Source organism: Culicoides brevitarsis, chromosome 3, assembly GCF_036172545.1.
Source record: "Culicoides brevitarsis isolate CSIRO-B50_1 chromosome 3, AGI_CSIRO_Cbre_v1, whole genome shotgun sequence".
NCBI classification, from domain to species: Eukaryota; Metazoa; Arthropoda; class Insecta; order Diptera; family Ceratopogonidae; genus Culicoides; species Culicoides brevitarsis.
Window position 1 is genome coordinate 23357247 of NC_087087.1, and position 144179 is coordinate 23501425.

The 144179-nt window shown below is 27.9% G+C and overlaps 9 protein-coding genes across 13 annotated transcripts; 4 read left to right on the forward strand and 5 right to left on the reverse strand.

Annotated features, from left to right (window-relative positions):
* Window positions 1-1608: 1608 nt before the first annotated feature.
* On the reverse strand, window positions 1609-2798 carry LOC134835373 (zinc transporter ZIP3-like). Its single transcript, XM_063850249.1, has 2 exons — window positions 1724-2798; window positions 1609-1660 (listed from the first exon to the last, which is right to left on the reverse strand). The coding sequence occupies exons 1-2, from the start codon at window positions 2796-2798 to the stop codon at window positions 1632-1634; spliced, it is 1104 nt and encodes a 367-aa protein (XP_063706319.1). The 3' UTR covers window positions 1609-1631.
* A 1377-nt stretch (window positions 2799-4175) lies between these two features.
* LOC134834441 (zinc transporter ZIP3-like) lies at window positions 4176-6511 on the forward strand. Its single transcript, XM_063849092.1, has 2 exons — window positions 4176-5626; window positions 6353-6511. Exons 1-2 carry the CDS (start codon window positions 4594-4596, stop codon window positions 6394-6396), a joined length of 1077 nt encoding a protein of 358 aa, XP_063705162.1. The 5' UTR covers window positions 4176-4593; the 3' UTR covers window positions 6397-6511.
* A 30-nt stretch (window positions 6512-6541) lies between these two features.
* LOC134834442 (PRA1 family protein 3) lies at window positions 6542-8218 on the reverse strand. The gene is made up of 4 exons (XM_063849093.1): window positions 7992-8218; window positions 7376-7568; window positions 7141-7320; window positions 6542-7081 (listed from the first exon to the last, which is right to left on the reverse strand). The coding sequence occupies exons 1-4, from the start codon at window positions 8019-8021 to the stop codon at window positions 6945-6947; spliced, it is 540 nt and encodes a 179-aa protein (XP_063705163.1). The 5' UTR covers window positions 8022-8218; the 3' UTR covers window positions 6542-6944.
* Window positions 8219-9438: 1220 nt separating this feature from the next.
* Window positions 9439-10178, forward strand: LOC134834702 (small ribosomal subunit protein uS12m). The gene is made up of 2 exons (XM_063849449.1): window positions 9439-9798; window positions 9858-10178. The coding sequence occupies exons 1-2, from the start codon at window positions 9598-9600 to the stop codon at window positions 10125-10127; spliced, it is 471 nt and encodes a 156-aa protein (XP_063705519.1). The 5' UTR covers window positions 9439-9597; the 3' UTR covers window positions 10128-10178.
* Window positions 10146-13483, reverse strand: LOC134834700 (GATOR1 complex protein NPRL2-like). The gene is made up of 4 exons (XM_063849448.1): window positions 12699-13483; window positions 12516-12631; window positions 12082-12252; window positions 10146-11052 (listed from the first exon to the last, which is right to left on the reverse strand). The coding sequence occupies exons 1-4, from the start codon at window positions 12920-12922 to the stop codon at window positions 10277-10279; spliced, it is 1287 nt and encodes a 428-aa protein (XP_063705518.1). The 5' UTR covers window positions 12923-13483; the 3' UTR covers window positions 10146-10276.
* An 8287-nt stretch (window positions 13484-21770) lies between these two features.
* On the forward strand, window positions 21771-35914 carry LOC134834156 (uncharacterized). Its single transcript, XM_063848723.1, has 8 exons — window positions 21771-21897; window positions 22327-22494; window positions 22553-22751; window positions 22816-25554; window positions 26873-28702; window positions 30111-31823; window positions 32951-34915; window positions 35639-35914. Exons 1-8 carry the CDS (start codon window positions 21832-21834, stop codon window positions 35704-35706), a joined length of 8748 nt encoding a protein of 2915 aa, XP_063704793.1. The 5' UTR covers window positions 21771-21831; the 3' UTR covers window positions 35707-35914.
* Window positions 35915-37817: 1903 nt separating this feature from the next.
* LOC134835374 (ankyrin repeat and sterile alpha motif domain-containing protein 1B) lies at window positions 37818-59788 on the forward strand. The gene is made up of 17 exons (XM_063850251.1): window positions 37818-38467; window positions 38544-38624; window positions 39995-40765; window positions 40831-40966; window positions 42067-42482; window positions 42989-43035; window positions 43100-43307; window positions 43366-43519; window positions 45103-45271; window positions 56507-56928; window positions 57293-57430; window positions 57492-57748; window positions 57846-58014; window positions 58100-58209; window positions 58271-58406; window positions 58972-59319; window positions 59384-59788. Exons 1-17 carry the CDS (start codon window positions 38364-38366, stop codon window positions 59513-59515), a joined length of 3798 nt encoding a protein of 1265 aa, XP_063706321.1. The 5' UTR covers window positions 37818-38363; the 3' UTR covers window positions 59516-59788.
* A 2119-nt stretch (window positions 59789-61907) lies between these two features.
* Window positions 61908-62459, reverse strand: LOC134835375 (uncharacterized). Its single transcript, XM_063850252.1, has one exon. The coding sequence runs from the start codon at window positions 62457-62459 to the stop codon at window positions 61908-61910; it is 552 nt and encodes a 183-aa protein (XP_063706322.1).
* Window positions 62460-66987: 4528 nt separating this feature from the next.
* LOC134836012 (broad-complex core protein isoforms 1/2/3/4/5) lies at window positions 66988-120220 on the reverse strand. 5 transcript variants are annotated; one of them, XM_063851118.1, is made up of 10 exons: window positions 120174-120220; window positions 101938-101999; window positions 84025-84258; window positions 83461-83649; window positions 83165-83309; window positions 82831-83097; window positions 81942-82221; window positions 81734-81876; window positions 81622-81669; window positions 66988-67480 (listed from the first exon to the last, which is right to left on the reverse strand). In XM_063851118.1, exons 3-10 carry the CDS (start codon window positions 84208-84210, stop codon window positions 67068-67070), a joined length of 1671 nt encoding a protein of 556 aa, XP_063707188.1. In that variant the 5' UTR covers window positions 84211-84258; window positions 101938-101999; window positions 120174-120220; the 3' UTR covers window positions 66988-67067. The 5 variants fall into 5 exon arrangements, with proteins under 5 accessions (XP_063707188.1, XP_063707187.1, XP_063707192.1 ...); XM_063851117.1 differs by lacking the exons at window positions 101938-101999; window positions 120174-120220 and adding an exon at window positions 92239-92351; XM_063851122.1 differs by lacking the exons at window positions 66988-67480; window positions 101938-101999; window positions 120174-120220 and adding exons at window positions 70198-70427; window positions 92239-92351.
* Between the last annotated feature and the right edge of the window lie 23959 nt (window positions 120221-144179).

Consider the following 144179-nt stretch of genomic DNA (forward strand, 5'->3'; position numbering starts at 1 on the left):
TGAACAACGTCTCTCATTAACAACCTATCAAAATGATCCTGAAATTAATTATTACTGTCCAAAGCATGGAGTGGTCAAAGAATGTCCTTCCGAGGAAAATTCCCTTCTTTATTCCCAACTTTTATGGATGCACTATTGGAATTTTGTCGTCCAAGAAAACATTTTTCTCATTCGGAACCCAGATCTTCGTAATTTGGCACTTCTTTGGTGTCAAACTATCTCCGTGATGTTTCTCTCTGGATGTTCCGCGATGCGAGATGAAGCTGTGACGTTAATGTTGGGACTTGCAGTTCGTTCAACGGATTTTGAGTTAAAACCACCTTTCACTAGTGGACCGGAATTTCCCTTAAAACCGCTGAAAAACATGAAAATCAAAGGTTACGAGCACTATTCGCACGATCCAACGAGTAAAATTGCTCAAAAATTCGTCCAAAGCATGCCGGACATCGAAAAAGGAGCTTTTGCGTTTATTTCCATTTCGAAAGATTTGTTCGAACGCAAGGAGAAAGACAAAAATAACAATGCAGATTAGAAAATCACAACAAATCAAAGGGTCTGGTAGTCGATGATAACGTATATTGCATTGATAAGAGATAAATTTCGGTATGAATCGCAAAAAATTAGATAACTGCGTGCAATCAATGCTTCATGAGAAGTCACGTAACTGATAAAAACAATTGCAAACAGATAAATGCATAAAATTTCGTGCATGCAGACGTGAATCACGTAAAATTATTGATTTTTGACCGATTTTGTGTTAATTTTAGCGCTATCAGTTTTAATTGTTTTTTGGATTTATTTATTCACGTGTGCCGGTTTTTTCCAAGTGTTTGAAAATTTTTACCTAAAATTACCGAAAATTATTATTTGTGACCAAAATAATTGCAAGAAACCCTAAATTAACGCAAAAACCTTCAAAAATCATTCAATTGACCGCACAAAGAGATTCAATTATGATTTTTTTGATTGATATGTAGACATAATTGATATCCGTTACTCTTTCAATGTCACTCTTGAGCACAAGAAAAAAACAGCTTTTCATTAAAATTGTTTACCGTTAATTGATTTTTACTGCATTTCGGGACAAAAGAAATTAAAATTTACGTTAAATTGATTTTTTTCATGAAAAAGTTGAATTTCTTAGCATTTTAATAGAAGCCAGGTAGGTCGAGGTTGTGATTTTTTAATAGATTTCTAACAAATGATTAACAAAAATGAACTTTTAAATGAATTTTTGCAACATTTTACAATGTTTCGTGCACTTACAATGGGTCAATGGCTGAATATTATTTGAATGAATTTGATTCATGTTGAAAAACAATTGGAATTGACACCTCAGAATCAAATGAAAAAGTTGTTATTTTTCATTGAATTTGATTCAATGGACGGTTTTCATTCAGATTTAATTTTTTTTTTGTACCTAATCATTTAACTACGCGTTATTTTTAGCTTTTTATAGTTTTATGACCTTTATCAAAAAATAAAAAAAATAAATTAAAAAAAATAAAATAAATAAATAAATAAAAATCTCTGAGGTCTTTAGATAAAAAATAATAAATAAAATTATTTATTTATTTAAAAAAATATTTTTTATTAAATTAAATTTTTGAGTATTTTTTAAATAAATAAATTTAAGTAACGGTTTTATTGGCAGGTTCAGCTGTAATAAAAAAAATATAATTTAATTTTTTATTTTACTTTTTTAGATTTTTTCAAGTCTTACTCAAAATTTGAATGCCGAAGATAGCAACAAATCCCACGAGCACTGCTAGAAATTGTGGCAATCCCGACTTGTCTTTGCACAAAATTTCAAAGAACACGACAAAAAGTAAAGTTCCTGCCGCCAATCCTTGCAAAATGGCCGAAGGAACTTCCATGTCATCGGCATTCGTGCCATTCACCAAAATAATTCCGATTCCGATGCCCAAAGCACTCACAAAGGAGTAAATCAAGATGTACGTGATCCCGAGCCACGTTTTTGTCTTATTCACCACCAATTCGACCCCAATGCAGAACGCAATGACATACTTGTGTGCCGATACAGCTCCAAACATGTACCACACAGTCGATGAACTACTCTCGAGTCCCACTGCCAAACCTTCGAACAGCTCGTGGATCGACAGTGCGAGCACAATTAACAATCCTCGCATATTTGACGAAAACGAATCTTCTTCATGCGGAATATGACTATGCGGCATATTTGGGTTATGATGATATTTGTCGTGATGTTCTTGCAAATCTTCGTATTTTTTGAAATTTTCATTCTCAACTTCCGGTTGCTCGAGTTCCGTTTTAACACCATTTCCATTTTCAGGATTTTCAGCATCCGACAGTTTTTTCTTGTTGTGTGACATCATGCTATTTCTACTCGATCTGCCCCGTTGAAAGGCATTTTCAGCCTTTTCTGCTTTCAAGGCCATGTCATGTTCACGCTTATGCATGTACCAATGGACAGCTTCTTCGATAAAGTACACCATGAAAAATCCCGCACAAAGTAGCAATGGCGCAGCATCAAAACGTAAAATCGGAAACATTTCCTTTTCCTGTAACTTTCGGATATTTTCCTGTACATCAGGTAACAAGTGACAAAAAGTAGTGGATAACAAGACGCCTCCACCGAAACTCAAAAGCAACGCAACAACTTTACTGGCGCCGGTATTTGTATTGTTATCGCCCCAATTGAACCACTTGGAGAGTTTGAAGGGCGCCAAGCCACAAATGGTCGATGCCGAAAAGAGAACCACCATCGCCGTAACTTTGGCGATGATGATTTCTTTGTTTTCGTCTTCGGAGTTCATTTTTCTTCGATATTTCGATGTACACTGCCACTTTATCAAAAAAATCCTCGCAATTTATTACGGAATCGTAATCGACTATCGGAAGATATTGCGCTCTCGTATCTTATCTCATTAAAAAGTATCAATTTTATCTCGTTATCATCGTCGGGCGCACAATATCTGACAGATTCTAATAATTATAAATAATTGGGCGTTATCGAAAGCTTTTTGGTTATCAGTCACAATGAAGTCGAAAGTTTTTGTTTTGTTTTGTTTTGATAACCTTAGAAAATCCCAATCGTAAGTGGGTAAGGAGGAGATACCCCGTTGATTCATTGTTTGTTTACATTTATTGGTCATGCTGGTTTTCAGTAAAATTTTAATTGAAGTAAGAAAAGTTTTAGTAGAAAAGTAATTTTTTGTGGTAAATTTTTAAATTTCTTTCTTTTCAGCGGCCTTGGATCTTAAAAATAAAAAAAAATCAAGGAAATACTTGGTAAGTTCTCAAATATTTTTCTTTACTTTTTTTTAGGAAATTCAACTGAAGTCCAAGTAAACAAAAAAAAATCTACAAAAAAGTAAAATAAAGCTGAACAAATCCAAAATAGATTCCGAATTGGAAGAATAAAAAAAGTTACACTGCGAGCGATTCTACTTAAAGACAGATATGAGAATGGGGAGAGTATGCTGAACGACGCGGATTTACTTAACGTGAAGCAAAGAGTTTACTTTAACGCTCTGAAACTTATCGACAAAGCCAAGAATGATCTGCTTCCGGAATACTTGACAGAAAAATTAACAATGGATCACAACCTTACGGACTTCGAAGAAGAAGCGATTTTAGATTGCCAAACTATCTGACAAGTAAACTCAGTTTTTACGAAGGATTGAGTGAATACAACAAAATGAAGCGAGTAGTAACACCATCGACTGACCTAGAACACCAAAACGTAATAAGCTCATTGGTTAACATCATATGATGTAAAAGATGTAGTCATCAGTTAAACTAAGGTTTAGTTTTAGAACCATCCATTTTTTATTTGAGATAAATTCTTGTGAAAAATTCTTCCTTTTAAACTTAAAATGAAGGAATTTCCATTGAAATCAGTCACTGATTCCCCTACTAAAGTCATCGAACTATCGTAAATTTTTTTTTCAATGAACATAGTTTACTCTCCAGTCTCCGCATGAAACGTAAATCCTACATGCATTTTACTATAAAACGCTCATTACACTCAAACTACAACAATACATATCTCACTACTACATTTTGAGACTCTCTACACACCATCATACAGTCCCACACTATTATGCAAAAAAATAAAAAATAAATTCGATAATCACCACAACAAATATATCAAAAAATTCATTCATTGTCGCATTTAGTGATCAACTAAACGTCCGTTGGAAATGATGTGAGGCACGTATGCTTTCGGAGCTTTATTTATTTGAAAAACATTTAAAAACAAATAAAAAGTCAAATATTTTGATTTTGATAAGAGATTCATGGGCATTGAGGATGATGTGATGAGACAACAAGAAAAAAAGATAAAATTTGACGACACACGATTTCTAAGTTAAAGAACGGCGAAAGATGTTTCATCACTTAGTTGTCAGTAGCACTTTGGAAATTATAGTAATCATTTAATCAAATGTTCCACGTAAACTCATAATTGAGCTTGCGACAAAAGTAAAGAGAAAAAAAAATTATCAAACAAGTGTTTTCTGTTTGAATGTAAAATTAATACATACAATACTTGATGTGAGACGTATTTTTGTCACAAAAAAAAATTAAAATTTTCAACACAAAGCAAGGATGAGCTCCATCGCTCTTTCATCACATCCACACAAAAGCGATGACGAGAATCATCACATCATCGTTGCAAAAGTCACGGCCATGGCAGTGCTCTTTTCCGTATCAACGCTGTGTGGCTTGGCACCGTTCAAACTCTCGCAATGGTTTCACTGGTCACAGAAGGACACAAAATCCAGTGGAATTGTGATGCCTATGTTACTGAGTTTCGGTGGAGGCGTCTTGTTGTCGACGACATTTTGTCACTTGCTGCCCGATGTACACGAAAATGTGAGAAATTTGACTGAACGAGGTCTCTTGCCACATTTGAAATTTGATCTCGCGCCACTTTTGATGGCTGGCGGATTTTTTATGGTTTATTTCATTGAAGAGACTGTGCATTGGTATATGCATCGGAGAGAGCATCGCATGGAAAAAGCTGATGCTGAAGAGGCTTTCAAACGGGGCCGATCTACACGTAACAGTATTTGTAATGGAGCAAATGGGAAAGAAAATCTCGAAAATGGAACGGAACCAATAACGATAAATGTGATGGAAGCTCTTCCTGTGATTCATGAAAAACATCAACACACACATTTGCCGCAAGATGAAGACTCGTTTCAAGCAAATATGCGAGGATTGTTGATTGTGCTCGCATTGTCGATTCACGAGCTGTTCGAAGGTTTGGCAGTGGGACTCGAGAGTAGTTCATCGACTGTGTGGTACATGTTTGGAGCTGTATCGGCACACAAGTATGTCATTGCGTTCTGCATTGGGGTCGAATTGGTGGTGAATAAGACAAAAACGTGGCTCGGGATCACGTACATCTTGATTTACTCCTTTGTGAGTGCTTTGGGCATCGGAATCGGAATTATTTTGGTGAATGGCACGAATGCCGATGACATGGAAGTTCCTTCGGCCATTTTGCAAGGATTGGCAGCAGGAACTTTACTCTTTGTCGTGTTCTTTGAAATTTTGTGCAAAGACAAGTCGGGATTGCCACAATTTTTAGCAGTTCTCGTGGGTTTTGGAACTATTTTTGCGATACAAGTTTTGAGTGAGTAAATCTTTATTTTTTTATTTCTGGGCATTTGTTTTGAAATTTATCAAAACATTTAAATATTTTTGAATTTAGACCACTCCAAATAAATTTCAAATTTAACATCGCAAAATTTTTGAGCAAAAATGAAGAAAAATGTAAAAAGTCTTTAACAAAATGTCTGAGTTTAATTTTTGATGAACATTTTATATTAATTTGCTAAAGCTTAAAATTTTAATTAGATTTTCAAAATGGGGCAAAATAAAAAAAAAGTTTAAAATTCTATCAAAAATGACCGTTTTTTGGCCTATTTTCATAATTTTTGAAGGAATATTTTTAAAAAAATTATTTTTTTAACTTTTGTATTGAAAATGATATTTTTACAAGAAATTTCTTCTCTAAAATTTTTTTTTTCGAAAATCATTGAACTTATGTTTTCAAAATTTTTTTGAGATTTTTTTTATGAAAATTTTTTTTTCAAATTTTTAGTTGAATTGCTCTGAAATCAATTTTACATAAATATTCAACTTTAAAAACAACTAAAATATTGATTATTGACAAAAAACTGTTTAAATGTTGTCATTTTGTATAAAAAAGTATTTCAAAACTTTTTTTTACCCCACCCCCCCCCTTTTTGAAAAAAACTTTTTGGGACAAAAAGTTCGAAAAAAAATCTGGAAATCTGGCCTTGTTAAAAATTTGAAAATTAAAAAAAAAATCCTAAAATATATTTTTTTTTCACAGCTGAACCTAAGATGGAAACTCCAATATTAAAAGTTGGCCAATGAACTTTTAAAGCCCCAGAAACTCCAAAAAGGTTGTTAATAGAAAATAAACTGATGAATTTTATGCACTTAATTAACATGATTGACTTTATTTTTTTTTAATTATCAAGAATTTGTATCATTTAAAGTTGTTTTGTTTTTACTTTTTTAAACATTAACAGGACAATACTTTGAACGGTTAGTTTTTTTGGTGTTTTTCTACGAATTCTACAAGCTTCATTAATCACAATATTTTATTTTTAGTTAATATCTTATAAGAGGAAGGATTTTCAAAAATTGTGATGTCTTAAAATTACGAAAAAAAAAATTCAAAGTAAAATTTGATAAAAAATTAAAATGGGACAAATCATTGAATCTTTTTCTCAAGAGTTTTGTCAATTTTTCGTTGTTTTAAGCTCTTTGTCTTGTGTTTCAATTTTTTCGTCCACCGCGAAATGTCCCAGCCGGTAAATAATCTCTTGAAAAATGCAGGCGGCCATAAGAAAGTGAAATTAATGCGCGATAAATGTTGATAAAATGTAAGAATTTGAATGGCAATGCGTTCCGACAACTCAAAACGTATCGGGCATAACGCCCATTGCTTCGAGGAATTTGCCCATTGGTGAGTGTTTGATGCCAACGACTTCCAATGTGTTTGTTATCTTGTTCTGGATGTTGCGTAAACGTAAGCTGGCATGAATGAAAGTAACTAAAAAAATATAAAAAACCTCATTAGAACGTGAAAAAAATTTTTTTTATGTGACTTACGGGAAATTGGCAGGAAAATCGCAAGTCCAACAATCAAAACGGCATCCATCATATAAAGAATGATGTAACTGGTGAAGGCAATTGCACCGAGAACGACGTATTTGTTCTGTTGCATGTCACCTGCACCAGCTCCGCAGAACTTTTGTAAGCCATATAACGCTCCAAATGCAATCACGATGCCTAAAAATTAATTTTTTAGAAATTTTTCTTTATAAAATTTTTCTTTTTAACTCACCTAGAATAATTTTGCCGGGATGCACGAGCCCAATGAGCGTAAAAACAACTGCCCACAAGACAAAATAATTCGTTTGGTAGTACAACAAGTTCTTCGTTACCCGATTTCCCCACTTTTCCAAGTCATTAAAGGCGGGCAACTGAAAACGGGCACTCTCCAAAGCAAAATCATTGAGCGACCGTAACGGTGTGAGCTGAAAATTAAATAAAAAAAGTTATAAATAACACCTGAAGCGCATCATAAGTTAATCGTAAAATGGTCAAGGACGCGAGTTTTATCAAAAAGTGAAAAAAAAATACATTCCGTTACTTATTTTACTTGGCAAATACGCATATGTTGCCTTTTTGGTCGCATCGCACATGTGTACGAATAAAAAATATCGAAATAATAAGAAATGACAACAATTGATGTATGCTAATACGTTCCGAGTGAGATCATCAAATACGTTGAACATAAAAAAAAATCTACGACGACAGACGACGTGGAATATCGATGACGTAGTTGTTCAATTTTAGAAGGGACTCCGAAAAAAATTCAACAAACTCGTGATTAAAATGACTAATTTGTCTGTTCAGAGGTCAATCGGGTGAATATAGATAAGAGGACAAATTTTTACCTGCATACTAGAACCTGAATTCGATGACATTTTGAGGTCTTTTATCCCAGTTTTCGATGGTATTATGTCACAATTTGCAGTGTCTTTAAATAGAACCGTAGCTCAGAGGCTTTTTAATTGAATTTTTAACAATTTTTCGATTGTATTTTCCTTTATTTGGATTTTTATTTCGATGCGTAAATTTTCCAGCAGTTTTTTCCGCAGTTTAATGTTTGTAAATATCAGATGACTGAGGGGCTTTTGCATTGGGTAACGTATGTTCTATGTGTTTGTACACTGTTATTCACACATTTTTAAATTATTTTTTGCACTGGGACCACGTTGCACAACGAAGATGGGCGCTGTTCATTTATTAAGTGTTGACTCACACTCGCTTTTATGCTCTTTTGATCCTCCTTTGATTTTTTTTAAATTTTAATTTTGCTTCATTGTTTTTTAACCAATTTGAATTCAGTTTTTTACTCATTTTGACTAATTCTGAAAATTTTAGTTTTTAGAACTGACTACTTATGACTTTTCAAAAAACTTTTGAACTCCTTTTTTATTCTATGAGGTTTTTATGCTCGAACAGTTTTTAATTCTTCCTTGCAAATTTTTGGTGAAGCCAAGGAGTTACGTAATGCGATGATTTCAAATTTTTGTTGGCAAAACAAAATTTTTTAAAAACACTTTTCAGATTAAAAATTAGTGAATGCAGATTTTCAATTTGTTGCAGCGATAGCAAGATCCATTGAGCTAGAAGTAAAATAAACCGTTGCTATAAAACTACTTTACGCACAGCAAGTCTTGAGAATCAGAAAATAATGAAACGATAAAATAGATTGCGTCTTTATTTAAAAAAAAACTAAGAAAAGTAAATATTAAATTAACGGTTCATTAGGATGGCAAAATTATGTCAAATTCAACAAACAATTAATTTACTATGATCGACCGCACGACTTGCTGGGTTGAAGCTATTCCGATGGTAAAGAAGACAGCTGAAGACTGTGCAAACGCGTTCATCGCACATTGGATGTGCGCAACCCTCGGAATCGAAAAGATACGAATGACTGGGTATCATCCCCAATCCAACGGATTAGTCGAACGGATTAGTTTAAAAAGCAACAAAAATATTGATCAACGGTTAAAATATTTGAAAATTTTGTCATTTTAAAACTTTTTTTGTTTTGCTCTTTCCTTTTTAGTTCGTCAAAAGGCTATGAGTCAATGGAATGGCATCTTAAAAAAATAAAAAAAAAAAAAAAACAAATAAACACATCGAATATTTAATCAGAAGATAAATGTTAGAAGGCAAGAAAAAGCCAAGAAAATATTGAAAGACATGCTCACGAGATCTCGAATTTCTTTAACCTTTTCCTCCTGTTTCGTAAACAATTCTAAATTTAAGACCCCCTCCTCCCTTGTTCTCATTAATGAACAACGCCTTAGTTCCAATTTACTCCGTCAAATTCCTGTGAGGGCGCTTATTAAGACAAAAAATAATAATCACACATTTTTTCACCGATTTTCAAATGGAAATTTAAGAGTTTTCCGAACGTAATTTCGGTGAAAACTCGATAAATTTCCTTCAACTCATCCTCGTGCAACAGAAACAGCTGTTGGCAACATGAACTTCCTTCGGCAAACTATGGGTTTCGTAACCCGAAATATTTCTCGTTTGGCAACAACTCCGACCAGCTCTGCTTTGGAAGTCTTCAAACCTTCTTCAGCTCAACTTTCCTTGACAAATTTGGTGATGCGATCAATGTCCACATTGAGTCAGATGCACCGTTCAGGGCCACATTTCAAGAAACGAATCAAGAAAAGGGTAAAAAATTTAAAATTTTTAATGTTTTTCATATTTTTTCATATTAATTTATTTTTTAGCCTCTCGATGGAAAACCCTTTGCCAAAGGAGTTGTGCTGAAAACGCTTGTAAAGAAGCCTAAAAAGCCCAATTCCGCTAATCGTAAATGCGTGTTGGTGCGCTTGACTACGGGAAAAGAGATGGTTGCCTACGTTCCCGGCGAGGGACACAATTTGCAAGAACACAACATCGTTCTCGTTCGTTGTGGACGTCTTCAGGATGTGCCCGGTGTCAAACTGAAATGCGTTCGAGGCAAATACGATTTAGGTCATGTCATTAAGACAAAATAGATTTATCAAAATTAGTAGTAAATTGGAATAAAATTCACTTTTTAACATTTATTTGGTCCTCTTTTGTGACAAAAAGTCGTCCTTATCGTAAAATTTAAACATAAAAAACAACAAAAAAATATTTTATAACAAATATTATAAAAAAACGTCTATCTTTGTAAAACTATGACATGCTTATCGCGTGCCAGATACTCTTCGAGTTGTTTGCAACTCAGTCCAGTTGTGACGCAAATCTCGTCTAGCGACTTTGTTCCATTGAAAGTCTTTGTCGTGATGCCCGGCGTTTGTTTGAGAAGCGATTTTTTGTTCTCCCGCGGCACAGGTTTGTTAATTTTGGTGTCATTTTCCTCCCGATGACTGAATAAATTCTTCTTGACAGACACCGGAAACTTTTGCACACATCTTATGAGTCCATGAATCAAGCCAAATAGCACAGTCTCGCGTTCGTTGATGTTCAAACCAGCTGGATTGAAACGCACACACAGCTCTCCCAACGTGGCACCATGCGTCATGTAGGCATACATGCGAAAAATATCCGAATATCGTGCCTGTTTGATGTCAGATCGGCTGCATTTTCGCACCGCTAGTTGTTGTAGCTCCTTGCATTTGGCTAACATCGAGATTTTTGGCGTTGGTCGATACACGTTCGAGTACTGAAAGACAGGTAAGCACAATGCCACTTCAAAAATCACCAAGTGACGAACGCATTCGAGCACAATTTCCAGTGCGACGTCTGACAATTGAGAGATGCGATGAATGTGATTGTACCCGTTCATGTAAGGATAAATGCGGAGCGTGGTGAGATCCCATTGCGAAAAGTCATAGGAATAGAATTTGTCGAGTAGAACGGGAGCTTGGTGTGATTGCACGTGCACTTTGTCGTTGTAGAGTGGGATGACGCATAACGGGATGACGGTACTTCCATCTGTAAAAATGGAGAAAAAAAAATTTAAAAAAGTTTGATTAAAAAATTGATTTAAATATAAGAAAACAATTTTTCAAAATTTTTTTTTTAAGTTTTTTGAAATTTCTTAATTTTTTTCAATTAATTTTTTTTAATTTCGAAATATTTTTTAACGCTTTTAAGGTAAAATTTAATTAAAAAACTTTAAAGCTTAAAGAATTTTTTTCCACGTTAAAATAAATTTAAAAAAAATAATTTTTTAAAATTCGTTGAAAATTAATTAAAGCGAATAAATTCAATATATATATATTTTTTTTTTGCTCCCCTACGATTTAATCGAATAAAAAAATAAAAATTAAATTAAAAATTTAAAAATTTTCACAATAAAAATCACAAGAAATTTGCGTTAACAAGATGTTTTCTATTAATATTTACATGAAAAAATTTTTTAATTTAAAAAATTAATTTAAAAAACTTTTTTTAATTAAAATTAATTAAAAATTAATTAAATTTGTTAAAAATATTTAAAAACCACTTTTCTGAAAATATATAAATTTTTTATAAAAAATATAGAATCTAAAAAAAATAACTCATAATTAAAAAAAAAAATTTAAGAGCTGTCAATTAGAAAAAAATACTGAAATTTTTAATTTTTTTTTATTTTTAATTTTGTTTTAATTTGCAGTCTTTTATTAAAATAAAAAAAAAATAAATTTTAAAAAAAGTTACAAAAAAATTTCAAAAAAAAAAAATTTAAAAAAAAAATAACCTACTTGCTTTGAAATATTTTATAAAAATAAAATCAAAATTTTTAATTAAAAAATTAAATAAAAAAAAAATAAAAAATTCAAAATTTTTTTCTAAAAAAAAATATCTTTAAAAAAAATTTAAATTAAAAAAAAAAAATCAAAAAAACATTTTTTATATAAATAATATTGAAAATCTTTATTTTTTAAAAAAAATTTATTTTTAATCAAACAGAAAATTTTTTTAAAGAAAATATTTTTTTGCCATAAAAGTCCTTACTGCAAAAGAAAATTAAAATCTCACCTTGTAACATGCACTTTTTCTTCGTGTTAATCTCGTCGCGTGCCGTTTCAAGCATTTTGGACAACCGCTCAAGCTGTACGGGATTTGTGCTTTGCTGCGATAACAATTTCGTCGTAAGCTCCAGCGATAACAAATGATCAGATAATTTCCGAATTATCGGCTCGTATGCAACTAAAACAGAGAAGAAGAATGATAAATATTTATTATAAATCACCCGCTCTCGCACACACACACTTCAAACGGCAAGCAAAAAAAAATGATAAACAAGCGCTCTACATTCATTCATTCCGAGTCTTAGGTACACACACTTGTCGTTTGTGTAAACACACTTTCAATGTCACACTCTCCCAGTGTATTTACTTGCGCTCGTCGGAATAAAAACTAAGTCACATCCAATCAAAATATAAATAATAATTAGAGGTCAATGGACTTACTCGTCCTTGTCGTCGGATGGAAAACGAAGCAAATATTGAAGTGAAAAACGTTCCTGGCGTACTTTTTGTTGTCAATTCGCACAGCGTATCCGAGAATTTTCTTATCAGTCATGGAGCTAAAAAAAACAAAGGAAAGTCAATAAAGCGCTCAAAGGTCACGCTTATCACTAAATCGGTACTTACACACTCAAAAAGGTCTTTTGCATCTCGATTTTTGGGATGACATAAGGATGAATGAGACCGAATTCCTCCTTGCTAATGTAGTCGTTTGGGATTTGACAGACAATTTTGGGTCCCGCCGTGTAATGGAATTCGCACAATAAGATACACTTGATTGTCTCTTCGGGACTCGTGAAATCCATGTCGCTCTGTGTCATGCAGTCCAGTACTTTTTCGCTGCGATCCATGTCTTAAAATAGAGTTTCTCGTTTTTTTTTTTGTAAAACTTGTTTGTAAATAAATTTTTTCCGATCTCTGCTGCGTGCTTTCTTAGTTTAAAATATTTACGTTGACACACATTTGTAACACAGCACAGAACTCGAACGAAACGCAACAAAACTTCGACTTGATTAAATAACGTTTTTGGCCTCTACTATCAATTTATTCTGTCACCAAAGTAATAAACATGCATGAGTTATGTATGGACGGACAGAAATCTGCTAATTGAAAACCAAAACATTCGGTAGTTGGCTCGTCGTCACGATGATCCGTTATTACTTTTTATCGCACAGAATATTAAAATATTTCAAAATTATTTTTTTTTTATTAATTGTCGTCGTAATAAAAAAAATTCACGGTCACCAAAGTTCTATTTTTCACAATTTTGCGTCACTCTTTGTCTTTTTTTATTATTAATTTTATAAATAAATGCGGATTTCAAGCAGTCTTATTTTTTTCTTAATATTTATTTATTTATTATCACTTTTGGCTTGATTCTTGCAGTTGCGTCGCGCGCGCCTCAAGTGTGTGTGAAACGGCTCGCATGAGATTCGAAAATGTGGAGAAGTGTTCGCGCTGCTCCAAAAAACACTGAAAAATTTTTATATAAAATCGAAGCAAGAGCGCCGCCGGTTTTTCTCAGCTGGTCTATCCATGCACGCGGACGTAGCTACGACGAAACGAAGACAACTCGTACTCGGCGATCGTGTGCGATTGTAGTAGACCAAAAAAGCAAAAGTGATATGATTTTGTGAGAGAGAGTCGAATATTTATGGTTCAAGTTTTGTTTTTATTTCTTCTTGGCACTTGTTGAGCGATTAAGGGCACTTTTTGACGGATTTCGTTGAAAACTAAAAAAAAATGCGGAGCACCCTAATAAATGTTTTTGTGCAAACAAGTTGTTGTTTTGCATATCCTCTCTCTCTGTCACAGCAGGCACAGTTTTAATTGAGTTATATAATAATAAGAACCACGCAGGTAACAACAGCAACGGCATGCAGCAACAATGAAGAATGTTTGTGCGGTACACGTGTCGATTGTAAAATTGAGCTAAAGGATAAAGTCGTAAAAGTGAAATGTGAGGAACGTGATAGTTGTCGTTTGGAAAATAAAATAATTAAAATGTTGATAAACTGTAAGTAATTAGTAAATAAAAGGAAGTTGACATGAAATAAACAAATTAATTACATTTTAATGATTTATTTTTTCTGTGTAGCTAAAAAATTATTTTTTTTTAAATAAATTTATTCATTATTTTTTTTATTTTAATTTTATTATTAATTATTTATTAAATTAATTTTAATTAATTAACTCAATAAATTTTAGTAAATATTTTATTTTAAATTATAAAAAAAATAGTTTTAAATAAAATTATAATAAAATTTAAAAGAAAATTTTTTTATTAAATAAATTAATTTTAATTAATATAAGATTTATAATAAAATTAAAACAAAAAGTTTTTTTTATAAAAAAATGATTTCTAGATACCTACCTAAATTTTTTTATTAAATTTAAAATTTATTTAAAAAATATTTTTAATTTTAAATATATTAATTACCTACTTATAATAGCCCGTTTTCTCAGTTTTCCTTAAGAGTTATTTAACAAATTATTTAATAACACCCCGGTACAGCGAAAATTATGAAGTTAAATTTTTTATTAAATTGAAAAATTAATTTTATTTTATTTGTATGAATTTCAGTGAAGATTTATAATCGGAAAATTAAAACAATCAAATGATACCTTTTTTATAAAAAAATATTAAAAATTTTTAATCTTTTCAGGCTTTTTCATTCCATAAAATTATGGAAAATCGATTTTTTTAATTTATTTATATTTATAATTTCCATTTTATTAACAAGTTTTAAAAACGTTTCCTGATAAAACAAAATTTAATCTTTTAAATTTAATAAAATTTAAATGTTGCAATATTTTACTTAAATAGAAGATACTTATATGATTTAATAATGTTTTTATTTGTTATAAATTTAACAAATTTTTTTAAATTAAAATAAAAAACTTAAAACAAATAAAAATGTATACTCAAAAATTTTTTAAGCCTAATAATAAAATTGCTATATTTTTTTCCAAAAATTAATTAATTTTTGTAGCTTTTTTGAAAAATTAAGTTTTCCGTCGTGTGTTTTCCGTAGCTCGAAGCTAATGAACACTAAAATTCATATAAATCCATAGAAACTTCAAACCTCAATATCTCAGGAACCACGCGCCAGACTTTAGCCATCTAAAAACCATTTTCAGCAGGCTTTTTCTATCTATCAGAAAAATTTAACTTCAGCAATGTCCCCCCGGTTTGAATTTTCGCTGTACCGGGGTGTAATTTATGTTAAAAAATTATTTTTAAAAAATATACTTGTAAAAAATGTTGGTCAAAAATTCTCAAAACATTTTTTTTTAATTAATTAATTTTTGTATTTTTTTTAAATTAATTAATCTTTGTACATTCTTAAAAAATTATATTAATTTTTTCAAAAGAAATGATTTAAAAAAAAATAAAAAGACAAAATTTTAAATTTAAATTTAACGGACAGCTCAACAAAATCTTATCACAACAATAAATATAGAACAAACTGAAGAAGAGAGACTTCTCTCCATTCTGTGTCTATTTTAAGCAAATACCAACACACATAAAATTCATTGTGCAACATTATCTCGTTTTATGAGTAATTTAACTTATCCCCATTCTCATTCTTTTATTACCATTTCTTTACTATTATAGCTTCGAAAACGTAATAAAACTTGAACTTTGTTGCATTTTGTGATTCACAGCAAAATTCTTTCTTTCTAGCCAGACCTTCGACTTCCTTATTCTCTTATCTCGTCTGATAACATTAAATATTCCCACAGATTAGAAGTGTCACATGAATTAATTACAATTGACAACAACGTAATCTTCAAACAACGGAGGATTACTGTGTGTACGAGATTGTTATCGGCAACACATGTCATATGGTGTTTTTCCCTAATTACTCCAGTTTAAAAATAGAAATTTAATTAAAAATAACGAGCATTGTTGCTGGTTTTTTATTTCAAGGACAAAAAATGGTTGAAGAGAATTCACTCAAAAATAATTGGATGAGCTCTATATCGTTTTTCAGGTGTTTTTGTTTGGTTGAAAATCAGAAAACAACAAAAAAAGAAATAAAAAAAGATATCAGATTACTGAGTTTTGATGACAGCAACAACAGAAAAACCTATAAAAAGACATCCTAATCGGATTAAAATAACATCATTCGGTGGACGAATGATGACATGAAATTTAAGCTTTTGTTTATTTTGAAGATTTTTTTTTTTGATAAATCAGAATGAGATAGGATTGACGTCTTTTTAAGTTTGAATTAGCGAAAAAGCGATTTTCAAATTTTTTTAACGGTCATTTTTTTGAATTGACATTTACGAAATTTGGATCTCAAAATGTAAATTTTCGATTATTTTAGATTTTTTAATCAGTAACAGTCTGTTCTAGACTTCTTGAAGCCCATCACAGTCAATATTGTTGTTCAAACATCAAATTGTCTCCATAAAAAGAAAACACTTAACCCGATTATCGACATCGCCATCCATCCATCACATGGCTTTATCATGCAAATATTGAACAAATATTTAGCGCCAACACTCTAAATTGTGCTCAGACAAAGTCAAAATGGATTAGAGAGTGATTTTTGGGGATTTTGTTTGTATAACAGCTTTTATTTATATCCATACAATCAATAAAAAGTGCGACAATTTTATTTTGTTTTTTTCGAAAAGAAACTACGAGACATCAAAAAATTGACGAGTCATGATTTTTTTTATGGCGAAATGATATCCTTGATGATGAATGGCTAAAAATTATATCTTTCCAATTCGTACCACGTTATTTATGTCAATCAGTATAATGATGTGGAGTTGATGAGATGTGGATGCAAGCAGTGATGACGTCCGAAACTGGTAAGTGAATTAAAACTGCGCAATAAAACAAGAATTTGTGAATTTGGATGCGGATTGGGAATGGTCACGTGACTTAATAAATAAATAATTTTTTGTAAAAAATGGCAATAATTTAAAGATGATGAAAAAATTTCTTTTTTATTTTTTTAGCTACTTAGAAAAAGGTTTCCTTTTAAGGAAACGATTTCCGTAAGAAGCTTTTGGAAAAAAAATCAATCAATAATTTTACACACGTGGTCCTTGTAGAAGAATCCTTATCAATTTTTTTCAAACATTTAGAGTAGTGGCTTTTGATTCGTTCTTTAAAAATATTTTTTTAAACCCTACGGTTTGAAAAAGAATAATTTTAACTCCTAAAAAGTTGCTTTAGTTATTAAAAAAAATAAAAAATAATTATTTCTAAAAATAGAAATTTTCGAAAAAAATAAATTTAACCACGTGATTTAATATTTTCATCTAAATTTTAAAATTAAATATCTAATTTGAGCCAGTTTAGTTGAGGTTTAGGTGTCTGTCATGCACATGGAAGGTCTGCCATGTTCAACAAGCCCCAGAGAGGATAAATCCATCGTTAAGTTCATAAAAAACAACCGTTTAAGTTAACATCAGCCATAAAAGATGACATGAACCTTCAAGTGTCAACTCGAACAATAAATATGCGACTTCAAGATGCCGAAATTTTTTAACGTCACCCAGTGAAAAGGAACGTCCTTTCTAACGATGAATCCAAAATTTAATTTGATCAGAAGCGATAGAAACGTTCGAGCTTAGTACCATGTAAAAAAACGACTAAATGTACAATATTTTCAACAGACTGTCAAGTTTGGTGGAGGGACATGTAATGGTCTGGGGATGTTATTCTGGTCAACAAATTGGCTCAATTCACAAAATAAACGGTATGTTCCAATGATCCAGAATCCATTGATCGATTTGTGTACAGACATATTTAAAAAACGTCATGTTGCCTTACGTTGAGTGGAATCTGCCCCTGCAATGGGTTTTCCAGCAGAATAATGATCCAAAACACACGTCTAATTGTGCTTGGTTTCAGGAAGAGAAAATCACGGTTTTGGAGTTGCCTACAAAAACTGAAGCTGAAATTTTCGAAAAGACACTGGAAGAACAATAATAACCTAAAATATAACACATCAAAATTTCTATTTCTTAAGTTAATTAGAATCTTTTAAATGACGTTTTAATTTTTATGTTTACTCGATAAAAAAAATATGAGCCCCTCACAGTTGATTACCAAAGTCGTGATCTTGCTCTTAATTTTAATGTCAACACGTAACAAGGACCTCTAAACAACAATTATCATAAATTTGATAATTGATCGATGTAAAAATTCACATTACAACACAAAGGTTTCTGTTTATTTCAGCAATGTAACATCATCATCGTCGTGTGGTATCGAAACTCGTATATGAAGCAGATTGCTGCCTTGTTGTCTAGATGAGTTGACGTACTTGAAAAGTGTCCGAATGTGTATCGCGATCAAAAACCCATAAAAATACAAAAATAAAAACAAAAATGAACAAAAATTTGAATGTATTTGAAACAACTTTTTTTTTTGCTTGGTGGTTTGAATCATCTTTTAATAACCTGCTTGAGTGCGTTATTTATTACCAATAAAAATAATAATCAATACAAAATCCATAAAGTGGTAGTCGTCGATGGATTTTAAATAAATTTTAATGGAAAATCACTTGGAACATGAGCGTCGTCAGTTGTCAGCTTAGTGCTGCTGCGATGCTATGTGGAAGTGATATTGAAGCAATAACTCATCATCATAAACATTAAAATTGATGATTAAATGCGAATGATAAAAAAAAATAAAATGTCCAAAGAAATTGTAAATCATTTTTCTCGTTTTTTTTTTATCAAACCAAACTTGTTTGTCTTCGGAAACAGTTTTGTATGTATTTTTCGTACATCATTTTTTTTTGTATTTTTTTGATGATGAATTTTTATTGTTTCATCTCGCACACACACAGTATTTTTGGCTAAATATTCAGCTACTTTGTAACAGTGTGATGTAGTGTTTGTTAGAAAAAAAGCAGGTTTGTCTCCGGCTTTTTATATTTATGTTTTTTTTTTGTCTGTTTTATTATAAAGTGTTTCAAGAAGAAGATGAATTTACCCAAAAATATTCATTCATTCAGTTTGTGTAAAAACTTCATCGCGACAAGTTTAACAAAAGTTTTTCGCTTTGCTGATACTATTGCCAACCAGTTCGGATTTTTTTTTCTTCAAATATTTGTTGAAAAAAATTATGATTTTGGACTAATTTTTGTTATTTTTTTTTTGTCGTTCGTCAACGGTTCACAACATCAAACAAGTTTCGATTCCTTTGCGGATAAAATGCCTTCCATTGACGTCGCTACAAAAAAACTGTGGAATCTTTGTGGTGGTGTGCAAAAAAGTCACGTTTACAAAATTACCAATGTTATAAAAATTGGACGTTAATTGAAACTTGAAACAAGACCTAGAAGTGTGTTAAGGTGTTAACGAAAAAACAAAGAAAAATTAAAATTATATAAAAAGCTAAAAAAAATCACTTTTCGAAAAAAAAAGTTTTGCAACATTAAAACAAAAGCAAAAATTGACAAAAAATGTTCAAAATATTTTGTGTGGTGCTACTTTTGTTGACCTGTCTCAGTGCAAGTCTCTGCGGGGAGTTTTGGAAAGGTAAAAGGATAAATCGCGCGATAATAAAAGTGGCTTGACGTCATGATAAAATAAAATAAATAATAAAAAAATATTTTTTTAAAAATAAATTTTTGGGATAAAAAATTATTCAATTAAATTTTAATATATTATTTAATATTTTTTTTCTAAAAATAAAATATATTTAATTTTTAGGAAGAATATTAATTTATTTTTTTTTTAATTTTATTCAATAAAATATTTTTATTTAAAAAAAATCACAAACAAAATAAATTCTTTGAAACAAAAAATAATTGAACATTTTTATTTTTGATTAAAAAATATTAAATAAATTTGATAAAATATAAATTTGGTAAAAATATTTTGTTTAAAAAAATAATTTTGGCACAAAAAAATATTTATATTTTTTTTTTAAATATTTAATTGTTTTTTTTTAATTCTTGACAAAAAAAATTAAACTAAAATTTATTTTAGGCCATGAGGACATTTGCTTCCACAACGTTGGCTTCTACCCATCGCCCAAGTGTCGCATCAAATGCTTGAAGGAAAAACATTATATTGCCGGATGTGATAATCTCGGACGTTGCTTTTGCGTAAAAAAATCCGTAAAACCAATCAGTCTCGAAGAATAAAGAACAAAAAAAAATTAGGATTAAGTTTTTGTAAATATTTTTCAAAACAAACAAAAAAAAAAAAAAATAAAATAAATAGAGTAAGTTATATGAGCGCAAGAATTATCAATAAATGAGCTGTGTAAAAAATATGTGATTGTATGAGGAAGATATCGAACAAAAATTGTATACAAAATTAAATTTATAAGTTTTTTTTTTACTTTTTGTGAATAATAACAAAAAAAAAATAACCATCGACTGTTAAGATTAATCATTTATTACTAATAATCTGTAATAAAATAATAATAAATTTGATAAAATATGACTTTTTTTTGTAATTTTAATATTTTCTGGTTTTTGTAGCTGAGAAAAAACAACTTTCTAAACACTTTTGATTCTAGATCCAGAAGATAAAGCAAACAAAAAAAAATTAATTTGAATTTTTTTCGATGAATAGAATTAAAAATTGACATAAATACGATTTATTGTGCTTTGATTGGCATTTATTACTCTATCATGGCATTTAAAAGCCATCATCAACAGAGTGTTAAAATATGGGAGTTTATAAATAAAAATGACAAAATTTTTGCCAAAATTTTTATTTGTTTTTTTTCGTTTCATTTGTGTTTGTGTTAAATGGCTTGGATTTCTCTGGTGGTTGCTGATGATGGCAAGTGAAAAATTTTGGAGGCTCACATTTCAAAAATAAAAAAAAAAATAAAAATAAATAATTTTTCTGTAAAAAAAATCTAAAATTTTTCATTAGTAACGGGAAAAACAAACTCCCTGATTTCCAGGTTTGCAAAATTTATGACTTAAACTTAAGTTTAAACAAAAAGGATATTTTGACTTAAGTTTAAGAATCAGTTGGAATGAGTCTTAAGTCAAATATTTTTGGATGATTTGAAGAAACATTTTTTTTAATTTAAAACGAAAATTGCAGAGTTAAAATACTTTAAGCCAAAAGAAAACTTATTTGCAATTAAATTTAATTAAGTCAAAAATTAAAAACTATTTAAGTTTTCTTAAGTTAAAGTCGTAAGTCAATTAAATACAAATTAAAAACTTAATTTTTAAAAATTAAGAAAATTAAGCTTTTTAAGAGATAAGTTAAGTCAAGAATGAAAATTTATTAAAAAAAAATTAAAACCTAATTAAAACAAAAATAAATCTTTGGAAAAAATTATTTTATAGTTTTGACTTAAGAAAACTTTAATTAATTTTATGAATTTATATTTTAGATTTTTAAGCCAAAAATTAACTTTTTTTTTGACAAATTAAATTTTCAAATTTTACTTTTAAGTTTTCTTTTGACTAAAAATGTTTTCAATCCTGAAAATTTGTAAATTAAGTCAAAAAATCTGACTTAAGTCAAACTTAATTGACTTAAACTGAAGCTTAAGACTTAATAAGTTACGGCTTATCAATTTCATTCGTCTCAGATCATATGTGTACTGTATTCCGACGAATAAAAAATTCCGGGCGTGGGTTGTGAACCGGACGAAAGCTGCGCTGCAGGTTTTTATCCGATTACAACCCACACCCGTAGTTTGTTGCTCGCTGGAATACAGAAGAAACTCGTATAACTCGTACAACCACGTACAGCAACGTACGGAGTAGAAATGAAAACACAAAAATAAATTGGCAAAAAAATGGAAAAAAGCAAGCCAAAACGTTCGGTTAGCCCCGAAACGGAGCTGAAACTATCCAACTACAAGGTAAGCATCGCGCATCAGTCAAAGTCCCACCAAAATACTCGAGAAATCCGTAAATTCTGACAGAATGAAAAAAGGTCATAAAAACTATGCCCATTGTGGTTTTTCTCACTTTTTGTCGTTTTTCGAGTACTTTACGGGACCAAAATACGACAAAACAGCATCAAATCACGTCGCGAACTCAAAAAAACCAAAATTATCGAAAACTGAGCGGAATTTCGATGGATTTCAAACATTGGCATCGTCGATGTTTTTATCTCGGGCAGTGTCGGCCATTGAATCCGCAATCAAAGTCACGAATTCACTTCCCTTTAACCTTTACGAGATAATTTTTGCATGTCCTTTTATGTCTGAAAGTTATTTTTTTGCCAAAATCTCAACCAAAAACCGGATTTTTGATGAAAATTCATAATTTTTCTCTTTTAATTACAGAAAAGCATACAAATTATGGATAGCATTTCCATCAGCTACACAGACAAATTTCAATTGTTGAAGAAGATGTGGTCGAATGGAGGACTGCTCGTGGAAAAATGCAACAAAACAGCATCGGAAAATGTTTTCAAGACACTCCTGAACAAAACGTACCCCATTGTGTTAGTGGTAAGTGATGAAAATTGCATTTAACGAGAACTTTTATTACATTTTTTGCGTGTTTTAGGGCGAATGGAGTGACATCCCGTGCGAGGAGCGCCAACACTTGCGAACTCTCATGGAAAAATGCATCGCCAATAGTGTGGTCGATAGCGAAGTAGTAGAAAAATGTAAATATTTATTAAAAATTCTCGATGATCCGTGGTTTGCGGACACAGCACTTGCGAAAATTTTGCAAGCTCATCCGAAATTGACACCTGATGAGGGTAAAAAATATTTTTTTTTATTTTCAAAGAGAAAAAAAATTAAATTTTAATATTTTTCTTGTAGAACGCGAGTTTCACAACAACGAAATGGGGCCTATGATGCTGATCCGACTGCAAAAACTTTGTGATACAAATTGTGAGGAACTCGCGCTAAACTATTCCGAGTCGTGTCTCCGATGTATCCGCGAGGATGTCGAAGAATTTAGCACCTTGCGGACACATATTTATGACCAGAACCTTGCGATGCTCGTGAGTCTCGATAAAACGGACGAATTCATGCAAAAAGTCGAACAGCTGACGAGCGACAATGCAAAAGAATTCATCAAGCGATACACTTCCAAGACGCCGCCGCCATTTCCGTGCTCGGCGGAGATGAAAGCGAATCTCCGGAAAGCCGCTGCAGTCGTCGCCTCAATTCTCCTCGCGAAAACCATCAAAGAGCCCATTCACGGTGCCAAGGAAAAAGTCGTCACGTACCTCACGGTGCTCCGTGAATGGCTAACTTTGCATCAGCACGCCGAAAATTTAAAGGAACTCGTGCATAATGTGCTTGCCGGCGCCATTAGTAGTCAACATCTCTACTATTGCTCGAAAATTATCGAACGCATGGATTTGCGACATTTGGCCATCGAGGTGCACATTCGCGGCATCACACAAAACATCAACGAAATCGAGACGAAAAAGTACGATGGTGACGTGACAGCGGAGGAAATTCTCAAGCTCGAGAGTAACATGGCGACGCAATATATGCGCTTGGCCGAGATGTTCTATGATAATGAACACGTGAAGCGCGAATGTTATCTCACGGCGTTTAGTCTTAAGCCCCATTCGGAGATTTTCGAGCATGTCAAAAGGAACCGAATCATTCGCGAGGACGAAAACGACTTTAACGCCGACGATTTTAAAAGTATCGAGTGCACGCACGTCGTCGTGAACGCAAATTCGTCCGTTTCGAAAGTTTTTTGCAAGTACTGCGGCCAATACCGGAACTCGGATGACGCGGAACTCGTCAAATCCTGCGAAATTCTGCTCACGAAGGAAAATTTAGCAAACGTTCCGGCGAGTTTTCACGACGATTTGGTCATTCTCGTGGAATCGCCGCGCATTAAGCAACTTTCGTGGAGCATGTCGTGGCACGAGCTCGAAATGAACTGCCAAAAGTTGATGGACGAGGAGCGGAAACTCAAGTTGACGAGTAATCAGCTCGTAAATGCCAATGACCAGTTGCAATATATCGATCTGGATTACAGTTTGTTCATCCATTTGCCCGAAGCGGAGATTCCGGGCGGCATTGAGAAAGGTTACGAGCAATTTTTGGCCAGCAGTGATACGGAAAGTGACTCCGATGACGACGAACCATCAAAGCCGGTCAAGCAAGAAGCGAAAAATTTCGATAAAAAGTCAATAAATTACTTTGAGAGCTCCGACGACAGTGACGACGATTACCGGATGTTGCGTCGGAAGAAGGGAAAATCCAAGGGAGGTCAAAAAAGAGACGAAAATTTCACACCGTCACGACGAACGTCGAGCATAAGACCGAAATACATCGACAAATCAAAAGTTCATGTGCCACCAAAGAAGCGGATTCATCGCAGTATGAAGAAGAAATTCGAGTTTGATTACAAGGATCCGCATGCCCGTTTCTACATCACGTGTCGCAAAGCCCAACTTGACATCAAGAAGCAGCGGGTGCGACTTTTGCAGAAACGTGATGGAAAATTCTTCTACGAATTTTTGAAAGAAGCTCAAATCAAGAAACCCTTAAGCGAGGATTTGGTTCGCAAAAACATCCATAAACTCTCGTTGTTATCACGCTATAATAAACGGGACAAATCTGAGCGAGACAAAATGGAACGTCCTGGTCGTCAAACAAAGTCAAAATTGCTGTTTTCGTCAGGAGTGACGGCAATTGTCAATCTTAATGGAAGTATCACGTGCGAAAAAGGAGAAAAACGGAAACGTCCTACCAAGCCGCCATCGACAAATTCAACGGAAATTGAATCTGAATCAAAAACCGGTGAAACTGCTGAAGGAAATTCCGATGGAACTGCAAAAATCAAGAAACCTCCGAGAAAATCTGAAGGAAATTCCGTGGAAATCGGTCCAGATGGACTTCCTGTGGTAAAAACGAAGCGTTCTGTGAAACCCAAATTAGGAGACGATGGACAACCGTTGACAAAACCCGTGCGACGAACAAAGCCAAAAGAGAAAAAACCCGAAGGAGATGCAATTCCCGATGATTTAAGCTCCAAACTCGAGGCTGCCGAAATTTTAGCGCAGCTTGGAAATGCCACAGCCGCTACACCAGCAAAAATTCAAAATCTCAAAACGAAAATTTTCCTCGATCGTAAGGTTCTGGCGGAGCACAATGGCGTCACGGAAGACCGCACTTCGGTCGATACGAAAGACGATCAACTTAGTGACTCGAATTCGCGCGGTCGAGGACGTCCAAAGGGAGCAAAGAACAAAGTTAAGGTAGATGCGGATGGAAATCCGCTTCCGAAACCGCTGAGAAAGCCGCACAAGAGCCGATTGTCGAGCGATACAATTTCCGTCAGTAGTTCAGACGTGTCAACGCTGCGAGCGTCAATTTCGAGTGTAGCTTCGATGCAAATTAATGGCGGATTTGAAGAGATAAAGACTGAGCCAATGGAAATCAAAAAGGAAGAGGATGACTCGGAGCCGCCAGCGTTGGAGTTGATGGCGTCTCCCAAGAGGAAATCGTGTGAGCTGAGTGCCGATGAGGCGGGAACGAACAAAAAAGTCGCTGTTGAGGCGCGGAATGGGGAAGGAACGCCAAAACGTGAGTAGTTTTTATATGATTAAATTTTTGTTTCAAAAATTATTTTGTTTGTTCAAATTTTTCAAAAATTAAAAGTTCAAAAGCCTCAAAAATATTAAGTTTTCATAGAAATTACCTTTTAGAAGGATTTTTAGAAATTATAATTTAGAAAAATTATTTATTTTGATATATTTTTAACTTTTTTTTTTATAATTTTCAAATAATTTTCTTTAATTAAAATAAGTAATTCTGACATCAATTTTTTTTTTGTTTTTTTTTGAATTTTTATTTTATTTTTAAAATATCATTTAATTAATTTTAAGAGTTTGATTAAAGTCCTTTTTTTGAAGCCATTCTTAAGTTCAACAAACTGCCAAATAATGACTAAAAATATTTTCCAGTTAATTTCAATGATTTTAATTAAAACAAAAAATTTATTTTAATAATTTTTTTAAAATTTTCCAAAGTTTTTTTTTTATTTTTAGTTTTTTTTATTTTTTTAGGCCGCTCCAAATAAAAATCAAAAATAAAGTTCAAAATTTAAAAAAAATGGGGGGGGGGCAAAATAAAAAAAAAGTTTTGAAATACTATTTTCATACCAAATGACAAAATTTTATCAATTTTTGAGCGTTAAATAATATTTTTGATGTTTTTTTACTATTCACTTTAAAATTTGCTTATTTAAAATAGATTTCAGAATATTTCATATTAAAAATTAAAGAAAAAAAATTCATAAAAAATAACTGTCAAAAAATTTTGAAAAAAAAAAATTTAATAATTTTATGAAAAATATTTTTAGAGAAGAAAATTCATGATAAAATATGATTTCCAAAACAAAAATTTGAATAAATTGAAAATTTTTTAAAATTTTTTTGAAAATTTCTTGAAAAATTATGAAAATACACCCAAAAACGGTAATTTTTGATGAAATTTTTACTTTTTTTTTTATTTTGCCCCATTGGATTTTCGACTTTTAAAATGGGGCATCGGACTTTAATTTTCAAACTTTAAAAAATAACAAAAGCATTTATTTTCACATTAGAAAAATAAAATAAACCAATTTTTAAAATATTATTATTAAATTTTTTAATTCTTAATTTTATTTCAAATCTTAAATTTTTATTTTTTAATTTGATATGATCTGAAATATATGTTTAAATACATTTTAATCAACTTTAAAATAACAAAATAATTAAAGAGAAAAAATTAAAATTATTTATTTTATATGAAAAAGTATTTCAAAACATATTTTTTTTTTATTTTTATTACTTTTTGGTTTCATTTTCTGAGATAAAAAATTTAAATTAAATTTTTATAAATTTTTTTCTTTTAATTGCAGCTCGAAACCCGAAAGACGACTATGTTGGATTAACTCCAGAACAAAAGCGAGAGCTGCGATTGTCAAAGAGGCGTGAATACGATCGAAAAAGACGTGCAAAACTTCGCGAGATGAAAATTGTGGCTAATATCGCATCAGGCACGTCTCAAAACTCCTCGAATGCCAAACCAAAAGCCGTCAAATCTGCACCAAAGGAGAAAAGTCTTCCTCCAGCACCCCTAGATGCTGGCAGCAATTCTTCAGTCAAGCTTGAAGTCACAATTCCTGAGTTACCAACAGAATCCGCGAAAAAAGTCGTCCCAAAATCGCGTTCTTCGACTCCAAAGCCATCAACCGAGGCATCATCTGCTCTTGATTTCGAATCTCTCATCGATGTGCAAATTGTTCATACATCAAGTGCAGCCAACAAACGCTTGACACGCAACAGCAGTCGCTCAAACAGCCCAAAGCCGTCAAAGAACAACCTTCCATCGCATCTCATCCAAACCGTGAACTACTCATTCACGGCACATCGCTACACCGACACGAGCGGCTACAAAAAACGCTACGCCAAATTCGTGAATTACGCAAAATCGTGCGTTTCGCCCTCGAAAACGGACAAATTGTCGTTCAACGAGCTGCGATCCATCAAAGATGCGTTAAACGAAGAATGGACAGACGAAGATCGCGTCGAATTGGAACAAATGATGTCCCGTTATTGGTACGACATTCATCCGTGCTTGAAGATTAAGAACGAAAGTCAGATTTTGGAACGTCGTGACTACGATTCGAGCGTCAATAACAGCAAAAGTGACAGTCACAAGTCGAAAAATGTCGTCAAAGCGATGATCCGCAGAGATTATTTGCCGAAAAAGAACAACTCAATGACGCGCGGCAACGACGAGAACGAGTTTTTTCGGAACGAGCGTCTTATGAAATCAGCTGAGAGTGGCGAGACTGAATTTTTTCTCAATAATTTGATGGAGCAAATGCCCAAAAGTGACGTTAACGACAAGAAAAATCATAAAAATCGTTTTTGCAAGGTGCTAAAGTACGAAGTTGACACACGCAATGTCCCGCAAAATGAAGATCCAAAGAAAAATGTGACAAAAAGCGATGAAGAAGTCAAAAATTACTTGATCGCAACGGTTCCTGGAATGGTAGATTTCGAATTTTTCGAGATGCCGGAACAGGAAAGGAATACAATTGTCGAGATAGTGCACGTAAAGTCAGATATGAGTGCAAAAAGTTCATCTGACGACTCGTCATCATCATCAGCACCCGCAACTTCGGGCAGCTCAAATCAAAATTCTAGTCAACAAGAGAAAAAAGACGTGAAAAAGGCGCCGACTCAGGTGACAGCGCATATTCAACGTGTTGGGCATCCCATTCAGATCTCAAAGGCATCCACGTCAACGAGTGTTAACGAGGCAAATCGTCCGAAATATCTTCTGCAACGAACAGTGACGACGGCAACTCCTTCATCTTCAGCTGCTTCGACGTCAGGTGTTAAAAATCAAACTTTAATTAATGTTTTGTCGCATCAAGTTTTAGTTCCCGGCACAAAAACAGGCAATAAAATTACTGTGACGAACGGTGCAGGAGGTTCTGCGGGAGCTCCCGTGATTTTGAATAATTTTAAACAAGCGGGTGCGCAAACACCGACAAAAATTGTTAAATCGTTCCCGCAAAATTGGACGTTGTCGCCGTCAATTACGACAAATGCAGGCTCAAGTCCTGTTACGGTCAGTACGGTGAATAGTAGTCAAGCGAATTCGCAACATTTGCTGCAAATTTTGAATTCGCCACCGAATGTCAGGAAGAATTTGACGATAACGCAACAGACTTCAGGTGAGATTTTTTTTAATTAAATTCTAAAATAGAAAAAAATTAAATAAAAAATTAAAAAGTATTTTATTTTATTGAAAATTAAAAAAAAAATTTTTTTAAAAAAAATAAAATTTTAAAAAAAAATTTAAATTTTTTCTTTTTTTTTAAATTCAATGGGGCAAAATAAAAAAAATTAAATTTCATCAAAACCGGCGATATTTTTTTTTTTAAATTTTTAAAAATTTTAATTTTTAAAAAATTTTTAAAAATTAAAATTTTTATAAGAATAGAAAATTTTTCAAAAATTCAATATTTTTCAAAAATTCAAAATTTTCAGTAAATTTTAAAAAATTACTTTCTCAAAATTTAGAGCATTAGGCCGTAAAAACATCTAAAAATTTGAAAGACCAAAATTTGTTTTTTATTCCCAAAACATTTTGAAAAAAATGGGACAAAAACAAAAAAAATTTGGAACAATTTGAAAATTAAAAAAATTAAAACGAAAAAAATTAAAAGAGAAAAAATGATTAAACTTTTTTTTTATAGATTTTTTATTAAATTAAAACCGGCGATGATTTTTTTTTTTAAATTTTTAAAAAATCAAATAAAATATTAAATTAAATTTTAAATTAAAATTAATTTTATCAAAAATAAAAATAAAAATTTTTCAAAATTTATTTTCAGTAAAATAAAAAATTTTTTCAAAATTTAGGCCGCTCCAAATTTTTTTCGAACTTTTTGTCCCAAAAACTTTTTTTCAAAAATAAGGGGGGGGGACAAATAAAAAAAAAAAATTTGAAATACTTTTTCATACAAAATGACAAAACAAATTAAGAAAAATAATTTTTTCATTAATGAATATTTTAAATTTTTATTGATCAGGTGAATTGAGATTTGATAGTTTAAAATTGATCTCAAAGTATTTTAAGCCAATTTTAAGTTAAAAATTTAAACAAAAAAATTTCATAAAAATAACTGTCAAAAATTTTTGAAAAATAATTTTTTTGAAAAAATTTTTAGAAGAAAATTCATGTTAAATTTCGTTTTTCAATACAAAAATTCTTAAAAAATGGAAAAAATTTAAAAAAAATTTGAAAATTTTTTGAAAAAATATGGAAAAAGGCTAAAAAATGGTCAATTTTGATGACATTTTTAACTTTTTTTTTATTTTGCCCCATTGGATTTTCGGCTTTTGAAATGGGGCATGGGACAAAAACATAGAAAAAAATTTGGAGCGGCCTTATGATTTTTTTTTAAATATTTTTTAATTTGAAATGCTTCAATAATATTTGGTATCAACAAAAAAAATTAAATAAAATAAAACAAAAGAAAAATATTCAAAAAATATTGATAATTATTTTTTAAAAAAATTGTTCTTATAAAAAATTTTGTGGAATTTTTTTTTAAACTTTTTTTTTTTTTATTTTAGGCAAAGATGACCAAAACCCAAAACCAACAAACTCCAACAACGGCGTTGTTCAATTCATTTGCAAAACTGATGGAAAAATGATCCACTTAACTCCCATAAACAACGTTCTGCAACAATCATCGGACTCAACGCAGCCCGGACAGAGCATCATTCTCAACAGTTTGCTGAAAAAACCAAAAGAAGAAGATCAAGATGACGATACGACCGCTCCTCGTTCCGTTTACGAAGAAAATTACGCGAATTTCATTCGTACAGCTCCAAAAACACAACAGCAAGTTGGCCAAAAACCCATCCAAGTTGTCGTTTCCGGCGCTAGTGGCACTCAATTCTTGCAACAAATCGGTCCTGGTAACCAATTGATACTACAAAATAACAAAATTGTCGCTGCTACAACTTCGGGTCTTCCGAAATTCAATCAAGTCTTTGGGAAAACGGTGACAATGTACCAACAATCAGCGGGAAATAACGAAATTAGTGTTGCGGATGGCAAAAAAGACTTGCTCGTGGACAAGAAGCAACAACAACACATAATTGTTCAAACAACATCTGCCACGGGAGCGACGCAAAACATCTTAATTCACAACAAAACGGGTCGCGCACAACTTTTGCAAACGCAACCATTGCAAAAAAGCGAAGGACAACCTTTGAAATTGCTAACGACGACGCAACAAGGAACGGCAACTGCATCTACGTCAAGTAACGACAGTCCTTTACGAATTTCGGTACCTTTGATTCCTCGATCGCAACAAAGTATGAGCATTGGTCAAACGAGAATTGTTCGTCCGATCATCCAACTCGCTCCAAATGTCATAAAAAGCGAAACTGGTCAAAATGTGATTGTTACTACGACACCGCGACAGCGTCTTGTGCAAAATCCGAATATACGGGTGGAGAATTTGCTGTTGGCTCAATCGTCACAAGCGCCGGCAACAACTCCCACCACCTCGACGACGACTCAAAGTGGCAAAAATGTCGACACTTCGACGCTCGAGCAGCTCCGTGAGTTCGATATGGTGCTCGAACAAGTCAAAGAACGTTCCGTGACTTCGGTTCCATCGTCGCCGCAACCCGCACAAAGTCCTGCAAGACCGAATCAAGTGACCGTCATCAATCACGTCAAGGCAAGTGCATCATCGAGTGTCTCCTCGAGTCCCCAACAACAACAACAAATAATTTACACCACGGCTCAAGGAACGTCCGTTTTGCAAAAAGTGAATTTCGCGTTTTTACAACAACAACAACAACAGCAATCGGGTCAAGCAACGCAAAAATCCTCGCCAAGTCCGTCGCTCGGAACTCCCTTGATGGTTGTCACAAATTACAATCCGACGCCTGCCATGTCCCCGGCTTTGAGTGTCACTTCGCAACTCAGCTCGCCAACACGTTCGTTATCGTCCGTCAAGAGTTTCAGCACGAAGCCCATAACGCAAAGTATTGCGGCGAAACCAAAAACGATGCACAGTCCCGGAAGTGCTTCGTCTTCGTCGAAAACGTTGACGCCAAAGTCGAGTCCGTTGCCAAAGCCGATACAAAAACCGCAGGAAGATGAGCAAACTGTACAGCGGATCTATGATATTTTGGCTGAATATGCCGAGCAATTGCGCAATTCGCCAGATTTGAATAATAAACCGGCTCCGCGGCGACGTAGCAATCCGCCAACTAATCCGGCAACGCCCTCGAATAAGAAGAAAAAGTCGGGGAAGAAGTATCAAGGTAAAAATTTTAATTTTTTTTTAATAGAAAAGTGCAATTCTCAAATTTTTCTCGCTGATTTTTTGCGAAAATTAAATTAACGGCTAATTTTTAGAGTTAAAAATTTCATGAATGAACCTAAAATTATCAAAAATTGTTAAAAAAATAGAATTTTAAAAACTTTGTTAGTTTTTGAAAAAAGTTGTTAAAACCCCTTCAAATGATACCTAAAAATTTTGTCCAATGCCTCAATTTCAAATTTAAAAACTGGATTAGGTCATTAAAAATTTCATATTACTCTCAAATTTTGATTAAAATGGTCGATTTTACGTCATTTTTAGATTTTTTTCTTAAATTTCTAAAGTAAAAAATTTTAATTTGTTTTAAATTAAATTGATTTTTTTTTTAATTTTTGTTTTTACAATTTTTATTTAAATTTTAAAAATTTTTTAGGCCGCTCCAAATTTTTTTTGAACTTTTCGTCCCATGCCCCATTTCAAAAGGGCAAAATAAAAAAAAATTGAAAATTTTATCAAAATTGACCGTTTTTTGATCTTTTTCTAAATTTTTTTAAGAAATTTTCATAATTTTTTTTAAATTTTTTCAATTTTTAACAATTTTTTTTATCGAAAAACGAAATTTAACATGAATTTTCTTCTCTAAAAAAATTTTCCAAAAAAATTTTTTTTTTAAATTTTTTGACAGATATTTTTATGAAATTTTTTTGTTTAAATTTTTAACTTGAAATAAAAAAACTCTGAGATCAAAAATTTCAAAAATCAAATAAAAAAATTTTCAAATTTTTAATTTTTAAAATTTTGTTTGAATGAAAAATATTTCATTTTGAAAAAAAGTTTTTGGGACAAAAAGTTCGAAAAAAATTTAGGAGCGGCCTTATTATAAAAAAATGAAAAAAGAATTCAAAATAAAATTTTTCTTTTTAAAATCATTGATTTTTTTTGCTATTTTATTTTTCAAAAAACTCATAAAAAATTTAAAATTTATTTGAAAGTTTAATTTTTAATTTAAATATTTTTTAAATTAATTTTCTTCGAGCTCCAAAATATTAAGAAACAGATTTTTTCAGATTTTACTTGTCCATAAATTTTTTTGCGAATCTAATTTATTTTTTTAAATTTAAATTCCAGGTGGATCCGATGTAAATTCCGACTACGAAGGAAATTTCGAGTCCGAAGACAGTTCTTTGGGTCCCGGAAGCGTAAGTGGCATCCCATCAACGCCCTCCATGAACAATTTTAGTCCGTCAGAGCCCGAACACTCCCTAATGGATGATCAGTCAGACGTCTCCATGGATCAACATCCGAAACCGACGTCATCTTCGTCGCAAGAAAGCGCCATGGAACTCGGAAAATCAACGGTAGCCAAGCAACTCGTGTTCGGCGATGCCAGTAGCGAAAGCAATTCAAGCAACAACAAAGGCATGGTGCTGAAAGAAAGCGCTTTGAACGACGTCATTGCCCAAGCAGGCAAATTAGGGAATAACGCAGCCGTTTTAATGCCCGGAAATTATCTCCTACCGGTAAATTTGCTAAAAAGTGGACGACAAATTGCGATTCTCACATCTGCGAATGGAAGTAAAATTCTCGCAGCGCTTCCCGGAACGAGTAATTCGAAAGAAACATTGCCGACAGACAAAACGGGGAACTCTAAAACGGAACCGCAGCAAGTTTTGTGTCTGCGAACTCTTCCGAATAACGCGACGCAACTCATTTTGAATCCGAATGCGGAAAAACCATCAAATGCTGTTCAAGAAAGTTCGAGCTCGAATCCCGGAACGGCAATAATTATCTCGTCGCCAAAGGGTAAAAAGCGTTATTTGATTAACGATCCCGATTTATTGGCAAAATTGACGAAAGGCGGGGAGCTTTCGAGTGCAGATGTGAAGAAATTGATCGAATTACAGGAAAATCCGGGACAAACATCGGCAACGAGTGTTTCTCAGACGCAGTCAAAGACGCTGCAGATGCACAAACATATCAATAGCAGTAGTAATGGTGACGTAGAGCTAGAAGAAAATCGTCATGACGCACCCATTTCTACGCAATATCAGGGCAAAATCATCCGAAGTGACCGCAAAATTGTCGATATCCAACGAAATTCGCACAATAATCAACAAGCCGCACTGGAACGCGAACTGCGACTACAAAAATCGCTGTCCGAGGAGTGTGAGGACTTGGGAGTGGATGAGCCGGAAGATTTGTTCCCCGAAGCTGGCTTACTTTTCGACAGTTTGGACCCTTCAAGTCAAGAACACGGCATGGGAATTGATACGCCGAAGGAAAAATTGACGCCAATTTTCTTCGCAGACGAAAAACGCGCGAAAAATAGTCCGCAAACGGTCATCTTGAAACACGAGGAAGTCATAAAAGTGGAAAAGAAGACAGAATTCACGTTTAGCAACGATGACAGTAACTTGGGAGCCAGTACGGAAGTCAAAACGGAAGAAAGTAAAGCGAAAGAAGACATGTACGAGTTCAATACGGACGAAAAAAGTTCCGACGACAACACAGATACGGAATATAATCGTTTGTCGCACAAAAAACTCGGTCGATTTAATCATCAACCGCCAATGTTCTCGTACAAACGCAAGAGATCCGCATCGAATGTCGTGTCTCCCGTCAAAAAACGCCCAAAAACGGAACCTGCGGAGACGACAGAGGACGAAAACGACGACATGATCACGATAATCGATCATCACAGCAACGACGGCGAAGATTTGGAAGACGTTATTGACACAAATGTCGTACAAAGTGTCGGCGCAACACTCATTGTCTCCACAGAAAAATCCACGAGTCCAAATACGCGACGCGCATCGACCCGAGGACACGTGAAAAAGAACTGTCCTTGTTGCAAACCGAAGAAAAATACGCAAAATCATGAATCTCCCGTGACACCAAGTCCCGTAATGACGCGAAAACTGCGAGCATCGATCGGATCTCCGTCAGGCAGTTCGACACATTCGTCGTCGTCGCCATCGACAAGTAGCAGTGTTGGCGGCGGAGGACACGAAACCCCAACAACAGCATCGCAACAACCGGAAAGTGTCAGCGGAGGACGGGGACGTGGACGAGGAAGACACGCAAAAGCAACAAGTAAGTTGAGTAAACGCAGATAACTTTGGATGAAGAAACTTAAATTAAGATATTGGTAGAAGGTGCTAATGTATCGCTTTGAAAATCAACTTTCGCATGACAAATAATTAAAAAAAAACGCTTCCATAGACACACTTTCACACAAAAACACACACACGATCACCATTGTTACTAACCCTAAAATTAAAAAAAAAAATAATAATAAAAAAATTAAAAATAATCCAAATTTAAACTAAAAATGAAAATTGAACGGGTGCATGCGCAATATTGATAAGATAATTAAGAAAATTTAATTAATCATTAAATTAAATTTAATTTTACAAAAAATTTACACAATTTACACAAAATTTTAGTTTTCAGAAAAAAAAAACAAAAAAAAAATATCTAATTCGTGAGTGAGATTCTGACACAATATTAACATAAAACTATTTAAAAAAATATTAACCGAAAACTAAAAACCTAAACTTTTGGCAAAAAATCTAACAAAAAAAAAAATTAAAAATGTATAATCATTGTATAAATCTAAAAAAAAAATCATCATTTCATTAAATTTCACTTAACAAAAAAAAAATCAGGTGAAGGATTGCTTGTTTATTAATTTATTCGTACTAATTAATTAATTATTTTAACTAGAATTTTATTTTAATAGTAATTAATTTTTGTACAAAAAAAAGTACAATTTTATTTATTTTATTTTTTATTATTTATATTTAATTTTTACAGCAATTGAATTGTGGAAGCCATCGCCAATTGTTGTGCCAGTACTACGAAATTTAATTCAAGCCTTTTAATTATTTTTATTTTTGGCTATTTTTTTGTATTATTGTGTAATTGTACAAAATTTGAATAAAAAATTGTATTTTTATTAAGATTAAAAAATAATATTTAATTCAATATTAGCTATCGAATAAAACAGATAATAAAAAAAATCAGTATTAAGAAACATACAATAAAAAAATTTCAACAATGTAGAAAAGTTTAAAATTTAATATAAAAATTTTCGTCCTTTTTTTTTTTGTTGAAAAAAATTCAAAAAATTAAAAATAAAAAAAAAATATTTTTTTTAGTGCAAAGTCGGATTCTATTCCTAGTCAATTTTTTTCTTTTTTAAAAATTTTCGACTTTTCGACAAAATCTAAGAAAATAAAAAATTGTTTGATAAGCACCTGCTAAAAATTTTTTTTTCTAGATACCTAAGTAGTTAGCCAAAATTGAAACAAAAAAATGTTGAATGGCCATTGTAATTATAGTAAAAAATAATAATGGAAAATTCATTAAAAAAAATAACCATGATAAAAAAAAACATTAAAATGTAGCAGTACGACATACAAGAAGAAAAAAAATCATAAAATGTACCTAAATAGCTTAAAAAAATGATTAAAAAAATAGAAAATGTAAGGGAACGTAAGTTTAAGATGTTTTTAGCGACTTTCTGTCTGTTCGTGCGAAAGTCTATTTTTTTCTCGTTTTATTTCTCTGGAAATTTGTGTGATTTTATATGTTTAAAGTTGTTAATTTTACTTCTTCATCTTTTATTGTAAAATAATTGATTTTTAGGTATAAAGAATAAAAAAAAAATAATAAGAAGAGAAAAGGATAAGATTGAAATTTTTTGCGTAGTGTTTAAAACAAGAAATAATAAAATAAATGAAATCAATGTTGTTTCCTCTTAAAATTTTGTTTTAATTTTTATTAAGTAATTTGGCTTCAATTAATTTAAACATATTTTTCTCTGAAAGAATTATTACTAAATAAAATTATTTTTTAAAAAAGAAAAATTTTACACAAAAATTAACGCAAGAGTGAATGAATAAATTTTCTTTGAAAAAATCTTTCGAAACATCCACCGTTGATTTTTTTTCTTCAAATTGAGAAAAGTTATTTTAAGTAAATTAATAAAAAATTATTTTTGAAATATTTAAACAAATTAATTTAATTTAAATATTTTTTTAATTTTGTTAAAAATTTTTAATTTTAATAAATTTTAAATAAATATTTAAAATTTTTAATTTTAAAATTTTATTTTTTTTAATATTTTAAATAAATTTTTTTTAATTAATTAAATTTAAAAAAAAAAGTTTTAAAATACGTTTTCATACAAAATGACAAAATTTTAACAAATTTGGGCCATTAATGAATATTTTTTGTGGTACTAACATTTTTTTGAAAATATTTTTAGAGAAGAAAATTCATGTTAAATTTTGTTTTTCAATACAAAAAATCTTGAAATTTGAAAATATTTTAATTTTTTTTTTTTTGAAAATTTCTTTTAAAAATATGGAAAAAGATCAAAAAATAGGTAGGGGACAAAAACATAGAAAAAAATTTGAAGCAGCCTTAATTTTAAAAATATTTAACTTTTTAATTATAAAATTTAACGTTCGAAATATTTTAAATGATTTTCTGTGTTGAACTATGAAAATATTTTTTTTTAAATTTGTCGTAACGAAAATTATTTTATTAATCTATAAATTCTTAAAAGAGCTTTTCCGAGACAAAAAAAAATTTGACGAAAATTAAACAGAAAATATTTACTTCCCATTGTACATTTTTAACTTTGAAAATTCAAAAAGTCGTCAAAAAGTGACATTTTACTCAAAATTCATTTTATCAAAAGTCGTAACGTCACTTTTTGTAGACTTTTGAATTTTTGACTGTTTTGTTTTTCTAGATATTAAATTTTTTGTAAGAAAATCTTTGAATTTTCAAAAAATTTTAATTGAAATTTGTAAATTTTACATTTTTAATTAAACTTTCTTTGATAAAATTTCCTAAAAATGTCAAATTATCGAGAAATTTAACCTAACACGTCATTACATTCATCGAAAATTTTTACGTTACGTTTCGCATTGGGTTCGCCCGTATATTTGCCATCGGACTTCAATCAGTGTGTATAGTATTTTCTCATGCGCAAGTCACAAAATTCACTGCTGAACATGGTTTACTACGAATTTTTTATGTACGACACGACTGTACATATTTTCCTGACCTAATTTCTAACTTTCAAGTTAATGCAAGTTGAAGGAAAAAAGTGACATCGCAGCAGCCAGCAAAAAAAAATTATTTCGCCACAAATAACGGGAAAGAATCGCAGTGAAAATGCGTAAAAATTAGGCGAAAAAGTCAGTGAATGAATTAGCTCGTCTGTTGTTATGTCGATTGTGCGTTGAATCATCAATCAAAGGCGAAAAATACGAAAAAAAATACTCATACACAGACAGCTCGCGATATAAATATGAAGAAAAAGATAAATAAGAGAAAAAGAAATTGAAAGTGGGCGAGCTGCAATTACGATAATTTTTAGCTAAACTCGCGTGTAATTATTAGTTTTTAATGTTCGCACAGCAGTTTTGAGCTCACAACTAGAAAAATCACAAAAAATCACGAAAAATACGACGAAAAAACGCATTGAACCATCCCCACAACTGAGACGACGAAGAGAGAAAAAATGGGCAAGGACAGTGAATTACTGGAGGCGAGTCGATTGGGAAACTTTGCGCTCGTCGAAAAAATACTCGTTTCCAAAGCGAAGAAAATTGGCCCGCTCGCAAGGTAAAAAAAAAATACATTCGCCATTGACTCGTTCAATTGTATAATCATTTAATTTAATTAAACAAAAAAAAAATAGTTTACGACGCGGACCTGGTCCAAATGTGCAAGACCAATGCGGGAACTCGGCTCTACATTACGCTGCCATGAAAGGTCACAGGTATGTACTGCTTCTCAGGTAGCAAAGTAAAAAGAAAAAAAAATTAGAAAACAACAAAAAATATATATTTACGTCTATTATTATGATTATGTTCATTATATTATTACTGCACATATGTTTTTATTACATATATCGTGCGTGAACGTAGGTACGTGTTCAAAAACCTGAACAGTATTTAGTGGAATTTGTTAGTTTTTTTTTTGTTGTCTGTTTAAAGAATTCAATGACACGAAATTCTGTGAACTTTATGAAAAAGAGTCGAGATTTAAGAGATAAATGTTGTTCATGCAGTGACAGCGCTATTGTGTTCAATTAGGAAAAAAATGTAATAAATTTGTTAAATTTCATTATTATTTGCTTGGTTTGGATTAATTGAAGTAATTTTTTTATGATTTTTGTTTTATAGTAATGATCTTGAACAAGATTAATAAAAAAATTCGATGGTTTAAAAATAATCCGGTTCTGATATTGATTTTTATTAGTCCAGATTTCAATAAATAATCGTGACTTTTGAGAAAATATTAAAAAAAAAATTGTTGAAAAGAGTTAAATATCAGAATATTAATTTTAAATTTGAAAGAGGTTGAAAATTTAAAAAATTTATTTTTTTTTAATATTTTGATTTTTTTAGACGAAAAAAAATAATTAATTGATTTTTTTCACCGTTCGTCCTACGATTTTAACAAAAATGGTCAGGAAGAAAAAAAAAGAAATATTTAAAAAAAATCCAGTTCATATTAAAATCAAACAAAAATGAACTGAACTTAGTAAAGCATATTCAAATTTAAGTGAAATTTATTTTTTTTAACTGCAAAAAAGTCGAATTTTTAAAGAAAAATAAATGTTTATCAATTTAAACTACTTTTTCTTTAATTTTGAGTTAAAAATCATGTAAATAAAAAATTATTGGTTTTCATTTGAAAAAAAAATCAAATAAAAATTGAAGTAAAATCAATCAAAATTAATTTTTTTTAAATTTAAATTATAAAAAAAAGTTCTATATTTTTTAAAAATGATTTTAAGGCTAAATAATTTTTTTACGGTCTTTTTCCTCAAAAATTGTTAAAGATAATTTTTTTTTAAATTTTTCCTCTGTTTTTTTTTTAACAAAAAAAAAAGAAATTATTTTTTATTTTATTTTAAATTATTTTTTAGAAATTATTTAAAAATTAAAACAATTAAATTTTGTTGCCTTTGTTTTCACATTTTCTCTAACATTTATTGCCCTTACTTGTCAACTTTCAATCACGTCACTGTTCATGTGTGTATTTATGTGTGTCTGAGTAGTAAATAATGACGTCTCAAATTGATGGATATCATAAATAATTACAAAAAACCTATAATTTTCTTTCTTTTCTTTTCTATTCCAGTGATATCGCACGCTTACTCTTGAGTTACGATGCAAATCCAAACTTACCTGACAATCGTGGCTCCACACCATTACACATTGCCGCCTGGGGTGGCTATCACGAAATCGTTACCATGCTCCTGACGAACGCGAATCGTCCCGCAAACCCAAATCAGCAAACGATCGACTTGGATACTCCGCTTCATTGTGCCGCCCAGCACGGACACACGAAAGTTCTTACAACGCTTTTGGCGACGGGAGCGAATGCTGATGTCCGAAATCAGCGCGATGAATCTCCTTTGGATCTGGCAGCGCAATATGGACGTCTTCAAGCTGTGTTGTTACTCACAAGAGCGAATCCCGAATTAATTATCCCGTTGAAGTTTGAATGCACTTTGAGTCATTCTCCGTTACATTTGGCAAGTCGAAACGGACATAAGGATGTCGTTGAGGTACTTTTGGCTGCTGGAGTTTATATAAATCTTCAAACCCCCAACGGGACGGCGCTGCACGAAGCGGCGTTATGTGGAAAAGAAGCAGTAGTGAGACTCCTGCTGAATAACGGGATCGATATTGAGGCACGAGACGGCGAAGGACGCACCGCGTTGGAGTTGCTGCAAGAATTTCCGCCAAATGTGACACGGAATATCGTGTCCCTCATCAACAATTATCGGAATTACTCGATGTACGCGGATGACAGCGGCTTCAATGATCATTCGCGAATGTACGCGTCATTTGGCGGCAATTCGTACGATAGCAATCGTGAGTCATCGCATTACAATAGTAATTATAAGTGAGTATTTTGGAATTAATTTGTTGTGGGATGATGTCATATTTTGTTAATTTATGAATTTCTAGCGAAACAACGACGAGTCCGTCATCGTCGATGGGCAGCTTGGGACCGCCAAGTCCCACGTCGAGGCATAAGTACAGCAGGAGCATGGGAGATGCGGGTTATGTTCACATGAGACCGTCTGGAGGCTCGAAAGTTTCAGTAAGTTATTTTTATTTAATTTTTTGAATAATTTATTCGATTTAAATTTTAGTGGAAAATATAAAATTAAGTAAAAATTTATTTTATTTAATTCAAAATTTATTTATTTTATTTTAATTAAAAGAAAATCGTAAAAAAATAAAAAATATTGACTATAATAAAAATATCAGATGAAATTTGAAATAAGCAGAGAATACTAAAAAATTTTAAATTTATATTTTTGAAAAAATCCCTTAATGAATCAAGAAATTTTTTAACATTTTAAATAAAAGAAAATTAATTAAACTTGAAATTAAATATTTTTAAGGAATTCTATGCATTTTTCTTGATTTTTTTTAATTTTATTTTCAAAAATTTTTATTTTTTTTTTTCAATTTTTTCGTAAATTTTTATTTTCTTACAAGATTTTTTTTTTTTTTTTAAAATAATATAAAAAAATATTTTTTTAAAAATGTTTAAATTTTTTTAAATGTTAAAATAAAATTTTTAACTAAAAAAAAAAAAATTTTAAAAAAAAAAATTTACGCAGAAACTTTTAAAATTTTTTTAAAACATGAACAAAAAATTTTTATAAAATCAGAAAAAAATAGTTAAATATTAAAAAGAAAATCGTAAAAAAATATAAAAACATTGAAAAAAAAATGAAATGTTTGAAAATACTAAAAAAAATTAAAGAAATCCTTAAAAAAATTCTAATGAAATCAAGAAAATTTTTAACATTTTAAATAAAATAAAATTAAAGAAAATTAATTTAACTTGAAATTAAAAATTTTTAAGAAATTCTAAGCATTTTTTCTTGGTTTTTTTTTATTTAATAATATTTTTTGAATTCAATGATTTTTTTTTTAATTTTTTAAAAATGTTTTTTTTTTCTCAAATTTTAAAAAAAAAATTGAAAAACGCAATAAAATTAATTTGCAGAAAAAATTAAATTATTTTAAAACATAAAAATTTACAAAAATTTTTCATAAAATCGGAAAAAAATATTTAAATTTGCAAAAATAATTATTATTTTACTAAACAGAAAATTTTTAAATGCTGCCAATAATTTTTCAAAAACAAAAATAAAAAATTTTAATTTTTTTAATTTTTTTTTCCAGCCAACTCCACCAAAGAAACCACCGAGACGCAATCTCTCGATATCACCGACACACCTGGACCACGGATACACATTCACCACATTTGAGGGTAATAATCTAAATAATAATAATAATGACACCACACATACACTTGACAAACGAAAGCCCGAGAGCAAGTCCAAGCCAGTCGCACTTCCTCGCAACTTTTTTCTCTGTGCACCAAAATCCAAACTTTCGTCGGCATCCAGCTCGAGCTCTACCCAAAACAATAACCAAACCCCTAATCATAACAATAACAATCTAAATATTAGCAATAATAGTTTTAAGCGTAAAACAAATACTTATGAGTATCTTTGTTTAGCCAAAAGTGGAACCAAAGCCGAAGGTCAGTATTTAAGATTTAGTACGTGTAGCAATCATAAGAACACTAATAATCTGTAATTTAATAATGTGATGAATCATTCCATGCATGTTTTACAAGAAATATCTCGCGCCCACGCATACTTATCGTTAGAGATGTCACAAAAATATTTTTTTTGTAAGATTGAATAAAATCACTGCCAAGCGACGACGTCTCTAGCGATATGTGTGAACAACCTTCACCTTGAATGAAATCTGTCCAATTAGTAGTAACATAAATATATTTTTTTTTGGTTCTATTTTTACAGTATTTTATTTTTAAATTTTTAATTTATGTCAAAAAAAAAACTCTTCACGATTTATTTTTAGAAATTATTTTTTGTATCTTTATTATTAATATTTTTTTTAATTTGCATGGAGATTGTTTATAAAATATTTTTTAAGATTATTTTTCTGACATGTGTTTTATTTTACTAAATATATCGAATGTTATATGTTTATACCTAAATACCAACCATAATGTTTATTTATCTTCTTTTTATTATTATTTTTGAATAAAATGTTGATTTTTGCATGAATTTAGTCTCATCCGTTATTTTGCCTCTGCATGTACTTATCCTCCTCCGTCGCGTAAATTTTTTGGAATATTTCTCAAAAAAAATTCAAATTTCCCCCAAAAAAATCCAAAATTTAGCAGCGACGAACAAAAACAACTTAAATCGTGGCGCAACAGTCGACCAATATCTCCCAATGAATTTATCGGCAGATTCGACGGCGATGTCGACTCCATCCTCGTCGGCAGCTGCCAAACTTATCAACTACGAGAACATGATGGTGCGTGTGCCGAATCCGAAGCGCAAGCTAAAACGTCAGAAAGATAACAGCGATAGCAAGAGTTTTGAGTGAGTTTTTAATTTTTTTCCTTTAAAATAATTTTTTTCATAATTTAATTAATTTCAGGGCATTTTTCGCACCAAAAAGTGACACATCGACATCAGCAACGACTCCACTCAGTCCAACGCATTACAAACAGCCTCCGACGCCAGATCATCCGCCGCCGTCGGCGCAAACCGCCGAACGCATGATCTACGAGCGCATTCGACCATTGAGCCAGGTAGGTCTGGATGTGAAATGTGACACGCTTCCTAAAATTATTGTTACGCGCTCCGTTATCAGTGTTAGCGATGACGAGAATTTTCGGCGGAGTCTCTATGAGACTGATGTTTAATTTATTTTAATGCATGAAAAGAAGAGCCAGTATTATTTTAAATTAATTTTATTTATTATTGGAGTCTGTTTTTAATTTTTTTGCTTTTGATAACTTGAAAGAAGAAACGAAAAGACTTGAAGAAGAAAAATACCAGCAAAAATTATTAATATATTAGCTTGATAGAAAGCGAGAGCAAAGCAATCAAAATAATAAAAACTGATGATATTTTAATTAATTTGTGCCTTTTAACCATTTTTAATATGAATGTAAACAGAATCTCTACAGAAAAATGACAGACGAAAATTTTGCCAATATTTTTTTTTAAGAGGTTGATGCAATTAGAAAAAATGTTTCACGTTACTTTTATTTTTAAATTAATATTTTTTGAAGAATTTTGTATTTTTTGAATTTAAAAAATGAATTTATAAAAATTAATATTTATTTTTTAAATAAAATCAAAAAAATTCAGTCTTCATTTAAATTTAATTTTAAAAAAACTAAAAATGAATTAGGAATTTTTGACGTTTTTTGTTATTCTCAAAAAAAAAATTTTTTAGAAGTTTATTAATTTTTTTTGTGAAAATAAATTAATTAAAAAATTTAATTTTTTTAAGAATTACATTTAATTATTTAATTAAATTTATAAATTAAAAATATCTAAAAGTTTTTTTCATAAATATTTGATAAATATAAATAATTTTAAAAAATATTATTATTTTTTTTATACATTTTTTAAGTCTTGCTAAATTAAAATTAAAACAAAAATCTGAAAATTAATTATTTTATTTTAGTTTCCAGTTTTTCTTTACAATTTACAAGAAATTTTATTTTTAATGTTTTTTTTAATGTAAAAATATTTCTAAAACACTTTGAAACACTTTTGCTAATTGCTTCCGCCTTATGTAAACTTTTTATGTTATATGGCAATAATAAAATTTATACGTGACGATAAAATAAAAAAGGGGCAAATGACTCGCGTGGCTATATCTTCAGACAAATTGCCAATTAATGTTGATTAAAATGATGATTCTTGATATATTTTGTCGTGTTTCGTCGTTCATATAATGATAATATTGAAAAAAATAGATAAGTGCCTGTAAAATATATATTTATCTTTATTATTAATTATTATTATATTTTATTATTTAAAACAAAGAAAAAGTATATAAAAAAATAAAAATTGTGTTCCTTTTAATTTAAAATATTTTTTGTTTGATTTTTTTTCATTTACAACTTTTCTTTTGTGTGGCCTCTATAAATTTGCTTTAATTGTTGTTGTTGTCCGATAACTCTTATCACCTGAACTTCACACTTTTATAGTATTTGTCACACTCGCTGTGCTTTCCGTTCGTGTTTTGTGTCTTCATATAATTAAAACAACTACATTTTTCAATGAACCTTTGTGTCTTATCTCGTTTCATTGATTTCGAATCAACGAACCACAAAAACATTTCCGTACGCGTACCGATAAAAATCCGAAACAATAGGAGTACAAGCAACGGAAGTACATGCTAGAGACAGGAACTTCGCCATCGGACTTTTTCAATAAGTCACTTGGTGCATCAAGTGGTTCGCTGAGTTCGAGTGTCTCGATGTCGGACCGCAGTTGTTCCACGGACTGCGTCGAAGAGTACATCAACGATATGCCATTTGCCGGTAAGTAGAAGCAAAACTTTTATGACCTTCCTCTCCATTCATCGATAGCACTTCAAAAAAAAGTTTGAAATTAAATTCACGTACACATGCGATATATGGTGTTTGTCTAACTCTTCTACACTTAATCCAAATACCACTCGAACGATGTTCAAATAAAATAATACGTAAAAAGAGCAAATAAAACACCAGAAAAACACAACGAGAATGTACAACACATGTTTTCTCATCATTGACGAACATTTGGCTGGAATAAAGTTTTTTTTTGTGTGTTACAGGAATTTTGTACATTATTTGTGGTCGTCGTCTATATTTAATGTTTAGTTATTTTTTTGGCTAAATACATGCAAGAGCATGTCTACTGTAGAAAAATTACTTTGCGCATTGATTTTTCAGAGTTAATTAAAAATATGGTTTTGAAATAAAAATTTTAAATATTTCTAGAAAATAAAAAAAAAGTTAAAAAAATTTTTGTTTTTAAATTTTTGCATTTTACAGTTAATTTTTGTCTAAAAATTCTAATTATTAAATATAAATAATAATTTAATTACATATTTAAAAAAATCTTCACATTTACGTAAAAGTTTAGTTTCACATTATTTTGAAAAAAAATTAAATTTTATTAAAACTTTAATTTTTAATTCGACATTAAAATAATTTTTATCAAAACTTTAATTTTTATGGAAAAATAAAAAATTTGGTCACGTGACTCAAAAATTTTTTCATCAAATTTTCGATAGATAATGCATTTTTAAAGCAAGTTAAGTTCATATCTAATATAATTTTAATTTTTACTGGACATTATTATCGTTTTTTAATCAAAAAGTACCAAAAAATGTCAAAATTTTTCCTTATTTTTTTATTATTTTTATTTTTCCCCCTGAATTTTTTCGGCAAAATCGGAGGGGGGGCGACATAAAGTGAAATAATTAAATTTAATGGCCTTAGTCAATCTTTAAATTTTTATTTTAAACAGAAATTTTGACTTTTAGGAAAAAAATTTGATTAATCTGATATTTTTTATTTAAAATTTTTTGTCAAAGCTCAAAGTTATTTTTTTTTCTGAATTTTGAAATTATTTTAATAAATCATAAATTATTATGAATTTTGATAAAACTTACGTTTAAAGTGAAAAATTAAAATTTAGATAATAATTTGTTATTTTTTTGTGAAATTACTCAAAAAACTGTTTAAATTCACAAATTTCCACCTTTAAAAGTCAAATTTTTTTTTGACAAAAGTCTAAATAATACAATTTTTTTCACAATTTAAAATTAAAATTTTAACGAATCAGATAAAAAATTTAACTAATTTTTTCAATTTTAAAAGGAAATTTTGATTTTCTGTCAATTTTCAACCTAATTTTTGACTAAAAACATCTTGTTATGTCAATGTAATTCAAAAACTCATAAATTTCATTAAATTGCGAGACACAAATTTTCCACAATAAAACATGTGAATAATTTTTACATCGCCATGTTACACTTGACTTGCTGCATTATTGTCTGCGATGCGTCTCCAGCTTATTTTGCAACACAAATTCTGCAACGGATGTAAATGAAAATTCAAAAAAAGTCTTATTAGAATTCCTTTTCATGATAATTTATGGCCTGCAAAACCACAATTAGAACAAAAAAAAAATTCCCTTGACTCGATCCTCTCTGTTGTCGGTCGAATATCGCGCGTTTGTTCATTCACCACATTCCTCTCTGTATTTATTTTTGTTTTCTCTCTTTCGTGTTTATTCACATTTGATCGTTCATTCATGCAACAACATGTGAAGAATCAGTCATCGTTGAAGCGCCTCAGTGAACGGTACGTCAAACTTCTTTTTCTAAAAAAAGAGGTAAAAAAAACGTGAAACGTGTGATTTTGTGACGAGAATTAAATATTAAAAAAAATAAATAATAAAAAATTGAATTGAATATCAAGATAACTAAATTAAGAACGAATAATGATGAAATTTGGAAGTAATTAAAACGCAAAAATTAATAAATAAAAAAAAATCAACTGATAAGAAATTAAGTGTGTTGTTGAAATATTTATTCAGTAGTGATTTATGTGTCAATAGAAATATTTTAGGATACATAAATTAAATGTTTATTCATGAATAAAACGAAATTTAAGATCGACAAAAGTTTATTTGTCAAATAAAGTAAAACAGTGCATTTATTAATAAAAAATAAACAAATAAAAAAAACGAGAAATTCTATCAACAAATGTGAGTTTTTGATAAATAAATTATTATTTGTTTAAAAAATTAAACGATAAGTTCCATCAAGGTTACTTACTTGAAGTAATTTAATAACAGAAAAATTTTTATTAGAGATTCGGAGTACAGTAAACGATAACGGAGATTGAATGTTCAGCCGTTGAGTGATTAATAACATCAATTAGGCAAAAAATTATGACTTTTTTTGTTGTTTAATGGTCTTTGTTTTTAATTTTTCTGTTCCTATGTGGTGCATTACATGCATTGCAAGCAAGATTAACTACGCCATAAAAAAATTAATCGTTGTTGAACATTTTTTTTTATAGTGAAGGGTTATTAACCAAAACAACAAAAAAAGTAATGAAATAGTTTCATGAGATAAAATTTTAATTATTTTGTATCAATTTTTTCCACCACGAGTGAATGCATTCATGCAAGTATGTGGAAAAAATGTTCTGCAAAAGGTTGTTGTTTAATTAATTGCTTTGATAACTCAATTAAGTCAAGTCAAGTGTGTGTTATTAACTAATTTAATGTTTGACTGACGTTTTTTATAAAAAGAAAACTTGTAAAAAAACATAATTTTCTATTTGACTTTTGATTTTAAGTCGATTTAAGATCGCTGAAATTTCATTTTTTAATAAATAAATATTAATACTTTCAATAAATAATCAATTCAATTGTTACATTCTGCTGCCGGCATGTAAATATAAGTTTTTTTTTCATGAATAATTAATTATGCGGGTTATCACAATACTTAACATTACAATAAATCACCTTTTGTTCACATCTGAGACTGTTCGTGCAATGTATTTATACAACATTTGCATATGGTATTTTTTGTTAATAAAAACAAATTGTTTGTTCTCGTATGCTTGACAAGTAATTTATCCTACTTATGATTTTAACAGAGACTTTTTAATGAGACGTTGTAAAAAATTGCTCGTTTTAAGAACATAAAAAATATTTAAACTTGAAATTTGCTTTCAAAAAAGGTAATTTTTTGGTAAAATAATTATTTTTAGTCAAAAATTGATTTATTTTGACAAATTTTACTCGTTCTAAATTGTATTTATAATTAAACTTTACATGTTTGCCTCTTTAGCCATTTTACGTTTCAGAAAAAATTAAAATTTTAAGTAAATTTATCTTTTTTTTAAGAATTAGAAAATAGTTTAAGGGATTTTCAGTGTATAAAAGTCTCAAAACACTCTAAGAGCTATTATAAGTTATCGATTTGATCAAAAAGTGACAGTTTGTTTAATATTTATAATGTCCTTTACAAAATTTTTAAGCATTTTTGGAAAAAACCTAAAATTATGTCTTCAAAATAATGAACCAAAACTTCAATTTTCTAAAAAAAAAAAATAAATCTTCATAGCAAAATTTTAACAAAAATTGCAAAAAATGCATAAATATTTATTTAAAAAACCATGAACTGCAAATATCTTGTTAAACCTAGATATTTCCTTATCTTTCATGCCATCAATCCGACCATCAGCCATGCACAACTTCACGAAACAATGCCGCTGACGCACGAAAAATAAACAATAATTTCAGCAGTCTGCTGTTTTTTTTTGTGTCTGTGTCATCAATTCATTCCTCCTCGCCAATTTCTATGGAGTACAGATGATTCACGGTTTGTTTATGTTTAAAAAATAATTATAACGTTAATGAAATATGCGAGTAATCTTATCGTTTGTTGATAATTTTTTAACTTATCGACTTTACTTGCTGCGCTTTCGTAAAATAATTTATGAAAAACACGTTTTAAAACATTTAGTTCAATATTTTATAATAAAAAACTATGAAAAGTTACTTCAAATGCGATCAAAATCAATTTCAAGAACTTTTTTTTTTTAATATTTATTAATTTCTATGAATTATTGTTATCATTGAAACCGAACACCAACTGATGACCGAAAGTAATAATAACGCAGCGTGATGCATTCCACAATCAAATATTATAATTAATGAGTTATCAAGAATTCACGGTGTTTGTTCGTTCGTTGCATGCAATGCCGCTGCTGAGAAAAGAACATAAATGATGACACAGTAAATTTATTGTTAAAGCTTCATTAAAGCGTTCGTTTATGTAATATAAAATAATAGAAGAAAGTTATAAAAATCTGAATCTGACAACATTTAATAGACTCTATCTGGCGTGGAGAATACGCCCTAAAATCATAGTTCACACAAATAAAAAAAAAATTCTCAGTATTCAGATAATATAATAATTATATTACGAAAGAACGTTACTGCCTATAATTAAAGAAAAAAACATAAAAGATATTGTTGTGGTTTATTCGTGAATGTTTACTTAGTTGAGTCGCACTGACACATGACGTGCCTCTGAATGACGTGAAGTGATTGTTTACTTTTCGTAATGAATTTTGGTCCATTGGGTTGCTGTCAGAGGCGGACTTGTGTGAAGTTTCTTGATTTTTATGGTTTCAAAAATCAAATATTTCTTGAAAAAGACAAAATAATTACAAAAAAAAACTAAATCCAAAGGTGAATCCCACTTCAGCTTGAAGATGGGTTCAAAAGTTTGACAGAACGATTGCCAATCAGGCGATCTTATGATTTAAGAGTTTCTTAATACACTTTTTTTCATATTTGTCAACAGACAATAAATTAATAAAATACATTGACGACCAAATCAGCCATTGGCTGATGGAGGAATGAAGAGTTGTTGTTTTTAACTCATTTAAACGCATCATTGTAGTGAGTAAATTTTCAGGTATTTTTTAATAGTTGTTGTTGTAGCGGTAAGTCAAGCAGTTGACTCGTCCGATTCGAGTCCCAAGAATTTTGCCACTTCCAAGGGATTCTGCCATAGGTCAATGACAGAGAGGTCCGTTGGCTTTTCTTGACAGTTGAACAGGTGGTGTACGTCGTGCGGTGTTTCGCCGCAAAAGTCGCATTTGTCTTCAATACTGTCATCGATGCGGTGCAGATAGTTGTTGGTTAGTCTGCTGTATCCTGAGCGGAGTTGCGATAAGGCGGTTCGATTTTTAATAGTCTTTGAGATTGCTCCTTTGTCGTATATCGGATGGTAATGTGTTGTATTCTTATGGATTTTTAAGTTTTATTTTGGCAACTCCAAGATTTTCAATCATTGAATGGCTGATTGGCTTAACTGATTAAATAGTAGTTCCTTCAGTTTCATTTTAAAAAGTTTAGATTCAGTAAAATGATTTCAAAAAATCAGTTGAAATTTTTAATTGAGGGCTCAATATCTGGATCCCCTATGAACAGCCTTTGATCACTGTGATAATTTAATAATAACATGTTTGAATAACATCGAAAAATTTCGTTAGTTCATTTGTTTCACATGGATATTTGATTTACACCTCTTTTTAATTGACACACCACAACTATACACGAAAAAAACCTAAAAACAAAGCAAAATAAGCGATTAGTTGAATTTCATAGACTGACTCAACAAAAAACAAACCACTTACCTCAAGAGAAATCTTAAGCGCACTTTGTCCATCCTAGCAGTAACCAGCATGAAATTGCACAGTGTGAACGTGAAACTAATCCACATCGTGTTGTTTGTTGTCGTTTTATTGGCGTTTATGTTTAAAAATTGTAGCTGTGTGATCAGGCCGTGTCTTATTTCTTGATTTGTTTCTCATGTTGCGAGAGAGTAATAAAAAAAAGTTAATAAGCATGCAATTTACTTACAAGAGAAAATTTGATGAAACTTACCTTTTTGCTAATTCATGTTGAGCTGTTGCAATAAAAAAAAGACTACGGGAACTCCCTTCGTTATTTACGACGACGTGAATGTCGTGACAGTCTCCACTTCAACTAATTTTTTTCCACGTTCTAAATATAACTTTGCGCGCCTGTAAAATGTGATTATATTTTTACAAATGTTGTTTATTTTCCGTTGGCAATGACATCGAACGAAATTTTCGGCATGTTTTTTGGGGCAGTGTCAAGCATCGCGTGTGGAAAACATATTTACAATATAATTATCAAATTTAAATGGATGTTTTTTGTTGGCAAGACTTTGACAATGAAAATTAGAAACATGTGTTTTTATTTTTTGTATAGTGATGATTATTATGAGAGATTTTGCATCAATTTGGTTTAAAGTACCGTAGAGATGTCAAAGAGGTCAAATTTCACCAACGAGACACAAACCAGCTGCTGTACGAGAAGAACATATGAATCTAATTTAAAATAGTTTTTTGACAATATTTAGTGGTAAACTTTGTTTTTTAAAGACCGATCTTCTAACCTAGAAATCACAAGTTTTTCCCGGAAGTCAAATTTTTACATCCTAAAAACTTAATATCAATTTATTAAACTGAGCTAAAAAAACTTTTTGAAATTAATTTTTACAGAATTATAAATTCAGTTTCAAATAATTTTTAATTGGGAACTTTTTCATTAAAATAAAATTTAAAAAAAAATATTAAATTAAATTTTAAAACAAAAATTTGAAAAGTTTGAGCTTTTCTTTATTTTCCTCTTCTCTTTAAAAAATCATTTTTTATCGTAATTTTTAAAAAATTGATCAAACTTTACGATTTCCTATTTTTTTTTTCTTAAAAAACGATAAAAATGAGCTTCTGTTGTAACAAAATGAAATAGGTACTTACCAGATGCACTTTTTAAACATTTTGTAACTCGAGACCATTTCTTCTTTTCTACCTACTTAGCACGAGTCTTCATTTCCATTTGTTACTTGAGACACAAATCAACAGGTCCATAACAATGGTGGCTACAATAAAAGTAATAGTTTAGAAAAAAAAATCATAAAAATAAACAAACGAGCAAGAAACGTGTTTGATGTGCATCATGCGTTTATGGGATTATTACAGACCACTTTAATCTATTTATTTGCTTTTGAACAATATGTAACATATATTTTAACACACAATTCATTTTATTCTCTTTTCTTTCCGTTCTTAATGTTCTCATAAATTAAGAGATGGAACAATTTTTACTTTTAGAACAAAATCGTTCGTTGGTGGTTTTTTTTGTGTTTACTTCAAAAAGGGGCATCAAATAAATTTAAAGATTTTACTTGATTTATAATGGCTTTACGAAAAATGAGTGCGACGACACAAAGTCTTACACCCATCACATCATATTCCAGCAGTTGAAATCATTTTGTAGAAACAACACTCACTGAACATTGGAAATGCAAATTTCTGTTTTAACAGTGAATATTTATTTCATCTTCGCGCTGTGATGTTGTTGTCGTTATGCTGGAGTGTGTAACTGTTATTCAAAACCGGATTAAGTCCGCTACATTTAAAATACATTTAAAATAATGTTCCTTTACGTACCTCCTTCTCTATCGCGCATATCGTCTTGCGAAACATTTTTCGTTAATAATTTGATTTCACACACAACTGCAGTGCACCAAGAGTACATAATTCAAGTCGTCTCTTTGAAGATAGGCAAAACATTTCTCATAATGATCATCGTTGTTGTTGTTTTTTATTTACTTCAGTGAGTGATCAGTTATCGGGTTATCTTTTTCTTTAATTATACGGTGCGGTATTATTTCGTGGTTTGGCTTCTTTTCTTCTTCATTTTATTTTTTATTTGATTCGAATTATGGGTTTGAAAGAATATAAGCTGATGATAAATGTTGTGTAGTATTTGTTGAGCTTCATTGCCTCAAGTACGATATTTGAGATAGATGGGAAGGTTGGCGTCGTCACAAAAAAATGAAGAAGAAGTTTGAACAATAGACGGAACTTGTTTAGCTGCGCCACATGTTTAGACGAAAAATGTCGTTGGATGCATGTCATTTCACTTGTTATTCATGTTTAGTCTAATTAACATACTTTTGTAGTTTATTCGTTTTTTTTATCATCAACTAACAAGTAGTAGTTGGATTTGTCATGACATGGTGTTTTCACTTTATATTTACGAACTAGGTTTTAAAGCGTTGAGTCTTTTTCTAATTTATCATAAGATTTGAGAGTTTCAATATTTCGATGAAAAATTTGGTTGAAAAGAATGAAACTCCTCGTACGATTTTGAGTTATTTTTTCCATAACTTTCCAAAGTTTTCAATCCATCTTATTTTTGATCGGCCAGCATCTTGCGACCTTCTGGATCGTTTTTGAACAGAGTATTTAGTAGGAGCACAATTTGGACTCAAGTGAGTTTTTTAATGTCAGATATCAAATTATTGATTCAAGTAGCCTCGAATTGAAAAATGTCTGATTCATAATCAGTAAACTGTTACGTGAATCCTTGATGATGATCTTTCTCCATCTTTTGATAGCTTTTATTTTATTTTATGGCTAGCAGAGCCAGCAAATTGTAACACAAACAGGCAGTGCCCAATTACATGTGTTCACATATGATTAAAAAAATTATTAATATCAATACAAGAGAACATTAAAAGGATTGAAGAACATAAATATCAGACAAGATAGACATAGAAGGTAAAATAGTAATTTCAAGTGTACGTCACGAACCTTCCGTATCCCTGCACCAAAATACTGTCGGCTTTTGATTCCTAAAAAATTAAAGAGTTTAATTTTCTTTAAAAACTCACCTGAAATTTTAAATTTCTGAACTGCATGGTACCAAAATTACCCATTTTCCACTCAATCAAATTCAAGTAGTGTCTAACTGTATTCTTCATTCATTCTTTATCGATGACACAAAGGTGAGAGACTCTTCGTCATTGTCTCGCATCGGCTTCTCTCATACAACATTTATGAGTGCACCGATGCGTAAATGAATTTAAATGATGATCAAATGTCGTCTATTGTTTCACTTCTTCTCGCTTTTGTTATTCTAAACTGCGGGAAGAATTTTATTTTTATATTGAGCGATGCTTTGTTCACGATAAGGAAGGAGTTTGTCTTTGTGTTTTGCAACACCTTCGTTAAAATAAAAAAAAAAATGAATAAAAGACAAACAAACAAAAAGAACGAGAAAGCGTGAAGAACGATCAAAAATATCACGATTGCTTCGTTATGTTATTGCATTGTTTGTGGTTTTGAAATACTACAAATCCCGCGTGTTGAGTTTTTGTTTTCTTCTTATTTTTCTTTAAACTAATGACCCATGACTGAATGTTGCATGTTTCCATGTAATTTCAAGAAATGATTTATTTCCGTTTATCTTCGAGCTAGATTTATCCATTTAATTGTCGTTTCTCTCTTATCTTTCTTCTTTTTTTTTGTTTCTCTGTTTCCTATTCATTAATTAGGACCGAAAAAAATGTTTCGGGTTGAAAAAAATTTTGAACACACCTTCGATCGATGAAATGTTAATCTCATTAGTATTCAATGAGATTAATTATGAACGGTTATTAAACCTTTTTTTGTTACTTTGGGTTTTGGATAATTGAGTGACAATGTGACAAAAAAAAATATAATGACTTGAGCGTATTTGAATGATATTATCAGTCGCTACTGTTTGTTGGCAAAAAAAAAATACAAAAAGAAAAAACACAAACGGCTATCAGACGCCAGATCGCTTCGATAAATTGGACAATGTAGTATTTATTTTTCAGTCAATAAATAAAATACACTTAAGGCCGGTGCAATATTCAAAAATGTTTTCTATTTAAAAGAAAAATAAATTAATTTTTTTTTTAAAATTGTTTAAGTCATTGAAAATATTTTAAAAAGTTGAATATGCGAAGGAAATATTTTTTAAATTAAAGTTTTGATATGTATTTTTTTTTTAAATTAAATCCATACAATTTTTTGTATCAAGATTCTAAAGACTTTAGAGGCAGTTTAGCACGACTTGAATAAAATGCTTAAAAAATTAAAAGTCTTGACTGTTTCGGATGCATTAACTCGTGAAGTGAAAATTATTGAAAGGAAAGCTGTAATCAACAATGTTGGACTTCATGTTTAAAAGAGAATTATAATGAAAATACGAGATGGTCGAGGAAGAAATAAGCTGGTTAAAATACAAATGGAAGCAATATGTTCCAGAGTCCAGAGGAACGAACCAAAAGTGTTCACGAGGAATTAAGATTTATGTCTTTTGGGTTGGCAGAAATGCTTATGAAAACAAAAATTTTGGCCAAAAATGACGTCAACTGGCAAAAACAAGTCCACAGCTGTGACACATGTAAAGCAACAAAAATTGTTGTCCAAAATACAAGGGTCACATTGGAATCCCGTAGAGCTGCTGACTTGCCTTTCGAAAAAATTGCCAATGTTTAACAATTGTTTACCGAATCATTTTGTAGTTTTCTTTTAAAGATTCTTGTAACTTCCAAGAGGTTTCTGTTAGAACAGTTTAGAATTAAAAAACTATAGAAATGAAAAAAAACAGTCCACTAAAAATTTAGAAACAAAATTTAATTTCAACCTACATAGGTTGAAATCATGATTATTTTTCATATTTTAGTGACTTCTCCTTAATTTTTTTTAATAAACTAAATTTAATCATAAAAACGCAAACTTTAGATTTAAATAAATTCTAAATTTATTGTTTTGAAATATAAAATGAAATATGAAACGTTTTCATTAATTGCATCAGCCTAAAAACACTCCTAAAGCATAAAAGAATAAATATTGCGAAGACATTGTTTAAATGTGTCTTTAGCACTTCGTTACTTTGACCACTTACCAACGAAACTCTATTCTTCCTTCTTCATTCTTGTCAGACATTTGCATGAACATGGCACTAAATTAAGTGAGTGTATTGTAGAAGACCTGAGATTTTATTTTATTTATATTACGACAATATTTTTCAATATGTGCTGCGCTATTAAAGAAATCTACATAATGCAGTCATGCTGTGGTGCTTTGATTATTATTTGTGTAATAATATTAGCATTTGTTGTCTCTGTCTCACAATATCTCGTGAATGTGTTATTATTATTATTTACTACAGTCCGATGCATCGGAGTCGTGTCGTGTATGAAGAACATTTTTATTTATTATATTTTATTATTATTATGGGGTCATTGAAATCTTGTACTTTGAGAAGTAGTTGATTGTGCGAGACGACGAATGGAGTAAAAAAAAGTTCTTTTCAATAAAAAACAAATCTCTTTTTTTTTGCAGGTCTCTTTAAAGGCTCAACCATGAACTTGGATAATGCGACGGCATTCTTTCAGACATACCTTAACAATTACAAGCAACAAATGCCTCCACCAGCGACATATCAACAGTCTCAGCAACAAGAGCAAATTCTACTGCCAAATCGGAATTCGCGCGTCGACATCACAATCACCACGAACAAGTACACGCTCGATGACTTCCATCACATCGATACGAATGGCGATGATGCCTCGTCTCTCAATGGCATCGCAAGCATCGAGAACAACGGCACGGAGGAGAAAACGAGTCCGAGCAGCAATGTGATAAGTAATGCGAGTAAAGTTAATAACAACAATGATATTACCACCGATCTGATGAGTCCGTTTAACGAGCAAGAAGAATGGGCGAAAATTTCCGAGATTATGGAGTCGTTTGGAAGTAGCTTGGTGAGTTCCTTAACAAAAATTAAATTAAAATTTAAAAAAAAATATATATATATATTTGTAGAAAGTTGTCTACTTTTCAGTATGTTTTTCTTATTTTTTAAAATGAGTTAAATTTTTTTCAAATATTTTTAAATTTATTTTTTCCAAATTTTTTAATTTATGAAATTCATTTTTTGGCTTGTCTCAAAATTTTTTTACAATTTTTTGAAAATTGATCAAATTTTAAAATAATTTTTCAAAAAAATTTTGGAACGTACTTAATTTTAAAAATTTTATAAACAGAAATTTTTATGATTTTTTTTTTAATTTTCAACTTGAAATGCTCTGAAATTAATTTTTAAAATTCTCAATTTGTTATTTTCAGGACGGAGATAAGCAAGAAAATGGTTCCTCATCGAAGAAACTCTTCGAGACACCCCTTCAAAAGTTCCTCAACAAGATTGGCTTGATACATGTCGAGCAGGCGCTCGTCGATAGTGGCTTCGATGACGTCGATTATTTGGTAAATCTCTTTTTTGCCTACAAAATCTCAAAAAATTTAATATTTTTCCCTGATTTTGCAGCATGGTGTCTTAACAATTGACGATATGGAGACAATTGGCATACCTGACAACGATCGTTCCCACTTGATGGAGTCCATAAAAGATCTTCCACTAGCATTAACGAACGCAGATCATCACAAATTGCGCGAGGAAAAGGCCCGTGCGGCACTGGAGTCCAAAACGACAAATGGATTGACCAACGGTAGTTTGGTGCCGCCACTCACAGTCGATCAATGGCTAGCGGATATCAAGCTGGAAGAGTATAAAGAGGTGTTCAAGTAAGTTAACTTGCGAGAGATCGGCGTGTTTGTCGTAAATTTACGCATTTTGCATATAAATGAGTGTTCATTGTCTTTTTTCTCTTGTCCGTTTTAGGAGTCACTTGTACGCCGATATGGAACGCGTATCCAAAATATGGGAAATTGAATTGCAAGCTGTGTTAGAAATTAATAAATTAGGTCATCGCAAACGGATTTTGTATTCGGTTGCGGAAAGGAATAAATTATTGCCGCCAAATTTGGAAGAGATAAATGGCGTTGATTCGGTAAGACGAAGATTTATATCAAATTTTTATTTATTTCGCGTTAGTTTATGGGCATTTTACACAATTTACCTCGATATTTTTGTAGTCAAATGATGTCATGAGTGACGAATCGCCGGCGAAAGTCTCCAATGGGGCACACGGATCACGCAGCAGTAGTCATAGTAGTGCAAGTAGTCATAGTTATCGTAAGAGCAGGTAAGAATTTTTATCATTTTTTGTCTCAGAAACGAGAAATTTTAATTTTTATCGCTTTTAGACCTGCTCCAAAACCACCGATAGAAATACGAGCGCCTGACGAGCTACTTCTGGGTCCAAGTAATTGTAATATGAAGACACAATGGCGCCATTCCGCGTCAACTTTGGTGTCGAGTAGTGTCAAATATGAAGTTTTTGTAAGTTTTTTCATAAAACTAAAAATTAAATTTTATTTCAAGCTTTTTGTCTCTTACGAAGTTAAAAATTTAATAAGTTTAAAATTTCATTAAAAAAATAATTTATTAAAAAATTGTTTAAAGAAAATTTCATGGAAATATTTTTTACAAAATTACTGAATAATTTTTTTAAAATAATCTGATTATTTTTTTAGTAAAAAAAAATACTTACCTATTTTAATTTTATTAATTTTAATATTTATACTGTAAAAAATATTTCCATAAATTTTAATTCAAACGTTTAAAAATATTTTGATTACTTTTTATAAAAAAAAATATTTATTTCAGTTTTAATTTTAAAAAATTAATAAAATAATTTTATTTATTTAATTTTTATATTTTAAAAAAATATTTGCATGAAAAAAATTTTAATTCAAATAAATTATTTTTTTAAAATAAATCTTTTTATTTAATTTTTTATAATAAAAAAATTCTCTTAAATTCTCCTGAAAATTATTTTTTGAGACAAAAAGTTCAAAATAAATGTGGAATGAGGCTTTAATAATATTTTAAATAAATTCAACAGTATCTGGGTTCAACGGTCGTGAAAGAGCTCCGTGGCACGGAATCCACACGTAAATCCATTCAAAAGTTGAAAAAGGGCGAAAGACTTGCTACGAACACCACAAATGGCGATGACGCTCTCAATCGTCACCAACAGTTCAATCACTCCCGTCGACCTGTTTGCATCGCAATCAGTCATCGTGGCGTCCAATTTATCGATATCGAGTCTCAGGGAACAATTTGCGAACACGAAATTCGCAATATCAATTGTGCTTGCCAGGATGCCGAAGACCTCTCACATTTTGCTTACATTACCAAAGATTCTGAAAATAACACTCATTACTGTCATGTCTTCAATGTCGACAGTATGGTAAGATTTTCTAATTTTTTTTTCATATTTTTCAAAATATTTAATAAAAATTCTTTTAAAACAGAGCCTCGCTACCGAAATAATCCTCACACTGGGCCAGGCATTCGAAGTCGCTTACCAGTTAGCTCTCCGTGACGCATCGTCCTCAACGCTAGCGCTAAGAAGTCCCAGTTCAGCTGGCTTTCTGTCAAAGTAAAACACGAGATTCAAATAAATTGTGTGATAATCGGTTTTAGTTTCCTGCTGAGGCGTTCCAAATCGGGATTAAAAACGGATTTTGTACTAAAATGATCAAAAAAACAAAAGAGAGACACAATTTAGATAGGGATTAAAATATATATTAGAACAATGATATTCAAACAAGGAAGATACTTTTCAGGTACTTTATCCCTTTTATTTGGAAAAAACGAGTTATTCATGTTACTTTGTTCGAAATTCATATCAAACAGTCTTCCTTATCTACTTTTTGTCAACCACTTATCTATTTAACTTTTAAAATAATATTTATCCTGTCGTTCAAAATTATTATAAAAAAATATATATATTTAAACGTTGTCCATTCCTGTTTTAGAGTGCACTTGAAAAGTGTTTGTTAGAAAAAATATTTTGAAATGCAAATAAATCTTTGTTATCGGATGTTCGATTTTTTACACTTCGTTGCTTTTTTGATAGAAAATAATAATTTTGTTATAGTTAAAAGAAAAAAAGTATTTGAAAAAAATGTGATTTTGTCGATATTTTTATGTATAGTTGATAGCATTAAAAATTTGTTTTTTTTTATGTTAAATTTTTTTATTTGTAAAAAAAATGAAGAAAACACAAGAATTGAACGTTACACTGATGTTTCATAGGTAGCTGTAGTTATTGTGAAAAATATATAAAATATCGAATCTGTGGTATGGAAACTATGATTGCTAAAAAATACAAAATAGCTGAACTTATTGAAAGTTCATTTAAAATAATAATATTGAAAGTTATCTAAATTTATATAAAAAAAATAATAAATAAAAAATTTTTAAACTAAAAAAAAACAATAAACTGATATTAAATAATAATAAAAAATTGAATAAATAAAAACTTTTGAAAATAATATACATTTAAAATTAAAAAATAATAAAATACGATGAAATAATAAGGAAAAAATTCGCACATTTTTAAAATTGAAAAATAATTGGCTAAAAGCTTTTTTCAAAAAAATACATTCTAATAAAAAAAAATAATTTTATGAAAAAAATTAATAAACGAAATATAATATATTAATGATGATGCTTGAAAAATATATAAACAAATATATATGAATTTCTAAAATTCGAAACAGGTATATTTTTAATTAATGTGAATAAAAAATACAAAATATGAATACTGATTAGTGTATAATTAAAAAAAATAATAAGAAATAATATTTGGCTTACAAAAAATGTGCATCACAAAAAAAAAATGTTTAATTTTTACAATTTTTTTTTCAAACATACATATTAGTATACATTTTATATACAAAATACGCAATTTGCTCACTATAATAGCAATATTTTCATCAAAACGCTTCATTTTTGTAATACTCAATGAGAAAAAGTAATGAAAAAACACAACCAAGAATAAACGACACCAATTAACAATAATTTTGTACAATCAATAAATCTTAAGAGTCACAATCATTTCCAAGTCATTCATTCAAACACTCACAAAAATATACAAATATTAATAAATAATAATGAACGTTTATAAACAATCAGCTCATTTTTGTATTTTGTTTATATTGAAATACTTTCTAATGGTTTTTCATAAGGTTTTCAAGTTTTTCTTATACAAAAAAATAATAATAACAAAATAAATAGAAAATTTCGATATTGGCAAAGATATTTAACGAATTTTATATTAAACAAAAAATAAGTAAGTAACGTATATAACAACATTTTGATACAAAGAAAGTAAATTTTGTACGAACTGAAATTAATTAACGAATAAAATATATATAAAAATATATAATAATTCCAACTTTTTAATAATAACTGCCAAAATTTCTTAAAAATAATTTAATTTTTTATGATTATTTAAAAAAATAATAAAAAATGAAAATGAGAATGAAACTTATGCACACCATGTTGATGAAGCCAAATTTTAATTTAGAAGAGGATAATAAAAAAAACATTTTAATCAAAAAAAGCGTGAATTAATGTTATAGATTTTCTATATATATTTATCAATTTTTAAAAAAACTATAGAAATATTTTGAATAGATCTTTTTACTTACCTAAAAAATAATGAAATATAGCCAACAAAATTGCTTCAAAATTTCTTTGACGAGATTTTATATTAATTTAGCAATCATAATCCAAAATAACTCTACAATTTATTATATTGAACCATAGAGATCCGCAAAGAAAGATAATATAATAACGACGACTAATTGTAAAGTTTTATTAATGTGTAAAATATAGGAAATATAGTCACTATAATAAAAAAGTCGAGAGAAAAAAATATTTATTCAAACAAAAAATAAGGAAAAAAATAAAATAAAGATTTTAAAATGTTAAAAAAGTTTTTTGCTTTATTATTTATTAATTTTTCGCATAAAAAATATATGTTGCTCAGCAACAGCAATACAAGCAGCAAACATGCGGCATCGAATTCTTCCGCATCCGAACATTTTTCGTCTCTTGTGGCAATGCAAAGGGCAGTCTCTCGCCCGATTCCTCCTTCAAGAAGTCTCCCGAGATGCTCGGGGAGCATGCCGTGCATCGCGATGCACTTTTGGACCGTCTGCGATTCATCAATTCCTCCTGCGAAATCGTTGGCGTCTCCCGAATCATCGAGGAGTCGCGGGAACGTGCTCGCTGCACATAATCCACGATCGGTTCGCGACTCAGGAAATTCGGACGACACGTTTTCCAGTAGTTGTCGATGCGTTTTTTCGTCATAATCGAACCGAGACGCTGCAAAAGACGAATATTCTCGTTTTCGATTTGCTTCTGGCGTTCCAACTCCTTTTGGGCCTTTTTGAGTTTGAGGGTCACGTGATTGTATTCCGCTGGCGGGTGGTAGTCGATGCGTGGGATGGCTTTAATTACTTTTTCGCGGTGTTGGTGGTAACGTTTCTCCCAGTAAGGGCGGATGAGGATTTTTTCTTTTTTCGTGAACATTTTTTGTGCAAAGGTGTCTTGAGCTCAAGCAGCAACAGACTGAGGAATTTCGACTTGGAATTTGTTTGTTGGTAACAAATAAACAGAAAGTGGAAGGTAACTAAGCAACAAATTTCTTTTTAAATAATTTCACACGCACCTTAATGAACTTGCAATAATAACATTAAAAAATTATTTTTTTTCAAGATTTTTTTGACGATTTTAGGCTGGTGCAATTTTCATAAAAAATGTTTAATTTTTCTTGATATTTTCGTATATTTTTGTTGAAAAAGAGTTTAAAATTTTTTTAAATTTTTATTTTTTTTTTCAATTTTAACCATAAAAATTTTATATCACATTTTTTTATTTCACACAGTTTAATAAATTCTACAAAAAAAATTAACTTTATTTATAAAAGTTTTAAAAAAATTAATCGATTTTTATAAATTTAATTATTTTATTGAATTTTTAAAAATTAAGATATTTTAGGAAACCTTTAAAAATAACTATTAAAGTTATCAGTATTAATAATATAAAGAATTGTAAAAATACTAAGGCAAATAAATAAAATACTAAATTTTGAAAAAATAAAAAAATAAATATTTTTGAATTTTTTGTTTGTAATTTTTTACGTTTTTAGACGTTAAATGTTGATTTTTAAAAAAATTAAATTTTAGTTTATAATGTTTTCAACTTTGAACTAATATTTGAAGAAAAATCATTTATTATTATAATATAATTTCTTTTGTTTTTTGTATGATTTTATCGTAAAAAGTAACTTTTCAAATAAAGAATTCAAAAAAATGTCAAAAATATTTTTATATATTTTTAATTTATCTAATTTTTATTTTTCCCCCTGAATTTTTCGAAAAAATCGAAGAGAGGGAGCGACAAAAATTTGATATTTTTAATTTATTCGCCGAAGAATTAAGAAAAAATACTAAATTTTTTACATCATTCCCAATGATCGCAAATAATATGAAAGTTTATTAAAATAATATATTTTATACAACATAATTTTTATATATTTTAAAGATCATTTTAGTCAAAAAATTATAATTTTGATAATAATTTTTGTAAATGAAAAAAATAAATAATCAGTCAAAATTATTTAATGTTATTAAGAGCGACCAAACTTTATACATACCTTCCTTCATGATATCAATCAAACGTAATATAAAAAATAATGATGTTTTTCTTTTTTTAATATATATATTTATAATGTACTGTTTATAAGAACAAATTTGAATGATTTTAATTTTATTTATTATATAATTTTTCCTGATTTCAATTTTTTTTATTCATATAATTTGACTCTTATACACTGACGAATTTTTGTCTGATGTTGACAATAGATGAATCAAGTTTAATTTTTTTTTTTATTTTATTACAATATCCTTTGTTTTAATTTTTTTTAATAAACAATCATGTGTTTTGATATAAATTTTTTAAACCTCATTTTTTTTTATTTGATTTTAATTGATGGTCAAGTATAAAAGACAGATTTAAATACATCGCATCGGTTTTATTGTAAATATATGAAGTACCATTTGAGGCTGTTAAACACGTAAAAACAGCAAAGATATGTTTGTAAAAAAGTTGAAAGTGGTAGACATCGATACGTTTAAATTTTGTGTGATGTATGCTTTAGAAGTCTTTAAAAAATCCTTTTTTTATACAAAATGAATGTTTTTTTTAAATTTATTTTTTTTGAGGTAGCTTTCATTATTATTGTTTTTTTCCTATATTTTTTCTAATAAAATGATGGCTGTGTTGTTTCATCTTTTGTGTAAAATAATCATCTAATTTATTTAAATCTTTTTTTTTTATTTAGCTACAGTTTGGGAAATTTATTTATTTATTATATTTTCTTTTATTTTTTTTGTCTATTAAAGAGTGTATAATAAAAGCAGCTATAAAAATATGATAAAACTGCAGTAGATTTTATTTTTTTTTGTATCGATATTATTTTCTCTTTAAATTCTTGTACTGTCTCAAAGGCAGCTTGTTTCTTCAATTGAACAATTGAATCTTGTGTGCTCGTGTTAGTTTAAGTTTGATTATTTTTTTTAAATATTTATATTGGTTGAACCATCAAGTAAACTGCATGTTTGTTGGAATGATGTTTATCTTTTTTTTATTTTAATTATTATTTTAGTTTTATTTAAAAAGAGTATATGTTCATAGAAAAAACATTCAGATGAGTTGTTCGACAATGATTATTACAAAAAGGACTTTTTGATTCGCTTCAAAATTGTATAAGAAAAAACAATAAAAAAAAATTAAATTAATTGCACATTTTATATTTACGTTTTAATTAATAATAATATATTAGTAAGTAAAATATACAATTATTCACTAAAAAATATGTTTATTAACATAAAGCCAAGATATGGTTTAATTATTTTTTTAACGTGTCTTTGACACAATTTATTCTAGAATAAAAAGTAAATTTTATTCACAAACTTGATTTGTTTTGTTTTGTCACACTTATTTCGATTGTACAGTACAGATTTTGTTTTATATATAGAAATATATTTATAATTAATTAGTGTTTAAAATTTATTATTAGTATAATATCCTCTATATATGAACACTAAATCTCTTCAGATTCCTTATACATTTACAAACTTTTATTTATTTATTATTTTTTTTCTGTTTGAATATTTTTTTTTATAGTAGTAAAAAGGATTATTATTATTTTATTTTAAATTTTTAAAATTATTAATTAATTTAAAATTTAGATCACAATTTTTTAATATATATATAATATTGTGTATATAATTATATATATATAATTTTTTAAAAATTTATCATTTGACACAAAATGTTATTTTTTTTGTATTTTGAATATGTATCGTCACATCGGATATATTGAAAAGATTCTTCAAAAGCAAATATATATTACATGATTATCATTTTTTTTTATTTATTTTAAAACGGAAGAAAAGGAATTTTTAATATGTTTTAAATACACCTTATTTATTTATAATGTTTTATAATGTAATAATTAACTTGAGTTAAATTTGTTCATTTTCATTATTTTTTTTTAATTTAAAAATTACATTTATAAATTCGAATTTCATTATATGTTTTATAATTATATGTATTTTATATACTTGATATAGTTTTTTTTTAATTTTTCCTGTTCAAATGTATGAAAATTTGACTGATGTTGGTTCTAAACGTTTTTTTTAATGAATTAATTAATTAGTTTGTTAGTAAAAAAATATAAATATATATAACTACTACCGTTATTTCATGTAATACTGACCATTTTTGTCCCGCTTATTTTGAGTAAGCTACATTTTCGATAAAATAAAAAAAAATAAAAAAGTTTGGCACAAAGAAATATCAATGTCAGTCATAATTTTTGAGCGTTTTTACATGAAATTTTTTGTTTTTTGAGAATTTTCGTTTGAGGTAAAAAGAGCCTAAAAACAATTAAAAATTACTTTTATCATTAATGTTATTATTGTTTATTAAATACCGAGAATTGAGGTATATCGTTATATTTTTTTCGACGTATATTATTTAATTATTTATTATTATGTCAGTTTTAAGTTTTAGAAACAAAACAAAATACTATGGGTGGGGTACAAGTTATGGCACCGATATGCGTGAGCGAGATGATTAATTTCGTTGAATAATTTTTTTTTAAAATATTTTTTTTTTTGTACTTTTTTGTATTCCAGGACAATTATTTCGAAATATTATTTATTTATTATTTTTTTGTGTACTTTCAAAGCTCTGTTTTGATTTTTATTTTGTATATCTTTTTTTTTTAATTAATAAAAATTATAATATCATGCCAAAAATTTCCTGAGACAGATATGTATCAAATTTTGTAAATATATATATTTTTTTTTGTATTGGATTCATCTTTTTTGTTTTGTACTGATCCGGTGAAGTTACTTTTTTTTATCATTAGGTTTATTAAAAAAAATTATTAAAATAATAGTTAATGGCATCCATGAACCACTTTTGGGGAACTCTCAAGTTATTTATTTTCAATGTATTTGAAACCGTTACTTTTACAATGTTGTTTTGTTAATTTATTGTATACATGAAAAAAAAAATTAAAATTTAATCTTAGAATCAAAATCTCGTTATTATTGTTTTTTTTTGTTTGTTTGTAGTAATTGACACATATATTATGTAAAAACTTATAATTATTTATAAAATTATTTGCACATTTATTTTTAATATTTAATTTAATTAATTAAAAAAATTGTCTTATTATAGTTATAGTTATATAAACATTGATTTTAGTTAACATAATATTTTTAATAAAAAAAAAATTATATATAATATAGGGAGACGTCTGGTCATTTTTTAAGCTATGCTTGATATGATAATTTTTCATTGATATTTTTTAATTTTTATAATAATAATAATAAGAATTTAACATAAAAAGTATTTTTGTATCACTTATGTAACTTAAGATATATAATAATAATAATTAATAATGTAAAATTAGTCAAAGCTCATGAAATTAAAAATATTGCACGTTCGCCAACTTGCAAGTCTTTCGTGTGTGTGTGTGTTTTCTCAAAAGTTTGTCTAAAAACAGTCCCCGAGATAATCAAAATGAGGAAACGCGAAAAATTGATTAGTTTTTGCCTAGTTTTATTGGATGCCCGGTGGCGGTTGTCCAATTTCGGATGCAAAGTCAAACAGGTGCGATCGCGGTGGATGCGCATGCGGATGCGGCACAAGGGCACTCTTGAGCGCTGACGTCTTCAGTAGTCGTTTGAGCATGCCACTGGAGCCACGGTGCTGCAGACTTTTGTGCGTCGTGAGGGAGTTCTTGGTGCGATATCGCCGATGACAGAATTCGCAGACGTATAGCGTGTCGGATTGCTCGTGCTTGTCCTGGAAGTGACGCTTGAGCGAGTAGTAACAACTAAAGGTACGACGACAGTAGGGACACTCTTGGGGCTCGTTGATTCCCCCACTGGTGGGCGGGGGCATCCGTAGCGGCGTCACCGAGCCACCGGACGACGATGAGGGAGGCGATGACGGGGATGGCGGGGAGTTTGCTAAAGGCGAAAGAAAAAATTATTTTAGTAAAATTTCGTAAGAAAAATTTTTTTTTTTGTATTTTTTGAGAAAAGAGAAGAATATTAAAAGAGAAGGAAAATTTTTAAAAATTTTTTAGCAGAGAAAATCCAATTGTCAACCAATTGGAAAAAAATCCTAAATTCTTTAACTTTTATTTTTTTTTATCATTAATTAAAGTTTACTAGATAATATTTTTTTTTTCGAGAAAAGAAAACTTTTTTTTTAATTTTTTAATAAAAATAAAAATCAAAGATTATCACAGAGATACAAACGAAAACAGGACAGAAAAGCATGCAAAAGTTAAAAAAAAAACAAAGAAAGCGAAGCATTTTTGAAATGGTTGGAATATAAAAGAAGTTTGAAGAAATTCAAACCATTTCCAGAAACATGCCCGAATGTCGATTTTTTTTTTATTTAAAACAGATAGATAAAATATTTTTTTTTGCCAATTAATTTTTTTTATTTTAATTTTCAATAATTTTTTTAAAAAAAGTTTTCATTATTATTAATACCTACCAAAATAATTAAAAATTAATGAAAACTTTAAAAATATTAAACTTACTTTTTTTTTGTTTATATTTCAATCATTTCAACGTGAATCGAAAAAAATATAACGACGAAAAACATTTATATTATTTTTTTTAATTTAATATTTTTATCGACGACATCAACATACAAATACATCAAATTGAACGTCATTGTACATTAAGAGGTTTTTATGATTTTAATGTTCTACTTAAAAAAAAATTAAACAACAATCAGTCAAACAACTTGAATTAAAAGTAAAAATAGAAAAAAATAAAAGAAAAGCTTAATGTTTCATAAAAGTCGTTTGAAATAGTCGAAAAATAAATAAAAAATGATGAAACGAATTTTATGAAACATGATAAAAATTAAAATGAAATTCATGCACATCGATACAACGTTGCAGCAAATGTCATCTAAAATACAAAAAAATAAATTAAACTAAATTACCAAGAAAAAAAAGCGCAATAAATAAATAAAAAATTTTAAACTGAAAAAATAATAAATCAAAGCCAAGCAATTAATATTTTTTTTTATAATTTAATAAATAATGACCGTGATCATTTTTTTGGTGTGTGTGTTTGTGGTGAAGTGAAATAAATAGTAGTTGAAAAAAAAGCAGCAGCGGTGATGTTGATGATGATGATGAATATAATGATAATAATATATATTTTTATATAGAAAATAACTAAATCATAATTATTTATTCATTTTTTTATTTATTATTTAATTTACCAAAAAAATATGAAAAAAAAATTGTGTAGGAAGAGAATATAAAAAAATATCAAATAATAAAATCTATAATTAAAAATTTATTGTGTGTGGTTTAGTTTATTTTTTTTTATTTCTATATCGCAGCAAGTCGCAATTTTTATGCAATTTTTTTTATTAATAAATATTTTAATTAAATAATAAATAATAGATTGGAAAATTTTAGGCAGGCGTTTTAATTAATTATTAATTCAATCAATTATTATTTTTTATAATATTAGGAAGCAGAGAGTTCAGAGAGCGAATTCAGACCTTATATGATATATATATGTTTAATATAGTAAGTATATAATGTAGAAAGACTTATTTAATACTAATATTGCACTTGATAGAAAATCTACGAGTTTGGAAAAATTAAAGGAAAGTTAGTTTTTTTTTATGTTATTATTTACATTTTTTTTTCTAAAAATAGTAGTAGAAGGCACAGAAGTGATAGGAGAGTGGAAATTCATTAGTTTTTTTTTTTAGTTATTATTTACCACCAGAAAGTACCGGAAGAAAAAAGTTTAGAAAAAAGAGGATAGCAGAAGATGGCAAAATGTTGTATGGCGTTCAATTCACATTATTTATATATGTTTATTTTTTTCGATGTATTTTTCCCGATTTTTTTTCTATCTATCTATTTTATTTAATTTTTTTAAAGGCAAAAAGGCAATTTTTGATATCGCAAATGCAAGTTTCATGAAAACTCATGAAATTTTTAAAAATAATTTTTTAAATAGAAAAGGAGTAGAATGTACAAAAGAATGAGAGAGAGAGAGAACTAGCTGTAATTAGGTATTTATTAAAAAAAAAAGTTTTGGGAACGAACCTTGACGAACGAACGCGCTTATACAACACAGTGTTACAACAGCAAATTCGGCGGGAACAAAAATTTTGTGTGTGAAGTGTGTCATTCTTTTTTTGTTTCATTATATCTAATAATTTTTTTTTTCAAAATAATTCAAAGTCCATGTCTTTTCTTGTTCGATTTTTGTTTTTTTTTGTCTATAAATAATTTTTTTTCTATAACTACGATCCTATATATTATCAAATATGAAGTATTTAGTAAAGTCTTTTAAGAAATTTTTGTAGTCGCTAAATAGAAGGCGAAATTGTGATTGAAGGCGAAGGCATAAAAGGTGAAATATTATTGTTTTGTCATTTGTTGTTGTCGTTGTTGTTGTATAATATCTCAAACTGTAGCGTAAATGTATGATTATTAATATTATTATATATGTTGTTAATAATTAACTATTAATATTCTAATATATATAATTTTTTATGTAAAATGTTGTGAAAGAAGTGAGAGAGCACTAACAGATAAATTTTTTTAATTATGGCAAATATTAATTCTCTCATTCTTCGCGTTTAAAATTGCTTTTCTGTGTTTTTTCTTTCATTCATTCATTCAACTGAATTAAAAGAATTTAATGTCCTTCATTTCCAACTCTCCAGGTCGTGACTTATGATATGTATAGATGTGTGTCATTAATGAATTCCGTGAACAGTAAACGCGTTCACATATGATGCAACGATACTCTTCTTGACGTTCCGCATGCTTGTCAGCAATGTGACGCTTCAGAGATGCCTTTGAGCACAATACCTTACCACACAGTTGGCACGAAAACAATTTCTTGGGGGAACATCCTGTAAAATTCATTTTAGGTTTCGAGTAGTTGTAACAACAAAAAAAAATGTGATGTGACAAAAATTAAAAATAATAAAAGGGCCGATTAAAAAAAAATTATAAAAAAAATTTTGAATGATTATTTAAGTAAAAAAAAAATAAATTTACTTAAATAATCATAAATATTTTAAATTAAAAAAAAAATATCCCACATATTTTCACCTCACCACCAAATTCGGCAACAATTCGACGCAAGTAGTAGACACAAGTAAAGATGAGACAAGATTGATTCGTGTAAGAGTTAAGAGATATAGTAGAAAAAAAAATTATAAATTAAATTTTTAAATTATAACAATTTTCCAAGTTTTTTCCAATTATTTTAAATATTTTGAGAAACTTTTTTTTTTGTTTTGTTTTCAAGACTTACATTTATTCCTTTTTCAATTTTATTATTATTTATTAATTTAAATCATTTTTTAATATTTTTCTTGTATATATATATAATATATATATTATATATACCATTTTAATATTTTTTTTTGTTTCATATATTTATAATTAATTAATTTTAATAATAATTAATAATAATAATAATAATGATTTTTTTAATTATAATAACTAAACGTAGTACTAGAGCCAACAAGTTTTTGTTTTTATGAAGTTCCGTTTTGTATTTTTCATCATCATTGTATTATGAGTGATAATGTGATTCATCGGAAATATGTCACTTTTTCATAATATATATTTTTTTATGATGATAAAAAATACATTACTGCGTATTTTTTATTTATTTACTGTCTATTGATGTATTTTATTTTATTTTTAAATGGAAGCAAAATGTTGATGATGATAATATTAATAATAATAACAAAAACAGAGCTATTTCTCTCGTATTGTAAAGAATATTTATGTTTCTCCTTTCTCTCTTTTTTAATTTATTTTTTGTTTATTTTACACATTTGAATATATATATATATTTATTGTATATATAATGATTTTTTTTATAGTAGTAGTAGTAATAATAATAATAATTAACTATTGTAAATGCGTTTCTTCCTATTTTTTATTTATTATTTGCAGATAAACAAATATTTTCCTTTTTTATTACAATTACATCAATAATAATAATAATTTTTCTTCTGTACGAACACTTTTGTAATAATTTATAATAACTGGGATGAATTGTATTTTTTTTATGTTTTATTATTATTACATACAATTAAATTACATTTCTGGTTATTTTCTGGTTTTGTTACTTGATTAAGGAGAATAAATGCCATTTCTATGGAAATCTATAGTTTAAAATGTCTTATGTTATAAACGTGCATTTTTTACACATTGAATCTTTTTTTTACAACGGTATACTATAACTGGGGTGTTTACTTGTATTGTATTGGATTTGTATTGTAAAACAGGAAAAAAATATATATTGAAACGTCAATCGGTTCAATGATCCTACTACTGATGATGATTGTTTATGTGGATCGAGAGCAACAATTCGAACGAACATCACGTCACACGTATTAATTGGGATTAGTGGTCAAGAACGAGCTGGTAAGTACCAGAAAGTGCAAGTGTCTATTAGATTCTCCCCTTCTACCCATCGAAAAAGAGCGAATTTTTTCTCATTTTATGAAATATATTTTACATTATCGCGCCGTGTATAAATAAAAGCTTCAAGAGAGCACAAATTTTGATAAGAAATACGATTTTTCGAGACAAGCTCTCAGTACCGAAATAACATTCGAGACAAAAGAACTCTTTACAATTAATAAATAATTAATTTTTAAACATGAACACATTGAAATATTTATATTTTGTGTCATTATTCATATTTTTCTTCCTCGGACGAATATTGCCAGCAACAAAGCCGCCAATTGCGAGCGATGTGAAGCAAATTAAGAGACACTCCGTTCATGTTTCTGTGACGGTAAATTAATTCCGATGGCGGCGGAAAAGGACAGAGGACGGAAACCACTGAAAAAGTTCAGTTGTCGATGAAGATGTCTCGCAAATCCACATCATCATCATCACCATCAGTAATTATCATAATAATGTATGTTCTATCAATTGCTACTATTGTGTATTAATTATCATTATTTTAACTGTACATTTTTTTCTTTAACAAAATTGTTGTAACGAAAAAAAAAACAAAGTTCAAGGAAAAATTGTTAAACAAACATCTTCGTCGATAATGAACTTAGTAATAATATAATTTTATTAAGCATAGATAATAAATTTATTAATAATATAATAATAAAGTGCTCGTGTATAATATATTAGAATTTTTTAAGTTATCAAAAAAAAAATTTTTTTTTAAATAAATTAATATTATTTAGATATTTAGAATAATAATAACAAATTATTATTTTTTTTATAAATATGGTAAAAAAAAGCAAATAAAAAAGTAAGTATCATCTTTGATATAATAATTTAATATTATAATTTTGATCAAAAAATTTTGTCATTCAAAAAATCAGTCCTTTGAGTCTTTCCTTTTTTTCCCGAATCTCGTATTTAATATTAATTAATTTAATTCAGTCCTTCGACATTCAGGGTTTCTACTCTTATTTTGTAAAATAATAAAATATATAATCTTAGATTCATTTTTTTTATTTTTTGCCAATATTCCAATAATAATTTATTATTATGAATTATCAATATAAGTTAATAATAGAATTCAAAAAAATAATTTGGGTCAAGTCATTGTATTATTTTTGCAAGATGATATAATCTATAGCATAGTTACAGTTTGCGCAGTAATAAAAAAAAATAAAGATGATAATGGGACGTTGATTCAAAATGGAGGTGTGACTCCGACGTCAAATTAAGTTATTTTTTAATATATTATGTAGAAAAAATATAATAAATAGACGTTTTGCAATAATAATTAAATATTTAATTTAATAGATTCAATATAAAAAAAAATTTCTTAAAAATTTGGTATCGAACATTTTATGTTCTCAGACTTTTGTGGTTCTTCTTTTTTTTACATACATTTTTTTTCTTAATAATTTTTTGTTTCCTTAATAATTTAGATAAATTTTGTCAAAAATTTTGATTTTTGGAGGCCAATTGTTTCATATTTTTTTTTATATATATATATTTAATAATCAGAAATTCTTTGTGTTCCTTAATACATTTTTTTTACATTTTTTATTTAATTTTTTTTTCTTCGAAAAAAAAGAGTCAGTCTTTTCGACAATCACAAATATATCTTATCTGTGTTCAAAACCAGAAAAATACAATTTTTGTTGTTCAAACGTTTCGTCTTAAGTTTTACAATTGTATATAATTTAGAAAGGCGCCTAAACTATCGTGGTGTAAATTTTTTTAATTTAATAATTTTATTATTATTATCCAATTCAATTTTTTTTTCGTTTTAAATATATATATATATTTTTTCATTTGAGAGTCGAAATGTATTTTTTTACTCTTTTTTTTAGATCACAATCGTCTTTAAATTTTTTATACGCTTTTTGCTAGCGTGTTAATTCGATTATACACAAATTTTTCGCATTTGTAAAAAAATTTAATTGTGTTCTAAAATCATAAATATTTTATATTTATATAAAAAAAAAAATCACAAAAAAGTTACTCAAAAGTCAATATGTTATAAGTTTATATATATGTTTACATATATAATAATATAAAAAAGTTACACGTTATTTTTTTTAGTGTGTAATAAAAGTGCGCTAATAAAGTATTAATAATAATAATAATATTTTTAATGAATTATTGATAATAAATTAAATTTTCTACATTATTTTAATATTATTCGGGTCTTTCCTAATTATTATTAATTATATATTATATTTATTTATTTCTTTTTTTTTTATAAATTCTCATTTTACATTCATTCACATTATTTTTTATTATCTTCAAATATTTTTTTCCCGAAAATATATTTATATCAGTCTCACAAAATAAAAAAATTATCATTTGGGATCACAAACTACTTTAAACATTTAGTGTTTAACATATTTTTTTTTTACTTTCCGACCGAATAATAATAATTTTACTATCGATGACATTTTTCTCGTATTTTTTTTATAAATAAATCTGACATTGTTCTATCATAAAAGCATTTATTTATGTATTTTGGGCGATGCGATGATTTTTGAGTATGATGCCCATCAATCTTTACGACATTTCTAACATGTATATTTAGTAGAAAAAGTATAAAAAACGTTTTTATGCAGTGTTGGTGCAATTTATATATAATATATTATATATATGTTTAAATAAGTCATAAAATTAATTAAAATTTGGTGCATTTGAAATCAATCAATATTAACATAAATTATCAACTATAACAGCGAAGTAAAATTTTTTAAGCTCTGTATGATTTAAATAATAATAATAATATAATATAATAATTAAAGTTAAACATTATTTAATTTAAATAAAGGTAGATCACAATTCAGAATTATTATATTATATTTTTTTAAAGCATTTTTTAATTAATAATAATTAATAATTAATTAATTAATTATTAAAAAGTAGTAAGATGATAAATTATTAAGATAAATTTAATAAGAAAATATATATATTTTTTTTAAAAATATTTAGACATGTTTTTTGGGGTGGAGAAAATTTCTTTACATAAACTCGAGTTTATGCGGATTGTTAGATTGTGTCGGTGAGATGGGGGAATGCATGCCCAAATGCGTGGCAGGTCCTTGATGGCCATGATGCAAGCCACCACCGCCATTGCCACCGAACTGATGATGCTTTTGGCGCCGATGATAAATGCTTTTATGATTGTTCAAGCTATTGAGTGTCCGAAAGACTTTGTGACATAAATTACAAACGGCATTATTGAGTGGCTGCAGGTGCTGTTGCTCCTTGTGTCGTTTCAGTGTCAATTTTGTGCTTAGTAGCTTGCCACATACGTCGCAACGATGGCATGCCGTCAACGGCAACGGTAGTGACAGACGATTCGCCAGTGCACTGGACGAGGATCCGGAACCCAGTAAGCTGCTGCCTGCGTTTTTTGTCAGTTGCGTTTTTGGTTTGGCGGAGCGGATTGATCGTCGTTGTCGTCGTCGTTGTTTCGTCGCAATTTTGACGCAGGTTTGAGTGGTTTGTTTGGATTGTTGAGAAGACGAACACGGTACCGGAAAATAAAGAGAGAGACAATAGTGACTTTTATGAGTAAAAAATTGTATATATATATATATATTTATATAGTTTATATAATTATTAATATTTTTTTGTGCAAAATATATATAATTAACTAAGATGTTGTTATATTTATATATATTAGAGACGTGTGATTTACGCAAAAATGATTCTTTTATTTTTTGTTTTGTTTTTTTTTTATTAATATATTATTATTACATCATCATGACAATAATAATACACAAAAAAGGGCCTTACCCAGAAAAAGGCAGCAGTGTCTTGAAACATTTTTCGAGCAAAATCCAACAGGTTCCAATCAGAAGAACCAATTGGTGTCATTCCCGGTCGTTTACACCCTCCCTGACTAAAATTTTGACAAATAAACTTTTTTTTTTGGGCCTGATTCATACATATATACAATTTTTTGTAACATTATATTTTTTTTTTCAATAATAATTTTAAAAACAGTCACTACTGTCTCTTTATGTGATTTGTGTGTGTGTTTGTGTTTGCTTCATTTCCGACGGTATTTTCTTTTTCATGTATATTAATATTATTTATTTTTGCAAAATTATTTATTTATTGTAACAAATTATATAAAAAAGTGATTTTTTTTTCTAAAAGTGTATATACAAAATATAATAAATAATTAGCAAAAATAAAAAATATAATAATGAAAAAAGTATAGATCAAAACTCGCGCGTGCGACAACATGTGGCAAAGCAAACATTATTATTTTTTTTATTAAATAAAAAACGACGACGACGACAGTACACTCCAATTGGTTCCAATTTGGTTGAGAACAAGTCAGATTTATTTTTTACTCTTTTTTTTTAACTCACCTACGTGTTTTATGTAACATAATTATATCACATACATATAAATATATATAAATATAATTTATTTTTTTTTGAGTAACTTTAAAAAAAAAATAATTAAAAATAAAAAAAAACTATTTTTTTTTCTATGAATCAGAATTTAATCATTTAATTTGCTGTTTGCGATAAATTTGTATATATGATCTTTCTAATTTTAAAAGTTTTTTTGAGTATTGCGTTGAGTATATTTTTTGTTTCTTTTGTTTAGTAGTAAATATAGATGAGAAGCTTTATATTTTAATTGTTGATGTAAACTTTATTTTTTTTAATATTATTATTAATATCATATACGACGTGATAAATTTGTAACATGATAAGGAAGAAGTAAAGCTATTGTATATATTTATTAGAGATAGATCAAAAAAGAGAAAGAAGTGATAGATGTATAATATATATAATAGAAGAAAATTTTAGAAGTTTAAATACTAATTATTATTTTTATAGCACTTTGTTTCAACTTTTTTTTAACATTATTTATCTACTAATTTTTAATTTTAGTTCAAAAAATTAATTTAAAGCTCAAAATAATAAGACATCTAAATTGTCTTCCTGTAAGATTTTTTTTTATGTATCATATATTTTTTTAAATTTTATATTTTTTTGCTATCTTTAAGTACACACAAAGGAAAATAAAATTCATTTCAAAATAAAAAATCGAATCCCTTTACCGTTTAATATATATTATATATTATTTTGTATCATGTTTAATTAATTAAAGCTAATTATGTTGATTATTTAATAATCATATTTTTTTTTGATAATATTATTTTTTTCTACATTAATGTAATTTGAATGTACCTACTAAGGAAGCTCATAAAGTTTGTATTTTATTTATTTAATTTTAAATGCATTTTAACAATCTATGTTTGTATTATCTATAACTTGTAAGTTTGATTTTTATTATTATTAACTTTACTTTAAAATATATAATATATGGGATAAATTTTCCACCGGTTGGAGAACATTTAGAGTTCTAAGTTAAAAATTACGTTCTAAAAATAAAAAACAAACAAGGCTAACTAATTATAAGGCTCTTTTGTAGTAAAACTAAGTTTTAACGAATTCAATTATATTATTTATATATATTATTAGTTCTATATGGCTAAGAAATTGGCGTTCATTTGTGAGCAAGTAAGTTTAAGATTTGATTCATAAGTGACGACGCTTCAGTTTTTTTTTATAACAATCGATGCTGATGAAAGGGATGATGCGCTGAAAAAATTAAATTCTACATGGCAGACGGTCTGTGGTTCAGTTGAAAGAAGGGATTTGAACTTTGTGCTCCGAGGAGAGATTGCGGACTCTGGCCCTCGTCTTTGGGCGCCTTCATGTTCCGATGATAGATACTCTTGTGGTTCCGCAGGCTGTTCAACGAGCTATAAACGCGTTTGCAAATATTACAAACCGGCTCCTTTGTCGGTCGCATATGGACATTTTGGATGTGCCGCTTGAGACGCGTGAGCGACGACAAATTTTTGTTGCACGGATCACAACGGAAGTCTTCGCTGCCCGCTGCTGCCGCCGCTGAACCACCACCCGATTGTTGGTCACGTTGCTGTTGCTGCTGCTGTTGCGCGTTGGAACTTCCCGTTACGGCATTCAGCAGGCCTGTGAGTGTTGAGATGGTGCGAGAAGTGGTGGTGGTGTTTGGAGAAGACGTCGTCAGAAAACCTGACGACAAGAGGCATAAATACAGGAGGCATTAGCCAAGAGGCAAAATATTTTTTATTTATTTTTTTTTGTGGGGAAAAATTTTTTTTTGTGTGTTTTTTTTTTAGACGTGAAAAACTTCAAATGAGCCTTTGGACGAAAAAAATTAAAGAAAATTCTCATTCGAAATTTTCACATTGCTAAAAAATGTTGTGTACACCATCACCACATGTACATGTTCGTGTATTGGGGGAGTTGGGGGGTGGGGGAGGAATGTTGTTTGCATAATTTATATATATTTACAAGGGAACTATTTACACAAAAAACTGCCTAAGCCGGGTTTATTACTCCATATTTTACTTTTTTTTGCTCCATAACTCCAATACAGGGAAAATTATTTTATTAAACTTCGCCAATTATTAAATAAAATAAATTGTTAGTTTTAATTTTGTTTCTTTTTTTTTATCTTTTTACATTAATACAAATCATATACAATTTTCAGATAATTTTTTGTTTAATATATTTTGCTTAAATTATATATAAATTTTGTTTTTTATTACTTATTCTTATTATTTCTCGGAGATTAGTGCCAATTCCGTATATTTTCCAGCAGCTTACAATTTCACATAATTTTATTTTTTTTAATACATAATAATATCTAACGTTTACTTCTTATAAAAATATTTTTTTATTATTTTAATATATATATTTTTTTTTTGGAAAAAGAGACTTAGTGAAAAATATAACACAAAAAAAATGTTGAGAAGGAAGGAAGTAGAAAAGTAGAAGCCAATTAGGATGAAGAATTAGAGAAAAAAACGTCGAAAGGCCGCACTGACACACAATTTTATCATATACAAATCGAATGTAATGGATGCGAAACACTTTGCGACCTTATGTTTTAATTTATTTTTAATCATAAAATATATATATGTTTAACGAAATTATTGTCATTATGATTAAATTATTACATTATCACCACCGTATTATGAAAAATAAATCAAAAAATTGTTTTAATAATGAATGAAATTAGTTTCCCAAATCAGTTCCATTATAAATATTTTCATTATTCTATTATATTATATTAAAACATGTTGTTCAATAATAGTAAAAAACCACTAATCAATTAAGTTGCATATTTTTTTAGATTTTTAAAAATTTTATTTCCCCAGCGATTGATATAATATAATATAATAGTAATATAATGTTAAATATATTCGCAGGACACCAACGCAGTTCATTGATTTTTTGATTTATGTTTATGATGATAATAATAATAATTTTGTTAAATTTTATAAATAATAATAATAATAATGGATGGGGGAAAAAATGTTAAAAAAATAAGGATAAGTGTAATAAAATAATGATAAAAATATATATTTATTATTTATTTTAAACACACATACAGGACGACGAGGACGATGACGACGACATATATGATGAACAATAAATAAAAAATATATATGAATGTTTATATGGAATACAACTGACTTGAAAAATTATAATAAATATAACATTGATGATATCATTGTCATGTGATGCATAAATGACAACACGAATCAAATGGATTTCTAACAAGCTTTTTCAATTTTTGTGGTTTTTATCACATAATCCCCGCACAAATCAAATGTATTTTTGAAAAACTAATTATTATTATTTTATAAACATGTTCGACGGAAAAACCAATGTGTATGTATAATATCATCATTGTTATAATTATTATTAGATACGCGTCATATCATGTCAAAATTAAGTGAGTGTGAAAACCGATAATACATAACCGCGTTCGATATACGCAAAATTCAATCAATGTTCATTCTGTGCGTGTAACCGAAGGATGTGTGTTTTTCACGTCATTTATACAAAAAAAAAATAATTCTTACGGAATATTAGATATATATAAATACGTATATTATGTTAACCCATAACCATTTATTATAACCTTACAAGTGAATGATATTCAGGTGGCAAATAAAAGGATTTGTTTTTGCTCAAAATAATGTTAAAAAATATAATTTGCCGACTAATAATAGTTCCGCCTCCTTTTATTTGCATACGCTGAATTTTCGATTTTTTTTTCGTGTGTGAATTTTTTTACATTTATCGTACCGGGAAAACGTGTGAAAATCGTCAAAAACTACATGTTTGGACATATGTGCATGAAGTGTATTTGTGTGTATGTATATTTTGTGTGTTGTAGAAAATAAATGAATTAAAAAATAAAAAAAAATATCCACTCCCTTTTACCAGCAAAAAAAAAATTATAAATATAAGAGTATTTGTACAAAATATATATGTTGTATATTATAATTGATTTTTTATTGTTATCACCGAATTCCCAATAAAATAACTCTATTAATATATTTACAATACATGTCGCATATAAATATATATGTTATACATTGTTATATATGTATGTTGTTATTATTACAAAAAATGAATATTTTTGTGTTTATTGTAAAAATTTAATAGTCTCTCTCGATTTTTTGATTATTTACTAAACATTGCACTGAAATGTACCCTTGTAAAAAAGTGATTGTTTGTTAAAAAGTTGTCGCACCTCGAATGATGATGATGAAGATAAGTTTTATTATTAGTTAAATTACATTTATTTATTTTTTGTGAGATATGATGAACGTTAATATATATTTATATATATCCAATATCCATTAAAAAATAAATTATTAAAAAAATCAGTTGTATCCAATGATATAATTAAAACCGAAAAAAAGCAAAACTAAACACATGATTCGCGAATTTTTTTTTAATTTAATTTTTTTTTCAAATAAATGTCCTTTATAAATGAAACATAAATGCGGCGCATTATCATTATTTTTTTGTTCTATTAATATTTTAGCACACACACATGTATGATAAATATATAAAAAAAAGACAAATATATATTATAAAATAAATGAACGATCATTATTTCTCCTCACAGAAACGAAAAAAAAAATTCCACCGATTTTTTTTTTGTAATAATTATTTATTTATGATAATAAAAACTTCAAACAAATAATAAAGAAAAATAAAATTAAAACAAATAAAAAAATCACACACGTTGATATCAAAAAGCAACAACTTTTATATATATATATATAAAACATCGACATGTTAATTATATATTTAAGACATTTATATTAAACACGTGAAGAAAACCAATTTTATAACAATCAATTCTTATGTTTAATTAAAAAAAAATATATAAATAAATTTACGAAAAATCAAACATTTTATTAATAATAATAAAAAACGCGCAAATCATCTAGTTTTACTTTGAAGATTATATTATTTTGTATTATTAATTAAATTTATATATGAGTTAACAATGTTTGTTGTAAATAGTAATGTTCATGAAACTATTGTATATTATTATTATTAAAAAAGGGGAATGATTATTGTTTTTAATATTATTATTATTTTTTTTTTGGTTTCGCAAACAGCACAATTTGTTAATTTTGTATTTTTCAAACTATTTTTGTTATTTTTATGTTTATTTCGGTAATATATATAATAAAATGTTCAAAATTAAATATGTATAGAATGAAAGTTTGTTTCTTACCTTGAGCGCCTAGATCTCCGGGGTTCTGCAGGGAGTGCGGGTTGAAGCCTGAATTAAAAAAAAAATATTAAAAAAATTATTTTTAAAAAAATATTTTATTAAGATGTCTTACCAAGTGATGCTGGATCCGTTAACGCTGCCATGGAAAAGTTAAAAGAGCCGGGTGATGGAAACAATTTACTCTCTGGTGACATTAAAAAAGGTGGTGCTGTGTGTGAATGTATTCCACTGTCCATTTCTTCGGCGTTTGGTGAGCTGTGAGATAAATTTTTTGTTAGTTCATGAAAGATTATAACAACAACAATAGATGAAAAAGGTACCTTGCACACGCTTTTGCGTCCGATGCCGATCCAGATCTATTAATAACTTGGTCGTTAATTGAATCGTTACTTTGATCACCATCCATATTATTTCCACATATCAATTCCATTGGTTCCGATTTGACGTCGTCATTTGCACTGGGTGACGGTGTTGAGCTTTCCTTATCTGTGACAGAGCCGACACTTCCACCGCCATTGCCAATTGTCGCATTAGAAGAGTGATCCTTGTTATTTGAATTTAAAACGTTGTTGTTTGTGTTGATATTGTTGTTGTTGTGGCCTGTGTGAAAAAACGAAAATTTGTGTTAAAGGTAAAAAAATTACGTCCCAATGCACAATTCAATTTTTTTTGTCCCAATGCGATTTTTTTAAAGAATTTATTTATTCCTAATGCATATTTTAAAATTTCTACTTATTTAAAATATTTTCCCCAGTGCACAATTCAAATATTTTGCCCAATTAATAATTTAAATTTACTTGAGGAAAAAAATATTATTCTAATTTTTTCAAAAATTATACCAAAAGATATTTTTAAAAATTCGTCCCAGTACAAATTTTTAAATTTCTCTTAATAAAACCTTTTGAAAATTTTCACATTATAAAATTACTTCCCATTGTACATTTTAAAATTTCTCCCCAATTCACAATTTAAAAATTTGCCCCAGTAAACATTTCAGAAATTCTCCCCAATGCACATTTTAGAAAGTTTTTCCCATTGTACATTTTGAAATTTCTCCCGAATTCACATTTAAAAATTTTTCCCTATTTACATTTCGAATTTTCTCCCCTAATTCACAATTTAAAATTTTTTCCCAGTTCACATTTGGAAAATTCTTCCCAGTGCACATTTTAAACTCAAAATGCATTAAAAAAACGCTCAAAAACTTACCGATAGATAACTTTGATGCGTCAAGTCGTTCACTGTCTTTAATTGAGGGCGACAAATTGTTGTTGTGCTTTGCCAGATTCGTCGAAAAGTCGGCTGCCGTTACTTGTGGTGGGTGTGAAAGGGAATCCAAGTTGTTGTTGTTGCCTTGTTCTCCTCTGTGACGCTTCATGCCAAGATCATCCGAGAGACTTGAGCTGTTGCGTTCGCGACGCATTGCTGCAGCGGCAGCTGCCTGTCTGAGCAATTGATTTACTCTGCCAGAATGAGCTAAAAAAAATTAGAAAAATTTAAAAAAAAAATCTTTTCAATAAAAATGAGAAAAATTTTAGCTCACCATTTGGCAAACTGTTCATGTGCGGTGGGGGTGAAGCATCTTGATGCGCAAAAAGTCCCTCCTCGCCTATTCTATTTGTATAAATGTCATGTTGACTTATTGGTGGCCGCATATTTTGATTAGGCGGGCCTTGCACTTGAGTCAACTACACACAAAAAAGAAGAAAATAAAAATTGTTTATGAAAAAAAAATTTAAAAAAAAAATAAACAATTTTTGTGCAAAAATCAATGACCGCTGAATCAGTCACTCACACAAATGTTTTCTTTCAAGGAGAGAAATTCGCACAAATACTCACATTATGTGTGTCTTCGGCTTGTTGTTGTGTCAATCCAGAAACCCGCAATATTTCAGCTGTCTTTAGAAATGAGCTCAACGACCGTTGATGCACATTTACCTCCCCATGATAGATGAACTCGACAAGTGCATGCAGATCGGTAAATGCAACGTCTTGCAGGACGATAACGGGATGTTTGCATGGAGTGCTCTGAATTTATTTTAAATAAAAAATAAATTTTAGATTTTTTTTTTTAAATAATTTTATAATATTTTTTTTTTGCAATTTTTTAAAAATAAATATTTTAAAAAATAAAAATATTTTTTTCAAGTAAAAATAATTAATTTTTGATTAATTAAATGTAATGATAAAAAAATATAATAAAATATTCTTTTAATGGTAATTTTGTAAATTATTTTTTTAGCAAATAAAAAAAATAAATATAAAAATTTTATATTTTTTTTTAATATTTTTTTTTAATTAAAAAAATTTTTTTTCATTAAATTTTTTATATAAATTTTTATTTTTATTAAATAATATTAATTTATATTTGATTATTTATTTTTAGATTAAACACAAACTCACCTTTAACAACTCCCTGAAGTACGGACTGCATGCCGAAAGGACAACTCTGTGTGCCTTCAAGCTGCGTCCATCACATGCTAGCGTGACATCGACAAAGTCCTCGTCATCGCGAAGATTCTCAAATGCTGATGTTATACTACTTTGATAGTTATTCCACCGTAGACAAAAATGTTGTGTATCAACCATTTTGTCGCGATTTTATTTCCAATTGTTATTTTTTTTTTGTTGATTCACCTGAAATGACACAAAAATTATGACGTTAATTAGTTAATTTTTCACTGGCAATTTTTTGACTGTAATTTGCCGAAGTTGAGCATTGATTTTAATCTAATCTAATGTCACTAAGTTACACTCTACAAATTAAGGAAAGTTTTTTTTGGCATTAAGTCTCGACGAAAATTCAAGAAAAAAAAAATTAAAAATTTATAAAATAATTTTTTTAAACACTTTTCATGAAAAATCAACGATTTTCAAAGAAAAATTTATATTTTTCTAATAAAATTCCGACACACCTAACAAACATTATGCAATAATAATAAACAGATGATGATTATAAAACTCATCATTAGACAGCCGGCCGGTTGCAAATTAGACATGTACTGTACGTATAGCAATTTCAAAACAAATTTTGAATGTATTAAATGTACATTCATACATCTAATCGAAAAAGTTGATAATGGCAGCTGATTTTTTGAGTTATTATAATAATTCACATTGAAATTTATTTATTTGCCAATTTTTTTGCGATATGATGAAAATTTTAACAAATATCACTATTTTAAACACTTTTGAATAATTTTTGTTGTTTAGAATTTTTTATTTTTTGCTCAGTGAACTCAAATAATTTTTTGTAATTTTTCTTTTAATTTTTTATTTAAATTTAATTATTTTTGTATTTTTTTTTTAATATTTTGTAATAATTTATAATATTTTATAATATTTAATTATTTTTATATTTAATATATTTTATTATTTTAATTAAAAATTATTTTTTATAATAATTTATTTTATTTTTCTTTTAATTTTTATCTTAAAAAATCAAATTTTTTTTTTAAATTAATTTTTTAAATATTTTTTTTAATTTTTTAATAAATTTTTATTAATATAATTTTTTTAATTTTTATTTTATTTATTAATTAATTAATTATTTATTTATTTATGACACAGCACCTTTTTTTAATTTTCAGTACAATCCATTTTTTTTAATAAAAATTTTTATTTATCACAAAACTTTTTCTCGCGCAACAAATATTTATTTACACCGACGAATTAAAAAAAATCCACTTTACCGTCAGATTATCAAAATGCAAGTGGTCTAAATCGCGAAAATATTGAGCATCCTGAGAAAAGTATAGCACAAATTTCGCACAAAAGCACACACAACAGACTGCGTTGCGTTTGTGTTTGTGTCTCGCGATGGTCCAAAAACTTCTATCATATGGTCAAAAAATGATTTTTTTTTATTTCGTTCCTCTAATAATCGAATTTTTGCTGTGTTTGTGTGTGTTCATCATGTAGTCATCGTGCAGTTGTTGCAGTAAACACCCGAAAAAAAAATTCGTATGCAGACTTCTTATATTTTTATTTATTCGTACCTCAACGAAAAAATCATTCTAAACGTTTTTTTTTGTGCTGCTTGAAGTTTGTACGTCCCGTGTAGATAGAAATCTATGAATTGCCACACTTGCACAATTTTTTTTTTCGCGAATATATGTGCGATTTCTTTTATTTATTTTTATTTATTTATAAGTTGTTTAACTATCATCGTCATTTTCGCTACTTTTGAGTTGAAAAAAAAATTAATACAATAAAAATAGATTTTTTTTTCTGCGTTGCACATGATACCTACGATATGCACACCATGTGACATTACTCATGTGAATGAATTTAAAATTAATTTTAATTTTTTTTTTCAGTTAGATTTGAACTTCTAATCCACCAGACCTTGACTGAACTAAAGATCGGCAGCAAAAAAAAAATACGAAGCGACGCGATCCGATAACCTTGACTTTAGATCAACCTATTTCTACATATAGGTAACTACATTTATTATTTTATTTTTATAGTTAGAGATAGAACAGCCGAAAATTTATTAACTTTAAAAATATAAAGTAAAGTTGTGTGAGTGAGAATTTCTGCACAAATATGCATGTTCGTATGAAATTTAGACATTTTGCATTAGATTTGATATTAAAGAATTTTTTTTATAAATTTTTTTTTTATTATTATTATTTTTTTTTTGTATAAAGAAAGGTTCATAAACTTTGATCAGACAAAATTATTTACCCAGCTGAACTAATTTTCGGTGATAAAAATAAAATATTTTTTTTTCTTGAAAATTCTCTTTTTTTTGTTGTTAAGCGCGAAAAAAAAATTTTTTTTTCTTATTAAAAAATTCAATTTATTTATTTTTTATTAAAATTTTATGAATGAACTCTTTTTCATTTCATTCATAATTTTTTTTTATTTTACATTTCTCTCTATATACGAAATGCTTACGCTTAACTTTATTGTACAACATTGACCTTGCATACAAAAAAAAATGCACAACGAAAAAAAAGAAGTTCACCTATATATTTCACTCCACACCGGCAAACGTTTCCTAGAAAAAAAAATTTACAACAACAATACTATCGAGATACACCAGAAGGATGCAAAAAAATCCAGTTATGCAACGAACTCTGCAAACATCATGTAAATGATCGTCTGGATACAGGCAATATATATTTTTTTCTCGCTTCTACAAAAAAATACATTCCAACATCCACTTTCACTGGTCTACAATTTTTTCTTCCTTTTTTATTATTTGTGCGAGTTTTGTGCTGAAAACGACGCGCACTGAGTTCACACATACTCTAGTAGTAGCTAGTTGATTGTGCAAAAAAAAAAGGATGTAAAAAGATTATTGCACCGTATCCTTTTTCGATGTGAATGAATGTGAATCACATGTGGGAAAAATATTTTTTTTTTTTTGCAATTTTTGCCGGATAACGTGTGAAATGTGTGCGAAATGATGATTGAAATGGTAAAACGTGCGAGTCAACTAGTGGTGAAGCAATTGATGGACTAGATTTGCTTTGTGATTTGATGTCGCGAATTGCGCGGAACGGGAAGTGAGATGAAAAAACGTGTGTTTGTTGGAAATTTAGATAAAAATCGCACGTTTTTGGTTTTAGATCAGATTTTTTGGGGGTAATTTGATGGATGTTGCGGAATTTTTTTTTGCAAATTGACTAAAATTTGGCAAAATTTTTTAATGACTTAAATTTTTAGAAAATTAAAGATAATTTTTGAGCAAATTTTTAAGCGTAACGGCCAGTTGACAATAAATTCCTCATGAGGACCAAAATTTTGATTGTTAAATAATGATAAATATTAATAATTTTTTAAATTAATTAATTTTTGTAAATTTTTACATTTTCGTAGAATTTGATAAATTTTTATTAAAAAATCAAATTTCAAAAATTTTTTAAAATTAATTAATCAATTAAAAATTAATTAATAATTTTTTTTTGTAAAAAATAAAAAAAATTCAACAATGCCAAGATTCACTAAAAAAACATATGTTTGACAATCGCGATTTTTGTGGCGAAATAAATATTTTTTAAATTTTTTACTTGACAGAAAAAGCAAGTAGGTATGATAGATTTTTATTTTATTTATTTATTTTTTTTTGTTAAAATTCAAATATTTTTATCTTAAAATTGAATTTTATTAACATTTTATGAACATTTCATTTTAAAAAATTATTTTAGTAATTTTTTTTGGTAATTTTTAAAATTTTTATAAAAATAAAATAAAAATTTTTTGCTAAAATGTCTAAAATGAAAAAAAAAAATTTTTTTTTCTGAAATTTTCATTATAAAAATATTTTTACATCTTTTGATGCATTTTCAACTAAAAATTTATGTTCCATCCCTGCTCTTAATTTTTTTTTCAAAATTTTTGCCCAGAAAAATTGTCACCACAAAAGATTTTGCACAAAAGGACAACATTGTCTTCATTCAATTTATTCACCGACAATTTATACGTTGAAAGGCCAAGTTAGAACAAACGACGATAAAACTACTAATAAAATTAGTTGTCTGTTGTCTGATCACCAAACAAAAAAAAAAAAAAAGAAATCACGTCGTCGTCGTCGTGGTTGCCGAATAATATGTGCAAAATGAACAATAAAAGAAGAACTATGAATAAAAATGTAGTGTATGTACCTACCACATATATGACAAGAATGATGTCTAACGTCGCGCGTATTTTATTTTGTGTGCAGTTTCTTGCGAATCCGAAAAAAAAAATCGTATTCGTTGTGGTACGCGTCGCAGTCCGTACCGTCATGTGTGTGACACGTACGCTCAAATATTTTTATATTATATTAGATTTGTAGACAATATACATGCGAATATGTATAATAGAAAAGGCAATCGACCGTTTGTCCGACACTGTCACTAGGTTAAGGTGAAGGTTATTTGTCTGTTCTGTTCAATTCGGTGCTGTTGCTGCTGTTCTTTTATATATTAAGAAGTTTTTTTTTCGTAGGATATGTTTCGTGTTCTAGATTGTTTTTATCGCATTTTTTAAATTATTGCACGAAAAATTTTGAAAACTTGTTATAATTAGAAATGGGGTCAGAAAAAAGAAAAAAATATCATAAATTTTAAGAAAAAGTAAGATATTAAGGTCGAAGGGCTTAAGGTCCAATTCTTGAATCTTATCTTATCTTATCTCATTAAAAAAATCTTATTTTTTATTCTATTCTTATTCTATCTATTTTCCCAAAAATTTTTCCTATAGAAAATAAAAAAAAAAATTTTTTTCGGAAAAAAATCGTTCAAGAAAAAAATTTGAACTTTAATAATTTTTTTTTATTTCAAAAAATTCTTTTCAAAGATTTTCTTTGCATTTTGCGAAATAAAATATAATCCCGTGAAAAATACGGGTTTTTAATTTTTTTTTAAATTTATTTTTAATTTATTGATAATCTTATTTACCAATATTTTTAATTTTTTTATTCTCCAAAAAATAGTAATTTAGAATTTATTAATTAAAAATTGTTTTTTTTTCGAATTATTATTTCTCAAAAATATTTAAAACAATATTTAGATAATTTTTAATTTTTTTCTCTAAAAATTTTTTAATTTTTTTTATTGAAAATTATTATTTAATTTTTTTTAATCCAAAAAATAATTTTTGATTAATTTTTTAAAATTATTATTATAAATTAATTTAAATTATTAAATTATTTTTTTTTCAAAGATTTGGAATTCTTATAAATCTGTCACATAAATAGAATTTTTTCATAAAAAAAATAATTTCCTAACATACTACAATCAAATTCGCTCACTAATTCAACATACACAAATTTTTTCTCCAAATGTGGACCGAATGATGATTTGAATCAACAGGAATCTGTCTGGACTTTTCTAGTTTTCGTTTTTTTTTTCTTTATTATTTTCTGTGTGTCTGTGGAAGTTTTTTCGAGAGATTTGGTCCAAAAATCACACAGCATGCGGTTTTGTTAGAAACTTTCGGCACCTCGTACATGCGAAGGAGAGTCATGAACGCCTTATGCATAATATATGGGTGAACTAGTCTGTGCGCGTCTAACAAGCAAAGCCACCACGACGCATGAGTGTGTAACATAACAAACACGTAACACATCGCAGCACTAAAATAATGCCGCACTACAAATAGAGGAGCTGCGGGAGAAAAAGCGAAAGTGAACGTAAGAGCATGTGATCATCACACATGTCGTTATACGTGCATAGTTGCCGAAGAAAGTGAAAATAGTCGTTCAAGTTCACATGTGTATGTTGCCGACTGTCTCAAGGGTGCATTAAACACGGTAATTTTCTTACACACAAAACTTTGGTGCTAATTAATCTAAAATTCGTCAAACACGCTGTGAACGAGCAAGAGTTGGACAAATCCAAGTATTTTTTCGTTCTATTTCTAAATTAAAATCGTGCGATGATGCACACCACATTTTTTTTTGCTGTCTGCACCTAACTATAGTTTTGCACGTATGAACAGGCAAATTTATCTCCGGGACGTACGACGAACGCGACTAGATTAGCAATGACCTTCAAAGAATTTTTAAATGTATTTTTGGCCGTATAACCTATATAAATGTCTAAGCTGTACATATGAACTGCGTTTTTTTTCTATTTCGCAGTATAAATAGACAATGCATAGATATAGACAACACATTAGACGCAAAATTTAGATCTCGACAGCGGCAACAGGTGCTATTGAGTTTAGACCACATATGAATGTGTTTTTGTTGTGTGATGTCTATGCATTGGCCGGTATGCGATTACTTATCTAAATGTTTGATTGCAAGGAAATATTTAATAGTTTTCTGAGAAATTTTAAAATATGATTGATTTTTTTCTAGTTTTATCTGATTTTTGGAGAAAATGATAAAATATTTTATTTTAATAATTTCTATTTATTTATTAGAAAAATTTTTATTTACATTAATAGAAATTTAAGTTTGTTTTATTTTTTTTTAATTATTTTTTTAAATTTTTCATTATATTTAATTTTCTATATAATTTTAATTTAATTTAATTTTTTTTATTAAATTTAATTTCTTTTATTTTATTTTTTTAATTAAGTTTATTTTTTTATTAAATTTAAAATTAAATTAAATCAAAAGAAGTTAAATTTAAAAGTTTTATTTAAATTAAAAAAAAATACTTAATTTTTAATAGAAAATTATTTATTTAAAATTTGTGTAAAGTTAATCTTTATAGATTTTTTTTTTATAAAAATCTCTCTTAAAAATTTAAAATTTTACTAATGAAATAAAATTTTTTCCAAAAATTGATAAAATAATTAAAAATATCTTAAATTAAAAAAAAAATATATCGGAAAAAAATTCATGTATGAACAATTGTTTAACTCTCTTTAATTTTTATTCACTAAAAATTCTAAACTCAAATCTTTAGATATTTTCTACAATATAAAAATGACTCACACAACGCGAGAAAAAAATGTTTCAATACGATAAAAAAATATTAAACAAACAAATAGTTTTTTTTTCCAGAAATCGATTCGTCATTTTTTATAAATCTTTATTTTGTTTGTTTGTTTCATTCACACAGGAAGGCATCTAGACATGTTACACATTATCGGATTAGTTTAATGAGACTCTGTCGTTTGGACAATTTAAAAAAAAATAATTCGCCAAAAATTATCATCAGAAACTAAGAGTTTAAAATATGAAAAAAAAAAATAAACAAAATTTAATAAAAAAAAATCTAAATTTTTTTATTATTTTTTTCTAATACGTCAGCGATAACGACTAAAAATTATATTACTAAAAGTTATCAATAAAAATTGACTATTTTTTTTATTTTGCATTATAAACGTTCTTGTGTACATAAAATATACTAACATAATGTACACAAAATAAAACTGTAAAAAAAATGCTGATTAGACTGATTTTTTTATTATTATTATTTTTTTTATTTAATATTTGCTAAGAATCTAATAATTCTCGTATGGCAAGTTTCTAGTAGTGGTGTCTTTTTTTTTGAATTAATAATCATTTTTAGTGCTGATAGTAGTGGTTATCATTTGTTTTTTTAGCAAATGTCTATTTTTAACCCGAAAATTTTAAAGTTTATTTGTCGCGATAATGATATTTTTTATTGTCTTACAACATTAATCGTTATCTTCGGGAAATATTAGTGTGGAATAACTATTCTTATCGTACGACCTTTAAAACTTTTAACCATTAATTAACAGATAAATGTTTTTGTTTGGCGAAAAGTGCCATCATCACCACATGAAAGCTTAATTAATCAAAGAAATAGTTTTAAAGCTTATTGAATTTTTTAAAATTTTTTCTAAACATTGAATGTAGGAAGTGCGGGAAATATTACAAACGAAAAATATAAAAAAGGGGTTGATTTCATCTTAATTCACTTGTGAATACTTTTCCTCATCGCGAACAAAAAAAAAATAAAATAAAAATGATGAGGGGTGTCTGAAGATGTTTGAATAGTACACATATTTTGTTTTTCCTCTCGTATAGTCGAAAGTTTATCAAAAATGTATGAGACATGAACCTTTTTTTCCTTATATATTATACATAAATATATATAACTTTACAAATCACTAGACAATCTCACACGAAAACTATCTTAATAATAAAGTGTTTATTTTATTTTACTCAATTTGTCAAAAAATATTTTTTTTATCGCTTACCTTATTAATTTTTAATTTTTTTATTGGTTCATTTTTGACGTATTTTTGTACTGTTGGTTTCTTGTTGTTGTCACCGAAATTAAAATTATTTCATAATAATTCAATTTTTTTTTTGGTCATGCGTTTGCCGGAAAGTACGTAAAATAATAATAGTTTTTTAAAAAAAATTTGACACTAAATATTTTTTTTTAATTATTTAATTGAACATCACAGAAAAATATGTTTATTATTATTAATTTTAATGTTTAATAACTTTTTTTTAATTATTTAAATTTTTTTTTTAGTTATTTCACTGTCCGCCCAAAAAATCAAGAAATCAATGTGACTCTAATAATGATTATAATGGCAATGAAAGGGTTATATTTTTTCTTTGCTACATCAACTTAAATTTTTTTCGTGTATATAAGAATATGAGAGTCTCCTATATATGGAATATATTTATGCACGAGTAGTATGTGTGTGTTGTGAATTTGACGACAACGTATATTTATATTTTTTTTTATCGCTTAATATATATTGCGATTTTTATTAGTTATTCTTTTTTATTTAAAAAAAAAAGTAAACTTAGTTTTTTTTTGCACTAAAAGTTGTTGTTGTTGTGCTGATATGATAATAAAAGTTAACACAAGATTTTAGGCGGATCGAATGTCATGTGTAATATACACACTCTTCTTCATATATATATATTCCTATTATTATTATTATTTTTGATATACGTTCGTTAAACAACAAATCAACACGTTGACTAGTAGTTTTTCTCGGACTTCTTGTATATTTTCACTCACACACAAATTTTTGAACAGAAAAAAATTATTTTGATATTTTTTTTTTGATTGCTCGGTCTTTCTTGCACTTTTTTTTTGTAATAAGTTATTGCTGATTTTTTTTTAATATTTTTATTTTTTTTGAACTTAAGAATTTTTGGTTATTTTTCTTGTTAGTTTAGAGTTTAGTGTTATTTTATTATTATTATTAATAAATAGAACAGATGAATGATAATGTACGTACGACCGCGATGGTGGTTAGCAATCTTTTGCCATTCCAGAAAATATAATGTGTTGTTTTGTATTAACTTCCCGACATACATCTCATACAAACACACACACACACACACGCATCCATAGAATAGAGTAGACATAGAAATATACAAAAATTTGTCGAAAAAGAGGCACTTTTATTCTCCTCTGATACGACGTACGTGCATATCGTGTACATTTGTGTGCCGGTACAGCCGAAAATTTTTATTATGTATACGTTAAATATATTTTCTAACACCGCCTACACGCGAAACCCCCTAAAAAAACTGCTATTCTATTCAAGCTCTTTTACTGCTTTTTTAACTCTAACCTATTATACATTATTTTTCCGTTCTGTGTCGATGGCGTGTGTGTGTGCAAAAAAAAACTATACGCGCGATACAGATGATGATATTGTTGCTGTTCTCTCCACAGCAGCAGCAGCGGCGAATTTTTGTACGATTGCCACCCAACGAAAAATTCACCCACAATAACATCCACCCAACATAACCACCCCATTGATTCATTTTAATGTACACGTTGTTACGAGATAGTGTGCGAGAAAAAAAATACGCGTTCGCTCTCTTCGTGCTCCGTACAGAAATTTTTATTACAACTAAAAATCCCCCCAGTTTTTTTTTTCGTAGATTTTCTGATCGAATTGTACACTCTTCGCGCGCGCGGTACACGAAAAAATGGTTAAACATTGGAAATAGAGAATAGAATAGTAAGTAAGTACTTCGTGCTCGTTTTCGTCGTCGTCGTACTATTATTATTATTTTTTTGACTGTTTGTCGTACGGCATGGCAGTAGCTGAGATGTTGCTTATGATGATGTTGATGCTGTACATGCGGCGCGCGTGATCATACATTTTTAAGTCTTACTAACTAAAAAACCATTGATATTATTGTCTAAACAGTCGCTGCCATGCAAACATACAAAAGTCGTACGGAACGAAGCACTTACCACCCTTAAAATACATGTTTTTAAATACATGTCAGTTAAATTACAACAGAACAACAAAAATAATAAGAATAATGCGAAACGACGTTCGAGGACGAGAATTTTTATTTTTTATTTTTTTATAGAGAGAGATGATGTATGATGTTGCCTTGCTGTACCTACGTAATGAGTGTACTTACCTCCCATTTTTATTTCGTTTTTTTTTTTTTGTGAAATAAGTACCATAGAAGACGTACATATTAAAAATCGTTTTAGTAACAGAAAAATCTAAATCCATTCTAATAATATGTTTGCGACGTACAGAGAGGAAAAATATAATGATATGCAGATTGTTGGTGTACGGCACACAAACACACAGGTGGATGTTAAATTCGCGTATGTAATGTGAAGGATGTTGAAAAAAAAGGGAGCATACAATGTGAGTAGTTTGGGAGTTTTTTTTTCATTAATTTCATGTTGGTTGATTGAGATTTGAATAATGTTGGAAAAAAATATAAAATTTTGTAAAAAAAATCGATATGTTTTATGCACGAAAAATAAAGTTAACAAAGGAGATGACTAATAATAAAAAAAAATATTTTTTCGTTTAAAATTTTTTTTTTTTATAATTTTTACAAGTTTATCGAGTTTTACTAGTTTTTATTTACAATACAAGTTTTACAAATTAAATAAAAATGATTATTTTTTAATTTTTTCAAACTAGATTTGAGAAATAATTAATTAAATAAAATTAACGGTAAAAAAATATGATAAAAAAATTAATTGTTAAAATTTAAAAAAAAATTGAATAAAAAATATTTAAAAAAATTAAAATTTGAAATTTATTCTTTAATTTTAGGTTTAAATTATAATTATACTAATTTTTTTTTTATTTTAAATTTTATAAAAAATTATTTGTTAAAATTTAAAAAAAATAATTAAAATTGAATAAAATAAATATTTAAAAAATTAAAAATTTAAATTTATCCTTTAATTTTAGGTTTAAATTAAAATTATCTATTTTTTAAATTTTCACATTAATAGAATTTGAATTTAGGTAGGTATTGAATATTAATTTAATTTTTTTTTTGCAAATTTTAAATTATTTTATAATTTTTTTAAAGAATTTTTTTAAATATTGAACTATTTTGAATTAATTTTATATATCAATTTATACTCAAATATTCATTTGATTTTAAATATTTTTTTTAATTTTTTATCTAATTTTTTCCGTTGTAGATTATTGTTTTTTTTTATTGCTAGAAAGTTATTTTTATTCGGTAAAATAGAAATAATAAAATTAAATAATTAAATAAATTAATTAATATTTTCAGTTCTGTTTTTTATAAATTTTTCTTGACAAATAATCAAATTTATTAAATTTAACGAAAACTTTGTACATTGTATCTAATATAATGTGAAAAAAAGAAAAATCTGTTAAACTGTCACATGAGTTTAAAATCTTTTCTCCCCTTTCCCCTCGTTACTTATTTTTTCAATCCATCAGAAAATTAAAATTATATTAAAACTGTCAACTCTCCTAACATTTTTCAAAATTATCATTAATAAAACACATGAATAAAAAAAAAGTTTTATGCCAAAAAATGCCAAAAACACGTCTCTTGCTAATACCCTTTCCGCTTGCCACCTTCCACCGCATCATTCAATCATTTCCCGCATCACTCTATCCCACCCAAAAAATTATACATATTCACATATATTTTAATAATAATTTTTCGTGCTTTTTTCCCGTTTTTTAATATACATTATATATTACAAACATTTTCGCGTAGAAGGTAGACACACGCATCAACCAGCTAAAAATGAAAAACATTTACATAAAACACACACAACACATACCTTCATGTAGGTATGATATTATATCATTATATTATTATTATTATTATTTAAAAACTCCAAACTCGAAACATAGAAAAAAAACAACACACACGCTCAGCATCCCCTCGCAATTCCATCACTACTATTATTATCATTTTTTATACGCGTACACTTTTTTTTACCGTTTTTCTATGTTATATAGGTATATAAATATATTTTAGATATACATGATTTACATTTGAATTTGGGAGCTTTGTCATGTTGTTAAATACCTTAACTAAAAAAAAAATAAAATTTATGTACAAGTAATCGCAAAAATATCAAAATTTTGATTTTTTTTTCATGCATGGGGATAAAATGTGAGTTAAAATATTAAACAAAAAAGGGGGTTGTTTGTCAATTTTTTAGACATGAGATACAAAAAATAAAAAATGTTTTAAAACAAAATTTTAATCCATATATTCTATTCAATTAAATTCGATTCAAGCTAATCTTGTTTGACAAAAGAAAACTCTTTTGAACGTGTATCAATTGCACTCTGCCTCGCAAAAAATGGTTTGAAAAAGAATTCCCAACAAGTATTACAGGTATTTTCAAGTTTTTTTTTTTTTTGCGTATTACTACTATAAATAAATGTATACGAGGAGAGAAGTAATCTCGTCACTCAAAAATATGATGAATATTCATCGGGTGTTTTTTACTCGGGGATCTGAACGGTTCTAATCGCATGAAATTGTGGAAGGTTTATGAAAAAAATATTTTTAAAAAATATAACTTTGTCTGTGTGAAATTGGTGATTGTTGTGTTCAATCTACCAAACTATATTAAGTTATGTTTTATTTCGCGAGGAGGCTTTTTGATGTTTATGCAGATGTCATCAAAGAGTTATTCATGAAGTATGTAGGTACTTAAGCTTGCTTTTTTCATTAATTCATCTCATTTTAGATCAACATAACATAGTTTTTTTTTCTTTCTGGATGATTTCTGAAAAGCTTTGTGGGTGGTCTTTATGCTTACATGCTGACGAGATGTTCTACAGTTTATAATAGGGTAAGTTTAACTTCTCAATAAGTAATTTTAACACGTTTGAATTAATTTTTGTAGCCTCACAGAGGGTTAAGTTCAATGTTTTTATTGGGAAAAATGTCCTACTAGCGCTGATTTGTTTTAATAATGTTAATCGATGATTTTTAAATCGCTATAATCGTAATCCAGTTCATCTCGTATCGTTTTCGAAAGTCCACAATCTCTAATTTAACACCAAAAATTTATCTGATAATTTTTTTTCAAAGGTAATCAGCGATTTTTCGCTCTCGGCTCTAAAAATAATCTGTTTGCATCATGAGGGGATGCACCACAGAGATCGCACTTGTCCTCTATTTCCTCGTCGATACGGTGTAGTTTTTTCGTCGTTCGAGATTTTAGGAGGAATTTCATTGAGGACGTTATTTGCTGACACAAATTTCAGCGTTTCTGTAACTGATTGGTGAGGATAGTCGAAATCGTTGAGTAATATGTTTCTTCGTCCATTGTTGAGTTTGTCTCCAGAATTGTTTCCAGCTGCAGGATGAGACTCCTGGAAGATTTTTGAATCTTGCAGAACAATTGAGTTTCGGCTAAGACGTTGTATGATGATGGATGTGGTTCTTGGGGGCAAGCGACGAGAAATTGTTTCGTTAGCATAGTGTTGTGGTTCTTCACGGCATGGAGATGGTCTGGATTTTTCATCGTCCTAGGCACTAATTAGAGTTAAAAGACAATATTTTTACCTTTTTTGTAGTTTTTAGTATCATTTAGTGAATTCGCAAAGTTTTGTTTGAAAAGCACCCTAATTGGACCAATTTAGTATCCCGCTAAAACTATTTCATGAAAAATTTTTCAACTATATTTTTTTTTGTTGCTATTATTAATAAACATTGTATGTATGATGTTGAACATATTGATTGATTTTATGAAAAAACATAAAATATTGATGTTGTTTCTATTTATTATTTTATTTCATAGGCACTTTGTCTATTATACCGGTTTTTAATTATATTAGATTGGACTGAAATAAAAAAAGGGACAAACTATGTAGTTTATGAAAAATTAAATCAAGTGTAATGATGCTTGAAAAAGGGGAAATGGTGCGGAATAGTTTTGTAGCTAATTTTACTGACTCATGAACTCGTTAAGGAGTCGAACTTCAATCCGAAAAATGCCCAAACTGTGATTTTTCTCGTTGAAATTCTCGAAATCAAAGCGCCACTTATCGGATTCCGGAACAAGTGGTGGGACGATTAACTGCATGTCTGGCGGCCATTCGTTGCGATATCGGGGAATCTCGAAGTTATTAATCGTCCACGTGCCAGCCGGGATCGGACAAGAACTTGGAAAGTCTGGCACTAATGCGTGAACAGCTTTGTAGAGCATGCCAGTTTTTTCGTTCGTCATAATTTCGCAGGAATTGAAATAAGTTCGTTTGAAAAGTGCTCGCATCATGCCGTGATCAAAAGTGTAGCCGGTGAGGACGTTGTAAATGGAATCGGGCCAGGGTTCCTTGAATACGATGGTTGCGTTAAAGCGTTGTTTTGTCTTGCTAAAACGCTTGAAACGCGACGTAAAATTGAGGATTTCGTGCTTTTCTGGGGTGCCAACGTAGTCTCCGATCATTTGATCTACCATGACCTTTTGTGTAGAAATTTTAACAAAATTTTTTTAAAAAATAGAAAGTTATTAAACTTGTAATTTAGAAAAATAAAAAATAGCTAAGAATTTTTTCTCAAACCTTAATTAAGTATTTTAATTTTATAATTTTTATTTATAAATCGAATTTTTTTTATTTAGATATTTTCATTAAAAATCATTAAAACATATTTTGCTAAGAAAAAAAAAATTAATTATAGTAAACATTATTTTTTGATAATTTTTTAAAATAATTTATAAATTATTTTTTTAAATTAATTTATTAATTTTTGTTTAACTATTTAGATTATTTTTTCGGCTTTTTTATTTTTTTTTTTTTATTTTTAAATTAATTAAATAATTTTATTTTATTTTTGAAACAATTGTTTAAAATATAAAAATTAATAAATAAATTTTAATTTAATGTCCGAAACTTAAAATCCAATACAAAAATAAATCTTGTTGATTTTATAATTGTAACAATTATTTTATTTTTAAAAAATTTAAAGAATTTTATGAATTTTGTTAAAATAAAATTAACTTACAGCAGCGTCAATCCCCCAAGTTGTCCCCAAAAGTAAAACGGCAAGTGTTAAGAGCTTCATTTCCAAACGATTCTCATCCAAATCTCCCGCAAAACTCCTCTATTTATACTACAAAAATTGTCTCACAACGTCACCTATGCGTTACTATGTCATATCACATGTCTCCATATCACAATTGAATTTAATTGATTTGATTGTATCACAGGTGTTAAATTTTTGTAATACCCATTGTTAGTTGATGATTTTATCGCAACGACACCAAGTTACATCCCACGAGCACGCCAAAACCATGTTTAGTTTCTCGCAAACAAATTTGCGTTAATAGTTGACGAATATATACTCCAATACTCAATAGGATTACAATTTGTCATACAACAATGTTTTATCAAATTATCGCGCGAAAATTGCCTGCGTGATACTTTTTGTGATCAAATCCACGTAAAAAAAAGTTCGCTGTGGAGCAAAAAGTTGTTTCTAATCATAAAAAAGGGGATTTTCCATTAAAACAAATCCGGAAAGTGCTGGTATTTCATATTTATTTATATATTAAAATGATTGTAAAAACTTTATACGCATAAATTTTTCTTTTTTTTTTTGCATAGAGCGAGAAAAGCAGAAGAAACATCATATCACGAAGGATACGGTACTTAAAAAAATGAAAAACGAGGTAAATAATAAATATATTACATTAAGTGATGCTCTATAACCATCATGATATCTTTTTAGCTTATAAATAAATTTGGGCTTCGAGCATAAACAGACTCACTCTCACGGCAGAGGAAAAAAATGTTTAGTGTCTGTACCTGATATGCCTATATTATTATTTTTGGATATGATAAAAGCCTCTCTTTCCTATACCATAAATACAACAACAACAACAACAACTCACATTATATTACAAACAACATCCAACAACTATACCATTTTATTTTTTTTTTGCGTTATTATGATACGAACATTTTACATTATATTTATATATAAAAATCTATACAAAAAGCGTCTTCGTTCGTTTCTCGCATAGAAAGAGCGAGAGCCCAAAAAACGCGAATTTTTTTGTATTTTATAGATTTTAAAAGTGTACTCGGTTGATTCTAATGCCAAAAATACATACGCTACGACGACGCAGGGCAACAACGGAGAAAATGTAAGTTAGATGTTCTGAATATTATTATTATTATACACTACTCTCCTCCGTGTGCCAGAGCATTCTTCTACAAACAGCATCATCGCCGTTTTCGTGGAGCGCTGTTTTTTTTTTGTTCGTTCACTTGATACTTGTTCCACCAACAAAAAAAGTATCGTCTATATAATTTATAGCATTCATGCGCAGATCCCCAAAAAAAAAAAAGTTAAACAAAATTTAGATACATAAAAAGTAATGTACAGCCAACTATCTATATTATATGTTATTATGTGTGTGTGTGTATGTCTGTTGTATACTAATAATAATAATATAACATCCTAAATTTGCAGCATCTAAATTTTCGGTTGTGCGCGATCAGATCAACCAATATTATTAAGGTGGATGTATAAAAAAATATTTATTGGATTTACTGGAAAATTTTTGATTTAATGTTGCAGCTAAATTGGCAGTTACAGGAAGTTAATGATGATCGAACAAGAGATCAATACAAATTAATATAAATTGTTTCCTTTTGTTTCGTTTTTTTTCGTTTTCTCACTAAAAATTCAATACAAAAAATCTGTTTTTTTTTCGAAAATTAATAATTTACTATTTTAAAAATACTTATTTTTTAATTTTCAAGGATTTAATTTTTTAAAAACTTTTAAAGTCAGTGTGACTTTTTTTTATTAAGGAATTTAATGTCGTCGAATGAGAAGAAATCTACTATTATAATTAATTTCTATAGAAGATGTTATGATTAGTTACTAATCAAGTCCCTTTGCTCAATTGTCATTTATTGTATAAATTTAGGTTCTGGTTGAATAAAATATTGCATTGTATTTTGTATTAGGGAACAATTTATTCTAAATATTAATTTTAAATTTTTTTAAAACCCTTTTTAGTTTTTTTTTATAATTTTATTTTAAATTTTTAAAATATTTTAAAATTTATTTTTTATTGGAATTTGGATTGAAATTGTTGGAATTGTTGAAAAAAAAAAAAAAAATATAAAAAATGATAAGTTAAAAAAAAATCATAAAAATTTATAAAAAAATTTTGGTAATTCTACACTTTTTAACGAAAAATTTTAAATTTTTTGATAAAACATTATTAAAAATTTAATATTTTTTGGACATTGGACAAATAATAATTAATCGATCAATATTTGTAATTTTCAAAAAATTTTCTAAATTTTTTTTCAATTTTCAAAAACAAACATAACATTTAAAAAAAATGTTTTTTCTTTAAAAGCTTGAAAATACTAAAACTGTTTGAAAAATTTCATATTTTTAAGATATTAAATTAATAAAAAATATTAATTTATTTCATTATATTTTTTTTATGTTGAGGTACTAAAAAATTGCTGTAAAAAATATTTACTTAATTTATTTTTAAAAATTGTTATTAAGATTACCAATTTTTCTTTATGAGGTTTTATTTTTTGTTTTTTTTTTTTAATTAAAATTAATTAAATCGATTAAAACTAATTAAAAGCTCAACAAATCGACAATTTAAAAATTTTACCTGATTTTTTTTTTTTTTTTTTTTGAAATATTAAAATACTTACCTCAAACAGAAATGTCCTTTCAAGAACCTTCTTCGTTGTGTTTTTTTCTTCAGTTACTCGATCTAGAAAAAAAATAAAAAAAAAAATGAAACTCATTAGACAATTGATCGAAATAAAATTAGACTCATTTTTTTCTCGTTGTAAAAAGAAAAAAAAATCAAGAAGAAAATATCGCGAGTTTTTCCAACTCGCAAGGTGAAACCCACACACATCTTGTTATTCCTGTCTTAACATTTACTCGTTTTGTTGTAAAATATTTACTCGCAGTGAAAAAAAAAATGTTGATTTTTTTCTTCGTTAAAAGAGAACATTTCATATCAACATATATTACGAGCTGCTGTGTGCGTCTATGGAGGAAAGTACATGACAGAGTAGGCTTTTGCTTAGCTAAGACCGTCGTACAATGAAAACCCCTTTCCACTCCGGCACAGTCAAACTTTTTTCCGCACACACACTCAAAATTCGCACAATAATAATGCACGTTTTTTATAATGCTCATAATATATTATAGAGTAAAAAGTAATGTATTTTGCGAATTCTATACATTATTTCTACAAAGTAAGGCATGACGAGTACATTTAGGAGTTGTGTTGTTATATCTAATGATGGGATCATACGCGTACGGCGTACACAATGGAAAAAATTTAAAATAAAAAGGGTTTTATTTTTCAAACATTTTAAATGGGATGTGTACGCGACACGACTCAGCTCGTGTGTAGTGCTGCTAGTGCCGCGGTACGTGTATGTGTTCATTTACAAAACATATTCAAATACTAATAATATAATGAAAAAATGGGGGAAAAACATCATTACGACAAAAATGAATAGGATATATATGGAAATAAATATATATATATAATATAAAAACTGACGCTATTTTTCTATACCCCATCCTATCGCGCGCGCTATTTTCCATCATAAGGACAGAATAGTGATGGTGTGAGGAATTTGTCTGCATTTTAATTATATATAGCTTTTTTTCGGTGATTTTTCCGGGGGTTGACTACCAAAAAATATAAAAAAAATAAAAATATTCAATTAATCATGGACAAATAAAAATAATATTGCCAACGAACCAGAGAGATAAATCATCGCAAAGACCTCTAAATAACGCTACGTCACATCACCACTAATGTGGATTTTCTATTTCCGGTTTCCTTTTTATGGCCACGGTCAACCAACATGATTAGCCCAAACGAACACACAAACGACAAACATAATTTTTATTAATTATTAATTAAAAACGCATAAAACACTTTTAGCCACTTACTGTGTGTGTCCGTGTGCGAGTGTGTGTAAATGCCGAAAATAATTAAAATTCAAATCACAAATTTAGTAAAGCACCTACGACACACAGTATACAAAAGTTTGCATTTGGGAAATATTTTATGAAATTTATTGGCTAACCTTTGCTATGTCGCTTATGTCACCGGATTTTGGGTGATTGTGAGTAAAAATTTTTGTAATTTTTTTTTTCTGTTTTTACGTTGAAAGGATTTTTCTTCAGAAAACGTAATTTTTTTTTTCGTAAAACGTGGTCCCATTTTTCTATTTTTTCCCATTTGGGTTTTTTCTTTATTTCAAATTTTTTTGTTTTTTTTTTATCTATTTTTAGTTAATAAATTTTAAATAGTTTTCTGGAATTTTCTTAGTCTTTTTGGAAAATTCTCATTTTTTGTGTTATTTTATTTCACATTATTCTTTAATTTTCATGATTTACCCAAATTTTTAAAAGTATTTTAAGAAAATTTATTTGAAAATTTTCAAAGATTTCGTAATTTACGAATAATTTATAGAATTCTTCCTGAATTTCTTAAATTTTTATATTTTTTTTTAGTTTTACCCCAGTTGAATTTTTTAAAATATTTTTAGATTGTTTGAAAGTTTTTTTTTTGTTTTTCATATTTTGAATATTTTTTCGACTTTGAAGTAATTTGAGAAAATTTTAAGTTTTCTTGAGAAAATATTTTCATAATTTTCCAGGATTTTTTGAACTTTAAATGAACTTTAAAAATATATTGAAATTAACGTAATTTTTGAAACTCCAAAAAACATTTAATAATTTTTTAATGATTCACAAATTTTCATGATTTTGGATTTAAAAATTTTAAATTTCGGATTTTTAAAAATTTTAATTTCAATTGTTATGATTTCCATGGATTTTTCCGAATTTTGATAATTTTTTCAAAATTTTCTAGTTATAATTTTAAATTTTTTTTTCAATATTAATTTTTTAATTTGTAAAAATTTTAAAATTTTTTCATTTCAATTCAAAAATTTTCCCGGGGGTTCCGAATTTTACAAGTTTATTTTTAAATAATTTCTCAATAATTTCTTTTTTAATTTTAAGATTAAATTATTAATAATTTTTAAGATTTTCCTGATTTCCTCAAATTTTCCACAATGTCCCATAAATTTTCTTTAAACCAATTCCCTTTAACTCACAAGATGACCTATAAACGCAACTCCCCATTCTGAAGAAACAATTTATTTTTCCTTTAAATTTTCATAGAAATTTCTCATTAATTCATAATTCGCCAGCTTACAGGACACAAATTCGCCTTACAACACAATACTTTGTGTCTGCCAGTCAACAACGCGAATGTCCATCAACGCACACAGTTCAAGTGGTGGCATGGCATGGCAAACACGTAGTCGTCGTGTCAGTCAGTCAGTCTCATTGTCTGTATGAATGGGAAAGTCGTCTGGCTGTACGACGCTGGCACGTACGTCGTCCTCGTCCTCGTTGTCGTCGCACACACACGTATGTGGTGTGGTTATTTTGGCTATGTGGAAATTGAACACACATCAGGAAAAATATGGTATGGATTGTGAGAAAAGCACGGCAAAGCAACAGGTACCGTGTGTATTCTTTTTGGTCGTCGTCGTCGTCCTCGTGCGGAGAAAAATAAAGAGAGAGTGAATTGTTGCTGCTGCGAGAACCGGAGAAAGTGCACGTCGTCGACCATGTGCGTTGTTGTTGATGTTGATAACGATGGTCAAGAATCACATGGTTTTGTTGATACTCTTTGGCATTTGTTGCGTTGCGTTCGTCATTCGTTAAAAAATTGCGAAATAGTTCCAAAAAATTTTTCGCTGGTAATTTTTCGTCATTACAAAAACTGCTAAAATTTTAATGTTCGAGGGGAGATAAATAAATACGCCAAAAATAAATAAAAAAAACTCCCCCTTTTTTATTTATTATCATCAACTTTTCCATCCGCACACACATAAAAAGACACAGTTGTCGCAACTATTACACACATAAAAAAAATTTAAAATTTATGTAGAGATAGAACACATAATCAATGCTTAGAGTGCCGTCTCATACAACATTATACACGCGATATATGTGCTTAGCATTTATAAACAACATGCCGCGGCGATAGAAAAATGTAATGATTTTTTCCACTACACACTCGCTACACACGTACAAATTACACCCCCACACGGGTGCCGTACAGCGAGCGCCAAATTTCCGTAGGCGCGCGTATAGAAAAAATACCCTAAAATTTTAATGTACAACAATGTAATATTATAACAATATTATAAATTTTTAATTGCACTGCTGAAAATTTTTGTTATTTCTGCGCAACTTTTTCATCTCGCGAAAAAGTCGTACAACTAGTGCCACGTCGTACATACAGCCGAGTTACGAAAATAGGGTGCTTGATACCGACAAAAAAAAATAATAACGTAAAAGAGGAAAAAAAGATGTTCCATCCCTTTTTATCCTCGTAAAAGTACGCGCGTTGCTGCTGCTGCTGCGTGTGATGCTGCATATACACGGAAGGTACATGTACGGAATGAGTCGCGTGTGTTTGCCGAGAAAAACGGAAAAAACAGTAAAGTAATAGCAAAGCAATGGAAAAGCAAGCAATATTGCTTAGGTTTTGTGTGTGTAGTAGGCAGTGAAGTATTTTGCGAAAATTTTATTTTTTTTAATTCATGAGACTTAATTATTTTTTACAAATTTATTTTATTTTTATCAAACTTTTTTAATTGCATTTTTCTCTGAATTAATATAAAAATATTTTAAATAAAACATTAAAAAAAATTTTTTGAGTATTTTAAATTTTTATTCAAATTAAAAATTCAATAAAAAATTTTAGATTCTAGATTTTTTTAACATATATTTTTTTTAATTTTAGTAAATGAATTAACCAAATTTTATTTTTATAAAAATTAAGTTTCAAATAAATTTTATTTTTAAAAAATAATTTTATAAAAAATATATTTAAAAGTTTAAAATTATAAAATTCTTATTAAAAAATTTTATTTAAATTTTATAATGATTTTTTTTTAAATCAGTCAATTGCATTTTTTCAATACTTTATTTAAAAGAGCTGTTGATAATTATTTCTTTTTAGTTCACTTTTTTTGTATATTTTTTAAATATTTAGAATGTTTAAAATTCAGATTTTTTTTATATTTTAGAAGTATTAATTTTTTTATAAATCCTTAGTTTATAATTCTTTTTTTCTTTATTTGATTCATTTTTTTAGATTTTATAATTCATTGCAATATAATTTAAGGTTTTTTAGAATTTAAATTCTACAAAACATATATTTTATTCTATTTCTATTTTCAAGGCGAGGATAAGAGACATCAAATGAGTTTTTCTAGATTTTTCCAAATTTGTCCATTGAACTTTTTTTTTTTATTTTTTGAAAACTTTCTTAAAAATCTAAAATTTTTTGTTTCTAAATTTTATAATATTGTATATTTGGCATTTTTAAATGTAAAATATGATTTTAAAATTTGTATAAATTTATAATGTGCTGCCAGAATTTGGTATTGAATGAATAAATAAATAAATAAATAACAAATATCATATGTAAAAGGTTTAAAAAAATATATTTTGAGCTAATTTTAATAGCGAACGATTTTTTTTTGTTTAAAAATTAGATTTTCTTTTTATTTTTTTTATGTTTATTAAAAAAATTATTTTTTTATTTTATATTTTTTTTTTGTATTTTGTAATATTTTTGAAATATAAAATAATTAAAAAAAAATTATCAAAATAATAAAATTTTTTAAAAAAGATTTTAAAATTAAATTTTCGCAAATATTTTAAAGTTCCTGTCTAACTGTAGTGCAAAACACAAACAAACAGACGAAAAACTGCTTGTACCGTACTCGCATCGTCTCCTTGTTGAATAGAAAAAAAAATCTCATACCATATCTCTCTTTTTATATTCTTCAAATAACTCATAATATATTTGAAATGTATGTTATATGTTTGTGTATATATGTTGTTATTATATTTATATTTAAGTTATACACGTCTCTCGTACTTCTTTTTTTCCGAACGGCAGTTTGGTGTTTAGATACGCGGCAGCACCAACGATGACGACGGAAGAAAAAAGTCTGCAGTATAGCTAAAAATTCACGAATTGCCGCCAACATTCTACTGCAGCACTTTTCAGTTTTATTATTTGTTATTCACTATCATTCTTTATGTTCCTCTGTGTGTGTGTGTTTGTGTGTCTTACTTACTTCGTATTTTATTTTTTTTTGTAAAAGTAAAATTTCCGAAAAAAAAAATAAAACATGGAATGATGACTCCCTTAATTGGGAGAGTCTTGTTCTCTGCGTCTTCTTACATAAAATAGCGCGCCGCACCACACTAATCAGCCCACAATATATATAAAAAGTTTTAGCTAAAATGTAACTTTTTTATATTTATTTATTTTTCGTTATTTTTTGGTTGTTTTCGCGCGCACACCACGTACCGCGCTACACACAATTATATTATTTTTCAAACATTATTCGAGTAGTAGTGAAATTTAAGGGCCATAAAAAGAAAGTCATATAATAATATAATGGAACGAGATACAAACCCCCCTTTTCCCATTCCTTCCTTTTGTCTCTTCTTCTCCATTTTCTCATTCTACGTTCCCGAACTCGCTCAATTTTCTCTAAAATCCGCCATCCCAATCCACCTCTATTATAATAACTTCAAAAAAAAAAAACACATTCATTGCCATCGTACCTACGCCAAATAATCATCATCATACCAAAAAAAAAAGTAAAAAAAACATGGATTTTGGATCTCTTTCGCATCCACACGAAATAAAATAAATAAAAAATAATATAACATGTATGTGTTGCTTCGCTATTACTTTTTTTTTACCTCCACATATCCTTCTTCTTCTTTTCCATCGCACCGCGCCACCACCACGTCACAAACTTCTAATGCGTGTACGTCTCATTTTATTATTTGAAACTGCTGCTGCTTTTTAGATTTTCTATATCATCTCATAATAACACCGAACATGTGTGTGTGTGTGCGATGTAAAAAAAATATAAAATGTATAAACGAACGCGAAAAAAGGGAGGCAGTAAAAATATTTTTTATATTATTCATGTTTGTAAATGTAAATGTTGCTTTCCTTCTTCGTTGTTTTTTTTTCCTCTCGTGCCGAACGAACGAATTTTCGTGTGCGATGATGAAAATAAGCAAAAATGCTTAGAGAATTATAGTTTTTTTTTTCGGCAATGTGTGCGCTTAAAAAAAACATAAAAAGCATTATAATACGACATTAAGGGAGATAGATATGGATTTTTATGTCCTTGTACGAAATTTTTTGCGTTAACAGCGTCCTTTCGAATATTATTTTTAGAGCAGCATCAATTATTTTGTGTAAAGTTTCTCTCGAAAAAATAATAACAAAAAATAACAGAGGGGGAAAAACTTCAAAAGCAATTTTTTCTTTTGTTAAAAAACTTCCAATTTTGATGAATCTTGAAATTTATTTGATAAAAATCACACATCAGCCATTACATTACATTACTTACAATCACTTGTTGTCACGTTAAAATGACAATAATAATTTATTAATTAACTCGAGCGCTGCATGCGATTTTTACATTGTTATTATTTTATTTATTGGTAGTGTTTTTCTCATAAACACGTTCTCTAATCTAATCACTAAAAACCACATTTGCCGTCACATGGGTATTATTATTGCATTTTGGACAAAAAAAAAATAATAAACAACAACATGATAACTCGTTAGAAAACATGCAGCTTTTACATCCTAAATTACCATTTATTATTGTTTTAATTTTAGCAATGTTCAATTTTTTAGTGCATTTATTTTTTTTTTGAAAATGGGATTTTAAAAATTTTTTCTGTCTGAGGCAGAATAAAATAAATCTTTTATTAATTTTTTTTAATAAAATAAATTATTATATATTTTTTTATTAATTTAATTTAAATTATAATTTTTATTTTTTTTTTAGAATAATTTTATAATATATTTTTATTTATTATTTTTTAAAAAATTTTTATTAATTTTGGTACAAATTATATAAAAATTAAATTTACAATTTATTATTTTTTTTTTTCATATAAATTAAATTCATTTATTATTTCATTTATTTTATATTTAATTAACTATTTTTAATAAAAATTTAATTTAGTTTAAAAATTTAAAAAATACAAAAAAAAATCGATCTAATTTATCTAATAAAAAATTTGTCAATTTGTATTAAAATACAAAATTTTAATTTTCAAATTAAATAATTTTTAAATAATAATTTTAATTTTTTATTTAATATTTATTAATTTATGATTTAATTTTTGAATAAAAGTTTAGATTTTATTTTGGTAAATATTAAAATGCGCTTTAATCAATAAAATTATTTCCACTATTCTAAAATTATTTTTTGCATGTTAAATACGTGTAATACTTAAAAATAATGCGAGTTTGCAATAAAAGTGACAACGTCAATAACAATAATAATATCTATAATATACAACACGAAAATAGCAGCGGCGACAAATCAAAATAGTGAACGTGTCGGAACAGGTCAGTTAGAGTGATGTTTTTTGTGTGTGTGCATGTGTGTGATAATAATTATCCCTAATTTCCAGTGGCTATTTGAAATCACACAATTGTGGCAATGTTTTCCGGTGTGTCTTGCACTCAATTTAGCGCGTCCACAAAAAGGTTAGATTTGTGACAATTGGTCAATATAATCTACTTACAGGACACTTTTGACGTGCATGACCTTCTTATGTGACCCACAGGTCAAAAAAAATTACTAACCTTGCACACCTCACCCCTTTTTTATTTTGGATGTATGTTTACAAAAATAACAAAAACCGAAAAAAAACACGCATTTGAACTGCATTTTTTTCGTCAATTACTTGCCCTTGTTAAACGAGTTCATACAGAATAATAACACTGCAGCAGTAACAAAAAAATAAAACCAGTAAATAGAAGAAAAATTACTTTGAATTAGTAAGTAAGCGAATTTTATTGAAGTATGTGTTCATTAGATTTTATAAAGGTAATTAATTTCTTATTGAGATAAATTTTATAAAAATATGTTTATTAAAATTAAACGAATAAAAAAATAAATCAAAAATTCTTGCGTTGGCTTAAGGCTTTTTGCAATAAAGATGACAAAGTTCGGCTTGATCAATTCTTCGCAAGATGTTACGGATGTAATCATTTGAGCAAGATCCTTTCCGTATTTCGATGTACCAACACTTTGACAACTTTCTTAGAATTTTCATTTAAACATTCTTATCACAGGTTAAGGGCCGAGAAATTTCAATCGCATTCAACGATCTCTTAACTCACAATATTGGCGCAGAAAGAGAATTATCAATATTTGACTATTTAAGCCAAAAGTCAGTCCCTGAATGCAACCAATATCGTACTACTGCTGCTGGTATGACCAAGAGAAACTTTTCAGAAGATCTATCTCTTTCAAGGTGATGCAGCTGATTTTTCAGTCGTCCTGGGATGAATTAGGTGAATTAACGGAATTATTGAAACTGCCATAAGCCGTCGTCAAGGTTAGGAACAAAAAGAGTAATAAAAACATCTTGGGATCTCATTCAAAAGTCCGATACTAAGGCCGAAGAGCTACAAAAAACAGAAGCTCTAAACAGACAGGAAGAAGGATTTGTTAAAACAAACAAAACTGTGGATTGTGCTCAAATGCAACGTTCGCAAAAGCAGTTCGAACCAAGTGAAGAAAAAATGTTAAAATAAGAGAATGTTAAAAAAGACATGTTTTTCTAAACAATTTTATTATAGCGTGAATATGCAAATGGTCGATCAACTAATAGAAACAAGTCATTAATAACTTTTAAAGAAGCAAATCAAATTTTAAAGTGGTTCGATATTTGCATTTAAAATATTTGTTTAATCTATTTTAGAAATCACAAAATTTCGTTGTCTAAAAAAATGTTTAGAGTCAATTGTTTAAAATTTTCTAAATGTGCACCAAAAACAATATATAACATTAAGAAACAGATACATCAAAAAATGCACGAAAAAAAAACTACGAGCATAAATCGACCAACAACTGTACTTAGTAGTTGTTGTAATAATACGAACAAATGATTTTTCGCTACAATAAATATCATAGTTGTGTTGTTATTGTTTGCTGCCCCTTTTCGCTACGATATTCACGGTAATATATCTAATGTTGTTCCAAATATTTTATCACGGCGTCGTCGTACGTCGTGGCGAATTTTGTAAGAAAAAGGAACAACTATTTTTATTATGTACAAGCGAGGTGGATGGTGTGGAGGCACAAAAAACGCTATCATGCCACCACGAATAATATTACAACATTTGCCGCATTTTCCCCTCATTCTACGAAAAAAAAAAGAAATTTCATAAGCAAAAAGCCTTGTGGTACAACAACATTAAACTAATGCTGTAAAAGATGACTATTCCCTGTATTTTTTACCGTTTTTTGTTGTTGTTGTTCGTATGCTTTATTGTTGCTATAATTCTAAAAGTTGTGCTCGAGCTAAGTCCTTTTTTCGTGTACGCGGTACCTAAATAATAATAGTAGTTGTACAGAAGTTGAAAAAAAATAATAATAAAAATAGAAGAGTGCGGAGAGAGAGGCGAGCGAAGTAATTTTTATTGCTGCTATAATTTATTGATTGAATAATCAATACCGCGAACTTATGAGAACAGCAGCCGAATAAGAAAAAGAAGAAGAAGATGATGATGATGATGAAAAACAGTCGCTACTTCTTCCTCCTTTTTTTCCTCGAATTTTATTGTGCCGAATACGACAATGAATAGTGTGGCAGCAGTTGTTTACGACACGCATATTCAACTATTATTACATGGATTACTCTTCATATCGCGCGGCAGCTCACGAAATGTGCACAGCGGAAAAATATATAAAAGATGATATTGGAAGATGATATTATTATTATATTTTAGACAATACGCGCGCGAGTTGAAATGAAATATATTGACTAATCTCGTGTCTCGTAGCGCCATGCTTCGTCGCATAGAAACATCGCCCGCACGTTACGTCGTATGAAAGAGTAGTAGTTTAAGGGATTATGTATTAGTTTTTGAGTAGTATATTTTTTAGATGTTCAATAGCGGCGGAGGAATGGGAAAAATTGCGCGAATCAAGGGTGTGAGTTGGCAAAGGGGGTTGCTTGTTAAAATGTAGCGGATAAGAAATATTTTTTTGAGAGTTTCTTTCTTTTTATTATTCACGCCGTGTATAGTTTGTGGATGCGAACTCGATATACAATTTATGTGTTTGAAGGAGACGATACATCTTTGAGTGAGCGCGGTAATATCTTTATCACGCCGAGATGAAAACTAGTTGAATGGCTTTTATTTTGGAAAAGGTGATTTTTTCTCAGAGAAAATTTTTTTTTGTATATCGGTGGAAAATTGATTTAAAAAAATTATTTGGTAAATTTTTCCAATGAAAAAAATTAAAATTAATAAAATTTATTTAAAAAAATATACAAAATCGAATCGATAGAAAATTTCACTTTCTTTTCGAATTTTTTCAAAATAATACCATGTTTCAGGAAATATTTTAAAATTTTTTCCTAAATGGTTCAAATACAAAAATCAAATGAAATCTTAAAATAAATATGATTTGTAGATAAACTATTGCTTTCATACCACTTTTTATTAAAAAAAATCGGTTTTGTACCAAGTTTCGGTAAATCCTCTAAACATTTATTTAAAAAACTGCTAAACTAACAGAAAAGAAAAAAAAATTAAGAAAAAAGTCTAAGAAAAATTTTAAAATCTCAAAAAAAAAAATAGATTAAAATATTAATAAAATTTTAAAAGAAAATTGATTTATTAAAAATTTTAATTTTATTTCCACTACATATTAAAATTCTATTTTAAACCAATTTTTTGTAGTTTTATGTTAAATTTAAAATTTTATTTCTTTAAAATCAAAAAATTATTGAAATCTTAAAAATTTTAGTTTTTGTAGAAATTTTTTAACTTTACAAAATTTACATAACAAAAATTTAAAAAAATAAAAAAAATCATTAAAATTTTAATTTAATTTAATTTTTTTTTTAAATTTTAAATTAAACTCAAAGAGAGTAAAGTTTTTTTAATGTTTTAAGTTGCTTTAAAAAAAAACTACGGAAAACGTAAAAAATAATGAAAAAAACATTTAAAACTAGAATCGCAAAAAATCATGAAAAATAAAATTTTTCAACTAAAATTCAAAATCCACAACGAAAAAAATCACAAAATTCCCCTAAACTCCCATGCGAATTCCCTCAACGTTGTCTGCCCATCGCGAACTCCTCAAACTATAAAATTACTAGTAACGTTTCTAACATAAAATAATTTACAATCAAGCATGGTGTATTAGAGACGAAGCAGAGTCTCCTACGAGAAAACGTCTAATACACGAAAAACAACAACAGCAACGACGAAAAAAAAAAACGGAGGACGAAGAAAAGAATAAATACTCGCGCCGCGCAACTTTGTCTGTAGAAACAGCGAACCGTACGGAAAAAAAAGAAGAAACAAGAAGAAAAAGAGAGCCGAAAGTAGTTGTTGATGTTATTAAAGTCTACACAACTCATATTCTGTAGCGGGTCGCATTTTCGTGAAAAAGGAAAAATATTCTACAAGTGCGTGTAGTGATGCTGCCATACACCGTACGACGCGCTGTACTCTTTAAAATTTTTATTTCTTTGTGTGTTTAGAGATCGTACGCGGTGGCTGTACGATAACTAGAGGGTTACTGGGATGAGGGTAATAGTATAATAATAAATATACACGCGCGATTTTGTACAATATGAGAAACGAAGAATAAAAGTTCCTTTTTTTTTTGAAACAGACTTTTTCGAATAGTGTGAGGTGATTTTGGAATGAGAGATTTTGAGGATGTCAGTAGTGTGCGCTGTGTATGTACTTGAAGGGAAAGGAAGAATTTTTCTGTTTTTTTTTTACAACAACAACAACGACGTCGACGACGACGACGAGTAGCGACGCGTATGACGAAGAGCAGAAGAGAAGGAAAAATAAAATAAAAGAGTGTATAGATGTTTTTGAAACTAGACTAGAAATTTAGAGGTGGTATGAGGATAATGAATGGGGAGCGATATATAAATAAAGTAAAAATTTTATGTTTGAACTATACGCAGCAATAGCAATTTTTTTAATGGTATCAGTTAATCCCCTCTATAAAGTTCTTTATGTTTTTTAGGTTTCTCTGCCTTTGGAGATATAAAATGAATGTTGTACAATTTTTGCACATAAAAGGCGCATATAGCACTATAGTAATAATAAAATGTTGGATGAATGTTTTTTAGAGAGAGATGATGTATAGAGCAGCAACTCGAGTGTAGTGGGATGTTGAGCACAAAAAAAAAATATAAAATTCCGTGGATTGGAGTGAGACATTGAATATGTATTGTTTTAAAGGTTACATAAAAAAGGGAATTTTGTATATGACAGCTAATAATAAAACTGCTTCTTCGTCGTCTTCCTCTGTTCTTTTGTGCTGAAGCTATTGTTTTGTTACACCACCCATTTTTCGTGTTGCTGTTTGGGTTTTTATTGCTTACAATCCTCCCGCGCAAGAGCTTCTTCCAAAAAATCGTACCAAAAAATTTATTTGAAGACGATAATAAAATAGAAAATAAATTAGAATATAAAATGAAAATTTATTTCATCTTCACTAAACATCTCACTACTCTCTGCGCACTTTACTAATGCCTTATCGCTTTTATAAGGCACCACGTTCTTTTATGACTTTTGTCGTAAAAATGGGAATTTTTTCACAGTTGTATGATTCTAAAAGTGTGTTTCCAGTTTCAAGTGTCTTCTTTCTGTCAATACAACAGCAGCAGCATTAACACTTTATCTCTTCGCACTTTCTTCGTTTTCTTCAGTTTTCTTTTTTTTTTCATAAAAAAAACGTCAAACATCGTCAGTGGAGAGAAGAAAAATAAGCTGTAATAATAATCATGTTTTCATTTTTTTCTGTCTATTTTTAAAGCGTTTCATTTAGTTTTTTAAAAAATGTCATTTAATGTTTTTTGTCTGTCATTTACTGTTTTTATTTACAAAAAAAAAAATTAAAAACTAATTTTTGTTTGTTAAAAATTATTTTTTCGATTAAAACTGTTGAATTTTTTTTAAAATGTTAACTGGGGCAAAAATTTAAAATGTAAGCTAGGGCCAAAAATTCAAATTTTGTACTAAGAAAAATTTTAAATAGTACATTAGGACAAAATTTTATGGCTTTTATTAAACGTAAATTCTAAATTTTGATTGGGGGCATATTCAAAAATGTTAACTGGGTTGTTTTCGAACCATTTTTTTCATATTAAAAAATTTTTATGGCAACATATTAAATTATAAAAATTGATTTATTTATTTTTTTTTAAGTTAACATTTTTTTACCTTGGTCGACTGATGATTCTTAGAAAATCAGCGCTTTTTAAGATTTTCCATAAAATAAAATTATAATAAAAAAATTTTTATATAAATTTTATTTTATTTTCGGATTTAATTATTTTTACACTAGCTCGATTTTACAAATAATTTTTTTTTGTTTAAATTTTTTATTTACACAATTTTTCTCATAAATGTCTAGAAAATTTTAAAATGTGAAAAAATTATAAAGAAAAAACTTACAAATATTGAAAATTTCGTAAATCAAATAAAAATTTGGAAAATTCGAGTTGCTCAATATTTCATAGCTAAAAAATATTTAAATTCGTGAATAAAAAATTTTCAATGTAAAATTTTAAAAGACGCTCATATTGTCAAGCATGACCTTGACCATTTCCTTCAATTCCTTATTTTTCCTCTTTTCTCTTTTTTTCTTCTTTAAAAAAAAAAGTTCCGTCATTTCAAAAGGAAGAAAACGAAAGAAAAACATGAAATCGCGTATTTTTTGTCGCCAAGCAAACTTTTTCTTTGCACCGAAAGCGAGCGAGAGAAAAAAAAAGAAACAATTTACAAATGAAGGCAAACAGAAGGCAACAAATGCTCACATTAACATTACTTTAGCCAGTCAGTCAACCAAACAAACCATTACAACAATAACATTATCATCGAGCCTCATTCTTTTCCCTTTCGTTTACTCTTTATTATCGCTCGCTATCACGTACTTTTTCCTTTTCTCCTCCGCCTCTGCCGCCCATCGTGATGACAAAATTTAGACATGAAAAAAAAGGTCCTTAACACATGTTCATAATTTGAACGACGCAGATTTAACAAGCGGAAGATAAGAAGGTGAAAATTAAAGTTCTTCGTATTGAACGGCAAAATTCATTCAATTATCACATAACTTTTACCTTCCTTCCGTACCTTTTTTCTCTCGACGAAAACAACAACAACACACAACTATTTCTCACCTATATCCCACATCACATCACTTTCTCTTAAATTATTTATTTTGTCTGACACGTTGTTGTTGTTGTTGTTGTTGTTGCCTGTATTTTATTATATTTTGCCTAAAATATTCAATCTACATCAAGTTTACCGCCAGTAAAATCGTTTTAGGTAAACGCGTACGTGAATGCGGCATGAAAATAACACACAAATAACATCACCCGAAACACATAATCTAGGTTTGAAAGTCAACAGGTTTCCACTATCATTATACCTTTTTACTATTAGAGAGTAGTAGATGAGAATTCACACAATAACCGAGCAACATGTGTGTGTGTGTGTGTTCCTTTTTTGTTGTTATTTCGCACATATTCACGACGACGACGACGATATGTCCCTATTATTACCTAGATCATTTTAGTGCACAACAACAACAATAACACTCACAACTATTATTGTTGTTGTTGCTACACATAAAAAGGCAACTGAAGCCTTGTTTCAAGTGAAAAAACCGAACGAACGTGGCATAGAATGAAATAGAACAAATAGAGTGAAAGTGGATGGAGGCGTTATGATGTGTGAAATGCACACTCACACACACCTTTTATTGAATCAGAGAAATGATAGAGGAAAGTGATTGCTGTGATGTGATAGGCAATGTCGAAACAACATTTTTATGTGCGATTTTTTTTTTGCCTTTTTTTAGTGGAATTTTTTCTAGTTGAAAAAGGTAAAAGTGCGTGAAAATGCCTTTTAGTTGTTTGATGAATTTTTATTTGCAGAAAAAAAAACTTTAAATGTTTTTTAATTCATTCATTCTAAGTTTTGTGAAATATTTTCTATGCACGTGATGAGAAAAATTGTGATTTATTTTTTTCTAATTTAATGAAAATTTTTTAATTTAAAATTTTTATTTTTATTTTTTCGGAGAAAATTCTAATATTTGTTTAAGAGCAATAATATTATTGATAGTTAACTAATAACTAATAATATTTTAAATTACTTAACAAATTTTTTTATTTTTTAATTCCTTAATTTTTTATTTATTTTTTTTTAGTGAATTAAAAAGAACCTAAATTTTTTTCGTTAATAGGAATTAAAAAAAAACAATTTTTTGTAATTAATTAATTAATTATTTCTTCGCAATTCAATTTCTGATTTTTTTTAAATTTTACTTGAAAAGAAAAAAAAATTGTTTTAAATTTCTAGTCTAAATCAACGTGAACTTTTTACATTAAAAAGTAAGAAAAAATTCGAGAAATTTAAAAAAAAAATAACGATAACTCGATAAAATTGTAAAAAAATTAAAGTTAAAAATTAAATTTAAAGTTTTAATTAAAATTAATATATTTAGGCCGCTCCAAATTTTTTTCTATGTTTTTGTCCCATGCCCCATTTCAAAAGCCGAAAATCCAATGGGGCAAAATAAAAAAAAAAGTTAAAAATTTCATCAAAATTGACCATTTTTTAGCCTTTTTCCAAATTTTTTAAAAATACATATTTTCAATTTTTAAGAATTTTTGTATTGAAAAACGAAATTTAACATAAAATTCCTTCTCTAAAAAAATTTTTAAAAAAATTATTTTTCAAAATTTTTGAACAGTTATTTGTATGAAATTTTTTTGTTTAAATTTTTAACTTGAAATACTCTGAGATCAATTTTAAATCATCAAATCTCAATGTAAATACCACAAAAACTACTAAAATATTCATTAAGGGCCCATATATTTGAAATTTTGTCATTTTGTATGAAAAAGTATTTCAAAACTTTTTTTTTATTTTGCCCCCCCCATTTTGAAAAATATCTTTTGAGACAAAAACATCGAAAAAAATTTGGAACGGCCTTATATTAAAATTTTAAACTCTTTAAGAATATATAATAAAAAATAAATTTTTAAAAATTAATGTCGATCAATCTTAAATTTTCTTGAACCTGAAATATAAATTAACAAAAATAAAATTTTACGATTTTTTTTTGTTTTTCTCAATTCCTATAGTTTTTAATTAATTTTAACCCATTTTATTATATATTTTATTAAAATTAAAAAAATTATTTTTTTTTACAATTTTTCATCAAAAATTTATATTCTGTCTGTTTTTTTAAAAAAATATAAAATTTCTATATTTTTCTTAATTTTTTTAAAGTGAGAAAGAAACAATTTCTTCTAACGAATAAAAATTTCAGAAAAATCATAAAATCAGAGAAAAAATAATTAAATTGCGAATAAACTCATATTATTCAATTTTAATAAATTTTACATCTATTTTTGTCATTTTCTGACTCATTCCGTAGAAAAACCCGTGATTTTCTCACAAAATATTTATTTTTCTGCGAAACAATTCTCACGTGCATTCCACGATATAAAATATTACGATAATAGTGCAAGTGCATATTCTGCCAAAGCAAACACCGCACATGTGAGTTCATTCACAAAAGTTACGAGAACCGAGACTAGACTTACTCTACTCATGTAAACAGAAACACACTCACATGCACGTTCCGTGAGTAAATATTACACACATGCCCCACTAGTCGGCAAAATGTAGAGCAAACTATCGTAGATTTTCATTCATAAAAGTTTTTCGCTTTTATTTTTTATTATTATTTTATATGCGCCCGAGAGTAGTGCAAAATATATATAGGACAAAACCGAACGAACGTCTAGCTGGTGTCTACTCACTAGAAATTTCACATGTGAAGTCGGTGTATTTTTTTTTGCTGTTCCTAGATGCAATTGTTGTTGTTGTTGTTGTCATGCACGTTATGTGTCTTTTTGTAAAAAAAAATAAAAAAAGACGACCAAAGTAAGCACACATGATTATATGCGATGTTGATGATGTAGCAAGGTCGTGCGAGTCGAGCTGTTTTTTTTTTGTTTTGTCGTAATCGTGTGTCGTCCCGTACTCACACTGAATAAATATTGTCGCTAAAGTAAGGCAAAGAAGTACATGTCGCGGCGACGTATTCAAATTTATTGCACTTTTGCTTTTTTTTTTCTTTTTTTTTCACTTTCTGCAAGTAAGTACTGTGTCGGACAATATTTTGCATTATTAAAAGGCATTTACCTACATTTCGTTACTTTGTCTTTTTTTTTCGTGTTTTGTTCGTTCGGTGTGCAATTTACTTCGCACAAATACGCGATATACAGAAAATAAAAATAAAATTTAAATAATAATAAAAAGTACGGATTGTCGTAAATGGAATGAATAAATATCCGTAGTGCACACTTGTCGCACACACAATCGACACCAGCCAACCATCGAGCGGTGGTGGTGGACTGACAATCGAGTGCGATGAAGTTGCATAATGAAATTGAAAATGTGTGTGTTTTTTTTTTTTACAAAAATCGCGTGGTGCAATATAATTGTGATAGTGGCTGTTTTGTGACAAGCATCATTTAACACTCTCTCTAGCTAGGAGGAAACTTTATTTAGTTTATTTATTATCATATTATGGATTTTTTTTTGCAATGTTGCTGGGTGTCGCAAAAATTGCGGATTTACCAAAAAAAAAAAAAAGGAAGTTCAAACTTAACGAGATGATTGGTGTTGATGCGACTAAATTTTAACGTAATTTGCATGCATATTGCGACGAGTTGCGTGTGTCTGACTTACCTGAAAAATATTCTGTTCAATGATTTGGAATTTGGTGATTGGAAATCTGGAATTATATTAAAAAAATTTGAATGTTACTTTTTTTTTGCTTGCATTTATTTTAGACTTTTCAAATGTTTTATAATTGGCAGTTTTAATTTGTTTTTTTAAATTTAATTTTAAATAAAACAAAAAAAAAATATTTTAATTCTGAATTACCTAAAATTTTTTAAAATTATTTCTAATTAAGTTTATATATATATTTATTTATTAAAATTATTTAAACTTAAATTGAAATTTATTAAATTTTAATTAAATTAATTATTTAATATTTTATTTTATTTTTAATTATTAAATTAAATTAAAATGAATAAAATTCAAATTAACACAAAATAATTATTTAAATATTTTTATGATTTTTTTTTGTAATTATTCTAAGTGGGCTTTATAGGTATTATATTTAATTTTTACTTTTTTCAAAGTTTTTTAAGGAAAGGGATTATAAATTTAAATTACTTTACTTGAATACATCTTAAATGAATGAAACGAATTAAATGACCTAAGTTAATTAATATTAAAAATAATCGGAAATATGAAAAAAAAATACTAAATAAAATAAAAAAACAATAAAAAAGTATAATCAACTGGTATTAATTTTTTTTACCTCCTAATTTTATTTTTTAAAATTATTAAAAAGTTATAAAAAAATAAATAAATAAAAATTTATAGGGAAAAATAAATATTTTTTTATTTTATTTATTTAATTTTTATAATATATTTTAAATATTTTTTTTAATTTTAAATATTTTTATTTATTTTTTATTTTTATAAATTATTATTAAAATTTTTTTAAATTAAAAAAAATAATTTTAAATCAAATTGATTTATTCAATTGAATATTAAAACTTATTTATTTAAATCAAAATATTTTAAAAATAATAATCTACTTTCATTAAATTGTTAACAATTAACATTGAAAAAGAAAAATATAAATAAAACAAAGAAAACTTGTTAAAAAAAACCCCAACAAAAATTTTGATCAATAAAATTCGCCAGCTTATCCCTTCATTATCTAGCTACTTCTACAACAATATTTTATAAAAATTTATTTTAATTTTCCAACCCATTCTATTAGTTTTTTTCGTGTGTTATTTTTCCTGGTGGACTGGTGGTTGGTTGTTATTATTATATACTATAAATTTTATTGGGCACTTTTTTTTTGTTATTTATTAAATAATCATGGAAATGAGCCATGTGTGGATTGGCGATGGTTTTTTCCACTCATTCTATTTTTTTTTATTTTATTTTATTATTTTTTTTGTTTATATATTTATCATATGAAATCATTGTGTGCACGCTAAGTATACATTATTTTTGTTGGTAGTGGGATTTTTTTTTGTTGTTTGTTAGAAAGAGTAAAAAAATGAAACACACATATTCATTATTTTATATCATCTCATCATATTATGTTATGTTATGTGTGTACTAGGATATCCACACATAATAAAAAAATATTTATTAAATTTATCACAAAATATTTTATTTTTCCAATTTGTGTGTGTGTGTGTATGGTGAGGTGTTTTTTTTTCATACTACTATTTTTCGTCACCACTCACACTCCACCTATTTTTGTGTATTTTTTTTATTTGGCATAAGCAATATCATCAACATAACAACATGAGCCGGATGTGAGGAGAAACCACCACCAAAAATTATCATCATCATCATCATCATATATGCGAATGTTTGATCGTACACGGAGCGGGTGTGGAGCGAGAAAAAAAAATAAATAAATCTATAAAATGGTAATTTTCATACAAAATAATTTTTTTGTATTACAATTTAGCACATATATCTATAATACTTTGTGTTTTATATTATAATATCGGTATATTAACACAACATAACACACGTTCGCTCGAACAAATGTATGCGGGGCACGGGTAAAATGCGCAGCCATTTTTGGAAAAAAAAAGTTTTTTTTTATAATATTCGCGTATTCACATCCTACATGTCTACACACACTTTTTTTTGTATGTTTGCACACAGAAAAATAAATATATAATAAATACTGGGAGGATATTAAAAATTAATTTAATGTAAATGAAATTTTTTTCTCTCTCCGTGAATTCAGTGTTTGTACGGCAACGACGACGACGACGATCATAAAAGTAGCAAAAGCAGCAAGGAACTTTTTTTTTATTTTAGAAAGCACACATCATCACATTAAACATTATTGATGTTATGAGTCTACATGCCGCGTGCTTGCTCGTAAAAAGGTATATGTTTGGTACATCAACTCATTTTTATGAAAGTTTTAGAAAATGTAAATGATTTTTCATACCCCTTTTTAGATTATTTTCGCTCAAAGGAGTATCAAGTGGATGGTTTTTCTCTACGAGGCACTTTTAAATTCATTCCGAAGCTCAAGTGGTCGTACTCGGCGTTTTTCATCACAGCATGGGGATCTTCGTAAATGTGCCCTTGTGAAATTCTTTCATAATGCGTTCCTTGAGCTTCCTGAATCGAAGGTATCCGTAGCATTTCTATCGTTTGTAATGGGCTTGTTGGATTTTTTGGATGAAATTTTTGGAAAATAATTATTCCGAAGACTAAAATTACGAGAATAAGTATCCCGAGTACGGTCATTTGTATTAAAAATTTAATGTCAAGCTCTTTTCCGGACATTTTTTGATGTGAATTTTCAAGGTCTGCATGAAATTCGAAGGAATTTACATGAAAAGTCTCTTCTGTGACTCGACTTGATGCAGTAATTCCAAAATATCCTGGGCTTAAGTCCATATCATGAAATAAAATTGTACAATCTGAATGTCTTATCATCAATGTGCCATTGTTAAAGATGATTTTTAATGACGATTCGCTGCTTGAATGAATATTTTGGCATGTTTTTTCGTGAATTTTGTTTAAAAAAGTCACTTCTGTACTATTATTTTGTAAATTTTTTTGAATTTCAACAAGAAATCCATCGAAATTTTCCAAAATTTTTTCCATAAAATGCATTTTTATGATGAAATCTGCATGAACCTCATTTTCAGTTGAGTACCAAACCACAATTTTATCATTTCCATTAAAAATTTTCGAGTCTGCGAGAGTATAATTGAGTATAATTTGCCATTTTCGGCCATGAACTAAGTAATTATTCCATAATGAGCCGATTTTCGTAAAGTCCGAAGATGTCATTCGGATGTAATCATCAGTTACAGTGCATGTTTCGTCACATTTCCAGTCAGAATTGAAGTTTTTATAGGGAGGCAGTAACGAGTAAATTGATTCGATGTCTTGAAAACTGAAAAATATGACTTTTCTTGATTTTTTTTCATCAAAATTTTATTTTGAACTTACTTTTGGTGCGTGATGGTGACGAAAAATAATAAAAATCCGGTGCAAATACGCCACATTTTTTAGTGTTATCTGGTTTGTATCATTTTTTAAACTGATACGAGTTCAGCTACTTTGTTTCGTATCAAATTTTTGAGTAAGGCTTGATTTCTAATCTAATCTTATCAACGGCATACATATAAAAATGTTTAAAAAAAAAGTTTAATAGTTGGAATTTATTTTTACAGCAATTTTGCAAATAATTCCAAGAAGTTTCTTAATATCAAAAAAAAAAAATAAATAAATAAATAAAATAATTAAATAAAAATATATAAAAAATATTTAAAGTTTCTTCTCTGAAATATTTTTTTTTTGCAAGTTTGAATCAAAAGAAAAAAAATTAAATTATTTTTAAATCACAAAAAATTAAATTATTAAAAATATTGCTTTTAAAAAGATTTCAAAATGAATGAATTTCAAAATTTTTACATTTTTTATTTGATATAAAAAATAAAATAAAAATTAAAATAAAATAAAAAATTAGAAATAATTCAATAAAAATTTCTTTAACTTTTTTTTAAATTTAAAATTAAATACAAACGCTTAATTTTTTTCAAGATAAAAAAAATGATAATAATTTTTTTTTTTAAATTTTAAATAAATGTTAAAAATAAATATTAAAAATAAAACTAAGTAAAATAAAAATTCGAAAAAATCTAAATAAAATTAATAAAAAATTTCTTTAAAAATATAAAAAATTAAGAAAATGATAAAATTTTTGTTAAAATTACAAATCGAACAAGTTTTAAATAAAAATCTCTTTTTTGACACCCCTTTACTGTAATCCAAAAAATTACAAAAAATCCGTGCTTATATCACAATCTCCACGAAAAAAAACCTGACAAGTAACACACATACACACATTATAATGGCATAAAAATTTTTTCGTGAACGGTTTATGCGCGATTCTTTTTTTTTGTAATTTTTTTTTGTTTCTCCATATAAAAAAATAATAATAATAATGATTTGGATCAAGTCCCAAACTACACAAGAAACGCGAGAGAAAGAGCAAGCTATTGCTTTAAAATGTTGATTGGATTTTTTTGTGTGTTTTGTTTATTCATATTTGTCGTTTTTCCTACATTTTTTTGCCAAAATCTTTGAAAATGGCAGAAAAAGTGATATTACAAGACATCTCATAATCATAATAATAATATATACTAAAAACTTGTATTTTTATTATTTTATGAATAAATACGGAGAAAATGTAACGGTGTGTGTGTAATTTTTTTTTCATTTTTTTTAAATAACATCTTTGAATAATACACAAAAAAAAAGTTTTAAAAAAATCTTCAGGGTGTGTATGTATGGGCAATGCATCAGGAACAAAAGGCACATTTTGCGTTGGTTCACATAATCATCGTAATCGTCGTGTTTCTGTGTGTGTCTCGCATGAAAAGAAATCTTACACAGCCTCTAATGAAAATATAACTGTAAAAATGTTACAGTTTTGCGTGTGCTGTTTTTTTTCGTGAACAGGTCAATTATTAAAGAATATACACATTTCTTCCGAAAAAAACGTGATTTGATGAAAAATTCTTCTTCCTCTTTATGACCTTTTAATGTACACAGAAAAAAATCGTACTGAGAAATCGATCCAAATATTCTTGCATTTTTTTTTTTTTCAAAAATTTATAATGTTACATAGAGCGAGATAGATAGATAGAAATGTAAGCACATGAAAATAAAAAAAGAGAAAACTCACAGAATAATAATAATAAAGTATAATAAACATATGCGGGAAAAAATTTTTGCGCATCACCAGAAATTTATTATATGATTTTATTTATTTTTTTCATATTCACGGAAAAAGTTACTTTTTTTTTCCTTTACGCTTTTTTATGTTATTATTATTATTTTATTTGTAGATTATATTATATAGAAAGTCTTCTTTCTTTTATTTAAAAAAAAAAAATGTATGAATGAAAAAAAAAATGTTTGCTATTATGAAAAATTTATTGTTGTGCATAGTTAAGTAATCCAAGAGATATGATTTATGGATTAGACAAATCCGGAAAAATTTCGTTCTTTTATTTTGAATGGATGGAGTGATTCATTTTAAATCAAATATAGAAAAATTATGATTTTTAGCATTAAAAAGTCATTTTTTTATATAGTTCTTTTGAGTTGTTTGTAGTTTTAACCAAATTTGTTGAAAAATTTGAAATAAAATAATTTAAATTTATTTTTGTTAAAATGAAGATTTTAATGAAATTTGAATATTTTTCGAGTTTTTATTTTTTAATAAATTATTTTAAAAATTATTGTATCAAAAATTTAAGCCAAAAAAATATTTTTATTCTTTTTTAATTTTTAATAAGTTCTCGCAAAAAGTTCAAGGTTTTCAAGGTTCATTGTTTTAAACGATTATTTTTTTAATAATTTCTTAAATATGTTTTTTGTTTAATTTTTGTACTTACCTAATTATTCAATTAAAATTTTTTGTGGTAAATAATTTAAATAAAAAAAAAATCATCGGAAATTATAAAAAAAACTCTTAATTTTTTTCTGTTACTAATTTTAATTTTTCGAAAAAATACTAATCATTTATAGTACTAATTTAAAATATTAAGTGTTCTATAATTTTATAAAAAAAATAAAAATAAAATTACAAAAAGTTTTTTTTAAATTTAAATTTAAATTATAAAATAAAGCAAATATTAAAAATAAAATTTGCAATTTTTCCATATTTTTTTTAAATTTTTTCACAAAAAAAAAAAAAATTTAATTTAAATTTAATTTTTAATTAAAAAAAATTTTTTATAATTTATTTATTTAATTTCAATAATTTATTGACAAAAATTTGTAATTTTATCAAAAAAAAAAAAAAAAAAATATTTAAAAAAATATAATTTTCATAACTTTTCTATCACATTTCGCACCAAACAACAAATTGACCCTCTCTAATGTCTGCATCGACATTGACCTTCCTTCACTATAATTTAAAATAAACATTCTGACTCATTCCACAATACTGTATCAAACGTCTAGATACAAATAGTTACACACATAACACACTATACACGTCTAATCGTCTAACCAAAATGTAAACAAATGTCTGTCTACCGCAAACTATTCGTCATACGTACGTTACAAATACATTGAACTTAACCGCGGAATTATACCAAATAATAATAATAATCATCATCATCGTCATTATTACCTCAGCCCCAAAAAAAAAAGTATTTTGTCTGTAGATTTGTTCTTATTTGTCTGTCATCTCCAGAACAATCACCCAAATAACGCAATTTTTTTTTATTTTCGGGAATTACTGAATTTCGATACATTCTTGTGTTTAGTCTGTGTTTGTTTAATTTAGACGTATTTGAGTGTAGCTACATACAAACAAAAAAAAAATGCGATAAAAAAAATATATGACTTGCTATTATAAAGTGTAAAATAAATGCGGTCATTGACTGACTGAATTTTTTTTTGCATGTATAGAACGTCAAATTTCGCAAAGTTACTATAATATTAGGTATAGTTTGTTAACTGATTGCCATGTTCGTCTCGCAAATTACGTCATTAGTGTCTAGCCAAAAAAAAATTCAGCATTCATATTCAATAGATGTGTAAATCAAATAGAAAGAGAGACGCGAAAAAAAAAACAAACAAATAAATGGGTTAGTAAAGTCGCAGATTTCTATACAAAGAGAGCGGAAAAAAAATATTCCCAAAATTCTATTTCGTTCTAGAGACCAGACATATACAACGCTATGTGACTATTTAAATTTTTTTTTAGAAATATAATTATATATGGTGTTAAGTCGTTTGTTGTGTCTGGAATGAAGATAAATAAATTAGCATTTTTGTTAGATTTTGTAGACGCGTTGATAGCGAAATAAAAAATAAATTAAAGTTTTTTTTTATTTGGGAAAGTCAAGGTGATTCAAGGGCAAATTAGATCGGAATAGAATTTTTTTTTTGAAAATTTGATTTATAACAATATAAAAAATTTTCATTACGTAATATATTTTATTTTTTTTTTTAATTAAAATATCATATAAAAATTTTTTGTGAAAAAAAAGTTGTTATTATCAAGAAAATTTATATTTTTTTATTTGGATTTCATTTTAAAAAAAATATTTAAAATAAATAATCAATATTTAAACAAATTGTTAACAAAAAACAACAATTTGTAAAAATAATAATTTATAAAAAAAATTTTTTAAACTTTATTTTTCTTTAAATTTAATTTTTTCAAAAAATTCTAGGCATCAAAAAATAATTTAAAAAAAAATATAATTTTTCCATTTTTGTCCAAATTTGCAGAGAACATATCCACTTTATTTTAAATGATATAAAATTGTTTTATAAATAAATTAAATATCATAAAAAGTTAGAAAAAGTCTTAATGTTTAATCAAAATAATATATTTTGTAGGTTTTAACAATAATATAGATTATATTAATAAAAAAATATATTAAAAATAAAAAAAATAATTTAATTAATTAAAAGTAAAATAATTTTTTTAAATTAATTAAATAAAATTATATTAAATTTTTATTGTTCTATAATATTTAAATAATTAATAACAATAATATTAAATTCGGCGAAAATTTTAATTTTGCAAGATAAAATACATAAAAAATTAGTTTCTTATTAAAAAAAAAAATTAAACCCCAATATTTTTTCTTAAACAATTTATAAATATTTTTCATTATTTTTCTCGCTTATCAGAAAAACAACAGAATATTTATTTAACGAATAAAAAATACAAAAAACCCACGTCAATAATAGTTAATAAACATCAAATTTGCGTCAATTAGTTAAAAAAATTGTATCTCTAAGCTACCTCAACTTGATCTGACTATTTTATAATCAAACAAAAATATTTATTTTATTAATTCAAAAAACAACCTTGAACCCAATTTTTATTAGTTACCTCAGACTATCGACAAAAATTAAAGTAAAACCATATTGTATTGTATTGATAAGTTGATCAGACTATTTATTTTTTATCAAACAAAAAAATTGTCAGAAAAGACCTTGAACTTGGTTCTTATTAGCCATCATAGGTTCTTCGATATTTTATCACTTAAGCCAGATGTTTAAACAAAAAAAAAAGCTTGATTTCGTAGCAACGACAATTTATAAAAAAAAATTCATCGCAGCTCGCGTTCATTGACTGTTTGAATTTTGTTATTATTTTTTAAGCACTAAGCACACATAGTTGGCAAATAATTTTGGTCTGTGTTTGTGCAAGAGACGTACAATTTTTTTTTGATCGACAAAGAGTCATCAGACGATTAAGTGAGCTAATGTAATAAATGGCTGTTTGCAGAAAAAAATAAACAAATAAAAAAAAATGAATTACAAAAATAATCGAAGTGATCGCGTCGTCGTCGTTGACGTCTTCGTGCATGATATGCGTTCGTTCGTAAAAAAAAAGTCAAAGTGTGTGCTATTTTTTTTCTTTTGTATAAACCAGACGAAAAAAAAAAATACTAAGAAACGATCACACATACGCGAAAAAAAAAAGTTCAAACGCCGAAATTTGTGGCTAGAAGTCAATCCATCCGTGATCGTCGGTCGTACAGCGCAAAAAAAAAAACTGCACATAGTAGAGAAGTAATAGAAAGGTCGATGACACAAAGCAAGCGAGACCAGAACGATGCATAGAAGCGTTCAAGCAAAAATTATTCACCTTGCAGTAACATTTAAAATTATAAATATACGAAAAAATTGGCAATTCACACACACAAACTCACACGGCATTAAAAACTAACTTCATCCATTATTATTTTTTTTCCGTACTTTTACATCGCGTCGCAGAAGAATGGAACAAACACAATCAAATTTAAAAATTTTTAGGCAATGCACACGCACACACATGTGAAACTCTCCAAAAAGTTAAAAAAAAAAATGAAAAAAGACGAAAAAGTATGTAGAACAGGATTTAGTTTGCCATGCAAGAGTGAACAGCAGAAGATGTTGATGATGAAGTGAAGTTTGGTTGTGCTCGTTTCGTGATGCGATGCGATTGTTTCTTATTTTTTTTTCTTTCTTTCTTTCAAAGGCGACGACGACGTCAACGAACACAACTGCATAATTTTATATTTTTTGGTCGTACGAACGAAGAACCGAATAACCGAGAGATAACAAGTTATACGGCCGTAGCATATACAATTACTTGTTATTTATTTCGGCCAAACGTCGTTGTGTAGATGCACTTTTTTTATGTTACAAATTTCATTCGAACAATAAACTTTGTGCAATTTTTTAGTAGTACACATCCGTAATGTGAAGAAAAGAAATGTGTAGAAAAAAAAGTATAAGATGAAAAAATTTTAGTAATACGAGATAAATGGTTTTTTTTTCTCTTGTGTGTATGTGAAGCCTAAAGGGGTCAATTGGATTCAATTGTGTGTTTTTGTGTGTTGAGAGAAAAAAAATAAGAAAAAAAAGATGGAGAAGGAAATTGTATTTTGTGGTGCCCAAATGTCATTTTTTTTGGTGTAATAGGATAGGCAGATGCTGAGAAGAAGAATTTCTCTTGTAATAGAATAACTTATATTTGCATATTTTTTTATTTATTTTTTATTAAAAAAATTGATAATAAAAATTAAGTATAAGCTGAAATTTTCTTTAATTTTTTTTGTCTAATTTTTCTAAAGAAATTTATTTTAGAGCATTTTTATTGATTTTTTTAAATTTTATTTCGTAAAATTCAATAAAAATATGTTTTTATTAAGTTTTTTAAGAAATTTTTGGATTTTCAAATTTTATGGTGTTTAAAAATGATTTTAGTGAAAATTTCATAGAAAATTTGAAAATATGATTTTTTCATTAATTTCATAGATTCTATAATACATTTTCTAAATTTTTTAGCACAAAAACCTCAAAATGACGGAAAAATAAAATTTCAAGTTAACACATTCCAGGGTTTCTTATAAAATTTTAGTTGTTTATTAAATTTTGCAGAATTTTAATATTTAATCAAAAAAATCATCAATGTTATAATGTCACAAAAAAACAATTTTAAACATCACAAAATTATCAAATGTACAACAAAAAAAAAGTTTAAAAACTAGCAAATTTAGCTGAATTTTAGCTGTTTTTCAACAATTTTGAAACATTTTAAAATATTTAAATTTTTTATTTATGAACATTTCGATTTAAAAATCAAGAATTAATTTTTTACAAAATTAAAAAAATTTAAATTTTTTTTTTAGAAAAATTTTTCAAAATAATTTTTGTAAAATAAAAAATAAGTCAAAACGCATTATCATGCATAACAAGATCGAGGTTCTGAAAATGATGTAAAATTGAACATTTTCAAAAATATAATTTTAAAAAATTATTTAAAAACGGTTTTTAAAAAAAATTATTAATTTTTACAAATTTTTGATAAAATTAGGAAAAAAATCTTACTATTACGAATGTTGTAGTTAAAGCAATATTTTAGTTTATATAAAATTCAAAAATTTTTATATTTTAATTTTTTTTAATTTTTATATTGATATTTTTTAAATCTTTTTTTTAAACTTTGAAAAATCAATTCGATTATCAAAGAAAAATACAATTTTTAGAAATTTAAAGAATTTTGTACATCAAATTTTACAAATTTTATTTTTTTTAACCAAAAATTTTAAATAATTAGAAAAAATATTTTTTATTGGTTTTTATTCAAAGTTTTATTCAAATTTAAAAAATTGAAAATTTTCTCAGATTCATGGTATTCAATATAAAAAATATCCTAATTGGTACCAAAATAATTTAGAAAGAAAAAATTAAAACTTTAAAAAAAACTTAAATTAAAAAAAATAACATCGAAACTCTTTTAAAATACAAAATGAACCATGAAGAAATTTTTCTAGATCAAATTCGATCACAAGAAATTAATTATTCAGTCAGCTATAAAGACATGTACTTGTAATATTTTGCTAGACTGCACTTCCTATGCACTTCTTCTGCTTGCATGTCAAAAATAATATTCTTTTTTTTATTTTTTGGTAAAAGTTGTAACATTATTATTTATTAGCAAGCAAGCAAGCGTCGTTGAAAATGTGCTTGCACATGCAATAGATTTTTATCGAAGAGGAAGGCAAGAACACAAAAGTTGTTAAATTTAGTTTTTTTTGTCGGTCGGTTGGTTTGGTTCTCGCATTACACTCGTCGTCGTCGTTGTCGATGATGATGATGATGATCGAGTTAGTTTAACTTCTACGAGGGGTGGGAAAAAAAGGAAATTAGATTGTTAGCAAGTAATTTTTTAAATTTTTATTTTTTGATGGAAGATTGTAGTTTAGTGTGTAGCGTATAATAATTTGAATGTTATTAGGGACGTGATCTAAGTGCCTTTTACGTAAGAAGAATAACAGAGGAGAAGAACTTGTTTGGTTTCTTTTTATTCAAAGATTTACGTTCAAATTTTTATAGGGCTTCATTCAACAATAATTTTTTTTTCAATTTTAAATTAAACTCTACTATTCCACATCATCAAAAAATACAAAAAAAAATTAATCGCTTGCAATATTTTCGGCTGTATGCATGTGGCGCGGCACAAACACATTAGTTCTGTTCTACTAATCATGTAAAGGCAATTCACTTACTCGCACTCACACAGAGATACGGGAACGAAGTCGCGCAAAAAAAACACACAAAAAACTTTGCCAAGTTAAAAATGCATGTAATATAATAATATAACAAACAGCAGAAAAATTCATTTTGATGATAAGGTCAATGCCCAACTAAATTTTTTATTTTGTATTATTTTCGACAAACGCATACACAGACACATGTAGAATTTTTTTTAAAACGCTGTTCCTCGTCTTCTTATTATTATGTGTATATTTAAAATAAATTTGCACACTACGAGTGAGTAGAACATTTTGCATGTATGGCAATAGATACAGAGTGCACCATACGTGAGGCATGAGAGATTATATTAAATATAACAAACGCAACTAACTATGAAAGATGTTTGTTTCGTCTTTGTCGTGTTCTCATTCCGCAAAACGAGGATGATGATGATGATGATGAAAAAATTGCATTCGGTCGTGCATGGAACGGAGACATAATGGGTAAAATATGTCTATCCTTATTATTTATTTCATCATTCTTTCTCTTATGCTTTTTTTATTTTTTTTGTGACATTTATTGAAGTTAATGCAGGATGAAAACTAATGGCCCTTCTATTGAGGAAACATATTTTTTTTAAATCATTCAGATTTTTTTTCTTGAGCAAATAAAATTTTTATTTTTTTTTCTTTTCTTCAGATTTTTTTTTAATAGAAAAGAATTACATTTTTTGGCATTTATTTTTCAAAATTATGTAAAATTATACAATTTTTATTAAAATATTACCCGTATTGAAATTTAAATAAAAAAATAGGTCACGTGACCAAAATTAGTTTTTTTTCTTTAAATTTCTATTTTTAAAGAAATTTAAGTTTTTTTTTCAAAATTATATAAAAATTATAACATTTTTATTTATAAAGTCCTGATGAGATAAAAAAATAAATTTTTCGTCTAAAAATAGAAATAGATTTAAAATAAATAATGGAGACGCCTGGTTTCATAGATTTGTCTATGATATCATAGAAGTCGAAAAATTTCCATTCATTTTTTTTTTATTTTGTAGATAGGTAAATATTTTGTTTTAAATAAAATAAAAAAAAACAACACGTCTGTTTAAAAAATTTAGCACACATGTGGATTTAAGTGTGAGTGTCTCTCGTTGCATTGTTATTTTTTTTTCCTTTTTTTATACAAAGAAAAAAATCGTCGTAAAAAATGTGCGATGTAGATGATCTTTGATGATATGTGGATAGATTTGCACGCTATTTAGGTCTTTTTTATTTTTATTTATTTTTCAACAAAAATAAGATTTTAATTTTTTTATTAAAATATTTATAAACATTATAAATTAAAAAAAAATAATTAAATTTTTTAAAAATATTTTTTTTAAAGGAATACAAAAATTTCAATTAAACTTGCTAGAAATTTATTTTTAGGCATAAAAGACAACGCAGGAGGACAAACGACGAGTTACAAAGGAGAAAAAGTTGCTTTTCAACTCTTTTCTCTTTTATGCGTTTCTTTCGTCTCCTCTTCCTCCTCCTCTTCTGCTTCGCAAATGTGCATCAAATAATTCCAATATAAAAGTTAGTTCGATCAAAATCAATGGGAATGCACGCCAAAATACATTCGTATCTACTTATTGCGAATTTTCGGCAATTTCTCGTGGTTCTTTTGTATGCATGGATGCTAGCTTACTACACCAATACCAATGACTGTAGTAAATAAATAAATTAGGACGCCATTTTTTTTAAAATAAAAAATAAAAAGAAATAAAAATAAGAGGAAAAAAATTGTATGTATAAAAAAATTAGACACGTTGCAATCTTTCATTTCTGTATAAATAAATTCTCGGTGTACTTATATGACTTTTTTTGCGTCATTATGAATGATAGACGAAAAAATTTGAGAAAAACTTGTGTAAATGTTCGTCTTGTATAATTAAGAGTGGAATGAACTTTTATTTTAAATGACGCGATCTAGATTTTTTTTCAGTTGTCTTCGTTTTGTTTTGTATTTTTTTTTACAGCTTTTGTATGAGTGATTGAGAACGTGAAGCAAAAAAGAATAAAGACTATTATAGGACATGCATAGATGATGCTCTAGAATGGCATTTCCGTTAAAAAAGACGACCTCCAACTTTTTTTTTATTATTTTACAAGAATAGAGATTTCCGAGAAACATTACATCCGACTTAGTCATAAAAAAAAAGTTTTTTTTATGTTCTTATCGATTGATGCAGGAAATTGCATAAAATTATATATTTTTTAAAATAAAAAAAAATTAAAAATAGAAAAAAATATTTAAAAAATATAATTATCCGACGGAAATTTTAATAATATTGAATTTAAATTATGATTTTAAATAAAAAAAATTATTTTATAAAAAAAAAATAAATTTAATAAAAAAAAATATTATTAATGTTTCCTAAAAACATTTTTATTAATTATAAATATTAATTATTTAATTAAAAAAATAATATTTATTAAAATTAATAAATAAAAAAATTATAATTTTGTATAAAAAAAAATATTTCTCAATTGAACAATGATTTAAAAATATTGAATTTAACTAAAATTGAACCGGATTTTAATCTGTTATAAAAAAAATATTTATTACAAAAATAATCATAATAAAAAATTATAAAAAAAATATTTGTAAGAGAAAGTTTGTTACATTTAAACAATTTTCGCAAGTGTATATTTATTATTATAAATTTGCAAGTTTGATGCATTTTTTTTGCATTCACCTCTTAATTGTTGATTCATTATTTGAAACACAAAAAAATAATTACAACTTCAATGACGAAGATAATTGATCCGGATTTCTTAACACACACAAAAATAAATACAAATCAAAGAAAAGAGAAAACAGTGCCAAGATAAACTTTCAAAACACACATGCCAGGACACAAACAACAGGCTTTCTCCCTTTTTTACTTTTTTTTTCCTTTTTCTACAAATATATCCTTTTACACACACACACACTCACATGCTTTCGTGACATCCATGCAGCAGCAGCAGCACATGTTTCGAAACTTTTTTTTTTTTTTTGATATTCATAAGGAAAAAGTTCACGTATGGCATGGCATAAGGGCGCGCATATATTTGAGCCACTTGTTGAACGTTGGTGTGTTGCTTTGCAGAAATTGGCACTATTTATTACGAATATGCTCAAAAATAATTTATATTTATTATTTATTAATAGATTAATTGTAATAATAAATTTAATCGCTAAATAATATTTAAATAATTGCCCATAAGCATATTGAAGGATTAAAAAATTTTGTACTTACCACTTTTGAATTTTTATTTTTTTTTTTTGTGTTAAATTGTTTTATTATTTTACACACACAACGGCGTCAACTATCACTCAATTTCGAAAATTTGAGTCAAATGTATTTTTGTATGTTAATTAATAATAAATTTCAACAGTTATCGCATTGTCCATAATAATCATAATAATAATATTTAAAAAAAAAACTACAACAACAAATCAATCAAACTTTTTCCATATTCTGTCTTTCTTTTAAACAACAGTTTGAACAGTTCATTATAAACTTGATTATTTTTTAATTAATATTTAAAATGATTATTTATTGATTAAATGTTTTTTTTGTGTTTGTTTTATTTTTTTTTTTTGTGGAGAAAGGAAATTGCACAAAAATTATATATATATTTTTTTACGAAAAAAAAAATTATTTTTTTTTTTTGGGAAAAATAAAATTTTCTAAAAACACTTTTATTTTTTAGATTTAATAATTATTAGTGGGTGTGTGTGTGTTTGTGTATGTATTTTATCTATTTTTTTCTATAATATTACTTTTTATTACTTTTTTTTATTGTTTGATTAATTTTATAATAATGATTAAAAAATTTGCACAACTATTGGAGAAACACGACTTGTCCAAAAGCTTTCTTCTTTTGGTCTAAAAGTCTAAAATACTATCAAATATATTTTCGGCAATATTTTTTCGATGGTTAATGTGAACATGACACATACATACACCGTGTGTGTATGTAAATAAATGAGAGGTCCACACACATGAGTGTGTGTGTGCTTAAAAAAAATTTCGTGTATTTTTATATCATTATAATGTGTGTTGTTGTTGTTGTTATTCTATAGAAAGAACGGAATATTATACACACTTTTTTTATATTATATTTTATTTTGTGCATTCAATGCCACAGAAGGACCACATCATTCGCACACAAACACATGTATACGCGTTGCATGTAGAATCCGCGCGATTGTCCATATTATTTGTATATAGACATCATCAACGCTGTATTGCAATTTTCGTTTAGCTTTTTTTGTACTTTTTTTTTAAAAAATATTATTTCACATTATTTTTGCAATATAATCATCATCATCATCAACAGCAACAACAACAACAACGTAGATACAGAACGCGACATGACACTCACAAATAAAAATTCTGTGTGGCGTAACAGGCACAATGTACGGACCCAAAATTGCATGTATATGACAATCGCCGCTCTCTGTGTATTTCGCGTTGTCGAAATAAAAATGTGTGTAATTTTTTCGCATTATATTTTTTGGATAAATAAGTACCACATCACACACACACATATTTACTGAGACATGCATATAAACGATATTAAAACAAACAGACGGGTATCAATGCAATATAGGCCACACTCGATTGTTAACTCTCCGAATGATTCTGTGTTTGTGCGTTTTTTTTTTCAATAAAACTTTCCTGCTTCATCAGCAAATTATCCTTTTTGCATTACATTTGGTACTAAAGTGTCAACTTTTTGTCGTAATATCCTTAATTTTTTTTAATTCTAATAAAAAAAAATATTAATTTTTAATTAATTAATTTTTTTTAATTAGAATCAAAAGAAAAATAAAATATTAATGTCGAATAAAATCCCACTTTTTCTTTAAAAAAACTAAAAAAAATTAAAAATAAATAAATTATAGCGTTTTTTTCCATAATCATGCACTTTTGTGCACATTTTGCGTTGTATATGCTTAATGGTAGTAGTTGTTGATGATGATGATTACACTACTTCTTTTACGTCTCTTTTCCCTCCTTGCACATAATTATATATTTTTTTTGGTCATATACGCATTACACACATATGTGCACAGAACGACGATGCATCAGATGCAATACTCATACTCATAGCATTACAATTTTTTTCTGAATAGCCAAAAAAAAAAACGTGCACACAAAAAATATAACTAAACCAAAACCATCATCATCAATTGCACGTTTACACACAACATTACTGTTTAATGCTGCTGCTGCTGCTGTTTCTGCTACTCTTGTACAAGGCATGCATGAGCGTTTTACAATAAAAGTGTGCGTAGAAACTTGTATGACATGGAGTGGAGTGTGATGCGTTTTTTTTTCGGGATTTGTGAAATTTTCAATGAGAAAAAGAAAAAAAGTCTGTCTTGGAAGAAAGTTTATTCATAAATAAAATTCATAAATAAAATTTATATAAAATTATTTATAAATTTTATTTATTTATTTTTATTTTAATTGAAGAACTTTTAATAAAATTAAAAATGGAGAGTAAATAATTTTTAAAAAAATTAATCCATTCACAATTTAAATTTTAATTTTTTTAACCAAATTTAGATTTTAAAATTTCATCCAATGTATAGTTTGAAAAATTTAACCACGTGACCTCAAAAATTTTCAACTATTTAAATCAGTTTGAAAAAAAATCTATTTATAAAATAAAACTTTTATTTTTTTTAGTAGTTTCTTTTTTTAAACCTCAAAAATTCAGAAGAAATTTTGAAGAAAACATATTTTTTAAGAAATTTCGACCTCATCAACTCTGACAAAATTTTTGATCATGAAAGCCTTATTTAGCAGCTGAGAAGATCTTCCGTCTAATTTGTTGTCGACTAAATAAATACCTAAAATAAAAATAAAACTTGAACAAAAATATAATTTATTTTTAAACGTTTAAACGAAATTTTCAAAAATTAAAAGTTTTATTTTAGATTTGATAAAAAAAATTGTCATTTTTTTTTTTAAACATTAGGTATTCTCATATTTTAGTTCATTTTAGTCGGTTTCTTTATGTATGATCTTCGAAATTTAAACTTCTTAGATTAAAAAAAAACATTAAAAAATCTAAAATATTTTTAAAATTTAATTTAAAAGCGAAAATTTGCAAAGTTTAAAAAAACTTAAATTTGAAAGCTTCATTTTAAATTTAAAAAATTAAGGAAAAATGCACTTTATAATGTCACTTTGAAGACTTTTTCAATTTTTTTTTCGGATAATACAGAAATAATAATTTGGGTTGTTTAAAAATTGTGAATTATATATTTATTTCATTTTTTTTTTATTTTTGTGTATAGTGTTTTGTTTTATTATATATACGATATATTTTATGATTGGTAGAGTGCAGTGTTAAAAGCAGCCGAACAAGTATCTGTACTTGTAATAATGCAATGTGTTTAACGTGTTTACTAGAGGCAAAATGGCAATGTTTTACTAAAAGTATCATTACACGAGAGGAGATTGAATGAACGATTCTTCGAAAACACAAAAATAATGAAATTGACCACTTCAAGTTTTTTTTAGCCCATATTCAGCATTGAAAAGTCTAAAATGATATTTGTGTGAAAAAAAGTCTTTCTATTTAAAATAAGGAAAATCTTGCCCATATGACGATATTCCTTTCGTGCCACTATTTCAAATTGGTCCAGTATATAAAATATTGTCGTGTTTTTTAAATCTCGAAAACGATAAAGCAGCTTGTACCGTCCTGTAGCCATAATCGGAGGAAGAGTTCCGGAAAATGAGGCGTTTGAACTGAACCATGACGATGAGATAAGACCCTAGCATAAAATTATTTTGTTAAATTTTTTAAAAAATTCATAATTTCATTCTGTTTTATGTGATTTTAAGTTGATTTTTCTTACATTTAATGGACATCCCTTAAAAATTTCAGGAAATACATCGATAATGCCCGACACAAGACGTTTAATCGCGACATTTTGTGCGCTTAGAATAGACGCTTGCTTCAATATCGCACAAATGTCCATCGTGGCATCAAGTATATATGGCTTAAATCCTCCAGTATAACGGTAAAATAGTTGAACTCGCACAATAAGTTCCTTGATATTGTTTGCATAGAACTTGATGAATGAAAGACCAGTTGGTCTTTCCTTTGTTACACGAAATTTGCAGGTTATGTTCTGCACGAGAGATTTATTCACGTCGTAGCAACGCATATCTTTGGTGAAAATGTCGAACTTGGCCTGAAATAAATCAAAATTTCTAAGAAAAAAAGAATTTTTGACAATAAAAAAATATTTACAGCCACATTTAGAGACACAAGGTTGAAAACACAAATTATCACCAAAAATAGATGTTTCATTTGAGAGAAATTCACAGTGACTGCATTAAAAAATATTGATTCGAGGTAATTTGCTTACATTACCTTTGATGATAGACATCTCATATTAACAATTTCATGTGTCGCAAAATTTGTTAAGCAATGAATCAGAGAGCAGTACAACAATAATTTTTGAAAATTTTGTTTAATGAGATAAATCTACTGCTAATTTTTAGATTTGGTCACAAGCAACATGTTCTGAAGGGACAAAACAAAACAAAAGTAAAAAAAATCTTAAATCTTAATTAAATCTCTCTTAGGCGTTGAAGTAAGATGTGCAATTTAGGTATGGTCGTTGCATGTCTCAGTGATAAAGAAATAGAGTTAAAGAAATTCAATCCTTCGTGTTGTAAATTCTAGCGGCTCGCATTAATGTGGAAGTTTGGAATTCTGGTGAGTTTGTGTCGCCTCGTGTAACGATCATGCATTGCTTTGCTCGTCGAGAGACAGAAATTGGTTTTCAGGAGTCCATAGTTTATCTTTTAAGAAACAAAATTGATCATCTTTTTAATTTAAAAACGTAAATGGACGAAATTACTTTAACCCATATTCAGCATTGAAAAATCTAAAATGATATTTTTTCAAGTTTTTCTTTTTAAAATTAGCAAAATTCTTACCCATATGACGATATTCCCTTCGTGCCACTATCTCAAATTGGTCCATTACGCAAAAAATTGTCCTGTTTTTTAGATCTTGAAAACGGTAATTCATCTTGTACCGTCCTGTTGCCATAATTGGAGGAAGAAATCCGGAAAATGTAGCGTTCGAACTGAACCAACGCGATGAAATGAGTCCCTAAAAATTAAAAATTATTATGGTGGTGATACGGTAACCAAATTTTGTTCGATTAAATAATAATTAATTTATTTAACTTTAAGACTTAAGAGCTTGAGAGAAGCTTTTCGAAAATCACACTATTTTTGATAAAAATGTGAGAAACAAAAATTAATTAATTATATTTAATATATGAACTAAATACTTTTAATTGCTATTGAAAAAATATTTAAATCTTGAAGTAAAGATTTCGAACAACCTAAAAATTTTATCGAAATGATCCTTTTTACAATTAGGTAATGTTTATAGATTTTTACTTTTAAAAATAATGATTAAATTTTTTAACGAAAAATAAAAAATGCGTTCTGAAATACGTAAAACTTTTGAATTTTTAATTTCGCAATTTTTTCAATATTTTTAAATTTTTGAGAATAATGAATTTTTCGACTAATTTAAAATTTACGGTTCTAAAAAATTTCTAAAAAATACAAAAAATTGATCCTTTAAAATTTTAATTTTAGCAATTTATTTAAATCTTAAGAATTAATTACGGTAATTTAGCAAAAAATTAAAATTCTTTTCCTAATGAATAATTTTTTTTTATTTCTTGAACGTTTAATTTAAAAATTTAAATCAAAAAAATTTTGAAATCTTAAATAAAATCAAATGGGTTTGTTTGGAAAATTTATTTAATTTTTAAATGCATTTTAATTTTGGAAAAAATAAAAACACCTAAAAAACTATTCGTATCATGGGTTTCTGCCAAGATTAAGTGTTTTGTAGAATAAATCCATGTGAGTTCCATTTTTGATGCTCAAATTTTGGTTTTTGAAACAAATTATTAAAAAAAATTTTTTTTTTTCAACCAAAATAGCATTTTTTAATTGCATAAAACCATAAATAATTTTTGCCAAGCTTAGTAATGTTTATAGATTTTTACTTTTAAAAATAATGATTAAATTTTTTTTTGGAAAAATAAAAAATTTCTGATCATCATATATGCCTGAGGGTTTTTCTTACATTTAATGGACATCCCTTGAGCGGAAATATTTCGATAATGCCCGACACAAGACGTTTAATCGCGACATTTTGGTCACTTAGAGTAGTCGCTTGACTAAATATCGCACAAATGTCCATTGTGGCATCAAGTATATATGGCCTAAATCCTCCAGTGTAACGGTAATATAGTTGGACTCGAACAATAAGTTCCTTGATATCATTTGCATAGAACTGAATTAACGACAGACCAGTAGGCATTTGCTTCGTTACACGAAATTTGCAAGTTATGTTCTGCACCAAAGATTTATTGACCTCATAACAATGCATATCTTTGGTAAATAAGTCGAATTTAGCCTGAAATTTATAAGTTTTGAAAAAAATGATTTTTGAACACTAAAAATTACTTACTGCCACATTTACAGAAACAATTTGAAAAACAAAAAATATTACCAAAAATAAATGTTTCATTTGAGAGAGCTTCAAATTGACTGAATTTTGTGAGGTGAGATTTTTTTAATTTTTCTACTATTTTGTGATAGATAAATTATTTTAATAATTTTTTGTGTCACAAACACTGTTACAGCAATCAGATAAAAAAAACAAAAATAAATTTTGTTTCCGCAAATATTTTAGAGATAAATCAAACTGTAAATTTTTTGATGTAATTTCAATGAAAATTTTCCTGAACTATATATGTTATTAATATTTTTGAGATAGACAATTGGTCACTGAATCTTCTTATTATTATCTTAAACGTAAATTGACGAAATGGCTTCAACCCATATTCAGCATTGAAAAATCTAAAATGATATATGAAAAAAGGCATTCTATTAAAAAAAAAAAGCGCAAATTTCTTACCCATATTACGATATTCTTTACGTGCAACTATCTCAAATTGGTCCATTATGTAAAAGATTGTCACGTTTTTTAGATCTCGAAAACGATATTTTAGCTTGTACCGTCCTGTAGGAACGATTGGAGGAAGAACTCCAGAAAAAGATGCGTTTGAACTAAACCAAGACGATGAGATGAGTCCCTAGCATTAAAATTAAAAATTATGGTGAGTGACCCTAATACGATAATAATTTTTTTTTAAAAAAAAAGTCTTCATTTTTAACACAATTTTTACGAAACTTTGCAAAAATTCAACAACTTTTATATTATTTGCGAATATTTTTAGCACAATTTGAACATAGAATTTGAAAAATTAAATTTTTAAAATAATTAATAATTTTAAATAATTCTTTTAGGAAAATTTTTTAAATGTTTACAAAAGCTTAACATTTTTAAGAGTTTTTCTGAACTTTTTCTTACATTTAATGGACATCCCTTGAAAATTTCAGGAAATACATCGATTACGCCCGACATAAGACGTTTGATACCGTCATTTTGTGCGCTCAGAAAAGACGCTTGCTTTAATAATGTACAAATGTTCATCGTGGCATCAAGTATATACGGCTTGAATCCTCCAGTGTAACGGTAAAATAGTTCGACTCGCATGATAAGCTCCTTTATGTTATTTGCATAGAACTGGATAAATGAGAGACCTGTTGGTGTTTCCTTCGATACACGAAATTTGCAAGTTATATTCTGCACGAGAGATTTATTCACGTCAAAACAACGCATATCTTTGGTGTAAATGTCGAATTTAGCCTAAATTTAGTAGAAAATTCAGAAAAAATGTTTTTTTAACGCTAAGAACTACTTACTGCTACATTTAGAGACACAAGTTTAAAAATACAAAACATCAATAAAAATAGATGTTTCATTTGAGAAAACTTCAAAATGACTGAATTTTGTGATGTGAGATAATTTTTTAACTATTTTGTTATGGATAACTCATTTAAATAATTTCATGTGTCGCAAAATTTTGCAAAATTTTTGATGTGATTTCAATGAAAACTGAACTAAAAAAATATTTTTGTGATATAATTACAGTCATTCTTCAAAAATGCTCTTTTCAAGACATACGTAAGTCATTTATGTCATATAAATAAATTAAATTTAAATAAAAAAAATACAAAAAAGCTTGAATTGGTGAAATTACTTTAACCCATATTCAGCATTTAAAAATCTAAAATGATATGATAAAATGACTTTTTTTTATTTTAAATTCATAAATTCATAAATAAGGAATTTTTGATCAAAATTTAGGGAAGAGGGGACGCCAACAGCCCAAAATTCGCATTTTTTGCTGGACACAAATCTTAGGGTCCCTACGCCCCTGTTAGAATTTAACCCATATTGAGCATAGAATAATCTGAAACAAAACAAAACCTGATTAGGTATCAATTCAAAACTAGTTGGATAAAGAAAATTACCGATATTTCTATACTCTTTAGTAGGTTTCAAATCAGCATGGTACTCAATCATACAAAGTGTTTCATTATTTTTTGGCCAACTTAGTCTAACGATAAACTTATACCGTCCTTGAGGAACTACAGGAGGCAAAATGGGTGAGAATGTCGCATTTCCATCAATCCATCCAGATTCAAGATGCCCGTTATAAGGACATCCTTCATAAAGCTGTCCAAAATCATTCTTAAAAGCAGCTACAAATCGTTGCATTAACGGATGTCCTTTAAACGCTGCAACATTTTTCATCAATTCGCAAACATCTACCGCAAAATCAAACAGATACTGCTTAAATCCTCCGGTAAACCGATAGAACATTTTGTAATGGAGTTGAACATTGGAAACATTCATTGCTTCACCTTTGAACTTTATTAAGCCATTTGGCTTCTCTCGAGTAACCTTTAAAATGCAAGACATGTTTTGCAGGCCTTTTGGATTAATGTCATAGCATCGAAGGAACTTAACGTAAATGTCAAATTTAGCCTAGTATGATAAAAGTTCTTAGAGATTAAAATTATTAATGAAAAAAATAATTACCGCTTCGATGCTAATTAAAATCCAGAGAAAAAACCAAACAAAA

What these genes read in the sequence shown, in the direction of transcription:
- LOC134834442 (XM_063849093.1), bottom strand. Translation starts at nt 8,021, where the DNA reads ATGTCATCGAATTCAGGTTCTAGTATGCAG. An exon ending in TCCCGGCAAAATTATTCTAG is followed by an intron (nt 7,321 to 7,375) that starts GTGAGTTAAAAA and finishes ATTAATTTTTAG; the next exon opens with GCATCGTGATTGCATTTGGA. An exon ending in GATTTTCCTGCCAATTTCCC is followed by an intron (nt 7,082 to 7,140) that starts GTAAGTCACATA and finishes ATATTTTTTTAG; the next exon opens with TTACTTTCATTCATGCCAGC.
- LOC134835374 (XM_063850251.1), top strand. Translation starts at nt 38,364, where the DNA reads ATGGGCAAGGACAGTGAATTACTGGAGGCGAGTCGATTGGGAAACTTT. An exon ending in CATAAGAACACTAATAATCT is followed by an intron (nt 42,483 to 42,988) that starts GTAATTTAATAA and finishes GCATGAATTTAG; the next exon opens with TCTCATCCGTTATTTTGCCT. An exon ending in AGATAAATGGCGTTGATTCG is followed by an intron (nt 58,015 to 58,099) that starts GTAAGACGAAGA and finishes ATATTTTTGTAG; the next exon opens with TCAAATGATGTCATGAGTGA.
- LOC134834156 (XM_063848723.1), top strand. Translation starts at nt 21,832, where the DNA reads ATGGAAAAAAGCAAGCCAAAACGTTCGGTTAGCCCCGAAACGGAGCTG. An exon ending in TGAAACTATCCAACTACAAG is followed by an intron (nt 21,898 to 22,326) that starts GTAAGCATCGCG and finishes TTTTAATTACAG; the next exon opens with AAAAGCATACAAATTATGGA. An exon ending in TGGGGAAGGAACGCCAAAAC is followed by an intron (nt 25,555 to 26,872) that starts GTGAGTAGTTTT and finishes TTTTAATTGCAG; the next exon opens with CTCGAAACCCGAAAGACGAC.
- LOC134835373 (XM_063850249.1), bottom strand. Translation starts at nt 2,798, where the DNA reads ATGAACTCCGAAGACGAAAACAAAGAAATCATCATCGCCAAAGTTACG. An exon ending in CTTCGGCATTCAAATTTTGA is followed by an intron (nt 1,661 to 1,723) that starts GTAAGACTTGAA and finishes TTTTTATTACAG; the next exon opens with CTGAACCTGCCAATAAAACC.
- LOC134836012 (XM_063851118.1), bottom strand. Translation starts at nt 84,210, where the DNA reads ATGGTTGATACACAACATTTTTGTCTACGGTGGAATAACTATCAAAGT. An exon ending in CATGAACAGTTTGCCAAATG is followed by an intron (nt 83,098 to 83,164) that starts GTGAGCTAAAAT and finishes AATTTTTTTTAG; the next exon opens with CTCATTCTGGCAGAGTAAAT. An exon ending in GACGCAAAAGCGTGTGCAAG is followed by an intron (nt 81,877 to 81,941) that starts GTACCTTTTTCA and finishes TTTATCTCACAG; the next exon opens with CTCACCAAACGCCGAAGAAA.
- LOC134834700 (XM_063849448.1), bottom strand. Translation starts at nt 12,922, where the DNA reads ATGGATCGCAGCGAAAAAGTACTGGACTGCATGACACAGAGCGACATG. An exon ending in CAAAAGACCTTTTTGAGTGT is followed by an intron (nt 12,632 to 12,698) that starts GTAAGTACCGAT and finishes TGTTTTTTTTAG; the next exon opens with CTCCATGACTGATAAGAAAA. An exon ending in CCATCCGACGACAAGGACGA is followed by an intron (nt 12,253 to 12,515) that starts GTAAGTCCATTG and finishes TCTCTGTTTTAG; the next exon opens with TTGCATACGAGCCGATAATT.
- LOC134834702 (XM_063849449.1), top strand. Translation starts at nt 9,598, where the DNA reads ATGAACTTCCTTCGGCAAACTATGGGTTTCGTAACCCGAAATATTTCT. An exon ending in AGAAACGAATCAAGAAAAGG is followed by an intron (nt 9,799 to 9,857) that starts GTAAAAAATTTA and finishes TTTATTTTTTAG; the next exon opens with CCTCTCGATGGAAAACCCTT.
- LOC134834441 (XM_063849092.1), top strand. Translation starts at nt 4,594, where the DNA reads ATGAGCTCCATCGCTCTTTCATCACATCCACACAAAAGCGATGACGAG. An exon ending in TTTTGCGATACAAGTTTTGA is followed by an intron (nt 5,627 to 6,352) that starts GTGAGTAAATCT and finishes TTTTTTTCACAG; the next exon opens with CTGAACCTAAGATGGAAACT.
- LOC134835375 (XM_063850252.1), bottom strand. Translation starts at nt 62,459, where the DNA reads ATGTTCACGAAAAAAGAAAAAATCCTCATCCGCCCTTACTGGGAGAAA.